At 48.1% G+C, this 141545-nt stretch overlaps 5 protein-coding genes across 7 annotated transcripts; 2 read left to right on the top strand and 3 right to left on the bottom strand.

Moving 5' to 3' along the window:
* Positions 1-44369: 44369 nt before the first annotated feature.
* FOXD2 (forkhead box D2) lies at positions 44370-45882 on the bottom strand. Its single transcript, XM_063166064.1, is given in 3 exon segments — positions 44370-45019; positions 45021-45064; positions 45067-45882. Coding segments are annotated over 3 exon segments (1341 nt in total). The 5' UTR covers positions 45860-45882; the 3' UTR covers positions 44370-44515.
* A 15436-nt stretch (positions 45883-61318) lies between these two features.
* Positions 61319-62479, bottom strand: FOXE3 (forkhead box E3). The gene has a single exon (XM_063165180.1). It carries the CDS (start codon positions 62477-62479, stop codon positions 61319-61321), a length of 1161 nt encoding a protein of 386 aa, XP_063021250.1.
* Positions 62480-92382: 29903 nt separating this feature from the next.
* Positions 92383-107069, bottom strand: CMPK1 (cytidine/uridine monophosphate kinase 1). The gene is made up of 6 exons (XM_063166063.1): positions 106843-107069; positions 98021-98167; positions 96994-97146; positions 95411-95487; positions 95230-95326; positions 92383-94756 (listed from the first exon to the last, which is right to left on the bottom strand). Exons 1-6 carry the CDS (start codon positions 106915-106917, stop codon positions 94715-94717), a joined length of 591 nt encoding a protein of 196 aa, XP_063022133.1. The 5' UTR covers positions 106918-107069; the 3' UTR covers positions 92383-94714.
* Positions 107070-107640: 571 nt separating this feature from the next.
* On the top strand, positions 107641-126143 carry STIL (STIL centriolar assembly protein). The gene is made up of 16 exons (XM_063166062.1): positions 107641-107717; positions 108680-108787; positions 109122-109237; positions 109339-109526; positions 110499-110746; positions 111536-111619; positions 111732-111818; positions 113434-113581; positions 114697-114806; positions 115618-115732; positions 116527-117579; positions 118863-119013; positions 119745-119970; positions 121819-122011; positions 122606-122859; positions 124642-126143. The coding sequence occupies exons 2-16, from the start codon at positions 108696-108698 to the stop codon at positions 125453-125455; spliced, it is 3879 nt and encodes a 1292-aa protein (XP_063022132.1). The 5' UTR covers positions 107641-107717; positions 108680-108695; the 3' UTR covers positions 125456-126143.
* A 3320-nt stretch (positions 126144-129463) lies between these two features.
* TAL1 (TAL bHLH transcription factor 1, erythroid differentiation factor) lies at positions 129464-140899 on the top strand. 3 transcript variants are annotated; one of them, XM_063166060.1, is made up of 5 exons: positions 129464-129668; positions 130966-131115; positions 132324-132752; positions 133519-133610; positions 137793-140899. In XM_063166060.1, coding segments are annotated over exons 2-5 (942 nt in total). In that variant the 5' UTR covers positions 129464-129668; positions 130966-131113; the 3' UTR covers positions 138212-140899. The 3 variants fall into 3 exon arrangements, with proteins under 3 accessions (XP_063022130.1, XP_063022129.1, XP_063022131.1); XM_063166059.1 differs by lacking the exon at positions 130966-131115; XM_063166061.1 differs by lacking the exons at positions 130966-131115; positions 132324-132752 and having other exon boundaries at positions 129469-129668.
* Positions 140900-141545: the final 646 nt, after the last annotated feature.

Genomic DNA, 141545 nt, shown 5'->3' with positions numbered 1-141545 from the left:
ACAGGGAAAACTGTCAGCAACCAGGCAGGACTGTGGCATGCAGCTGTGGTGGGGACTCTGCCAGACCCAGCATTGTAGATGAATTTGCTCTTTCTACCAGATCTAATTGCCAGATGACCTGAGGTCCACAGCAAGCACCAAGGCAATGAGGGACACTGCTACAGTGGTTAATGGATCTGCTGCAAGCCACAAGCAAAGATCTTTAGGGCTCTTTGATGCCGTGGGTACATTGCTTTCTGATTAAAACCAGCTCAAGTTTGCTTACATGTGCTGCAATCACATCCTAGAGACCTGCTTAGTGCAAAGGGTGCACTCACTATGACAAATATTAGATGTCCATTAAAAGGAAACAGACTTCCAAAGCCAGAGCAGGAAAGATTAAGGGAAGAGGTGTGAAAAGAAAAGAGCAGAGGAATAGGAATGAAAGTCTCAGAAGCAAACTCAGGATGTAGAGAAATAAGAAGTGATGTAAAAATAACACAGGAGGTCAATCACAAGTGATACAGTTCACTGTTCAAAACATGTATATCTTAAAAACAATCTGAACTTATTCAATCCAATAAAAGCACCAGTTCTCATTACACACTTACTATAGGGAAGTATTATTTCTGTGTTGGCTTACAAATTGTCTCCCTCTCTCTTTCTCAAACTCATCGCAATCTTAACTAATACAAGTAAATCTCTGCACATGAAATATGAGCCACTGGCAGCTCTCAGGCTCGCTTTTCATCCCAAGCCTAATGGGCAGAGCACTGTGATTTCATTTCACAAGCTTTTCCAACTGAGCTCAGAGTCGATCATTTGCCAGGGTTTGACTCTTGCAAACAGCCTGCTGGAGCCACTGAACTCACAGGGTCAAATCCATCAATGGTGCAACCCCAGCTAACCTGAGACACTTCAGGCCAGAGACTGGTTTGTTCCAAAGCATTAAACATCCCTCGAGACCTGTGATCACAGAACATTGTCACAACACTTAGGCAGCTATGGTATGTTAATTTAAAGTTGTCAAAATACGCATACAGCCCTGCTTGTGCTTCACTTGAATGCACACAAGAGGCCACAAAGTCCATTTATAACATGGAGAATGTCCCCAGAGTGCTACAGCTCCATGAGATAGTGAAGGGGCTGTCCAGCACAGTGGGACAGGCTTCCAGTGGAAACTCTTTGCCTCTCCAGTACAAGGTTCTTGCTCCTTCAAGCAGTGCTACCAGGCTCAGCCACTCATTTAGATGCCTAGAGCAAACCCATGTATTTCCCATCTTAAGTAGCATCAGCACTTGGTCATCCTCTCCAGAAAGAGGGCTCTGGTAGCTTAAAGGAATTTTAAAACCCCTAACTCTCAGGCTAAAAGCCTATAAAGCTCACTAGATAGTGGGGTTTCCTACACCCAAGGGAAATGGAAAGATGGCACATGTATTCTGATGCATTTGCTGCTGAGTGCTCTCAAATGTGGCCAGATGAGATGCAAACACCTCCTGATAGAGTTAAAGGCTACTATAAAGAGTGGAGCAAGTCAGACCTCAAAGCAGTGCGGTCCCATGACTGAAAATTAAGCCTGTGATTACACACAAGAGCTGATCTCCAATCAATTCCCCATCTCAATTTTTTTTTTCCCATCTATTGGAAATTTCTTCCTGCAACAAACATGGAGGAAAGCCAAGCCTACAGGAAAAGAGATGTGCCAACCCTTCCCCACTCTACAAAGGGGCCAAAAAGTGGGTCCTGGCTCCATGGCATTCTCAAACACTAATCTAGGAGCACTGGGGATCATCCCATGGTAGATATCCCCAGGACCACTGCTGAGGGAACCAGAGCTCTGTGCTAGAACTCCGTGCATACCAAACCAGGAACATTGCCTTTTGCACTCCATCCTGGTGCAGGAGGACTTGGTGTTACAACCCTGCTCCACCCTTCTCCTGAGCTCTTCAGAAAACCCTGAACAGCCCAAACCATGGCTTGCAAGAGAACCAGATCCCCAACTCCTACCTACTGGAGACTGCTCCACTCCAGGGGGGCCTTGGCCAAAACCCCACATCTTCCCCAGCAGTGTAAAGCCTGGAGCCACCCCCATTATCCCATCTCCATGTCTTTACCAAAGTGCTGCTGGGAGGAAACACTTCCCACAGAAAACACAGCAAAAGCATGAACTTGATGGAAAAATTTTCATTTTTGACGAAGGCTTCAGTTTCCAAATAGGGGTTAGGGGACAGCAAGGGGGAAATGGGTTGTCAAAGAACTCTCATAGTGCTTTCTTTAAGTGCTTTGTTGGATCTGGATACGAAGAAATAAGAGAAAGGATAAAAAGCGTGGTCAACATGCTATGAAATATCTTAGAATCATTTCAATCCTTGGGAAAAGTATTTTGGTTCCCATTGCTAATAATTATATATCATAAAATGTCAGAAAAAGCATTGTGGCTGCAGCCTGTAAAAATAACCTCGTCTTACAACAAAATACTTCATTATTGCTTTCTGTTGCCCTAAACAGCAAGCTACAAGAAAGTGGAAGTTTCCAGGAAATGCATTAATTGGAAAATAAGAACATGTTGGATTCCTCATCAGAGAAAAAAAAAAACACTTTTATTGAGCAAAGATCATTATTAAAATTCAAGTCATGCAGCTCATACTCTGAATCCAACAGGCAAGAACTTTCCATAGTTACTTACAGTACATTTTCATAGGGTTAAGATGATACACAGTTCGTTCTTTTTAAGCCAATTATGCAGAACAAACAACATTATTTGGGTGGATCTAGGAAAGCAAATAATATTTGTTTCCAAAAGAGCTACATGGAGCATTTGTTGACTATTCTGCTAGGTAGCTCTCCAGTTATTCACTTTTCAGGGGAGTTGGCAGGAGCCAGCACTGCAGCCTGACTTGTGGCTACATCCCTGTTACGCTGAATAATGCGAGAAGGGAAAGTTAAGCCCAGAATCAAACCAATACAAGTTTTAAAAAGTCAGAAGCCTTAAATTATGCTGGTGTTTCCACTTCAGATGGCCTCAGTGAAAAGAGCAGTGTTCCCACCACCACACACCCTGTTTGTTGTACAGTAACTGCAGAGGGTGTAAGCCCAGGAGGAGAAGAGAGGGACAGAGAGCACCTCACATCCTTTGGACTCCGGGATACCAGAAGCAGCTCTGGATGCAAGTTCAAGCTGTCCTAGAGGCACAGTTTGATTTACAATTGTTCAGGGGCCTGGCAGCTCTCTGCCAACAGCCACTCAAGGATGCTCATTGGCAGAAAGGGGATAAAATCCTGAGCACAGCAGGTCCTTCTTAGCTGCAGGTTTTGTGCCATAAGTACCAGCAGGACAACAAAAAGGAGAAAAAAATATTCACCTTATCCTCAACTTTGGCACACCTGAGTTACCAATTATTCTTCTTTCTCCTGGGTTATTTCACCCAAATTCCTAATCCCGTTCTTGAAACACCAGAAGAGATAAAAGAAAAAGTAACTGAAATGCACATTTTACAAAGCTCTGCTGAACTTGGCAGGAGGCTCTGGATGTCCTCAGAGAGCTCAAAATTTAGGGCCTGAATCAATTCCTACTGGAGCTTTTCCATTCATTCAACAGCAGAGAAATTGGGATTGTCAGTAAGAAGACAGGCAGGGGAGGCAACTGCATAGGAAAGAGGACAGCCAGGATGCCTGGGTTGCTTTCTCATCTTCCTTTCCCAAATTCATAGCCCAACAAGCCCCTGCACCTCCCCACAACTGCTCCCCCTTCACCCCACCTTTGCAGACAGCATTCAGGCCATTTTAGCTGCTGCAGTTCTGCCCAAAATAATTTCACCCTTTTCAAAAGAGTTTCCTTCCCCATGATTCATGAGCTCACAGACCAGAGGTGAAGCCTGGGAAAGTCCAGCCCAGAAGGGAACATTTTGGATAGGCATGAATATGTAAAAGCAGGGTGTGGAGACTGCACACTTTGGTTTGCCAAACCCAGGCTGCCCAAGTGCTAGAAAAACCTCTTCCCTTCCCTGGGACAGTGAACAGAGTAGGGAGGTGGGAGGCAGCTAAGCATTAACAGCTTGTGCTGCGGAGTCAGGGCCTCCATGGAGGTCAAAGATGTTCATTCCTGGAACATCCCCAGCCCCTGGCCTCCCCTGGAACCTGGGAACACAGCCACCTTTGCCCCACCTTCGCTGGCTGTGCCAGCCCCACGCTGGCCACCACCCAGATTTGGGGCCACTCATTCTCATTCTGGAAGTAAAAAAAAAGGGGGAAAGGGGGGAAGAGAGGAACCAAGACATAGAAAGGTCAAATGATTTTGCCAAGGTGAAATGGCCCATCAGTGGTGGAGCTGGCATTGGAGCACAGGAGCGCCTGTTTTCTGCACCACTGCTAAAACATCCAGACCACCCTGCTGCCTCCGAGACCACACCGCCTCTGTGAAATGTGTGGAAATTTGCAGGCATTTTCCCTGATTTTTACAGGGATTTTTTTTGTTGTTGTTCCACACTTGGCTCACAGCTGTTTGCCAAAATCAAATTGCTGAGGTGTTTCTGTCTCTTTAAAACTTCACGAACAGACACTTGGATAAAACCCATCAGGGAATCACAGCTGCAGGGAGGGAATTTGATTTAGCCATGGCAGGCTGAAAGCAAGAAACCCAAACTGAGATCCAGCCCAGTCCCTCTGCCACTGCAGTCTGCTCACAACACACAATCCCCCTGGCATCACCAACTTGCTGTGAAAGGTGCTGGTATATGGAGAACCAGACTGCTCTTTCATTCCTCCCAACAAATCAAGCAGCAATTTCTGCAATAACTGTTTTACTCCATACTCCCAAAGGAAAATAAATAAGAAAATATTCAGGTGGCCTCCTGCTCCAGTGTCAGCAGGTTCTGCTGCAGCTTGCCATCCATATTTCTGGAGGATGACAATTTGCTCAGTTAAGCATCTGCACCTCACCATATTTCCCCAGCTGATCACCACTCTGCTCTGCTTGTGAGACAAGCACAGCCCCACCATCTTGAAAGCCAGACAGAATCCTCTCCTGCTCCTTCTCAGAGCTCATTCCTAATGGATGTGCCACAGATAAGACTTCATTCCTGCCCTCAAGGGCCCTGCCAATTCCCCTGCACCGTGCACCTCCCTACAGAGCAACATCCAAGCACATCAGGTGTATCAGAGGAACTGAGAAAGATATTCAAGGCTTACCCCAGGCAGAGGCAATGCTGCAAGCAAAGCACATGGAGATGATCTGACTATTCTTTCCTCCTTAAAAAAACCCAATGTAAGACACCAACACATCTGCAGTCAAATCACATTCTGCAACTTGCCACCAAGGTTCTGAACAGCAAACAAAAGGTTAAACAAACAAACCCTGAGCAATATCTCAGGCTTGACAGATGCAGGAAAAAAAAAAAAGCTTTCAGCCAGTAACATTTCTTCCCCAGCTGTAGGTTCATATTTTTAATGTCAGACTGCAAAAATAATAAAAGGGGGGTGGGGGGGAAGAAGACAAAGAAAAGCAAACATTTAGCTCACAACTGGATGGGAAATGAACTGGAAGCTCACATTTGTGTATATTTTTCCCTGGCGAAGAGAAGCCAGCTGGTATGTTGGAAGGTCCTGAAAACCTGTCCTGACATCAGCAGAAGTGTGAGCAGCAATACCTCTCCCGTGCTGGCTCATGCATTTTCTCCTATCTCACTTCATCTCTCACTGAGCTCGAGCAAGCCCACACTATTGCAGATTTATCGCCATCTGAAAAACATTAAATATCTCAGGGTTTCAAATATTTGCAGACAGCTGAAGAAGTGGCTGTGATGGAACTGTCTCTTTCTGGCATAAAGCTATCAATTTTCCATTAAAGTTGAGGCCTGGATTTTTTTTTTTAATTCTATTTTTTTTTACCCCTGGTAAAACACTGTAACAAATGACTCGCTCCCCTTTTAGCGAGAGCGAGGAAAGCGGACAGTCATTATTACCAAATGTGTGCACGCACAAGTAACTAAGGGAAAATAAATCCCATTTGAAGGTTAATTAACTAAGGCAGGGTCACAGCTTGACAATCTGCCCTCAGCAAAGGGGAAGCACAACATTGGAGGGTCTATGAAGCAGAGCCATAATGAATTGTGACTTGAGGCTTGTCTATACAGGGAAATTACCGCACAGCCAGCCCGAAGCTGGATTTATAGTGCTCACTCCACATTTATAGCATTAGACCCTTTGTGCAGACTAATTAGGAACTAGTTTACCTCCTTTACCTTCTGACAAATGCTACTTTGCACAGAAGCCCAGAAAAGCAAATTGAGCCCCATCAACTTCTTGGTTTTCAGCCTCACTGCTGGCTTTGCTCAGTGAGCAGCAAGTCCAAGCTGGAGAGTGAGAAGGGGGTGAGGACAGACACATTCAGCCCCCAGAATGTGAGCAAGAGCTTGGGCTTGAGCCCAACACCCTTCAGTGCCCCCAGATGTGCACAGAAACAAGCCTGCAACAATAGTCACATCCATCCTTGTACAGAAAGATGAGGGTGAAGCACTGGAGGAGCCAGGGTACATTTAACATCTCAGCATCTCATTCAATCCACTCCTCTCTCCATCCCTGCCTGGTTGTGGTGCCTCTCATAGCCTCACAGGCCCAGTGGATCAGGAAAAACCACAGAGGTTTAGCCCTGGAGGCTGCAGGAGTCAGAACAATGCCTTTGAGGAGAACCACACTTGCAGCGCAAAGCAGGAAGGAGTTCTGGTGGCGCAGACCAGGGCTGAGACCAATCTAGATTTCTTCCAAGGAAATTTCTAAGAACAACCAACTGGCTTACTTTCCTTCTCCCTGGCCTCTTGGCCAGGCTGAAGGGCACCAAGCCAACACCAGGCCACCACAGTGCTGAGCAGACAGACCCATCACAGAGGTTTTGCACAGGTCGTTCTGCTGTCACCCCTCTGCCATGCACCAAGCACAGAGGCTGCATGGAGTCAGTGTGATGGAGGGGGGCTGTGTCAGGCACCAGCTGGCACAGGGACAAAGGGCAGGGCTGGCATGGGCGGCATCAGGCCCAGAAAGGTGACAGGATCAGGCTCCCACACACTGATTGATTGACAGCTAAAGTCAAGTCCTTTAAGGCTGCTTCACAGATGCAGGGTCACACATGTGAAGGCAGTCAAGACACCAGGTGCCAAAAAGTGCTGAGGAAGGTGAAATATGCCATCAGCAGTTAAAAATAAACACACTTCTTTTGGCATTTTGGCCTTTTGAGGCACCATACAGACAGGGATGTTAACAGATGTCAGGAGGAGGAGGCGTGGGAAGAGCTGTCATGTGGGACCCTACAGAGACCTCAAAGTCAGCTCACCTCCCTGTGCTGCAGTAACAGAAGAAAAGTAACCTCCTCTGGGGGAAAATTTTCCAAGTCTTAAGAGGTGGCAGAGATAAGAAGGAACCCAAGCCATGGCTTTCAAGGTGAAACATGGCTGCTTTCACTCCTCATTTCCCCCATACCAGAGAGGATGGGCACATTTTAGGGGTAACCTCAAGGTGCAGAACACACTTTTTGTCCAGCAGGGTCACCAACACAGTGAAACAGGCCAGCCAGTGGGGGACACACCATATGGTGGGCTAAAAGCTCCCCCTTTTGGGGAGATCCCTTTGGAGACAGCTCCAGCACAGGGAGGAGGTGTCTGGCAGACACATTTCCGTGCTAAAACCAGAGATAAGAGCAGAAATGACTGCCTATCTCTCATCTGCTGTGGCAAGAATGAAAGGGGTTCACTATGAACATTCACTCCCTCTCTTCCCCTTGGGGCTTGGAAGTCCACCATCTCCTGTCTGCAGCAAGTTTTTCATTTGTCACTTTATCTCAGTTTTCTTTTCCTGCTTACCAACTGTAGGTTTCACAAAACTTCTGAGAGAGCTCCTTTACTGACAAGGAAATGCTTAAAGCCAGCTTGACTACAAGGTGAGCCCTGCTGAAGGCTCAAGTCAGCTGGTAAAAAAGACTGCCTTTTCCCCAGTAGTCCAAAACCCAAAGGACGTGGAGATAAAACCATCAGAGAAGCTGCTGAAATGAGAAACAGGCACACAGGCCACCGAAAGACAGAGCAAACCCCAAGAGGCACCATCTAAGCAGAACCATATGGCAATCTCAGCCCAGCCATCAAGAGATGGATTCTTTTCCTACCCGGCGCCTGCCTGTGTGCTCTCCAAGTGCCTCCTTGAGTCCCTTCCAGCATGGAAGCATCCCAAGTGACCTGCCCAAAGCGATAACACGAGCTAAAACCTCCTGCATGACCCTTTTATTTCTCTGTCCTCAATCTTGCTTCTGTTTTCCCCTCCACCCCTGCATTTTTTTTTCTTTCCATGCATAAATAGTCTTTCACTAGTCACATCCAACCCACCATCATCTAAGACTCTTTACTTTCACCTACTGGATATTGGGAAAAAATTCTTCACTGGAAGGGTGGTCAAGCATAAAGACAGGCTGCCCAGGGAAGGGGTGGAATCATTGCTCCTGGAAGTGTTCAAAGAACACAAAGATGTTCAGGTGGTGCTTGGGGATGTGGCTTAGTGGTGAACCTGGCAGTGTTATGGTAAAGGTTGGACTCTGTGACCTTGAAGGGTCTTTTCCAACCTTAATGCTTCTGTGGTTCTCAACCCAAGCACCTCACAAGCTTCCACAATGCTGGCATCACACTACCCACACTGATCAACTATAAGACAATATTCCATCATGGCCCACCAGATGAGCTCTTTCATGAGCAACTGAGGGGAAGGAAAAACACCAGTGAGAAGGGGATTAAAAAAAAATAAAATCTGTGGGTATGTAGTTGTATTTCCAATGGTCCATTCCAAAGTAGAGATTCGCATTCATTGCTGGTTATGCAGATTTCATGCCCATGAAAATATAGATGGCCCCTTCTCTATGAAAACAGCCTGGGGAATAAAATAGGTATAAAGCTACACAGTACAAAATCTGCAGGCTGGTCCTATGAAGTCACAGCCCACCGATGTGTGCATACTGTCATATATTTACCTAATAAAATATAAATAATATTTTATGTAGGAGTCAGTTTATGAGGCTGTGTGTATGCAGAAATGGGAGGACCTGTTATACAGGGAGGGAGGGAAGGTTAAAAGACCTGTGTTGTCACACTGATTTACAGGCTGAATTAAATGGTATTTAAATATGATTATTTTGGGGGATGTGGGTGGTCATTCACAGGGGAATGCCAATATCATTATGAAAAGGATTTTCATTTATTTCTTGGGCTCATGTAGTTGTATGAAATCTAAATACAAGAAACTGCCAAAAACTCCAAACATCCATTTTTGGGTACATTTCTACGGCACCTTTACCCAAAACACCACAAAAAACAGGTAAGAACCTTTATTCCTCAACCTCTAAGAGCAAGGCTGTAACATCCATGGCACAGACAAACCCTCTGGGGACAGAAGATGTCCAGCAGCCTCCTTCAGCACAGGGAGGAAGGTGGCTTTCACCAACACTGTCCTGACCATGAGGCTCCTCTCCCTCATGCCCTCACCCACCTCATATTTCTACACTGTGCACACTCATATAGACTTATTCTTATTTTAAGAACATGAATATATACATCTGAAAACCCAAACCATTAAAAAGTAGTTGGCTCAGACTTTTACTGGAACACGTGCACAAATATGTTGTTTGGATATTTTTACGGCCATTAACTTTTCCATATATAACCCAGACCTCCCATTAGGTGTTGTGAACTGGATCGCCTCTTTACTTGCCAAGTTATATTTCAATTAAATTAAAGTCACCTTTGGTCCTAATGAACCCCCGTTGTTTGCCTAATGCCATGATTAATTCCAGCTGCAAGAAATGGTATTAGCCTGGGTGGGTACATGGTTGAAGACTCTGATTCTCCTCCAAGATTTATGGGGGCTAGAGAAGACTCCATAACTCATGTTGCTGAGTCTATAACTTTTCAGGCAGTAAACAGAAGCCTCTGCCACAACAGGCCTCCAACTGGTGGATTCACCCTTAATTTGTTCCTGCAGTAGGAACTTGACACAATTCTTCAGGCATGGATAAACTCATTTTTTCCCCCAAAGCTCAGCAGAAAGAGAGGCATCCCAGGCTCTGCATAGACACTTGGTGACAGACACCCTCACCTGCACAGCCAGGAGGGACTGAAGCCTCTGCTCTCCATCCTGACCCTGCAGAAGGGAAAGCTTCCCTCACACCATGCTGCCACACCAGACTCACAGGGCCCAGAAGAGAAAAGCAAACAGGGCCCAGATTTTGTGCTGTGGTCTGAGAAGTGCTGAGCTCTGGTTTTAGGGCTACACATTTATTTTGGATCCAAGACGAGTTATCCAATTACTAGTTAGCATGGAAAAGTTGTATTGGAAGAAGAAGTCACAGGCCATTGAAACCCCAGGTCACTCACATACACATCCAGCCACTAAGATGCTCATAAGGAAGATGATGGCTCTCAACACCCTTGCTCAGGGCCATCACAGGGATCCTAGACACACCTAGAGCACATCTAGAGGTGCTCCAGGAGATGCAGACATGAGAGACCTGTGAACCAAAACCCATCCTTGTGATGAGGTCTCAGCTGTGCCAAAAAAGGTATAAAGCAGATAGTGCTATAGCAGAACTCAGACATTAGGCACCCCAGCACTAAAGGGCAAAGCTCCATCTGAGTGCAGAATCTTTCTGAACAATCTCCTATGCAGTAAAGATTTGCATGATCAACAACCCCTGCTGAGCTTCTCCTTCATCACTGCATTAACCCCCTGTGACTCCACTTGCACTTACAGTCATCATGGCACCCCATGGCACAATCTCACCCCCTCCCCACCTCTAGTGGTGGTGCCTGCCAGGCACAGCACAGTGCTGGAGGAGTTGTGCCAGCTCTGGCCACAGCCTCTAAACTCCCACTGTACCAGGACATCCTAAAGAGAGTATCATAGTGACCTACAAAACCCTTAAGCTCTTTTATTTAACAAGCGTACTGATGGCCAGCCCCTTCTTCATTCCCTTCCCCTCCTCCCCTCTGTATCAAGGCCATAGAAGTTGCCTGAGTATTCAAAAACATGACAAGATTATCAGTCCTTTTATTAGTTCCAGTGGCAACCTGATACCAGGTCCCATGCTGGCCACTTGCTTCACACCTCCCAAGGCAGCATAAGCCTTCCTTATTCATAGCTGCAGAGATTTCCAGAAAAGAGAGGGAAATCAGCAAGTTTCCAGAAAATTAAGCACTGTTCAGAGACTGAACAGGATAAGAGCAGATGGGATACCTCAGCTGTATGAAAATTTCTGTCCTATCTCAATAAAATCATCATTACAGAGGTGAAAAAAAAGTGTTCTGTTGCCAGAATCCTGCTTTAGGTTTGTGTCTGTGTAAGACAAGACCTGTTGCTTACATCCAAGGCAGTCTTTCCCTGGCAACCAGCCTAGAGGATCAATTCTTAGGAGAATTATCACCTATTTAAATCCAGGTACATCATGAGTAGCTCAATCTAGATGGAGTTTAAGACAGAGATGAGAATAAGGAATATGACTTCAGAGGGGCCAAGGCAGCAGAAGCAAATATTCCTGATTCCAAGGCTCAGAACTCTTAGTCCATACAGCAGCTCAACACAAAACACAGCCTGAGCACAACATGACCATATTCAGCTCCCATGACTTCTCTGGCACCCACCTCACCTAGACCAGCACTGCACTTGAGCAAGAGTGAAGAGGCAGAGCCAAACCATGTTATGCAACTCCACAAAGAAATACAGAGGTTCAATGTGCTTCAGACAAACCCAAGAATAACCATTGCACTGTGGAAAGTATTTGCCACTAAAGCATTTTTCATTAGAAGTGGCATTTCTGAGCGTTCTATCCTGCTGAAAAGCAATACCAGCCTCACATCAGAAAGTCTTTAAGGGAAATTTCCATTGCTATAATTAACTTCTATGTTGAGATTGTATTGTTCCTTTTTCACAGAAAAAATCTCAGCAAAATTTCCATGGTTTAGAGGCAGCCAAAAAGGTGTCCTATTCCATTTTTCAGGAAAAACTTGTGGTCACAAGGCATCTAGGAGAACTTCAAGTTATACACGGGGTGCAGAGCAAACACAGGGTAAACATCTACTCCCCTGAAACCCAAGACAAGCCAGATGAAAGGCCCAGCTCATTCTGTGACACTGGAGCAGCTACAGAGCCCTATCTGTTGGCCAGCAGTTGCCATGGGACCACAGAAGAGTCAGAAATAATACAAGATCCAGGCTTGTACAGCATGTTCCTTCTCCCAGTACACCTCCTCTTACAAGCCTTATCATTAACTAGCAAAATATGTGAAGAGAGCCCAGAATGAAGGCAAAACCTTAGACAAGGAATCTAAAAGGAAACCCAGGGAGCTCAATCAAACTGGGCCCCTCACTGCAGCCATCTTCTCACCCAGCTTGGCTCCAACAGTGAGAGACCCCCATACATGAACTGATATTAGTCCCCACAAGACCAAATTCACTTTTTCCAGACAGGAACAGCCCTGAATGAAGCCCTGTAATTCCCCTGATCTCTGGTTTTGTGTTGCTAACACATGCAGATTAATAGGCCAGCCACTACAGGAACCTGCCCCATACATTATTGCAAAACACTCTGGTTTGTGTGTTGCATTTCAGAGATGTGGAGGGGTAGGCAAGACCCTCCAAGGTAACAGCTAGAACAGAATTTAACTCAGTTACCTGTTACTGTGTAAACCCAGTAACTTCCAGATTTCTCTGTGCAGCTTGCTCCTCACCATTTAAATAAAATAGGAACATGCTTGATTTCTACTTTGAATATAGATCTAGTAATCAGGTGCTGGTTTTATTCACACAACCCCAAAGGAGATTAATAATTCCATTTCCTCCTGGCAATAGCAGTCCACATACTGACAAAGTAATATTAATTTCATCTTTCTGAGATGATAATATTTAACTTTCTTCTCTTAACCTCAAGACCTGGTGCACTGGTTGTTGATTTCTCCATCCCTGTGAAAAGGTCAAGCCATTCTCCCACTTTTTATATGCCTTGATCAGACTTTACTGAACTTAAAAAATAAAGCTGCTGTGAATTGGGTGGGGAGGGGCAGAAACAAAGGAGAAAAATAAAGGAAGTCTAGTTTATGTCCATCAAGACAAAGGAAGCAAGAACTATTCAACTGTCCCACAAACACAGATATATGATCACCTAAACCCCACAAAGACCTCAGAACCAGATTCATCTCATGCACACTGCTGCCCAGAGAATCATTAGGAGACCAGGGAAAGGTGAATGCATTTTGGAAAAAAGCCACAGGAGAGTAAAGGTTGCAGCCATGATTGCATTGGATTCATTGCTCATAAAACCCTTATTTTCCTCTGCAGAATTTTCTTACATTTCAGGAAAATGACTGGAAACAGCCTTGCTGTTGAAGCTGCACATTTCCAGGATACAATCGGGAGCTCACATGTCAGAGGGAGCAGATTGAGAGTTTGTGAGGCAGCTGACCCCATTCTCAGCAGAAGACATCCTGCCCAGGAACAAGGCACCATCTCAGCTTTCCTGCTTCCAAGCCAAGGGCCTCAGGCTGGTGCTCCTCTCCCAGCCCCACAATACCTGATCTGCAGCTGCCTCCGAGCATCCAAGCAAACCCCAGCATTGTCCATTTCTGTGGGTGCTGGTTCCCAGGATCTGAAGCTGGTGTTGCCAGATACAGGGATTCTCTTTATGAAAGCCACATCCTGTTCTGCTACTGAATCTTGGTTCAGGAGAGCTATCTATAACACATCTGCCCTCACCCTGCCACTTCCAGACCACTGACAAGTACAATTAACACCAGGTCAAACATACCACTCCACATTTCAGAGACTCTGGTTTCAGCTGTTGTAATGAAGATCTCTGATTGTGCCAGTGACTGGTAACAAACACCAGGACATAAAGCAGGGTCAAGAAACAGATGCAGGATTTTTCCCACCAAATCAGTGAAGATTTTAGTCTATATTTTGCTTACTAACTGAAAGAAAAGGGATTTGTTAGGATTACTGTCTCTGTACTAATATGAAACCTTGTAACATATAAATACATATTTTATATATTATACAGGGTTAAATGATATCCAAAAACTCAATGTAAAGTTGAACAGACTTATCTTGACCCGCAGTTATTCAAGGAGACAAGTTACCTACAAACAAAAAAACAAAAACCACAAACAGAAACCATATCATTCCCAATTTTTTTCCAGGCCTGCTTCAGTCCCACTGATGCATCTTCACTCCTTATTAAAAAAAAATGCCCAATGCCTTATCCAGAGACTCTCATAACAGAGTGAGGATATTCCAGAATATCTCAGCAGAACATGAAGCTAACAGGAGTAGCAGATTTATTCTTTACATCTTTTAGCAACTTCAGCTTGAAACTGATTTTGTTGTTGTGGCATTAGACACTGCTCAATCCCAGGATTTGGTTTCACATGTAGGGAACAACCTGTGAAGGCTCTGGGTGGAGCTGCATGGACAGGCACTTTAGGGGAACACAGCTTCTGCTCTACCTCTGGTTTAACCCAGGAAGAAGGGAGAATTCCCAGAAATCCCATGTGCTGCAAACATCCTTTCCCAGGAAGAAAAGAAATAAGTTTGACATGGTTTCACAGAGCCAAAAGAGCAGGTTTGTTGGACTGATATTTGGTTACACTCCCAGCTACACCTGATCCCCTTCACTGCTCACTCACCATCCCACAGGGAACACCTGTAGCAAATCATCCACTTGTCCTAAAAGAGCGCATTTGGATATGAAAAACTGAAAAAATGAGACTTCAACAGCAGACTCACATCCTATGAAATGCTTCTTCTGCTACTCTGGACCTTTGCAAGCAAATCAGACTCACACTTGGCTCAGATGGTTTGTTCACCACGGAATCTCAGATTCTGCAGGTGATTTTCTCCCATCCCATCAGCCTGCACTACCACATGGGACAGCTGACACACAAATTACACGCAGCCCCTTATCTTCAGAAACTTCCAAGACTGCTCTTAAAAGGTCTGCACAATGTAGCAAAACAAAAGAATGTTTCTTTTCAGCAAAAAAAAATTCCACATTCCCATCAGATTCTGTTCACAAAACTTATGTCAAATCAACTTTTTAACCTTCCCTTTGACAATATAACTCAAAGTAACCGCCATCCATGTCACATCTCAGTCCTCAAACCTGGAAGAGCATCACTACTCATCAGAAATGGACAAAGTTGCCCTAAGCAACACCACGAAGAACTTAGCCAGAAGGAATTTTTGAAACACCAAAGCAGAATTGTGAATAGATATGAATAGGATAACACTGCAATAATCTCCACGTGGATAAAATAAACCAATAGCAATAAATACGTGATGACAAACAGCTTCACCTTTAAACTCATCTCTCCAAGGAAAGCAAACAGTTCTCACCTGTGAGCCCATGGCAGATGGTGACACACGAGGATAAGGCAGCTGCATAGCTGGTGGAGCTTCTTCCTGGGGAGCAAATCTTGTCCTTACCTTACAATCCCAGTGAAGTTTACAGCCAGGCATTGCTGTCCTGAGGGACCACCAGTCCCAGCTGCTGGCACATGAGGGAACCTGGGCAGAAGGCAAAACAGACTCATTACAAATGGCCAAAACGTTCCTCTCCCTCCATACCCCAACCATCCAATTCCATCCATCAAGAACACCTTTCTAAAGCAAATCCTGGTGGGTACATGGAGCGTGGACTGCCCTGGTAATAGAGGCTCAAAAGGTGAAGGCAACATCCCACTGCAAATGGGCAGAACAATCCAGGGCAGATCCTTCCCTTCCTCAAATGACATCCCAGGTAGAGTCACCTCCTGGAGATGGAGTGTGACACTTCAGTCAGACTAAGCTAACACTTTTCACCTGGGATACTCATAGCTAAGCCCAAAATGGATTTGTTGGCAGTGTTCACCCCTTGCTGTCATATTGCTGGCACCTGGCCCTACCCCGGAGCAGTAAAGCAGACAAAAGCACAGAGAAAATTATGGGATGAACTCTTGGAGCAACCATACACTCATCTAGAGTTTCAGACCCTTCATTTGCAAATCAGTTCTGGCTGACACTATGGCAACTGGGCCACATGAGTCTTCCTTCTCCAAGGGGAGAGACAAATTAGCCCCATTCCCATTGCTTATTTTTTCATGCTCAGCACTAAAAGCTTTATCCAGACTACAATTATTCCATCATTGACTTACAGCACAGGCAGCTTTAGAGGATCATCAGAAAAGAAAGGAATGTCTCTTCAGCAGTATCTCTCAACTGCTACGCCTTGAAAAAAAAAAAATTATATATATATATATATATGTATATATACAACCATGCAGATGGCAGAGTTCTCAGACGATAATGGAAGGAATTCTGAGCATTCAAGATGACTGCAATTTAAAATCCTTCAGTTAAACTACAGCTATTTTGCCAAAGTTTCTTTTAAAAAGTGAAAGGCTCATTCCACCACAATGCAACTCTTTCCAACCCATGTACTTCAAGAAGAAACAATGATTGTTCTCTAAAAATGTTTTAGAAATGCTTTTATCAAAAGATTAGGAGACAAGGGCTAATCTTTTTAAATCAATTTTTCCCTTCCTCAAGCTCCTTTACCTTTCCCCTACCATTTTAGTATAGAAAAAGAGGAAATGCCACTTAAACACAAAGTTCAGCTCATGCTTTTTCATTCCATCAAAAATAAATTCAGAAAGTAAAGTAAAACACTTTTTTCTAGGAAAAAAAAAGCCAGGTTTTTAGAATAAAAAAATTTTAAAACCTTCAATAAACTTCCCTTACTGAGTTTTAACCTGGTGCTCTCTCCAGTTAGGGCTACCCATTTAAAGTCTTTCTAACAGAGGCATAACAAACCTATACTAAGCTCGTTTATTGTTACTTGGTAGCACAAAAATTTCTTTTTTCCAGCTAAAACACCAACCTGCAGTCATAGGCTCAGGAAGAGCTAGATCAGAGGTCAGAATCCCTAATCCCAAAGCCTCCTTTAATTTTACAATCAACAAATCCATCCCTGGTGAATATTCCAGAGATTACTTTCCAAGCAGCAGAGTGAGATCGCCTGCCTAACTGGAGGATAAGCAGGTAAGGAGGATAAACAACTTGCACAAGGCCTGCTGGCAAACCAAATGTCCTATTCTCCCCCCTCCAAGCAGGGAACATCCCTCCATCCTCACCCTGCCTAGCACCTTCTGCTGCACAGCTGAGCCTGCTGGGGGAAGAGGGGTTTATATTGGAGAGGGGTCTGGGCTGGGCCTGTTGTCACTGGGTGGGACCTGTTGTTATGGGGTGGGGCCTGTTCATTGAATCCTAGAATCACAGAATCATAGAATCACAGAATCATAGCATCACAGAATGGTTTGAGTTGGAAGGGACCTTAAGAACTACCTAGTTCCAATCCCCTGTAATGGGCAGGGACACCTTCCACTGGACCATGTTGCTCCAAACCCAGTCCAACCTGTCCTTGAACATTGCCAGGAATGGGGAGTCCACAGCTTCCATGGGCAGCCTGTGCCAGGGCCTGGCCACCCTCACAACAAAGAATTTCCTACCAGTGCCTAATCTAAATCTCTTCTAGTTTAAAACTGTTCCCTGTTGTCCTGGCACTACCTGACAGTGTAAAAAGTCACTTCCTCTCTGTTTTAGAAGCTCCCTTCAAGTACTGGAAGGCTGCAATGAGCTCTTCCTGAAACCTTCTGTTTTCAAAGCTTAATAACCCCATCTCTCTTGCCTGTCTCCATAAGAGAGCTGTTCCATCCCTCTGATCCCATTTGTGGTGCCTTTGGGCCCACTTCAGGAGGTCCAAGACTTTCTCGTGTCGCAGGGCCCAGAGCTGGATGCAGTGCTCCAGGTGGGGCCTCACAAGGGCAGAGCAGAGCAGGAGAATCCCTTCCCTTGACCCTCTGGCTTTGGACACAGCCCAGGATTTGCCTGTTCTGTGCTGTGTGCATGTCCAGCCTTTCATCCACTAGACCCCCCCAAGTCCTCCTCCACAGGGCTGCTCTCCATGACATCTTCTCCCAGTCCACACCCACGTCTGGGATTGCCCAGTGACCAGCTTCTGCCACTCGGACCTCTTGAAGTTTGTGAGTTTCCCATGGGCCTGCTTCTCCAGTTCCCTCTGGGTGACGTCCCATCCTTCAGGAGTGTCACCTGCACCACTCAGCTTGATATAACCTGCAAATTTCCTGAGGGTGGTCTCAATCCCATGGTCTGTGGGAGATGGAGATTGATGCCATTGATGGAAATATTAAAGAGTGCCAGTGCCAAGACACAGCTCTGAGGGACAGCGCTTGTCACTGGCCTCCAGCTAGACACAGAAACATTGACTGCAGCCCTCTGGCTGCAGCAATCCAGCCAGTTCCCTGTCCCAAATAGTCCACCTTTCAAATCCATGTCTCTCCAGCCTGGACATGAGGATGTTGTGTTGAAGGCCTCTTGTGACAACATAGGGCTAACACACACACACACACACACACACACACACACAGAGTGGCAACCAAGCTGTGATAGATGGCACCAGGGGCACTGCTTCCCTGGCTCCAGAGCAGTGCTGTTTTGCAGGGTTTGGGTTCTTTAAATGATCCAAAGTGATGGCACCTACTGGCTCTCTGGAGGGGCACAGCCAGGCTGAATGCAACAGGATCCTACAGTGCTCCACACAAGCACTTGGCCCCACATGCTGCCTCCAAGTTAGTGGGTGCCTGGGTTGATTCCTTGGCCAGAATATTTGTCTCAACAGCGGTCAAGAAACAGAGGACTCCAAGCCAACTCCTACAACAATTCAAGTCTCCAGTGCTATGCCCAGTAGAATCCACACTGAAACTTCTGCCAAGACTCATCCAAGCGCTGGCCTAGGAAAGCAAGAGAGAAATTCCCTTAGACAGTTTGCAAAAGCTCAGTTTTAGCTCATGAGTGCTGCAGATTTATCAGAAGAGATGGGAAGTGTCGAGCATACCTTGACTGGCTTTCTTCATGCTGAGCTCCATCATGTGCTTCATCACGTGCTGGGTTGGCCACAAGCCTTTTGGATGTGAACATGGAAACCACTCCATGAGAGTAGAAGCCCAGCCAGGGCTTTGTAGGTTCTGTGTGGTATTTCTGGGACTTTCCACCCAGAGAAAATCATTAAAAACTGTGTTTTTCTGCATATGTGCTAGAACCTGAGAAATAGAGCCCCTCCATGCTGCAATAGATGGAGTAATAATTTCATGTTCCAAATAACAGGGTTCTTCCTTCTCTGACCCCAGAAGCAATGATTGGATACAAAGGTTGAAGGACCAAGAGATCCCCTTCAGCTCCTTTTCCTTGAGATTGTCTTATATACTTCTGAGGGAACAGACCTTGAATTAAATATTTTTAATGTCCTAGCACATGGCAACTCAGAAACCAGTAGGGTTTCCAGGCAACTGCTGCATTCTCTTGAGAAAGCAGCATCTCCATCCTGCTTTGCCCCTAGAAATACTTCACTCAAACTATGTATGAATGGCAGAGATGTATCTGGATGTTCATAGAATAAATGACATAAACTGCTGTCACAGCTTAAAGTCTGTTTTCAGTATGGTGGGGTAAAATGAAGAGCTTTATTTACCTGCAAAAGCAGATATCTCTTATCTATGTGTGTATATAAATAGTGCCTTCCCCTGAGTGGTGGAAAAAGTCACTTTGCTCCATAACTCCATGGTAAGCATTGTGTCCCACTGAAAACCATGCCCAGAATAAGTGAATTAGAGCCAAGTATTCTCCTTCTATGCAAATCAGGCTCCAATGAAGCCAAGAACAGCTCAGTGTTTCCAAAGACAGAGACCAAGGATGCCTCTTGGCACTTGCCCTCTGTGTGATCTCAGAGCTATGAGGATGCCCTGGGAGCCATGTGGAGTGGGACAGGAGGGTGCAGGCAGCTGGGAGATGGGGTTAGGGCAGGCAGAGAACCCCGGTAAATGAGCACACAGCTTGATCTCCAGCTGCCAACTGCAGCAGCTTTGCAAGAAGCTCTCTGGTTCCTGAGCTGGTCCCATTTTGTGGGCACAAGGTCTTTACAATATCTCAGGCACCATCTGCTAAGGCACAGCAGATATCCTAATGGGTTATCTCACAACCAGATGCAAATACACCAAAAATCCCACTACACACAGATTTCCTGGAGGGTGGTGAGGAAAGGAGCCCTAACTCACTCCACATTTGCACTGTTTGATGTGGTACCTGAGCGCCACCACTGCACCCACATGTCCTTCACCAACTCACCCAGCCCTGACTGCACACATGTGATGGGTTTTCAGAAGGAGGTCAGAGGGTTCATTTGGGGATATCCAAACTATTTCAAACATATTTCAAACACAGCCCCATTCCTTTATGCCACGGTGGCCTAGGAAATGCTGCCCCTTTCTCCATGCAGCGCAGCAGATGCAGAGTGAGGAGTTTGAGCACAGCTTTAAACCATTGCTGGAGATGCATCAGCTTTCCTGGCTTCCCTTGAGTCTCCACCTCGTCGTGTCTCACGCAGCCCCCAGTCAAAGCAGAAGGCAGGATAAACATCTGAGACAGTCTGGAAAGGCTGGGTATTCCTCCCCTTTCTGCATGACCGCCATGGACTTGTCTTCCAGGGTTTCACAGCTCTCCCTGGGCTCGACTGTTCCTTTCATTGCTCCATGCCTGGCCTCTCCTCCGTCCTCCCCACGACTCCTCGCAGTCGGGGGTCACTGAAGCTCGAGCTGCCGAGCCTCCCCAAGACCCTATCCCTCATTCCCAACCCATGAGTCACTTCCTCTCCTCAAACCTCACCTTTCAACTTTCATTTTTCATTTACTTATGATTTTCTCTCTATCTCCATAGGGGTTTTTGCTCTACAGCATCCAGTTGCAGCCCTGTTGGTGCAGGCAGGAGTGCTACCAGTGGTGTCAGCAGCAAATGGAGAGGGGTGAGGACATCACATAAACACATGAGGCTAAATCCTCCCTCCACGCAACACAGTGCCAGCCCCTGTGGGGATGACCTGGCTTACATCTGCTGAAAATCTAAGCTGTGTTGCTGCCATCACTTGGGGTTTCTTTCCTCTCAAAAAAATAACATCATCTCTCAAGAAAACAAATCCATCTGAAAAAGGAAAAAATTCACTTTTTTCACATGATTTGAAACTGGCACCTTTTTTATGATATTTCATTGGTATTTTGTGTTGAAATTATTGTTATTTTTGGAAACCATCAGAAATACAGCTTTTGGTAGGAAAATGTAGTGTCTGGCCAATAAAAGAATTATTATCAAGATTTCAAGCAGTACACTGAAAATTTATATCTAATTTTAAAAGAAGTATGAAAATACAATTAGTAATAATTTAGTTTAATAAATCATCATTTTAAAGGGCTTTTTAAAATCCCCTTTTTCCTGTGAAGCATCAAAAACTTTTATCTCATCGTAAAACCATGCAAGCTGAGGTTTGGGTGTTTTGCCATCCTCAGCTCATGGCAAGCATTAGCAAAGGGGCTTCTGAGCAGAGGGTCTGTCTGGGACTTCTGGCTTAATGGTCTCTGATGGGCACATCCTTTATGGCTCTGTCACAAATAAAGCACTGAATCTTCTGTGGTTAAGTAATCCTTATTCTTCTACTGCATCAGCTATCAATAGGAAAGTCCTCTGTGAAGAAGTGGATGTTCAACCAAAATGTCCAGGCCTGGGATTTTAGGATCTACAATAAGCTGTACCTATGGTCAGAGCAAAGAAAATTCAGTAGCCACTATGGCCCCTTTCAAAATGTCCCTCCTCCTTTGAGCATCCTCCTCCTGAGCTCTTCTCCCCTTGCACCCTCACTAATGCTCAGTGGCAGTCAGTGCCATTTCCTCAAGGACTTGCCAGCTGAGCATTCTCCCTCGTCACTGAGGTGGTGTAACTGTCCAAACAAAGTTCTTCTTTCTGGAGTGTCTTTTGAAGGTCTCCATCCTCAGCCCAGATCTCTCCAAACAGGTTTTTTCTTCCAAGAAAACATTGGGCAAAGATACCTCCAGGAACTCATGAAACAGGGGTAGTAAATCCACAACCACCCCAAGAGAGAAGAGCATACTTCTTAACTTATGCCACCTTCTGACAGCAAGCTCAGACCCTCCAAGGGCTCAGGTCTGAGCCTGCCCAAAGCCACCAGTCCTTACCCTTGACCAAAAAATCCCAGGCTGTGTTGGGGTCTGGGCCTGCCTGTCTGGTTTACTGCTGGCTCATCCAGCAGTTTTCTCCTCCTGCTGGTTACACAGAACCCAAATGCACTTTCTCAGCATCTTCCCTAATGCAAGGTCCAACACTTTGCCAGGGTTTGCTCACTCTGGCCGTGCTTGAGCTCTCCCTTTGTCACTGCTGGAACAGTGACAGATGCAAACCAGGGAGGGAAGAGTGAACCCTGCCAGGGACAGGGGACTGCCCTCCATGGCTGGTCCCCTCAATTCCTGGTGACCATCAGCCTATGGCAAGGGGTCAATGTGGGTGTGCAGGGAGCAAGGGACAGACAGGGCTTGGGAGGGTGCCCTGGTGCCTGCACTCACCTCAGGGAAGCCTGGTGGTGCTAGAGGTTCTTCCACATCCCCAGATCAGCAGGCCAGAGATGAATTACTGGGGACAGCTGAGACAGGAGGCAAATGGCATCACACTGAAGCCCAACAGGGCCTGTGACTGTGCACTGTGGGATCTTAAATATTTGGAGAGCAAAGGTCAGGAGAACAGGACACTTCTCAGAGATGATTTTCTTCGCACCCCAGGCAGGGACATGGAACTGCTATGCCTGGAATGGCCCTGTGTGTTATCCAGAGCCAGCGCCCGTACGGGTCACCCCGAGGTGCCGTGGTACCCGCAGGCAGGTCTGTGTTCCCCAGGCTTTGGCTGCCACCAGGGCCCAGCACAGTGCCCTCCCTGAGCCTGGCCAGTGTCTGTGACAGACCTGATGTGGTGCACGCCAAGGGCAGCAGAAAGGAGCCCTCTGGCCAAGCCACATCCTCGCTGGGGCGTGGCAGGAGCTGCTGCCTGGTGGCTGATCCTCCTTGCCATGAAGGAGGATCATGTCCCCCGTGCCTGCTGGCCAGGCCCCCGGCTGTTTCCAAAATAAACACTTGGGCATGACAACGCTGACATTTGCTTTCCACAAACAGGCGCTGGGAGAAGGAGGCGGCTGCGTTCCTCTGTGCAGGCTGGTCACGAGGCAGGAGGCAACCTGCTCAGTGCAGGGAGTTTGGGATCATGTGCCACACACCATCCATCCCTCCCCCAAAAAGGGCATCCCCCCACCACAGGGTCAGAGCTTTTGATGTCCCACATCTGGCTGGTGGCTATCGCTGGGGTGTAGGCAGGGTTGGTGAGCCAGGATTTCACCTGTTGGCTCTTTTCGTGCTGGAAGAGGTTTAAAAGGCATCTGGAAGGAGGTTAGGAGGGTGGAGAAGCTGCCATAGATATGGACATTGAGGATCCCAGGGGTCACCACAGCCCAACCCACCCACAGGAACAAGCATCTGTCAGACCCTTGATGGAGAAGGGTCCATTGGGACACTCACAGATGACAGGGAGAGATTTGAATAAGGACACCCACCTCAGGGTGCTTTCTGATGCTTCAGCCTTTCTCACCTGTCTCAATTCCTATTCCCATCTGGGAATCAGGTGAGATCCACCTGCAGAGTACTGGCACCCCTGGGATTTCCCCTGGAGGGAGGGCTAGGGACAGAGGGCAGTCCCTGGGAATGCAGTGCCAGTCAGTTTTATTCTGGGAGAGATGCCAAAGCTGAGCACAGCTGCCGAAACAGGGGCTTTCCTCACGAGCAGGCTGCTCTCCTGCTGCCCCTGCCCTTGGCTGAATGCTGTGGGGAAAGAGGGGAGGGATTGTACATCCCTGTGCCTCACCCCAAACACCCCCTGAAGGTGGGGGAGGCATCAGTATCTCCCCAACCACAATCCCAAACTCTCACGCTGGAGCTGTGTGAACATTGCTGTCACGCTCACTAATTACCCAGAGAATTCAGCTGGGTGAGAAATGAAGGGATTTATTTTTCTGGTTATTGCTCCAGCCACGTTAAGGCATCTGGAAACAACTCCCACATCTTAAAGCTGAAGCAAATATTGAAGGACAAGTTGCAGCAACAAAAGGTCAGGCTGTTAAATCGCATGTCTATAATTAACACTCCCAGCCCATTACAGAAATGGTCAGGAATCACAAGGCTGAGCAGGGAAACTGAGGCACAGAGCAGCAAAGCAGCATCCCCCAGGAGCAGATCATGGTTTTGCCTCATCCCCAGCACCATCCTGATCTCCCCTTGGAGGAAAGGCTGGACAGAATCCTTGCTGAGCCAGACCCAGGTCCTGTCTCTTGGAGAGCAGCAGGCAAAGCAGTTTTGGAGGGTATTGAGGGCACAGAGCCCTCAGGGCCTGCGCTAACCACGGTGTGGGTGAATTCCTCCAAGCTGCTGGATGCTTCTCGCAGCTGCAGAACAAATTCAATAACAATACTCTGAGCAGTGCCTTTTTAATAGGCACGAGGTGAAAAGAACCCGACGAGTCAATATTTGCGGATGAAAACAAAATAAGCCGAGCTGTTAGCACAGAGGAATGCGAGGGAGGCCGGAGGCTGCCGGGGTAATTATTATTTCATCTGCCAGACAGCCGCGGTCCTGCCCGTTGCCTCCTTCTCCCTCTGCCCACGCTGGCTGTGCCCCAGGGAGGGCAGGGGGAGCCGGGGACGGGGCAGAAAAAAGCCAATTTGGAAATTTGGCTGCGGCAGCGGCGGCGTGTGGCTGGGGCTGGCTCAGCGCTGCCCTGGCCCGGGTATTTAATGTCAGCGCCTGGAATGTGCTTAACACAACATTTTACAAGGGAACATTAGTCAAGCATCTGCACTGACAGAGCGGGTCAGCGATAAGAAGCCGGTGCATGGGAGCTGCAGGGACACGGCTCTTGTTTCAGGCTGAGCAGGGCAAGCCTTGCAGAGCTGGTGCCAGGGCAGGCTGAGAGGGTCAGAATGAGCCAGGCAGCCCTGCTGTGGGTCTAGCTGTCCTGACAAGCATCACACGGGAGTGAAGGTGCCACAGTGACACTGTCCTGCGTCCCACACTCCCCCAGCTATTGCCTGTGGTCTCTGAGAGCTCCCCTCCAAACCTCCTTCAAGGTGAGATCTAGGGAAACCTGTCCAAAAGCCATTACCCATCACATGGCCTTGTTTGCAGGAGTGCTGGTGTTTGGCTGTCCGTGGGTGGGAGCTTTCTCATGACACATCTCAGGCTTTGCTCCCTTGCCACAGGGTCTCTTGAGAAAACAGCTTCCCCCTGAGCCAGCACTGTCAGGCCATGGCAAGAAGCATCCATCCCTAATCAGCAGGAGCAAGATGTGCCTGGAAATCACCCAGAAATCAGGTCAGTGAAACATTAGTCAGCTTTGCCTGTGACCTGAAAACAGCAGTTCCCTCTGTCTATTCCTGGAGCTATCCCTGTTCATTAGCCTTCTTGGCCCCTAGGCTTAAAAAAATCGCCCAGTGTCATGACTCTTTAATAAGATGTCATCTTCAGCCATGACAAACACGAGCACTCAATAAATAATGGCCCTGCCATGTAATGTCATGCCTCTACCATCTGTTGTAGCAATGACTGTGCCTCGCTCACCTGCCACCCTCTCCCGGCTGCTCTGTGTGAGCAGCGAGAGCCAGGCCAGGGCTTGGCCATCCCACCCCTCTGACAGCTGCCAGGCTTAGCTCTGGGGTGGGCAGGGCAGCCAGCACTGCTGTGGGGCAGGGAACATGCTGGGACACAGGTGGAGATGTGTGATCCAGGGCAGGAGGCAGGGATCATGGCCCTCAGCACCTGTCTGCTTCAGAAGATGCAAAGGGACTTCCTCACTTTCCTCCCTCTCTTCTCCCTGTTCTCACCTTTTTTCTCATTTCATTATATTCTTTTTTCTTAATATCTTTTTCCTTCTGTCTGTTTTCCTTTTCTATTTCCTTTATCTCTGCCTAACACTGCTGCATCTCTGTGCTGGTTTCCTGCTGGCCTGTTTGAGCACAGTCTCTCTGCTTTTGCTGCAAACTCACTTCTACAAAGCTCTCCAAACATTGCCTAAGGGACAGAGCAAAGCTGAAGGCATTTGGAAACTCACTTCAGCAGTTTTGGAAGTTTCCCTTGTCCTCCCCATCCTCTACCACTAGTGAGCATTAAACCCTTTGTGCCTCTATTTACCCATCTGCAGGTCTGGGATTCGTGACCCAGAGCAAACCTGTTGCCATGGGGTGGGTTTTTCACACTGGTTGGCTGTGGACACTTAACTCTGCTCCCCAGCTCCCTCCTCTCTGAGCCACGGAGAGGAGACTGCCCTCCAGAGCAGCTGTTGCTCCTCACTGCTGAAGCAGCTCCTGTTTCCCTTCTCCACAACCCATTCCCATTCCCGCCCCTTGGTACAGCCCCATCCCAGGGCTGGAGGGACACAGGCATCAGGTGGGAGTTGCAGAGCCAGCAGGTAATTGTTGGTAGCAATTTAAAAATAATTAAAACAATTTTTTAAATGGTTGTGATTAATGAAAGCTGATTCTGAGAGGGATTCAAGTGTGCAGTGCCCTCAGTGTGCAAGGAAGGAGAAGGACACTGCCTTTCAAGATGCCTTTTTTGCCCCCTCCCTTTCCTGTGAAACTTGGGTTACAGCAAGTGCCTAAAGGATTGCAGGACGTGGCAGTGCTGTTTGCCATGAAAACTAATAGGGCCATGCCTGCTTTCATCAGGAGTGTAACCAGAGCCATGGATGATGTTTTAAAAGGCACAGCAGCTTCAAGTGCAAGCAGGGATTTATTAATGAAATCGAAACCACGCTCGAGGCTTTGCGAGTCTTATTTTAAGAGTCTGAAGGAGAAGGGAGTGGGCTGCCTGGCTGGGTGGGCAGGAGGCAAGGTGGCCACAGCTCTGACACTGAGCAGTGGTGACAAGCAGAGGTGGCAGGGGCTCACAACACTGCTGGGCTGCTGTTCTTGCTCTGCCACAGGTTATGTGCCCACCCCTGCTCGTGGCACTCAGCCTCACTGTGCTTCAGCTCTCAGCCTGCACAGGGGGATGTGAATCACTGTCCTACAACACCTTTAGAGAGAGATTATACTTCTCTATAAATAAGAATCTTGCTCCAAGAATGCTTACTGTCTCTGCTTGGTTTCGGGCCCCTAAAGGACCTAAGGCAGTAGCCAAGGGCTCCCATAGGATCCTACAGCTTCAGAGAGCAGCTCTGGGACCTTTTTCCATTCTGGCACTGCTGTGCATGTGGAGACAGGATGAGACAGGTTAAAAATGTCCCAGGAGGTGGTTAGACCAAGCAAATAGATGCCCAGACTCTGAGGGTCTCTGGTTCTGCCACAGACACAAAGTCCATTCATGCTTGAGGTCCCTGGTTTCTGCTGCTTTGCAACAGAGGCAGAGCAGTGGCCGCTGCTGGAAGGTTGAATTCCCAGTTTTGGCCAGCTCTCTGTGCTCCTGATGCTGTTCAATAGACTCAAACAACTCCTGTGTGCTGGTGGATGTGTTCCCTGTCCTCAGTCAGGCTGCAGGAGGCAGCAAACACAGAGTGCTCCTTCTGCTTCAGGAGAGAACTGAGTATGACCTACAAGTTCATCTGAAAGCTGAATTTGGTGCTAGGGGGAAAGGACAGTCTGCTCCTGAGAGCATGTCTTGGTTTAGCCTGTCTTGGTTTAGCCTGTCTTGGTTTAGCAGACAGATAAATACTGTGGAGATTGTTGCTCAATCTCTCTCACCCCCATGGGGTAGGGATGAGAAATAGAAAAAAGTAAAACCCATGGGCTGAGAACAGTTTAATAATTGAAATTAGTTACTGTATAATATTAAATAATTAATAATAGTAACGGAGATAACAAAAAGAGAGAGGACTAAAACCCAAGAAAAACAAGTGATGCAAGACGCAACTGCTCGCCATCCCATCCCCAAGCAGTAACAAGTGGCTCCTGGCCAACTCCCCCCTGTTTATATACCAAGGATGATGATCTATGGTATGGATTATCCCTTGGGTCACTTGGGGTCAGCTGTCCTGGCCGTGCTCCCTCACAGCTCCTCGTGCACCTCCACGCTGGCAGAGCATGGGAAACTGAAAAGTCCTTGACTTAGGGTAAGCACTACTTAGCAACAGCTAAAACAGCAGTGTGTTATCAACATTATTCTCATACTAAATCCAAAACACAGCACTGCACCAGCTACTAGGAACAAAATTAACTCTGTCCCAGCTGAAACCAGGAGAGAGCATGATTTGGGTTAGGGTCTGTTTCTCCATCCCAGGGACAGTGTGGCTGGTTAGCAAGTGGGAATTGTGCAGAATAGATATTCCTGTATCTATTTATCTCTTTTTAAAAGAGAGGAAACCCTGTAAAGAAAGAATTTCTGCTTGGGAAAAGCCTGTTGGAAAGGCTTTCTTATCCTCAGATGCCCTTGCCATCTGCACACATAAGAAACCCTTCATAAGGTTCTCATTTCCTCTTTACCTTTTTTATATAGCCCATAATAAGATCCCTAATTTTAATGGACTGTATGGATCTCACTAGCAGGGAATGGCTCTAGCAGAGAGGCTTCTGTTTCAGCAGGATCAGCAGTGGAGCTTTTGGTCCACTGCAGGTGTTGGTAGGATTTCTGCAGCCACCTCCACAAAACCCTCCCTTCCCGCCAGGAAATGCTCAGATGGACATGACCCATGCAGGGTTTGTGGAAACTTGCCCCTCTCCCTCAAATGCTTATGAAGCTGTACAAGGAAAATTAGCAGTACTTTGCCAAGCTGGAAGATGTGGAGAGAGATGGGTTTGTTCAGAGGAGACAATGGAGCCACCATGCTTCTGGAAGCAAAAGGTACAGCAAGGGAAATTCTACCTAAATATTCAGAAAATAATTCCTAGTGAGACTAGTGACAAGGGAGTTAGAAAAGCACATGGAAGGGTGATTTCTCTGGGCTGATCCTTTAGGGAAAAAAGACCCTTAAAGGTGTGACCCCTGGGGAGTGCAAACAGTCACAACACGACACCACACCAGGTCTGGCTCTGTTTTAAAACCCTCTTAATGGCTTGGGTGAGATGCAGGGCAGAGTGAAACCCAGCCCAAAAGATGTTTTGGCTTGGTACCCCTTGCTCAGGGCACAGCTCCACTTGGGTGTCAGGAGCCTGGCTGGGATCTCATCTGGGAAAACCAGCACATGGGAGCTGAGGGAGCTGTGACTGCAGATGGGTGAGGGTATTGCCAGGCAGGATTCACAGAGCACATGTCAGCAGTTCTGGGCTGGTTCCTGGGTTTCTGACAGCTCCTTTCTCCCAGAGTTTCTGGACAGGAGACAAAACGTGATTTCTTGCTCCTTGCACTCAAAGACGGCTGTGAAACTCTGATTTATGCTGAACTCTCTGGAAAAGAAGAAAGCTTGGCTGTGGAACCAAGTTCAGCTCCCAGCCAGGAGAACCTTGTATGGGATCAGCAAGTTTTAACCATGCAAATCGAATTTGAGTCCAAACAGAGCCCTGTTTCATGACTTCTGCCTCTCCCTTTCTCACTGCACAGGGTCAGGCTACCTTTTCCCTCAACAAGCCCTCACATCCATTCCTAGAATCAGGGACAGGCTGGGATGTTGTAGACAACCTTTTTTCCTTTTTGTCCTTTCTTTTCTCTTTTATTTTTTATCTTTTTTTAATTTTTTTTCTTCTCTCCTGCAAGGCACAGCCAAACACGTCGCAGCTCTGTCTTTCACTGAGATGATTCCCAGCTGCCAAAATGTACTGGAAGAGGTCCACCTGCCTGTGAGCCTGTCACCAAGCCTGTCCACCTGTGTCTGAGCATGGCCTCATGCTGTGTGACCCCAGGCAGTCTGGAGGAGTGCTCGGGGCACTGGGGAGAAGGAATTTCTTGGCTCAGTTGTCAGCCATGAAGGTGAACGGGTGACCTTTGTTATCCATGCCTTTGTTTCCCCAGGTGGATGCAGCAGGCCAAAGGCCACCACATGTCCTTTTTCTCCAGACCCAGCACCTCCTGGATAATCCTGAAAGTGGGTTATGGGAGGGATATTTGAATGCTGCTTGGGATGTCTGCAGTCACAATAACAGCAAATCCTCACCCTGTTATACAGGTGAGAGACATTCAAAGGCAGCACTGATGCACCATGGAGAGGTGACACCTCCCATCCAGGCCTGCTCACACTGGCAGAATCCAAGGTGCTCATAAGGCCCACAAACCTCTGTCTGAGACAGGAAATTTGTGCCCAACAATCTGGTTCAAGGGGAGGTACAACAGGCCCTGTGTGGATCCTGATGAACCTGGACATCTCCCTGGTATACACATAGACATGGAAAGACAGGCAACAAATGCACGTTGCAGAAGGGAAAGCTTGGATTAGATATTGGGGAAAATTAACCTGAAGATGGTTCAACACAGAGGACCAGTGGTGTGGGGGAATCTCCATCCTTGGGGACATTCAGAACTTTGCTGGTCAAAGCCCTGAGCAATCTGATCTAAGCTGACTTTGCTTTGGGGCTGTTGGACCAGAGATCTTCTGAGGTTCCCAGTAACTTCAATTATCCTATGATCTACATCCAAAGCTCTACCCAAGATTTTCTTGCATCATCTAGAGTTCAATGAGCCCATCTGGTTTTCTGCTTCCAAATCAGCAGGATCCTAATTCTCCCTTATGGTTTAATCCCTTAATTCATTTGGCGTGGTCCTGTAGTGTGTGGCTGGAGGAAAAGGAAACAGCGCAGCAGAGAGAAGAGAGAAATGCAACAAGTGCCCCTGAGATTAGTATATTACTCCTCTTCTTTCCTGTTTGCCTTCCTGCTGTTCTGCTTCCATGAAAATTTGTGGGATCTCATCCAAAGCTGCAGAATCTCCCCTCCAGTGGTGTCTAGGGATGGATGCTTAGAAAGAAAATAAAAGAAACAGTGAGCACAGAATGATTCTCTCCCTGCTACTCTCTGCCAGCCTCTGACAGCTGAAGCCTGAAGGACATCTGAAGTCAAAGGCCACATCCAGACTTGAGCACTTGGTAGTTACCACCTGAGAACCTGCCAGCAGAGTGAGAGCCGTGACAGAGTGAGTTTTACAGGATAACCCAGGGAAAGGTATTTCATCTTCTTCATGTGAAACAGGCTGTCCAATTCTCTCACTGGACACCTCCCTGTGCCCTCTCACCTCACCAATGCTGCCCTGGCAAAGTTCATCTGAGCTGTGGATGCCTGGGGAGCTGGATGGTGTGTCCCAGTACCCTGTGTTTCCTCAGAGGTGTGAGTGAGCTGAAGCACAGCTTCATGGAGGAATATTACCTACACACATACTCACTGCCTTTGTCCACCAGTGCAGCACATGGTGGTGGTAGGAATTCCCTCTCCATGGTGTTTTGGGGTACTCAAAGTTCATACAGCTGCAAGAGGAGAGAGAGGGGATGCCTCGCCTTCCCCCATGCTGACACACAGGGCTGGCTCCGAAAAGATGTCAGTGGAGTTTGGAAAAGAAGCAGAAATATGTATTTCCCTAATAAGCTGAAAACTTCAATAAATGTTTTCCCTCAGTAGGATGTAGCTGAGGAATCTGGGGACCATTGCTGGAGCCAGCCTCTCTGAGAGGAGAAAGGGAAAAGCCAGTCCAAGTGCAACAAATGCCTGGACAATAAAGGGATCTGAAGGGGTTCAAGGGTAGGAGGGATTTTTTGTCTCTCTGTTGTTGTTTCTTGATTAATAATTACATGTCAGAAGCAGCACAGCACACCTCCAGATCACACACGGGATCTTTTTCTCCTTACTTGGGCAACAGAACGTGTGGGCAGGACAATTGTGCAAACAAAGCTGTGTGCCAAGCCCACCGCACCAAAGGGAAGAAATAAAAATACCAGTTATTTAAAACACGTGTATTAACAGAGAGGTTGACCTCTCCCCTGCCTTCGTGCTCTGCTGACACTGAGGAGGGAGATGAAAAACTCATTGGAGCATCAGAGTGGCCCCAGCCCTGGGGATGGAGGGGCTGTGCTGCACTGGCCCATGGGCTCTCTGGGGCACCCATTGGCACCTGCTGCATCTCTCCTGATGGCACAAGCTGGTTGAAGTTCCCAGCCTTCCCTAGCAGGGAGAGGCACAGCTTTGGTTCAAACAAGGGGGAAAGGCAAGTGGCTGCAGTGTTGTGATACCTGTGGGATCCTTCTGGCATGGCTGAACCTCACCTGCACGTGGCTGCAGCATCTCCTGGGTTCAGGGACAATGACAGCCACAAAAGGTCAGGGTTCAGACAAATCAACTTCATGCCAGCAAGGCTGTGGCTCTTTCTCCTTCTCATGCCCCTCTCTACACTCTTCTTCCCTGCCTCCCCTCTTCAAATGCAACCAAAAGATTCCAGGCCAAATGTTCCAAATTTAGGGATGAACAGTGTTCCCGGCATTTTTGCTTTGTAAGGGGGATAGAGGGATACAGAATAGCAAGGGGCTGCTGTCACCCAGCCCCTTCCCACTGCCCGGCTTTGCACCAGGTCTCCAAACCCTGAAGAGAAGTGCCAGGTCCTGCCTGGGGGTTCTCCACTCCCTGAGCCATTGCAGTGACCTGATCTGGGTGCTCCAGCACCGCCCCAGGAGGTGCAGGGCCCTCGGGGAGATAATGAGAGTCAGAAAGCCAGAATGTCTTATCACCTTGTTTGAGAGCAGAGTCAAGCCCTTCAAATGAAAGCCCTTTGGAGAGAGGAGATGATCTTCCCTCAAGTGTCAGGCACATTTCAGCAGTTTAGAAATGGCACTAATGTGTATGATGTCCTCCCTCCACCAAACTCAGCCTTGTAGCACCGGCTGCAACATCTACCCTGGACCTGGTTCTGACAGAGCTGAGCACCTGTGCTTGATTCAGACATGGAGAGCCAGGGTCAGGCCTCAGGTGTGTGTTTCCAGAGGAACTTTCAGCTGCCATTTTTTAGTTCAGCCTTCCCAGGTTTGAGCTATGTGTTTTTCCCTATGCAGACCAAAGAAGGGGTTAAACCAAGCTTACCTTTTCAGGATCAGGACAAGAGCATCACTTGGCTGAAAAGGGAGAAAGATACAGCCTCCTTCTCTCCCCCTTCCATCCCATTCCTCTTGCCACCCTGTTTCTCTCCTGCAAAGCTGCTCTGGTTGCTCAGTGAGGAGCTGATGACAGGAGAGGGGACAACATCCTGTTGTCCTGCCTGTCCTTCCCAGGTCCTGACACCTGCCAAGGGCAGGAGGGAAGGAACTGAACACGGGATTTTCCCCCACCTAGGGCTGAGGCCACTGGCTTCCAGTGAGATTCCAGGTCTGCGTTCCCCCTGTATCCAGCTCCTGTTTAAAGTCGAGGGGGAATTGTCCCCAGAGGTGTGCAAAGTTGCTGGTTTTATTCTTCCAGTCCTGAGAGCAAAAGGAGCACCCTGAGACACAGCCTCGAGTCTGCTAAGGCAGTCAAATCCCAATTCGCAATCATGTTTTATCCACGGGATGAGTTTTGGGATGGGCTCAGCAGAGACACCCAAAGCTGCACAAGGGCCGGTGCTGTGTCTGGGCTCTGGGGAGAGCGGCTGGAAGGGATGAGACGGGAGAATGGATTTGCCAGCTCTGCCTTCTCTCAGGACACCGGCCAGCCCGCCCAGCCGGTTCCTGCCTCTGCCCCCGGGTTCTTCCTAACGAGGTTTCCAGCTCGGCTGCAGCCCCGCGTTGCTTTCAGGACCGCAGCCGTGCAGGGCTGAGCGGGGCTGCGGAGGGAGGTGGGGATAGCCCTTCCCATCCCCCGGGTTCTCTCCTCCACGCTGTTAGGGAGGGCTCGGGTTACACCGAACTAACGCGAAAGAGGGGCAAAACTGAGGAGGGGGCGCAGAAAATATCGTCACTGACTCGTGGAAATGCGGGCGAGGGGGTTATAAACCCTGGGCCGAGGATACCTCAGGAAGGGGCAGCTCGGGGCTGCTTTCTGCGGTGGTCCCTGCGTCCTGTGCAGGAGTTTGTGATGGAAAGTCTGCAAAAGCCATTAGGACTTTTGTGCTGGGGCACTAGAAAAGCAACGCAGACGCCACTCACTTTTCTAAATAAACATTAGTCTTAAAAAGTTTGCACTGCTGACCCCCGCAGCTCTGATTACTTGTAATTCTCTGAACCATATTTTAAGGCTTGTAACTATTTTTTTTTTTTTTTTTAATTTTCGGGGGAGGGGGCGGGTTTCGTTCGTTCCTTCCTGCAGCAGCCGTGCCACAGATGTACCGTGTACTCCGGGGCCGGGGGGTCTCTGCCCACCCCCCAAAGCAGGTCCTTATTCCACAGCCCTGCAGCCAGAGCCCCTCTGCATATTGAACTCTCCCCGTGTTCCCCCGAAGAAGTATTTTCTTCTTCCTTTTTTTTTTTTCCTTTTTATTTTTTTTTTCCTTTTTTTTTCTTTTAGCGGTGTGAGCACATCGATGGAGGGATGCTGATCCTCTCTCAGTGCAGGGCCGGTGCGGGCTGCGGCCCCATCCCCACCGGGCTGTGCCCTGAAACACAGGGAACTCTCCCCAAATCCCCCAAAGAGCCGCATCTTCGCGGCACGGCGGAGGCAGCTGCACCGAGGTATCATCAGCATAATTGGAAGGGTCACATGTTAAACCCTCGCTGTTGTTCGCCGTAATGTAGCTGTGTCCCCCGGTTGCACATTTACCGATTTCTCGCAAACCAACCATTGTCACAAGGTTCATTCCAGGAGGAGTGATCCAATGGGTTGCCACGGCAACTATAATGACATTAAAATAGAGGCGGCAGCCGCCACCCCACCCCCCCCCCCCCCCCCCATCCCTCTTCCCTCCTCTCCCTCCTTTAAAAACCGGCAGCAACCCAGCAAAATTCCGCACCTTCCCGTCGGGGCAGCCCGGGAAATAACACGGGCACCCAGCGGAAAACAAACTGTGTGTGGCGGGAGCTTGGTTTGTGTCAAACCTTCCCAGAGAACGCGGCCGCGGGAAGCCCCGAAATGCGGCGAAAATGACCAAAGTGCGCAATTTCCAGGCGGGAACGGCGAGAGGAGCCCGGGGATGAGGAGCAGGGATCCATCCCTGCCCCGAGCACTGGGAGGGAGCGGGGAAAAGAGTCCAAACCTAAAGGTTCTAAAGGTTCTAAAGCCCCCCGAGGCACCTGCGGGTTGGGCGGTGAGAGCCTCTCCCTCGGGCCGGCCCCGCGCTGGAAATCCGCTTTGTGCCTCTTGATTTTCCGGGAAACGTTCTTTTCCGATTAATTTGCCTTTATTATTTCTTATCGGTTCTGCTACGGTGCTTTCACGTATTTTTTATTTTTTCCCACGAATTTTCGGGCCAGGAAAGATGTTTTTAAAAAGGACCCCTGTTACCGATTATCACAAGACGCCCTTCCCTCTCGATGAATATTTCTCTGCTCTCTGTCCCAGGTACATAAATAAGTGCGACCAAGGAATATAGTGCAAAAGCAGACGGGAAATTCTGGGAATATCGACTATAATATCATCTGGATCTGGCAGGAGGCTCCATATGTTTAATTTCCGTATAGGACAGAAATTCTGCCAGTTTTTCCTCGTCGACAGCTGATAGCAGCGCCTGAAATCGAGCCTTGCAGGATTTCAGTGACGCTTTCCAGAATATTTTTCCCGATCTCTCAGTGAGGTCGGGAAACGAATAAATTCTATCAGTTTCTCGCTTTTTTTCCCCTTGTGAGCCCGTGGGCGAGAGTTTGCCGAGCAAGGACAGAGTGGAAAGACCTGACAGCTCCACTCAGAGCCGTGGTTTCATTGCCTCCATCAAAATGTGCCCAACACCTGCCTGCGGTTGGGCTAAATCCCCACTCCGGGAAGAAAGGGAAACGTGTCCACTGTTGGCAGCGCCGAAAAAATAAAAAAGTAAAAAAAGGAGGGGGTGGAGGGGGAAGAATTCAGCGCGGCCCGAAGCGGCGCCGCCCGCAGCCGGTTCACACGCGGTTTGCGGCGGCCGAGCGGCTTCCTCCGGCCGGCCCCGACGGCGGAGCTGCGGCAGCGACACTCGCAGCAGCACGGCCAGCGTCCGCCCGGGACAGGGCCACGCTGGGGATGCTCCGAGCTCACCCCTCGGAGCGGATGGGGCAGGTCCGGGGCTGCGGGGTCCGAGGGCACGGAACCTCCCGAGCCTCCCGAGCTGCCTCCCTCCCCCGCACACAACTGCGGCTGCCACCCACGTCTCAGCAGAGATGGCCAGGGTGGGATGCGGGACCACCCCGCAGCTTGGACACAGTTTCCCACCTCAGGCTGCTGCTGGGAAACGCGTTGGGGCTGCGCTCCGGGCCGGCCGGGGCGGGCGGGGGTGGCAATCGCGGCCCCCGGGGGGACACGAGGGTGCGGTCAGTGCCCCACAGGAGCTGTGGGGGGAGAAGCAGCTGAAATTATGAAAAAAGGAACGGCCGGAGCCGCGGGACAGACGGAGAGGAGGCCGCGGGTGGGTGTCCCCTACCGCGGGGCCGAGAGGGGTCCCTGTCCCCCGATACGTGTCCGTGGGTGTGGGACCCTCCCCGGGAGAGCAGAGGGGACACAGCCTGGGCTCAGCTCGCTCCCGCTCCAGGGAGGCCAGACATGTTCTTTTTGACGATCCCCTGAGCTGAAGAGCCGTCACAAACGTCCCTCTGAAGTGACCCTCTTGGCAGGGACTCATTGAAAGACGTGCCCAGAGTAGGAGCATGCCTGAGGAGAGATGGCAGCCTCATGGGACAGGGAAAAAAACGAAATTAAAACCGAGTTTAAAAGAAGGAGGAAAGAGATAGAAAGGTGGGAAACCGAAATTATCTTCCTTATGAAACGTGTCGGGCTTCTAGGGAGCAACTGCAGAAGGGAGGCCTTTCCACTAGGGTGGATAAATTTACTCGTGTCCCACATGACCGAGGATGGGGGACCCGGGGGGGGGGGGAAGAGAAAGGTCATGGGATTGGGATTTGGGTTGTAAATCACAGAGGAGACGTGGATTTCAGTGCCGCGTTAGGTGGCAGCGGCCTCTGGTTTTGCAAGAGAAGTAATTAAATAGGAGAGAGAGCAAAAAAAAAAAAAAAAAAAAAAGGGGGGGGAAGAAGAGAAAATAGCATTTTAGGAATAACACGGTGAAATCTCAGGTGGTTAGGGGTGGGAAGGTGCGCTGGGGAAGCGCCTCTGGGAGCCTCTGCTCGCCATGGGAAGGGACTGTCCCCGCATGTCCCAGGGCCGGCGGAGGGTGCTCGGCTCCGCATCCCGCCCGGCCCCGGCTCTCTGGCCGAGCCCTGGGCGCTCCTTTTGTTGCCTTTATTTTGTGGCCACGTTTCTCTCCTGGAAAGAGGAGGTGGCAGGCCGGAGGGAGCGGGTCGGCACTGCCCCACCAGCTGATTCCCGTTTCGCTCCCCTCGCCCCTACGCGCCCCACCGGGACCCTGCGGAAGGGGAGCCACGGTCCGAAGCGAGGGGCGCGAACCCTGAAATTTTTCGGCCCCTTCCCGGAGGAAGGAAGTTTTTCCTTCTCTGTTTGGTTTGTTTCAATTTAAAGAGTGAGCGGCGGCACCTCCATGCCCGGCCCGCCGGGCTCCGGCCCCCAGCTCCCAGCCGGCTGTGGAGTGTCCCCACACCCGAGGTCTTGTCCTCTGTCCCCCCATCTCGCTCTGGCGATGGCCGATGGGGGGACATTATGGGGGCCCCCAGCTAATCTCGTCCTGGTGGGGGGAAAATTCCCACGGACTTTGCAGGGAGCGCAGCTGGAATGAAAGGCGGTGGTGTGCCCCGCAGAAGGCTCTCTCTCACTGCTCAAGAGTGGTTTGCGAGGGCGGGGGGTGAGCGGGGGCTCATCCATGGCCTTTCCGAGCGCTCTCCGCTCGCCTCCGTCGGCGGGGAGCAGTGAAGTATCTGGGAATTTTAGTGAGAGTGAAAGGAATCGCCGGTGTTGTTTCAAGGCGCTTCAAACCCGCGGTACTGACGGAAGAGGAATCTAATTTCACTTAAAAGCCGAGCTAAAGCAAGGAAAACGACATATGAATGAAACGGATAAAGGCGGCCCCGAAAAGCGCTTCTCCGCCACCCTGCGTCATGGAGTCCGAGCCTCGGTGACCAGGAAGGACCGAGGGCGGGAGAAACGCCGCCAAACCGGCCATGAGACAGATCCCAGGGCACCGACACTAAATCTCCCGTGGAGAAACTGACGGACAAACTCATTGCACCCCTTGGGTCTCCCTGCCGACCCTCATCGGGGAGATTGTGTCCCTGGCAGGTTTCACGCTGCAGTGCCAGGGAGGGATGAGTGTGGTTCGCTCATGAACCGCATTCACCGGGTCCCAAGGGAAGGGATGCGGGCAGCCAGGGCGCTTGGGAAGCGGGAATCCGGGAAAGGCCGCCGGGCTCCAGGCTGCTCGGTACCGGCTGCCCAGTGGGGCTGAGCCCCTTGCCGGGCTATTTCGGGGCGCATCCCGGTACCGTTCACCCGAGGACATCATTAGCATCCGAATGATGAGGAAGGATCAGAAAGCGCGGATAAAACCCTCCGCGGGCAGGTTTTGTCCCGTGCTGGATCTCAGCGTCACCTGTTGCTGCCACGGGCTTGCGGTGCCCACGTACATCTCATTTAAGAAATAAATAAAGCGCGAATTGGTGCCGCGCAGGACCAGGGAGGAGCGGCACCGGCACACGCTCAGCCCCGCGACCCCGCATGGGCCGGCGCGTCCCGGAGCGACCTCCCCGGGCAAGGCACCGGCGGGGCCGTGGAAGGGTGTGGGGGCGTGGGCTCCAGGTACCCCCCTCCAAAAAGTCGCCCTGAACCGCTCTGCAGCCACCGGGCACAGGCAGGGGAAGCGCTGAGCACGGAATCGCCGCCGGAATCGCTCCTGGTTCAAAGGAATGGAGACCTCCCTCGCTGCGGCCGAGAGAGATTCCCGGGCATGGACACAGCTGGAAATCTGGACAGAGTGGGAAAGTGGCCCTCGATGTACCCCAGAAGAAGTGGGTGAAGCAGGAGAGACAGCGAGAGAAAATGGAGGAAAAAAGAAAGGGAGAAAGATGAAAGGAAGGAGAAAGAGAGTGGAAGCAAAAGGATAAATAGAAAAATAAAAAGGAAAAATAAAATAGAAAAATAAATAGAAAAATAAAACCAGAAAATCGTTAAACAGGGTAAAAGCAGAAGAGAGAGGAAAAGGAAAAATGAAAAGGGAGAAAGACGAAAAAGAAGAGAGAGATAAAAAACAAACCAAAATAAAATAGTTAAAGAAGGGAAAGAGGGGAAAAACCAAAACACAAAGAAATTTAACAGGATGGGGAGACAGAAAATGAGAAAAAGAAAGGAGAGAAATAGAGAGAGAGAAGAAAGAGAGAAGGAGAGGAGAGAGAGAAAGAAAGAAAAGAAAGAAAAGAAAGAAAGAAAAGAAAGAGAAAGAAAGAAAGAGAGAAAGAGAGAAAGAAAAGAAAGAGAAAGAAAGAAAGAAAGAAAGAAAGAAAGAAAGAAAGAAAGAAAGAAAGAAAGAAAGAAAGAAAGAAAGAAAGAAAGAAAGAAAGAAAGAAAGAAAGAAAGAAAGAAAGAAAGAAAGAAAGAATTAGACATTAGACGAATGGAAGAAGGAAAAGGCAAAAGAAAGATAACGAAAGAGGGAGGAAAATAATTATAGAAAGATGAAAAGAAGGGAAGAAAGAAAGAAGATGGGAAATTACAAAGGAAAAATAAAAAGTGAAAAAAGAGCAGATGATAAATAAAAGGCGACGAAGAGGAAAGTCAGACGAGCCGTGGTCCGGGAGGTGAGGGCAGAACGCGGAGCCCCTGCCCCTCTCCTCGCCTGACAGACGGACACAGGGCGAGCACAGGTCCCTGACCTACCGCGAGCATCTCCAGGAGATTTCAAAAGCACCAATTTAATTTCCAAAGCAATTTTCCCGCGGCTGAGCCAACAGCTCTCCCTGCCCTCTCCACATCGGAAAACGGGATTTTTTAAATTATTTTTTTTAAAACCATCTCGTTTCTCTACGTTTTGCTCGGGGAAGGAAAAAAAACGAAAGAGAGATGGAGAGGGAAAGAAGATGCTGCAGGGCAATGTTTTCAGGTCGGGCACTGGGGCACAGGGAGATTGGACGTTATTATTAAATCCTAAATTCACCGTGAAAACGGGAGTTTCTGCGCAGTCACAAGGAAAGGCCAGGGCAGTCCTGGAGTAAGGATCAAACTATTGGAAAAGATGTTCTTGATGTCTTAAGGTGGTTTTTATAATCCAGGATGATTTATTTTTGTTCGGGGCCGCGAGAAACTAGAAAGAGAAAACAAAAAATAACTACCGGGGAAAGGAATAAGATCTTGACCTTTCCTAATTCTCCAAATCAGCAGTAATGGAAAGCAGAAGGTGCCAGGGGAAGAGGCAGGGGGCGAGGGCCGAGCGGGGCCGGGGTCCCGCACCCACAGCCCGCAGCGGGCGAGGGAAGGGCCGCTCGCTCCCCTCCCCGGGATCCGCGCCGCTTAACACGGGCTCAGTTAAGCGAAAGCAGAGAAAGAAATTACACACACGCAGCCCTCCCGCTGCGGTCCCGACGGGGATATTCCGGGGCAGGATCGTTTTATCCCGCCCCGACAAACCCGAGGAGAATCCCCCGTTTTCCGCCTCTCCCGGGCTGCGCACACACGGAAAGCCGCCGCGGAGTAACTGCGCAGAGAGCGTCGCGGTTTTGCTGCGAGCCTTTCATCTCACATGTAGAAAGCAGAGGAGTGGGGGCACATTAGGGAAAAAAAAATAAAAAGAAAATCTCCATGAATGCGCGACCAAAGCCAAAAGCAAGGCAGGAAAATCTGCATTCCCCCCGTCCTACTCGGAAACAGCCGCCGATCCGAAAGGGAGAAGTGTTAAAAAATAAAATACCCAAACGTGCAGAAAAAGATCGGGCTCCTGGAGGGCTTTGCCCGGGGTTTAGCACTGACAAAACCAACTCCCAAAAGCAGCGCCGAGAACCTGGGCTACAGAGCCTACGCACGGGAGGGGAGGAAAAGGGAAATGCTAAGTCGCCTTTTTGGCCCGGGACTCCCAAGCAGCGACTGCAACAGCTAATTATTTTCCTTTCAGTGCTCGGTTATTGCTGGTGTCCTCCTCGCCTCCCCTCCAATAAATAAATAAAACCCTCCTTTAGGCAGCGAGGCGTGAAAAATGATCCTCGCCGAACGCTTAAAAATAACGTCCCGTGAAGATCGGGGCCGCGGAGCCAGCCAGCCCCGTAATTAGGGGCCATTATCCGTCCCGCCCAGCCGAGGAGAAATTTCTCGTGAAACCCCCGAGCCCAGCCCGGCCAGGGCATTCCGGAGCCAGGGGAGACCCCCGGGTCCTTCCCCCGTTCCGGGCAGAGCCGGGTCCCGGGGGCGCTCCCCGAGCCACGCAGACACTGGCAGGCGGCGTGAGACTGATCGGGGCACGGAACGAGCTGCGGAGCTTCAGGGAAATTCAGGGAATGGGGAAAATGCTGATGTTAGAGACGCTTGGCGGTCTGCCCCCCAAAATAAACCCTCGGCGGCGCTTGCGGTCGCAGCCCCCGCAGGTCCGAGCGCGACCCCTCCTGCGTGGGTACCACGTTAAGGGGGGGATCCCCCGCTCCCCGAGTCAGGTCAGCTTCAGTCCTATCCGGGTACGGCGGCTTAAAAGCCCACAATGACTCCGCCAGGCGAAAGGAGACGAACGGAGCCGGGGAAAGGTGTCCCCGTGGCAGAGATCCCCCCGATCCCCCTGTCCCGAGCGTGTGGGGGCAGGGGGCTCTCCAGGGAAACGCCGCTTCCCTGCAGAGGACCCCCCTCCATCCCTTCCAGCCCCGAGACCACCAACTTGGAGAACCCATTGCGCCGGCGGGACTGCAGGGGCCACACGCCTCCTTCATCCCTCCGGGCATCCACTGCCATTTCTTATCCGCTCCTGGCACCCCTGGCTCCTTTTCCTCCTGCGCTTCACACACAAACAAGCCAAAAATTATTTAAAAATCGCTACTTTATGTTAAAATAACCAGCCCCCCTTCTGCCAGGCACACAACCACCACCCAGCCTCGCTGCACATCGCTTTCTTCCCTCGGATCCCGTCTCCTCAAAGCAGGCTCGGTTATTAAAAGAGGCTGAACAAAGATAGCCCCGAGAGCAGCTATCAGCGCATTTTAACTTCATCAAAGACTTCGGGGGAGAGGGAGAGGAGGGGTCTGGCACCTTCTAGTAATGAGCTTGTCAGGAACACCCCTGCCAGAGCAATTGAACAATTTGCACACAAGCAAAAGAAAAGGAGAGTGGAGGGAGGGAGGAAGGGGAAATGCTACAAAAGCCCCTTCAATTTCCAACCATGTGCTTGGCAATCTGGAAAATAGATTCATTGGCCTCCTCTTTTCTCCCATGTCGAGTCTTGTAGCCCCTTTTGTAGGAGCTGGACATGAAAGGGAGACAACCAAGTGCCGGACACGAAGATCGCTTTTCAAAAGCAAATGTGTGTGAAGGCGAGATGTGAGACCGCTCGCTGCGGGGAGGCGGCACGTTCAGGAACAACATCAACAAACTGCGCGGAGGTTCGAGGTGGCACAGACAGGGGCAGCCAGGGGGGATAAAAAAGGGATGGGTGGGGGAAGAGAAAAGAAAAGCCGATCCCCCCCGGCTCCCCGGCGCACACCGCCCGGCTCCTGCTCCTCCTGAGCCCCGAAGGCCCCGCACAAAGCCCCGTGCCCGGGCACCGGCCCCGCTCCCTGCCTCGCACCGCTCAGCTTTTTTTCCCTTTTTCTCCTTCAGCTGGCTGCCCGGTCAGAAAGGCCTCGATTCTTTCGATCAGGGTCCCTGCCAACAAGCAAACCAAAGAGCCACGTTTGGTCCCTGAAAAAAAAAAAATAAATTGGAAGGTGGCGGGGAGAGAAGTTTGGAAGAGAAGGGAGCGCTTTAAGACGTTTATTTACTTTGTAAGTTGTTGCAAAATTTAGGTAGAGATCAAGTTTCATTCGGTCATTCAGATACTGCAGGCCCGAGGGGGACGTGTATGCGGGGGGGAAACCCTCCAACTTATTTTCGCATGTGTCAACTTTTCCAAACAAAATAAAAGAAGGTTTGGGGGGGGGGGGGGGGGGGGTTGGGGAGGGGGTGAAGAAGGGAGAACCTTTTTCCCGGCCGCCACCTCCTTCCCCCTGAAAACACGCGGGGTAATGTTTTGGTTTTGTTTGGGGGGTTTTTATGTGCTATTTTTTTTTGCTTGGTTGTTTTTTGGTTTTTTCCCTAGGAGATACCAAAATCCAAGAAATAAAAAATAATATTAACAAAAAAATATATATATCGGGACATCTTTTCTCTCGGATCTTTTATCCGGACGGTGCGGGAGCCCGCGGAGGAGCAGCCCCGCGCAGGATGCGCGCCCGGCCGCGGAGGGGCTGCTCAGCCTCAGCTGCCGAACAGCCCCAGCTTTGGAGCCTCTGGCTTCCCCGAGGCCCGAGCGGGGCTCTCGGCTCTCAGCGTGACAAAGGACATGGCAAAGAACGATTTGAATTGGTTTTGTTGTTTTTTTTGATTTTTTTTTTGTTTTTTTTTTTTTTTTTTAACCAGGTCACAAACATTTATTAATTTACACCAACGGTGGACAAAATTCTGTTGCCTTTTCCACATCAAATTATTCACAGATTCTCTCAATAAAATAGATATGACGGATGCACAACCAGTGAAGAGTTAACTGGACTCCGCTCATTAGCTCCCGAATAATCTATATACAAATAATTACCAATACACCAAAAAACCCACGCACGGAGGGGGTGGGAAAACGGGGATTTAAAAAAAAAATAGTATGGGAATTCTCCAAACTTCCTGACGGATCCGATTTTCTTTTAAACGTACATTTGAATGTCTAATTGAGAAAAAAAATAAAAGGGAAAAAAAAAAACCCGCAGTCCTGAGTTTCACCGACTTTTCTTCTTCTCAAAAACAAAGAAACCTTAAACAGTGCCTTTTCAAACCAAACCCGAAGCTTCAAAGAAACTAAAAATAAGATCGGACCATTAAAACATTTTCTTTGAGAGCAGGGGAGAGACGGACACACACGGCAAAAGCACCCGGCACGGAGACGTGCAGGAACCCGACCGGGCTCGCTGCGAGCGGCGCCGTCCGCAGCTCCCCCGGCCCATCTGGGGACCCCGCGGAAAACCCGCACCTCTCAAAGGAAACATTTCCGACCCCGAGACCGCTTCGTTCTTCACATGCCCCCCTCTGCCCCTCACACGGCGTTGCGTGTTCGAGCAGCCCAGGTCCCAGCTTATGTTACGGCCACTTTATAAATACGCTTTGGCGCTTGTAGGACCAAATCGTGTTGTTCTTTCCCTCCTCCCGCCCTCCCGATTTGTTGGATTATTATTTTTTTTTTTTCCGAGCAAAGAGAGACAAACAGATCTGGATGCCACTGAGCCTGGAAATTAAGTAAAAATTAAAAAAAAAAAAAAAAAAAAAAAAAAAAAGGAAATATTTCCTACCTTAAAACACAACAGGAGGAGATGGGGGGGGACACGGGGAGAGGGAAGGGGAGCAGTTTCGGAGGAGCGGGGGAGAGCTGGAAAGGGGCCGTTTGCTTCGCTACTCTCCCCCCCATCCCCCTCCCCTTCCCCAGTCCCCAGCACACTTTAAAAATGACAGCTGCTGAGGGTTGTGATTTTACTGGAAAAGTTCTGGGCCGGCTGGAGGAGCGGCTCGTGTGCCAGGCTGACCTGGGGCTGTGCCGGGGCCAAGGCGGGGCTGAGCACGGCCAGGACCTGCGCCGGGGGGCCCGCCTGGCCGGCGGGGTAGGGCGCGGCGGGCGCGACGCTGGGGTTGGTGCTGGGCGGCGGGGGCACGGCCCCCCCGATGATGTTGTCTATGGAAAAAGAGGGCCGGGAGGGGTGGTTGGTGCCGCCGCTGCCGCCGCCGCCGCCGCCGGCGGGCGAGGGGTCCGGCTTGAGGGTCTGGAGGAGGGCGGCGGGCAGGGCGGTGGGGCTCAGCTGGGGGTGGTAGAAGGACTTCCTGCAGTTCAGCTCGCCGCCCAGGAAAGAGGGCAGCCCCGAGGCGGCGGAGAAGACGGAGGCGGCGGCGGGAGGCGGCGGAGCCGGTAACGGGCAGTGCGGCGCCGGGAAGGGGAAGGCGCCCGCGGCGCCGCCGCCTCCGCCACCGGGATGGTGGTGGTGGTGGTGGGGGTAACCCTGGAGCTGCAGGCCGTAGTTGTAGCCGTAAGGTCCGTAGGCGAAGCCGGGCAGGAAGGCGGCGGGGTCGGCGGCCCCGGCCCGCAGCAGCAGCTCGGGGTGCGGCGGGTGCAGCTGCTGCTGCCGCTTGAAGCGCTTCCTCCGCCGCAGGAAGCTCCCGTTGTCGAACATGTCGGCGGACTCGGGGTCCAGCGTCCAGTAGTTGCCCTTGCCCGGGTTGCCGGGCTCCCGGGGGATCTTGACGAAGCAGTCGTTGAGGGAGAGGTTGTGGCGGATGCTGTTCTGCCAGGCGGGGAACTTCTCCCGGTAGTACGGGAAGCGCCCGCTGATGAACTCGCAGATCTCGCTCAGCGTCAGCCGCTTCTTGGGGCTCTGCAGGATGGCCATGGTGATGAGGGCGATGTAGGAGTAGGGCGGCTTCACCAGCGGGTTCTTCCCTCCCGCGCCGCCGCCGCCGCCGCCGCCCGCGGGCGCCTTCTCGCCGGGCGCGGCGCCGCGGGCGCAGGCGGGCTCCGAGCCGCCGGCGGGGGACAGCCGCTCCGGGGACCCCCCCATGCGCGCCTTGGCGGCCCCGCTCCGCGCCAGCGCCAGCCCCAGCGGATCGCCGCCGTCCTCCTCGTCCTCCTCCTCCTCGTCCTCGTCGTCCTCCTCCTCCTCGCTGTACTTGCCCCCATCCTGGGGCGGGCCCACCACGTCGATATCCGCGTCCTCCACCTCGGAGAGCGGCTCTTCCTCCGGGGAGCGCTCGGACATGATCCCGCAGCCGCCGCCGCCGCTGCTGCCCAAAGTCATTGTTGTGCGGCCGGGGCGGCCGGGGCCGGGCTCCCCCTCCCACCTAGCGGCGGCTCCCGGGATGGGCCCGGGGCCGTGCCGGAGGGCTGCGGCCGCCGCTGGGACTCCGCGCCCCGGCTCCGCTCCGCTCCGCGCCCCGCTCGCCGCGCCGCTGCTGGCGGGGCCGCGCTGCCGGCTGCGGGGTGGTGGCTGCGGAGGGAGGGGCGGCGGAGGGGGCGCGGGGCGGGGGCGGGGGGACCGGGGCGCCCGTGGGCCGGGCAGGGCGCTTGGGAGCAGCGATAATAAATAATGGTGATAATGATAATAAAAGGAGAGAAATTGGAAAAGAAAAAAAAAAAAAAGGTGGGGAGGGAGGGGAAGAAGGTTAAAAAAAAAAAAGAAAAGTGGGTTTTGTGACGGCTCCTTGTCTGGTTAGGGGGAGGGAGGGGGAGGGGGAAGGGAGGGGCAGGGGAAGAGGGAGGGGGGAGGGCAGAAGTGGGGAAGGCGGCTCCCCCCTCCCCACCCCTCCCGAGCTGGGACCCGGTGGAAACGCTCCCACACTGCGCCTGCTGCCAGCGCTCCCCAGGCCTTTATACGGCCGCCCCGGCATCACGTGGCGCCCGCCGCAGCCCCCACGGGGCACCATGAGGGACTGCCCGGCCCGGTCCCCGGGGAGCGTGTCCCCCGCCCGAGATGCTTTCGAGGAAAGGCGCTGCCCGCTCCCCTGGCGCTCGGATGCCCCCAGCTTGTCCGGAGCAGGCTGCTGTAGGAGGGGGGCGATCGACGCTGGATAAAGCCCCTCCCCGCCCCGAGCGCCCCGCAGTGCTGGAGGCTCTCAGACCCCATTCCTGCGCCATGCGACCGTCGCCTTCCTCCGCCCGGGGGTCCGCGGAGGGTCCGCTCTCCCCCCGAGAGCTGCCCATCCCCGAAGCCGCGGGATGAGCTGCAGAGCTCCCGCAGCCTCGCCAACAGGGACCCTCACTCCGCCAGGACCGAGCCTTCGGTCCCCTTGAGGGGTGCTGTGAGTTTGGGGATCCCCGCTCTCCTTCTCCACGCGCTCGCGTCACCGACACGTCACGGCGGCCGGAGCACCCTGCTGGAAACCCGCCTCCTCCTCGGGCTCCCGCCGAAGGGATGCTGCGCCCGGCAGGTGCGGGCCGGAGGGCGAGGAGCAGCGCTCTGCGAGCCTCTCCCCCCGCCAGCAATAACCAAAGCGAAGCTGTGCGTGTCCGCGGGGGGCTGGGACCGCTCCAGAGCCCCGCACCCCCGCCCGGCCGGGCCGGGTACCACTTTCCGAGGCGGCCCGGCCGGGCCCAGGAACCCCTTGGGACGGGGAATATCCTGCGGGCCCGGCATCTCCTGCCTCCGCTTCCCTGACGGCTGGCAGGAGGACGGGGTGGGCAGCAGACACCCACCTTGTCGCGGAGAATTTCCTGCTAAACAGAGGCACGCGAGGGCCTGGGAGCCACCGCGGTGTCCCCGCGGGTGGCAGAGCCCCGCTGCCCCCCTTGCGCTTCCCTGGCGCAGTCCGGGGAGCACATCCGCGGCTGAAGCTGCGCAGCCCGTGGCCCGTGGGTGGCTGTGACAGCAGGTTGTCCCTGTCTCTACCGCGGACGCTTTGAACCACGCTCGCGCTGTTAGGTTTTGGTTCGGTTTAGTTTGGTTTTTTCCCTTGGAGGCTCTGCAAACACGAATCTGCTTTCCCGTGGGAGGATGCTCGGGGAGGGAGGAAGGGGATGGGCTCCTCCAAGGGGGTATCACGAGGAGATGTCCCCCCGGCAGGGCCACGCTCGGCAGTGTGAGAATCCGCGGTGATGAATTGCCAGGCTCTGCCGTTAACAGGTGCGAGCATTTGGTGATAAAATCTCCAGCACTAATACCGGGGAGCCGGGCCAAACAGCTGCGCGGCCCCGCTTCCAAATGCCGGTCACAATTACTCAAGCCCTAACGACTCGGTGCACAGGCTCGGCGAATTCGGTGGGACCCCGAGGAGAGGGCAGAGGCAGCGGACGCCTCCGTCCGCACATCTCCAGAGCGAGCAGCGATTTCAGAGCCGGAGCCTCTGCGCGGAGTCGGTCGCATCCTCCTTCCTCGCCGCCAGCGCGGACATCGGGAAGAATTTCTCGATCAAAGCAGAAAAGTAGAGGGGAAAACGTGCTGAGAGTTTCTCGGGAAGGTGGGAAGTCTGTCCCGCGGGCGCGTCTCAGCTCTGGGGGAGCTTTCCTGAGCTTTCACTTTTATACTTCTTCGATGCTCCTAACCTGTGTTCACAACACATACGCATATATCTCCCTCTCATAAGTTTGTGTGTGTATATATATATACATATATACATATATATATAACTATATTTATTTTCTTTCTTTCCCCGATACGGTTTTTTTTCATATATAGAAGTATATATAATTGTCTAACACGGAGAAATGTCTCAGAGATGCCGCATCTTTCCTACCAACATTGTTTAAACTCTCCGTTCATCAGCTCGGTGGAAAAGCGATGGGAAGAACAAATGGAAGAGAGCGGAGAGGGAAAAGACCCGAGCCGCTTTCCATTTTTATTAAGTAAAATAATAGTTATGCCTCCCCTACATAAACGAAAGTGTCATAAAAAATTCCGAAGCAGCTGCCAGAGATTTCGACCACACACACAACGGGGCGATTGAATTTCCACTTGGTGCATTTCATGGCAGCGAGGAACCGCCGGGAGCTGCGCCTTGTGCCTCTGCAGGGCGGCCAAGGGGAGGGCTGGGGGGCAGCAAAGTGACGCGCTGCGAGCGGCCGGGGCAGGGGACACCGCCCGGGGGATGCTCCGGGCCAGAAGATGCTGGGCCACCCCCCGATCGCAGAGCAGCCGCCTCCCGATCGCTCCGTCCCGCACGGCTCGAAGTGAAACAGATGTGGGTGTCTGCTGCCTGCCCACCCTGCCCTGCCCTGGCCCTGCCGCCGGCTCTCCCCCTGCCTGCAGAAGCGGGCACACCTCGGGGGAGCCCCCGGCAACGCAGAGCTCGGGTGGAGCAGCTTGCTGCTGTAATTATGGTCATGGGAACCCCGATGAGGTGGGAAATGCACGGGGCAGGCGAGAAGGGTTGATCCGAGGCGCTGCTGGTGGGATGCGGTGGGATGCCTTGTCCTGCTCCCGGCTGGAGCTGGCTCTGCCGCCCAGCACCGCGCACCCCGAGCAGCGGCGTGTCCCGCTCACCCGGCACCGACACCATTCCTGCCTGTTTCGAGGCTCATTGTGGTCCCCGATAAGCGGGGGATGATCCACAATAGAACGAGAGTGAATATGAATCCCGCTCTCTCCGTCTCCGAACGGCTTCTGCTCGCCGAGTCGGTCTCAGCCTCCGCTTTGCCACGCAAGATCGGCTGCAGAAACGAATCAAAACGAGAAAAAGTACCTAAACTGTACCCGTCCCGAGACGATTTAGAAAAGGGAAACCCTGGAGTGAAACAAACCAGATGGTGGGATGCCAGACACGGTACACACACACACACACAGACACACACGCACTCCCGGCCGAGCATCCATCCACACACGGAGCGACGGACGCGTTTTAATGTGCGCCGGGGTAAGAAATGATGTGGCCTCCCGAACGAAAAACCCTATTGATCTACACGAAAAGATTGCTTTGTCATCGCCCCGCTGAGCCCGGCCATGCTAGGCTGGGAGGGAGGGAAACATTTTTCCCTGGGCAGATTTTTAATTTTTCTGCTCTCCTCTCTGCAGTATTTCCTTACAGGCAGCCTTGCTTCCCGTTTGAACCCAACTCTGCTTTACATTTCTCGTTAAATTCCTGAATCAAACGTGCGTGGGGATGAGTGCTGCAGGAGTGCAGAGAGTCTCCAAAAAGTCTCAAAAGTAGAGAAAGAATAAAAAAATAAAGGCCATCAACCGATCATTATGATTTTTTTTCTCATTTAAATTGATTTTCACTGTCTTTCCCGCCTGCCTTAATGAGGTGTTTGATCCAGGCGTGTGGGGTCGGTGTTTGATGCCCTGCTGACGGCTCCAGCAGGTGGATCCCCACGGCCGAGGTTTTCCCCCTGGGTGTCCCAGTGTCTCCGCCCGGGTCGGAGATCCTCAAAGCTGCAAAATTGGCCACAACGACCGGGCACCTTTTGGGTGGTTTTTTTTTTTGTTTTGTTTTGTTTTTTGGTTTTTTGGGGTTTGGGGGGTTTTTTTGGTTTTTTTTTTTGGTTTTGTTTTCTTTTTTTTTTTTTTTTTTTTTTGTTGCCCTGACCATCCGCCCAGGGCGTTATTTGGTGGGGCTGTACCAGGAGGGCAGAACACGAAGCCCGGAGCAGCGCAGGGTGCAATCGCTGCTCCTGCCCTGCCCACCCAAAGAGCATCTCCCGGCCCCGGGGTTTAGCGGGGGGAAAGCCCCTGGAGGTGAAGCTCTTGGGAATTGCGGAAAGTTCAGCTCCAGCCCAGCAGATGTTGCTCCCACACCCTTCCAGATGATCTGTTGGGTTTGTGATCCACAATCGTTCTTGCTGCTTCTGCCGAGCAGCATCTAAATTCGTTTATTCTGATGAGAACCGCATCTACAAGTCCCCCAAGGCTCAGAGATGGATTTTTCTTTATTACCTCGTTATCAAGCTTGGCTGACCTCTAGCTTCTCTGAAAACATGAACAAGACGGACCTGCTGCTGCCTGGGCTGCCCCAGGGGGCTCTTTTTCCACTTATGTGATTTCCTTTGATATTATTTCTCCTCTTTCCATATCCAAGGCTCAGCCCTTCAGTGCTCCCTGCAGTTCAGCCCTTTTTCCAGCCCCTCGCTGCCAGCTCCCAGCTGCAAAGATCAGTTTGCAGCCTGCACACCACGGGCTCCCAGCACAGAGAGGTCAGGGGGAATGGTGGTGACAGATAGTGAGAGATACATGAAATTCCCAGGCTGAAAACCCCCGGAGCTGAGTGCCAATATCCATCCCTGCAGCGTTCAGGTGTTGGACAGCTCGGGTTTGTTGACTTGACTTTTCAAATGTAGGTGTCTCAAAATCCACACTAAAAAAGGCCTGGATTTCAGTGAAGGCTTTTCCCGGGAATCCTCTTTGCAGGGCTGAGCCCCCATGAAACTTTGGAGCACAATTATCCCCATCTTTTCTGTTCCTCAGACGAGTGGGAAACATAGTAAAAACACGTTCATTTAAGTGCTATGATCTGACTTTAGGACCTTAGTTTTGAGCTTGCTGTTCCAAAACTTTGCCTCCTGCTCTTTCTTCATAACAGATCCCATCCCATGTGGGTTTGGAGCCCACTAGAAAAGCTCATACACAGCTTAACACTCAGCTGATTAACTCTGACTTGCTCTAAGCCCTTTTTTCGTACCATTCTTCATCAATCTGACGTGAAAAGAGATACACACACTTACATGACTCAGAGGAACACAGCATTTTCAAGCCATAAACCACCAGGTGCACTTTTGAGACTCACCAAAGCCAGCTCTCCTGGTTGCCATAAAAAACACATTAGCCAAAGGCCAATGCATGTGGAAGGCAATTATGCTCTGGCACATGGCAATGTGTATAGAACAGCCTGGTAACTGTGCCTACCACACAAGGAAAAATATCCCTGTGAAAACAAGCCTGCTAAATCACTTCATTCTTTCCAAAATCCCCTGAAAATAGAAGGAAGGATTTTCTGGGGTTTTTTTGGGAGGTGAGAGATATATGTGGGAAGGAATCAGATTTTCCAAAAGTGGGTGCACCAGTGCAAGAACCTGAATAAATGACCAGAGCCACAAGGATTTAGAAACTCATTATGAGGTTTCTGAATCCTGGTTTTCCATGTTAGCATCTGATCATGCCAAACTTGTCCAGGAAATCCCTGATGCTGAGTTCTCTGCATTCAGCATTTCAGCAGCTCATGCCCACCTCACCCTCTGAGATCACAAAAGTCCATTTCTGCCAAAGTGCCAGTTGAGGACCTTCAACTTGGGTGCCAGAAGCAATACAGAGAGGGGTTTCAAAGGAGAGAATGACAGAGAAGGTGGAAAATTACTGGAATATAGTTTGATCAGTATAAAAAGATTTTAGCTTTTTTTTTTTTTTTTTAGCTTTTTCTTTTTTTTTTTTTTTTTTTTTTTCCATGTAGAAAATGGTTGGGGATAGGAGTCTTTGAGTATCCAGCAATCTCCAGCTGGGAATCAGATCCTGGTCCATCTGTATCCTTCTGAAAAATCAGCCCTGCATGAACATGCTGATATCTGTGGAGCTGCCTCACAAACAGCTTCATAAATACATTTTGCCTCTTAGCCTTATGTAAGATTGCACAGAAATATAGCATAGGGCTACTTTTCCCTGTTCCCATCTCGGGAAGGAGTTGAATAAACAGAGAGAAACAATTGCAACCTAAAGTATGGGAAGAGACGTGAGGCATCTCACACATGTAGAGAAGCAGAGGCAGAGCCAAACCCCTCAACCCTCTCCTCTTATTTAGTAAAGGACTGCCAGGTGGAAAAATTACTAAAATGCATCACTTTAATATTGTGGCTGAATATGCACAGAAGGGTGAATCTCAGCTCCAGATGGGTGTGAACTTCAGTTTCTTTCTTCAAACCACTGGAAGAATTTGCTACCCTGAGCTGCACAGGGGCAAGAGAGGGGAAACCTATCAAAACACAGATTAAAATTAACCCAGCCACTCTGGGGGTGTTGAGGCTTCACATACACTTCCCCACTTCTTGCACTTACTACAGGTAAGCTGCTGCTTACTGCTTACTCTAGCTGGGAAGAGGAAAATGGATCACTCACATGGAAGAAGCAGCACTGAGGGCTGATGAAGGGAAGGCTGATGTTTCACATCTGGCTTTATGTTACTTGGAAATTTCTATGATTTCTTCAAGATGGATATTTAGCATCACCCAGCTAACTGGATCCCAGCAGGGCTCAATATGAAATGCCTTTTCTTATTACCATTTTCCAGGCTTTTATATAATCTAGCTATTGAGCATTCAAATTGTGATACAAGAGGACATAAGTTAAACGTTCCCTGAAAATACATGGCCGGGGTCCTGCAGGGATGCAGCCTGGTGGGCTTCCCTCCAGTGCAGAGATAAGCGTGCCATCTAGAGGAAATCCCTTTCATTGCCAGCGCTGGCAGCTGAAAATTATCCAATAAAGCATAATTAACCTCTGGCTCCTGAGAAAATCCTCCAGCCGTGCCCTGCTGCTCTGAGCTGCTGCACAGGCGCGCCGTGGCAGGCCGGTGATGCACTGAGGCATCGGGGCGGCTTGAGAAGGTCCTGGGTGCTCGAGGGACATCCCAGCCCACCCTGGCACCGGCTGGCCTGACCCTTCCCCAGAGCTGCTCTCAGCTGCCCAGTCCCCCCTTCCCGGCCCTGAATGGGTAAAAAGGAGGAAAAGGCGGTGTGGGTGTTTCCATAGCAGTGTGGGTGCCTGGGAAAGGCAGGGAGGGGCACACGGGGCGGGATGAGGAGGAGATGGAGCCGACAATGCCCTCCAGTGGCTGCCAGCGCGGCTGGAGCCGCGGTGCCCATGGCCAAGGACAGCCCGGGCCCCAGGTGCAATAAGGGAGGCGGTGATGGGGCCGGCTCCTCCACCAGCAGCTCCCACCCTGTGGAGCACATCCCTGTGGAGCCTTGGGGGGCTGACAGAGGTGTGCAGGCACAGCCTACAGTGGGGAGGGGCGCCTGGCCTCCTGTGGGGCAGATCCTTCTGTCCACTCATTTTTCCTAAAGAAAAATCTCCTCCGTAGCATCGTCCCCAGGCTGGACTGCTCTCACATGAGCTGCTGGCATGGGCAGCCTCACCCAGAGCTTCAGGCGTGGTTGTAGGTCTGGGACATGGGACATGCCCAGCTCCTGTGTTCAGTCAGCCCCCTGAACCTCACAGCATCAGTATCCCACACCTTTCTCCTTTTCTACCACCTCCAGCACAGCACATCTGCAGTCACCAGCACAAGGCTGTTGTCCCACTAATGAAAACAAACTCTTCCAGCCCTAAAGCAATTGAAAGACAGTGATCTAGGTTCAAGCAGAGGGACAAGTGCTACTCCCCAGCAGGCAGCTGTCTTGTAAAAATGGGAAGCCTTGCAAAAACCAAAACCTTCAGAGATGGAGAAAGAGCGGGAAAGATCTCACACTGAAGAAAGATCTCAGTCTTATTCTGCAGAAAAAGTAGGTGCATGCTTCAGCAGGGATTATTTGGAGAGAAGCTGCTATTGCATTGATTTGTTCATATTCTACAGGATTTTTTATATATATTTTCATTAGTTTTACTGAAAATTATTCTCATTTTCCACACCATCTCAGAAACTCTCCAACATGTTGCTCTCTGATGCTCCCAAGTAAAGTTGAACTCCAGCAGCACTTTTTAGGTTTTAATGGTCATCTTTTTCCATTTTGAAACCTCCAAACCTTCTCACCTGTGGACTCTCAGGCTCCACTCATGACTGGGAGATTCTCTCTCACCACTGCACAGTTGTTGTTCTCTCCCCAGCTCCATGGCAGGGAGGGAAGCTGTGGATGTGCCCGTGGCTCACTGCAGGTTCCTGTCACTCGCATGGAGCAAAGGGTTTCATGGCACTGCCCTGGGATCTCCTGCACTTTATACATCTCCTATTTCCTGTCATTACTGAGAAGAGCCTAGCTGCAATAAAAATCTGGGCTCCAATCCTACCAACACTTATGCCTGAGCTTAACTCTAAGCACGTGAGCCGTCAAAGGGGACTATTCATGTGCTTAAAATTTAAGCATGTTCTTAAGAGCCTGCAGGCCTGGAGTCTGTCAGTGGAGGGATTTGTGCCTTAAGCCCATATTCTGGGTCATTATCCTTTTCATGTCTTCTCTGCCGTCTCAGAAGATGCTTCAACGGGGAATTTTCAAGTTCTTCAATAAACTTTGTCTTCCAGAGCAGGCTGGATTCTTGCCTATTCTATGGGGCAATTCTCCTGTGTTGCCTCCCCTCCCCCTGTGAGCGATAATCCTGTGCTATTTCATGCTTGGCCAGACAATTAAGCCCTCTTGCTGCTTGGCTCTGTCTTTGTTATGTATAATTGTTCCAAATAATTAGCCACTATTGCACGCTATTCTGAAACTACTTTGTATTGCAATTATACTTAGAGGGTGAGCATCAGCTGGGGAGAATCCAAGCAGCAGACAGCCTGGAAAGAAAGGGCTCGGAGCCGGGGGAGGACGGATACGTGCTTAAACCAACACTGCGGGAAACCCAACAATGAGTAACCAGGCAGGAGCAAATGCGGCTCGGAGAGGGTCTGCGGCCGGTGGGGTCCGGGCCGCAGGGCCTGGCCTGGCTGTCACCTGGCTGCCACCTCGTGGGTGCTGCCCACAGTGCAGGAGGCAGAGCCACAGCCCGCTCCCATCGCTGCCGTGGCCGCCGGAGGGGAGCAGCATCCTCACCAAGCGGCCGCTTTAGCCACCGCCAGGGAGCACGGAGCTCTGCAGGGACGCGTCTGGGGTCTGGCAAGAAAATGCTCCCCCCTAACTGTGTCTTTGGGATGGCAAAACTTGTGATTTCTTGAGGGTGAAGGCTCTGGACGATGAGAAGGCTTGGCAGCTCCTGTTTTCCCATGGGTAAACACTTTTCTGTTACAGAGGAGTGCTGCATGGGATGCTCTCAGGAGGGAGTTGCAGCTCCATACAAGCATCTTTCTGAAACTGAAAACAATGAGGCACAGCAGAGTCCCCTTAGCTTTTCTCAGACTCCTGTCTTTCAAGCAGAGAGCATCTGAAAAGGGTACAACCAAGACCTGAGTTGGCCTGACCTGTACAGGTGAACTAATTCCTCTTCTGAAACCCATGGCCTGCTGTCACAGACCCATTTTATGAAAAATCCTTTCCTTAGGATTTTTTTCTCCTGAGAAGCTGAGAGGCCTCAAGAACAAAATGCAAACATTGATTATCTGCCGCTGTGGAATGCAACAGGTGCATCTGTGGTTGGTCTCATGTGGTTGTTTGGAATTAATGGCCAATCACAGTCAGCTGGCTTGGACTCTGTCCAAGATACAAGCTTTTGTTATCATTCTTTTTCTATTCTTAGCCAGCCTTCTGATGGAATCCTTTCTTCTATTCTTTTAGTATAGTTTTAATATAATATATATAATAAAATAATAAATCAAGCCTTCTGAAACATGGAGTCAAATCCTCATCTCTTCTCTCATCCGGAGACCCCTGCAAACACCACCACAGCCTGCTCTGAGTGAGGAGCCAGGGAGGTCAATGAGCTTGGACAATTTTGTGCTTTTTGAAGCCCATTTGCTCCAGCCAGATTAGATCACTTGAAACCTCCTGAAAATGGGTCTAGAGATTAAATTTGGTTTCCAACACCTGATTAGCAGAAGAGTTTTAAAACCAAGATGAGATGACTCTGGGTGCAGATGGAAAGCACCCAAAATGTCTGACACCATCGGGCCCATTCTCTGCAGAGGTCGTATCCTGCAGCAGTGTTGATGCAAATGGAAAATGAACTTTACCCAGGTGTGCTTTTTCTCCATGCAGCACCCTGAGCTGCCACAAGCCAGAGCTGCTTGCTGTGCTGGCATGGCACAGTTGATTCATTACATTCATAAACCCAACTGCTGCAGTGGAACCACTTCAGCAAGCACAGTACAAAGGCTGTGAAATGACTTCATCCCAGATTTCTCCCAGGAGCTTGTAGGTGCTGTGCTGCCAATGCTCAGGCTCTGCTGCTTTGCCTGGCACTTGGGGTGCTGTAAAGAGCCAGGCCAGCCCCCAGCTCTGCCATTCAACCATCGTGCAGCACATTTCAAACACAAAGTCAGGCTGCCAACGAGACTGGCTGCTGCAGAGGAGTGATCTGTCATCACCAGCCCCTCCCCTTCCATCAAGGACACAGATTCTCGCTGTGCTTCTGCTCCTTTCCCTGTTTGCACTCTAGGGAGGAGAGCTGCTGCAGGGGACAGCCAACACAGCCCAATCCTCTATCCTGCTCCCAGCGATGGCTTAGGAAAAGGGTAAAAGAAGGTATAGCCAGAGAAACCCTTTCCCTTTGAGACCTCCCCAGAGTGTTTTAAGCCCGGAGGTTGTGTCCAGCCCACCGTATTTCACAATTATCCCTGAACAAACTCTACTGTGTCTCATTGCACCGCACCCCAAAACTCCTCGATGTCCTGATCCCCGTCAGCCGTGAACAGCGCCTCCAAGGCCGGGATGCTGCCGGGACGTGCTGAGCACCCCCGGGAGCCGGGAGCGGCTTCCCAGGGCTTTCCACTGGAGGTCAGTGTTGGCCTGAGCATGCTGGCTGTCCCTCCGTGGGTCAGTGATGGCCTGAGCACGGTGGGTGTCCCTCTGGAGGTCAGTGATGGCCTGAGCATGGTGGGTGTCCCTCTGGAGGTCAGTGATGGTCTGGGCATGCCGGCTGTCCCTCCGTGGGTCAGTGATGGCCTGAGCACACTGGGTGTCCCTCCGGAGGTCAGTGATGGCCTGAGCACGCTGGCTGTCCCTCCGGAGGTCAGTGATGGCCTGAGCATGCTGGGTGTCCCTCCGGAGGTCAGTGTCACCCCTTCCTTGGCATTACAGCCCTGGAGTAAAGCGGCGGAGGGCAGCACGGTATTGCTCTTGCCCTGTACAAACACAGTGGCTCCATCACCTGCTCCTGTCCTTGCAGGAACTTTCAGAATGTAAAGGATGTAAATTTTACATAGCAGAAGTGGGGGGCGACCCCCAACACCCCGAGATGTGGCTCAGAGCTTGGGCAGTGCTGACCCCCAGAGGGTCCCACTGCATCCACTGCCCATCTCCCCATCACTGCCTGACTTTGCCAGCTCAGTCTTGACCTCCAAGAAACACCACTGAATGTCTTCAAGCTGCGTATTTGCAAAGGGCCAAGTATTGCATGGAATAACAGCAAGTTATGGTGTAACATTTCCAGCACTGAGACTGTCAGTGAGCAGCTGGCAGCATCCAGGAAAAACCCAACACTACCAGAGGGACTGATCAGTTCTTCAGGAAATGTGTTTCAACTAAAATTCCAGCTAGGGCTGTGTTTGTTTGTAACAGGGTGGAAAACACTATTTGTAGTTTGGGAATATAATCTGGAAAGAGCATTTTTTGCTGCTTGTTTGAACCTGTTGGAAGCAGCAGGAAGGTGGTACAAGCATGAAACGTGCAGAATGCTGTTGGGCACAGACAGACACGGCAGCTCAGTCGGTCCTCCCTGCACAGCCAGAGCTTCCCAGCGAAAAACAAACATCTTTTCAAAGTGGCAGCTCATTTTGGCTGTGTGCTTCTGAATGTGCAGCCTGGGTTATCTGAAATCAGCCTGGTTTGCAAGGAGTTATTCCCTGAGAAGTCAGAGAAGATAGCCCAGATCAGCACTAAATCTCTTTGGTGCTCGGGATGTATTCCACCTCCCCCATCAGCATCTCACAGGCTCAGGACAGGGCTCTCCCCACCACAGGGAAGTCCAGAGTACCTCTTGCCATCACCCTGAGGTATGACATTCTTTCCACAATCTCAGAAAGCACAGAAAGTTTTTTGTGAAAAAAAAGCCAACCCTCTGTCTTTTGTGTGAGCTCGAGATTGTTACGACTGTCATTACATAATATTCCCTTAACTCCCTAAATAAAGAGGGGAGGATTTCCAAGGAGACTTGATTTCACAACTGAAATCTGAGTGACAATTACTCCTGTTTCATTCAAAGCCCTCTTATTCACTCAACAGGGACATCGAAGAGACGCTAAAACAGATGAAGAGCTCAGGTATAAACTTTACAAAGCTTAAAACTACTCTGTCCCAGCAAGGCTCATGCTTTACATGACACCTTAATCCTACTCATTTGCTAGATTCACCCTAACTGTAAACAAAGCTTTGAAATGGAAGCTTAAAAGCCTCGTTGGGATACATTACCTTAACCAAGAACACACTCTTAAGGCATTAGTTTAATGACAATCACAATACAAGTTGCCAGAGTTTTGTGCATGTGAGGATTAATATCTACAGGAAAAAGAAGAAAAGGGGTTTGTTCCCCCTGTCTTCCAGCTGTTTGGCTGTGAAAGGCCCACGGTGAGGGTGGTTTATTGTGCTTGCAGGAGGCTCTGGGCTGTCTGGCAGACAGGGATGTTCCAGGGAAGATGTGCAACCCAGTGCTGCCCACCAGGGGTTGTCCCAACACGCCAGGATGGGCTCATCTGCTCTCTCCAAGCCAGGTTTTTGGGAAGCCAGTCTACTGAGGGGACTCACTCACACCAGACCCCCTCTTGCACAGGGGTGGGGTGGATCTCTTGCAGACACATCCCTAAATCTGGAGCTGGATGCCACTGTCCAGAAAGCCCCACAGCAGGAGGGCACAGGTGGCTGGGGACAGAAGCAAGTCACAGCCCTGTCCCCTTCAGCCCAGCCCTCTTGGCTCCCCCAGCACCTGAGTTAACACTCAGAGACACCAGGAGCTTGGAAAGCCCTTTCCAACACCAGCTCCCTGCTGTTTCCAAGCCAGCTCAGCTTGGTCTGAGTTGTCACAGCTTGGCCAGCTCTTCCCAGGGCATCCCACCCAGGCAGAGCTACAGCATCTCCTGCCCACCCCCTCCAGCCAATATTGGTTTTATTTCAGGTCAGTAGCTGGTTCTCCCCTGCCTCAGCAGCCCTCCTGCTCAGGGTGCAAACCCAGTGCAGTCACTGCCCCATCAGGCACCAGACCCAGTGCTTCTGGCACACGTCTGGCTCCGACACCCTGGGTACTTAGGCAAGACTCCAAAAGTTCTTTTGTTAGCAAAACATTGCAGGATCGGGCCCTGGGAATGAATGTGAGCTATGACAAATGTCCTTTCTGCTGACTGTCCTTGCAAGTGATTATTTCAGCACCCCCCAGGTGATCTCTGCAGACAATATGTCACAGGCAGGCATGGCACATTGCAAATTTCCCTTAGACAGAAGATGTCTGCCTATAGATATTGTGTGGAGAGAGCCAAAGTATTTCAAGGGCTGAGTTCTTTCACAATGCCCTTTCTGAGCAGGGTTATTGCCAGGGGAAAAGCACAGAAACTGCTGCTGGGACCAGGTGAAAGCTGAAAGGGTAAAGCTGGATGGACCAGAGAGGAGATTCAGCACTCAGCATCTCAGCTGAAGGTGGCAGACCAGATTTTAGAGAGAGATGGAGACCAAATTTTAAGGAAACCAAGAAGGAAAACACATTTTCTTCCCTCCACTCTCATACTAAACCCACTCTGTTTCTGTGGAGCACCTAGAATGAAAGAATGAAAAGCTAGAAGGTCCCAAACTGTGGACAAAAGCTGATTCTGTGATACCTGCCAGCACACCAGCTTTTGTTCCTGCCCAGCAGCTGGGGAATGAGATGCTGTTTTACACCAAAGGCCATATGACTTCCAACTCCTTAGAAAGGAGAATGCCATAGGGACTACAGAAAACTGCTCTGCTTCAGAAGACACCTTTGAAAAAAAGGAGAGAAATCCTAGCTTGGCACTTTTACCCAAAGAATTTTTGTATTTTTCAAATCTGGGGATGGGGAGTTCTCCCTTCAAATCTCGTCATGTGGTCTGGCTGGGAGTCCTGCAAATAAATAGCAGCAGCCCAGCCAGTGAACAGGTTAGAATTTTAATTGATTTTGTTGCTAGGAAGAAAAACTGTGATCTCCTAATTTGATCAGCTAAATCAGAATTTCACCTGCAAGGGATTCCTTGGAGGGAAGACACATTCTTTTTATGCAGATGGGAAACTATCAAGTCAAGTAAGGGCTGCGTAGGCAAGCCTTATAGGATTTACCATTTGGTTTTAAGAAAATCAGAATAAAAGAAAGAGCTTTAAGAAGCATCACTAAAAATGTAAGATGCAGCAGTGTCACAACAGCAGCACGAATCCATCTCCCACCAGTTACAAAACTTTAATTTCCTCTTGCCAAGATCCGTCCAGAGCCAGAGGAACAGCAGCACTGGTCATGTTGGAAGAAAAAGCTTTATTTTAAAAAAGTCCTTTCTAACAATAAAAGTAATTTTTAAAAATAGTAAAAAGAAGTAGTCAAGTTGGGGTTTCTTTTCCTACGGGGAAAGGAAATTATAAACATCTTAAATATTCATTTAAAATCCAGTGAACTTATTTAGTGGTTTGGGGGCTTTTTTTGATAACTTTCATTCCAGTTACACGGGAGGCACTCAGGGAAGAGAGGAAAAAGCCCATTTGAGAGGGAGTTCCTGCATGTTACACCATGCACACACCTCCTGAGCGTGCTCCTGCCGGCCCCCGGGGTGCGATGCTGCAGGTGGCATCCCCTGGGCACAAGGACAAGCTGGGAAGCCCTGCCTGCCAGAGCCACAGAACTCCTTTTCCGGGAAGGAACGAAGCAGGTAACAGGTATCACCTTGCCTCCACTTCAGAATAAGAGAGAGGAATTGAGTTCTCCCACACGCGTGTGTCCGCACACAGCCCAGGACCCCGATCCACCCCAGCTGAGCCCACGGGAGGGAGAAGTCCGCGTGTCCAGAGCCGCCGGTGGGAGCCCGGGGTTGCGCGGCCCGTTCCCTCAGTTCCATCACATGTATCGCTCCAGGCCGGCGGGGAAGTTGGGCTGCCTCATGTACGTGTTGCCGGAGCCGAACTGGCCGAGGGGCGAGGCGGAGAGGCCCAGGAGCTGCTCGCCGTGCTCGGCGCAGGCCGGGGCCCGCATGGCCGGCAGGCCCAGTCTGTTGGGAGCCCCGTAGAGCTGTGGGCTGCCGGGCGAGTAGCTGCCCTGAGCCACGGGCAGGTGAGGGGGAGAGGCAGCATAGGGGTACGCCAGGGAGTTGGGGCCGGCCCGGCCCAGCAAGCCGGGGCTGACGGGCTGTGCCTGGAAGCAGGGCGGCTCGGAGCTGCCGGCAGAGCAGGCAGGAGCCAGCTCTGCCCCGGGCAGGCCCAGCGATGGGTGGCCCAGCTCGGAGGGCGGCGAGGGCTGCAGGGCCTGCTGCCCGCTGATGAGGCTGTCGATGCTGAACATCCTGGGATGCTGAGCCGGCGGGGCTGCCCCGGCCGCGTAGGGGTGGAAGACGCTGCCGGAGAGCTGTGGGCCGTAGCCGGGCGAGCAGAGGGCATTGGGGTAGGGCGCTGCGGGTGCCGCGGGGCGGCCGGCGGGCGGGGGCGTAAAGGCGCTCGAGTTCTGCATGTAGCCGGGGTAGGTGGTGATGTCGGTGCGCTTGAAGCGCTTCCTCCGCCGCAGGAAGCTCCCGTTGTCGAACATGTCCTCTGCGGCCGGATCCAGTGTCCAGTAGTTGCCCTTGCCGGGATGTCCGGGCTCCCGGGGGATCTTGACGAAGCAGTCGTTGAGGGTGAGGTTGTGGCGGATGCTGTTCTGCCACTTCTTTGGGTTCTCCCGGTAGAAGGGGAAGCGCTCGGTGATGAACTTGTAGATGCCGCCCAAGGTGAGCTTCCTCTCGGCGGCGTTGGCGATGGCCATGGCGATGAGGGCGATGTACGAGTACGGGGGCTTGCCCCGCTGCACCGGCCGCTTCCTCCGGCGGCCCCCGGCGGCGGGCGGCGGCTCCTCGGGCGGCGGCGGCGGGGCCGGGCTGCCCCCAGCGCCCCGCGGCTCCGGCTTCACCGGCGGCGCCTGCGGAGAGCCCCGCGGCGGCCCGGGGGAGCCGGGGCTGGCCGCGGCCGCGGGGCTGGGCGCCGGCAGCGTGCACATGCCTCGCAGGCACGGGAAGCCGGCCGCGTTCATATACGGCCCTCGCCTTCCTCCTCCTCCTCCTCGGAGGATGGGGGGGAGCGGCGGGAGAAAGAGCCCCCCCGAGGGGAGGGGAAGGGGAGAGGGAGGGGAAGGGGAGGGGGACAGGCTCGGCGGCAGCTCCCTGCGATGGGGAGCTCGGTCCCGAGCCGCTTGGCAATATATAGGGCTGTCGCCCCCCCGGAGGGGCGTGCGGTGCCGGCCCGCCCGGCCCCTCTGCCCCGGCGGGAGGAGGAGGCCCCCGGGGAGGGTCCCAAATCCCAGGACTAAATCCCCCAGCCTCTCCTGGGGTTCCTTCCATGGCCATGCCCCCCAGCGGTCCCTCCCACGGGGGTCCCGGGGCCAGCGCTGCCGCCGCCTCTCGTCCCGGCCCTTCTCCGCGGCGCTTCGCTGTGCTCGGAACTGCTGCTTCCTCCCTGGAGAAAAACCAAAAAAAAACCGATCCCGACCGCCAGCCCCGGGCGATTTGGGTGCCGCTGCCTGCCCCCAGCAGTGGAGCAGGTAACCTCCCTCCGCAGCCTCTCCTGCGCTTGGATTTCGTTGTCTTTTTCTCCCGTGAAAAGCGCTCAGAGGTGGCCCCAACTCAGCGCCGGCAAGAGCCAGGGACTGTCTTCGAAACTAAGCCCGTCGGTTTAGTTATTTTGCATCTTGGTGAGACCTCCGAGGTAAGAAATACTGGGAAAATATTTTTTTCTTTTCCCCAGGAGAAAGGGAAATGGTCTGCAGAGCCCAGGGCTGCCCGGAGTGTGCAGGAAGGACACGGGACAGGGACGGCACTTTGGAGATGGACAGGGAAAATAAGGATCTCTTTATCACTGCAGAGAGTATGAAACTGAAGGAAGACACCAGTTTCAGAATTCCCTACTGGAATTCTGGGTTTCAGGAAAAGCTCTTCAGTTCCCCAGAGCGAGTTGGCTGGGCAGAACCGCAGCCTCTCATCCTCGGCATGTGCCGCTGCCGGGGCTGAGGGGCTGCTGGCTGCTTGAGCTGCACCAAAAACCTGTGAGCTTCCTCACTGTGCTCACCCACTGCTCCTGAGAGTCACCTCCGAGCCAAATGCCCGCCCAAGGAGCCCCTGGCCCAGAGCAGGGAGGGAAGCCACTGCTTAAGGGTGGGCTGGAGAAGCCCGGGGGAAGTTTTATAACCAGCTCCCAGCCTTAGGCATGGCCATGTGTCCATGCCCTAGGGATACAGATGAAAAGTACCACGAACTCAGTGGCAGATCCCTTCATATATCCCGCTGAGAGTGAAACTTGAAGTCTTCATCTTTGCAACTTGTGTGAAAGTGTTTCCAAGAGCAGAGCACAATAAAAGGCTTTTTCCGCAGAGGCAAGCAGGTGAGCTTGACCAGGTCCTATCACCCTCCTACCTTCCCTTTTTTGAACTAAAAAGCTCTCAGCCTTTTGGAGAAGAGTCTTCAGCTCTTTCCTTCAAGAATTTGCTAGTGGTTTTAAATTCACCACTCAGGTTATCTCCCACCATTGTTCATTTCCCTTCTTGTGCCTGCATGTGGTTTTGTTTGTGCTTTATTTTTCCTGCAGATATTTGTGGCTCTTCTTCCACTCTCCTGGGCTCAGGCAGGGAATGGTGGGTCCAGTCCTGATCTGACAGGGACCAGTGCTGTTTCAGCTGACTGCCTCAGTTTCCACTCTGCTAAATGAGGATAATGGGAATATTGGTGCTGGCTGGAGGACAGAGAGCAGGTGGAAAAGAGTGAAGGGTGCCTTTCTCCAGACACAGATCTTCAGGGAGGAAAGCAAGTAAAGACACAGCTGAGACCATTCATTCATCTTGTGAGAGCCAAGGGAAAAAGAATGGAAAATTCATATTTCTCCTGAAGCACACATTTGAATCAAGCAAGTATCTGAATGGAGGTGGTTCATTTCAGCCAGAGGATCTGACTTTTCCACTCACTGGAGAGGGCAGCAGGACAGATATCCAAGAAGAGAGTCACTAAAATCACTCCAGACTGCACAAAGAAAGTTACCCAACTGTGGGAGATGGAAACCTTCAGCTTTGCCAACATTAGCTGGTGAGATTTTCATGTCAATACAAGGATTTTAACGTATTCTGATCTGGTAAGAATGGGCTTGGGAGGGTAAAGGGTTATGCAGTGCAAAAGAGGAACAGCTTTTCTCAGTCATATCAAACAGCCCTCATTTACCCTCACTATCTCCCACTTGTTTCTTTGGGGGGAGTTGTTTGTTTTTGTGGGCTTTTTGTTTGTTTTGGTGTTTGGTTTGTTTTGCCTTTATTCCTAACAACTGAAAACGAGTTGGAAAAGAAAACCCACCCGTATGGCTGGATCTGGAGCTGCCTGCACCTGAGACCAGATCTAGCAGAGGAAAAACATCCCATGGACAATGAGCTGTGAAGACCCAACTGCTGTGAGTGTTTACAGTCCCAGGCCCTGATCTCATGTCATTTTACACACAGAGGGAGAAGCCCTGGCCGTGGGCTGGCTCAGACTCCATCTGGTGAGTACTTACTTTAAAGCTGATGGGACCATTCAAACTGCTCTCAACGTCAGTGTGTTAAGACCCAGATGTCAAAATAGCTTTGACAGACAGATAAAACAACAGGACAGAGGTGGGCAGGAGCACACAGGCAGGAAGCTGTGTTTTACCATGGAATAAGGAAGGCCAGAACACACAGACTTTGATTCTCACATATGTTTTCTCACTCAGGGTGCTCTTTGGCCCAGATCAATTATTAAAAAGTGGAAAACAATAATGAAAGTGGCTACCAAACAAATGTGATCTGGACCTCTCTTTAAAATGAGGTGATGAGAAGGGAATAAATCACATTTACTAAGCAAGTATAAGTTTTACCAGCATCTGCTGCCTTTTGCATCAGTTCATCCTGAGTACACAGAGAGATTTCAGCCTCCAGCTCCTGAACTGTTTTGCACTGGAGCTGCAGCCTCCTCTAGGAATGTTGTACACACAAATCACTTTATAGCACAGGTGAACTTGTTTCACTGCAGAGGAATGGGGCTGTGCACCCTCAGCCAGATTCTGTTTCAAGCCCCCCATGCAGGAATTGCATCTGTGGTACCCAGGCCACATATCCAAGCTACACTTGACAATCACATGGGTTAGAAAAATGTGTGTTTTTTTCCCCCCAAACAAAGCAATCTTCTGCTAAACCACAGGCAGTATGAGAGTACCTGGGTGAAAGATTTATGATCTTTAATGTAGCCACGTTGAGAGACCAGTGGCTTTGTCCTGTCCTGAGTAAAACTGTTGCCTGGATGTCTGCACAAGACACATGTGTTTGGATCATCCCTATTTCCAGAGCCCTCCAATTACCTGTGAACCGGTCATCTGTTTCTCAGTCCCCCTGGGATGTTCAGGGGAAAAGAGGGAGTGGGAGCCCTGATAGCAATGACTTCTCTGCTTTCTCTCCCCAGAAATTCCACAGTGAACAATGCAAGGCACCCTCCAGCCTCAGAGCCTGCAGTGGCCCCTAGGGGATGCTTCAATGACACAGAACCTGCTGATGGTGCTCTTTGGATGGCCCGGAGTTACCCCATCACTTACCAACAACCAAGTGTTCAGGTACTTCCCTGGCTGCCTGCTGGAGGAGCAGCACTGCCCTGACATCACACTGGAGCCCATTCCCACCCCCTGGGTATCCATGCTCCAAATTCCCAGATGGAGACTCTTGAGACAGCCTCCCACCCATCACAGGTAATCAGTGCAGTGGGAAGGCTTTGCCACCAGCAGGTGAATCACATTGCCCACAGAATCATGGAATGGGTCAGGCTGGAAGGGACCACTGTGGTCATCTGGGCCCAGCTCCCTACCCATGCAGAATCATCCCAGAGCACAGGATTACATCCAGACAGTTCCTGAATATCTCCAGAGAGGGAGACTCCACACCCTCTCTGGACAACCTGTTCTGGTGCCCAGTCACTCACACACCAAAGTTCTTCCTCATTTTCAGGTGGAATTCCCTGTGCATCATTTTCTGCTCATTGCTTCTTGTCCTGTTTCTTGGCAGCACCGAGGAGAGCCGTGTAAGAGCTCAGCACGTTTGCATGGGGTGATGACAGCTCTGGAGTGTGTGAGAAATCCTCTCCTCCTGGGACATTTCCCTCATGGGGTGCCACTCTCAGGGCAGGAGGAAAGCAAACAGCAGACATGGAGGGTTCACTGTGTGGCTTGTGAGCCCAGCACATGTCCAGGAGTGGGGCCACCACACTGCTCAGGACCAGCAGCCACCTAAAAACCAGCCCAGGACACCAGGCAATGGCTGGGGTCAAAGGAGCCACAAAATAAACACCCTTCCTGAGCTATTCCATTTTTTCAAGATGCAGGAAACTGATAACCAAAGCAAATAAATTCTTCCTGAGAACTAACTCATTGAGTTACTTATGTATTTGTAGGCAACTGCGCAGTAAGGTCCAGACAAAATAATTTCTTCCCAAGAAGTATAGGTGAAAGCATGTACCAAAACTGTGGAACAGCAGGGAAAAAAATCTAGATAAAGAAACTTTTGAAGTATTCTGCGTCTTTTTGGGCAAGTTTGGGGTTTTTCCCATTTTCCCATTATAACCAGTCCAGATTTTCTTCCAAGATCATTCTGATGTAATATTTTTAGGTTTACTTTTATTCCTATAGAAAAAAAAAGGGGATGGGAGGGAGAAAAATAATTTTTTTGTTGTTGTCTGTTTATAAAAAGAAAAGTTCCTAACAGAAGCACATTTTGTTTAAATTTCAAAGAAAACAGGAAAGATTACAAGGGACTTCAACTGTTGAAACTCTTTGGGGACAAATTTTGGTATGGAGTTTTGGCGATTTCACTTCTATAAACTTTGTTGCTTTTTTTGCTCAAGACAAGCCTCAATATTTGGGGTGAATAAATATTTAATTTTCCCTCTTTCTGGAACAAAATACTCCTCAAATTTCTGCCCCAGGTCCATACCTCATGGGCAGAATCCAGCCTAAGGGAAGACCATGCACAGGGCCAGGCTGAGCTGCTCCCTCTCCCTGGCTTCTTAGCTGTCCTGCTGGCTTCAAGACACTGAGAAGAGCAAAGTGTGGGCCATGCATGGGGTTAGTAAATAATATTTAATTATTTGGCTTTATGAAGCAATATTAAATTCTATAGAAACCCAAAGAGGCTTCATCATTGTGATACAAGTACAGCATTTGTCAAAAGCACTTTCTTGGTGAACCTGCCCTATCAACCTGTGGTTTCAAGCAGGGCACAAATCCATCTGAGGATCACAAGAATGGACAGAGACTGGCAGGAAAACTTATCCTGGACAGGGGCACTGCAGCAGGAGTGTTTTGTGCATTGCCACACTATTTCCCTCCCCCTGCTCCCATACATTATCCCACAGTGGGGAAGTTCTGCCTCTTCCCAGCGCTTCCTGGCTTTCCTGCTGCTCAAACTCTGTGCCCAGCCAGCTCCCCAAGCCTGCTGAGGCTCAGGTTTGTCAATGAAATCAAGGATCCGATGCCCCAGATGCTGCACACCAGAGCTCCCAGGCCAGGACTTCAGTGCAAAACTTTCCCTTTTCCCTGTTCATTTGCTACTCCCTTATAACTACCTGACCAATTAGCTGCAAGCCTGGGCAGATGGTTAAAATCCCACTTTGCTGGCTCACTATCTGCACTCTTTTTCCTCTGTTTAGTGCTCCTGCCAGCAGTGATTTCATTGACTCCAACCATAACAGCCTCTTCCCTCCCCTCAGGCCAGGAGCACACCTCTGTCACGAAACATTTCCCTCCTGTCTTGCACCTTCAGCCTGATCTGCCTGCAGCCCAACCTGCAGGTTGTTTTTCTTCTCACCACTTGAAAATGTTTTTGAAACAAAGGCTCCTTAATCCCCCCAAGCCCAGCCAGGCACCTCTGGGAAGGCCCTGCTGGTCGTGCAGGGGGAACACTAAACTCAGCAGGGACAGGGCACCCCATAAGCTGCTGGGACCAGGAAAATGGGGTGGGACCGGGTGAATGGAGGCTGTGTAGGAAACAGGGTCCCATGAGGTGGTGGGGATGGAGCAGGACACAGAGGTAAAGCCATTGGATGGTGATCAGGAGGAATAAGAAGAAAGATCTTCACACCTGGCCACTGCCCAGCCCTTTGGTCCCAAAAGGAAAGAGCTCACCACATATCTGTGTTGGTGGAGAACGTGGCTGAGGTTCTGACAGCCTTATCTGCCTTTAAGGCCACTCCACAAATGACCAAAACCTATGCAATGACTTCAAAGTGCATGGAAAAGTGGTACAGGAAAAGTCTCCAGCCAGGACAGACTGGTGTTCATCACATTTCCTGGTGAGAAGGGAGACAGGTGATACAGGCTGCTTCAGCAGTGGGATGTCTGTGGTGTAAATGTCCTGTGAGACCAAGATTGGCCTTCTTCCCAGGGCTGCCAACCCTCGTGTTTTCATCACAGAATTCTCAGAGTGGAAAGGATTTGTCCCCATTTAACTGTTTTGGTTTCTTTATTCCTTACACAAGTGAGGAGTCTAGGTTGTAAAGGATAACCTGAAAACTGTGGTCTTTTGTGCACACCCCATAGGCCAAAGGAAGATTGTCTGTTGCTGACAGTGGCAAGAGCCGGCAGATGGGGTAAAATGCTCTCCTTTATTTTAATCCAGTCTCCAGAATCTGGCTGGCCTAAGAGCTAAACTTGAGGTGGCTTGGGTCCCCCATCATCAGGTGAATCATGGAACACCCCAGAGCTGAGCAGACCCCACAGAGGGGATGTCAGCTCTGGCTGGACAATGGCCCTTGGCCTCTAGAAATGGGAACTCACTTTTTCCTCACAGTCCAAACAAGAGCCTCCCCAGGGAGCAAACCAGAGCTCACACCCTCCACCAGCAGGAGCCATTGCCAGCTGCTGTCATGGAGCCACCAGCCAGGAGCTGGGCTTGGGATCACTGCATCAAAATCCATTAACCTAATTATTGCTTGTGTTCCCAATGGGTGGAGAGGGACTGCAGCAGAGAGGACAAACGTGCCACAGCAGCAGCAGGTGCCTCTGCACAGCCAGTGCCAGGACTTGCCAGGAGGCTCTGCCTCTTCCCTTTCTCCCCAACACACACTCAAATTACAAACCTGCCAGCCCCCTGCTCAGCAAATGCCTCGTTCTGCAAACAGAAACTCAATGCCCCAGAGGGTCTCACAGGCCTTGTTCAGGTTGGTGCTTGTGAAGAAAGTCCCCCCATTCTTACCCATTCCAGGGAAAACAACAGTGGCAACAGCAGCCACAGGTAAAGCCTGCCACAGGATGCTCTGTGCAGGATCCAGACCTCAGCCCTGCACAGCACATACTCCAAGAGCAGCCTGGTCTCCTTGGCTACCTTCAGAGCATAACTGCTCAAATATCCCTTTAATATCCCATCCAGTCAGATCTGAGTCTGAATCATCCCTCTCTCCCTTCTCAGTAGGAAATGATGTGATGAACACCAGTCTGTCCTGGCTGGAGACTCTTCTCCTGTGCCACTTTACCATGCACTTTGAAGCCATTGCACAGAATCTTAGGTTTTGGTCATTTGTGGAGTGGACTTAAAGGAGGATACAATACCAATTTCTCCCCAGTGGCCTTCACTGGATGTCCCCACAGCAGATCTCATCACAGGCAGGGTGATTCCCATGGGCTCAATGGGAGAGAGCAGACTGCATCCCACCTCTCCTCTGTCTCAGACCAAAAGTCTTCCAGACACTCCACAGAGCAACCAAAATCCCAAAGAGAAAGGCAGGACCAGAAGGGCACCAGAAGGGCCAGAACAATCACTTTACATGTGTGTGGCAAGGGTGGGACAGGCTAGTTTCAACCTTCTGGTTGGGCTGGGGGAGATTTCAGGTGTGTTTAACAGCTCTCAGCAGTGCTTTGGTCTGTTGGCTTCAACAAGAAGAATCAGACCCGTGCTGAGCATGTCCAACACCCTTCCTCCCTGGATAAGGCCCAACATGGACACAGTGTCATCATTCCCCTTGTGTATCCGGGGAACTCCCCAGCAGACCATTTAAGCATCAGGGCAGAAAAGATTCTTGGGATGCAGGAAACCAATGGAGAGTCATTTCTTCTATGGGACATCTTTGCATAAATGCACCTAAAAAAAGCACTCTACCAGCAGATAGCTGCTGGCCATGGCTCATTTACTTTGAGATGAGGAGTCAGTAACACCAAAGGCTGGGTTTACACCTGTGGAACAACATGTCTGCTCCCACCTTCCCCCTGTACCCCATTCTGAGAACAGAGATAATAATGTTCACCACCTCAGAGGCGTGTACAAGGGTTTTCTCACTAACCTGCCCATTTAAAACAGCACATGAAGACGCCTGGTGTCAGCACTGTTGGGTGAATCACACCCAAACTCCTGGGCCAGGACTCTGGGAAGCACCAGGAAAGCACAGCAAGGTGCCACTGCCAGTCTGCACTAACAGAGAGCAGCAGTCACATCCCCACTGGCCCTGGGCTTCACGTGTCACTGATTGACTCAAGTTTTAATTATGCCCCAATATGTCCATGTCTCCCAAAACACAAAGCTTTCAGCCAGGCAGTTCCTGCCAGCCAAAATTTCATAAAGAGCAGAGAGTGACTAAGGCAGCCCAACCTTCAAGTCAGATGCTAACAGCTTTGGACAAGTGTGGGATTTTTACACCCCTATCTGCAGGAAAATCTGATGTTTAGTGCCCTGACTGGGAGCAGGTCACTCTTAAACCCCTGAACATCCCAGGCAAAAAAAAAAAAAAAAAAAAAAAAAAAAGGCAGAAAAAGAAAAAAGCGCCGGAGGGGAATTGTACTGGCTCTAATCCCTTCTGCCATTCTGCATATTCATGGAACATTGTCATAACACATCAGCAGGACAAAAGGTCTGTCGGCACCTCCTCCTCATTCCTTTGATAAACCACGAGACAAATGCTGAGTAAACACTTGGAATCCATTCACTGCACTATTCTCATCGGGATGAGAAAGGGCTCCTCTTTCTTGCAGGCCCAGAGCTGCTCAGCCTAATAAAGTACGGCCCACGGCCCGTGAAAAGAGAGGCCTATGGATGATGAAAACATGGATTATCTCATTTCACCCTCCTTGTATCAGACCCTGCTCACATTCTCAGTGCACTTGGTCTGACACGCAATTACACACCAAAAAAATAATAATAATAAAATTTTTAAAAAAGAAAAAAAAAAGCCGAGGGAAGGGGGTGTTTAACAAGTGGGGGGAACTGTCCATGAAATTTCACAGATGACCTTTTCCTAGTGGGAAAGTAATTAGTTTCTGTCCCAGCCACCAGCAAGAGTTCTAATTGATATAATCATTGCCCTGAATATTGCAGTGGGTGGGAGAAGAGACATTACTGAGCTCAAGGCTTTGCAGGTCTCTATGGCCCGATTTGTGCTGGCACTGAGTAGCCCAGGGATGGCTCCCTGGCCAGGCTGCTGCCTCAGCTCCCTGCCTGGCAGTGGGGGCAGGCAAAGAGCCCCATTCTCCTCACACAACGGGAAACCAGGAGTCCTAAGGTCACACAAACAGCTGGAGAAGGAGGAATGACTTCTGTGCCTGAGAAGGGGTAAAAGCACCTCGGTGGTTCAGGATCTCCAGGTGAAAACCACAATGCCAGCCAAGCAGGCTGGGGCATGGGATCTCCAAATTCCACTCTAGAGTCCCTTCAGTCAGGCTTGGACCCCACCAGAGCCAAGAGCAGGCTGGTGAGGCTGGGAGGAGCACAGCAACCTCAGCCTTCCTTCACACCCCACAGGTAGGTAGAGAGACCAGAGACACATTGCCAAATAACTGATAAGAGCACTAAAATCAGCATAAAAATCCTCTTTACCTTCAGGCATTCAGGGACTTGACCCAGATCTGCAGGACATCCATGAGCAAAGCTGAACCCAAGTGCTTTCCAACAACTACAGCCACCTCCTCTGTCGCCCAGGTTTCCAAAGGCTGAGCTAAAAAAGCCTGCAATAAAACATAGAAAATTATTTAATAATCCAAAACAGGGCAAGGAAATGGTTCTTTTGAAAGCGATCATCTGAAATAAATATTTTCCATTTTAATATGATGCTTTATTTAAGAATATGAGCAATTTTCAAAGGGAAAATAAAATTCAGAAATGGTATATGGGGAGCAAACACACTTAGTGCAATTGTGCCCATAATGAAAAACAAGACACAGTTATGAATTACTGCCAAATTATGAAGAAACAATAAATAGACTGCTAATTAACTAGGGTCTCTTTGTTAAATAAATGGTTTATAATCCTGCTCACTAACTGCAGGATGAGGATGTAAATGGTGTATTCACTGCTTTTGTCTCTGGAAAATCCTTACCTTCACCCTTTAAGTTTCAAACAGCCAGCAAAAACCATAAGCAGTTGTTCCTCGACCTGGCACATTAGCCGAGAACGTCGCCATTCAAATATTTGCGTTTTACAAGGTGTTTGTTCCAAAACCTCCCGGAGAGCTCGGGGCTCCAGCCCGGCCAGGCGCTGATGCCGGCTCTTTGTTCTCCTTAAGAGGGGACTCTCCTCTCCTCTCCCCAAGAAACCGACAAGCAAAAGCGAGCGTGAAACTTGCAGGGCTTCCAAGAGGCTGCTTGGAAAGCTCTGCTGCCCTAAAACAGTTTCTGGGCTAAACTGCACTCGTACAAGTGACAGTCACACTTCTGTGCCCGGGGATGGGTGACGAGCCAGCTGCAAACACCTGACCTGCAGGGCAATAGTTCTTCGTTAAAATATTGGGCTAATTAATTTTTTTTTTTTTTTTTTTTTTTTTTTTTTTTTTTTTTTTTTTAGATCATGCTTTTATTTCCCCAGTTGCTGCACTATTAAAAAAAAAAAAAAAAAATCAGCGATGCTGTTAAGCCCAGATCCTGTGAGATTACTCAGGCACATAAAACCCATTCACATCCAAATGATCTCAGGCCTCTTTGGGATACGAGCCTCGGGGAACCCATCACTTGATATTTCTCACAGACACAAGTCTCCAGGCAGTTCCCCTGCCTGCCCAGCAGCAGCTCCAGCCTGCAGGGCTCTGGGGCTCTGAGCCCAGTCCCATGGGATAAACGCTGGCTCTGAACACGCAAAGATGCTGAGCAGTGTCCTGCTCACACAGCCACAGGTACCAGGCACCCTCAGCTCCCTTCCCCACAAGTTGGGACCAAGCTGGGGGACAGGCAGGTTTGAAGGGAAGCACAAACACCCCTCAGCCTGTTCTGGGCAGCTTCCCAGAGCCTCTCCTATGCTTTGCACCAGGTCCCGGGGTGTCTGCATGGTTTCCCAGGGCTGGGATGTGAGATGTGCTACAAACAAGCCCAGCCCAGGGATGCTCTGTACTTTGCACAGTAGGAGGCTTCATACATCCCATTCCAACCTGGCCACTTGTAGGGCTGACTCTGATACCCCTGAGAGCTGCTGGGCCCTGGGGAAGGGCCAGAATTTGGCCCCCAAAGATTGACAGGGAGTTTTCTCCATCAATTCCTGCAGAAAGAGCTTTGCTACCTATGGCATCCTGTCAGCAGCACTCAGGTTAGAGCACCCAGCCTCAAATCGACAACCTTCCCCTCCAAACCTGATAAGCAATTGTAGGATTGGCTAATAGGGCTTGTCAAAATCAATTGGGGTTAAACACCTTTGGCTACAATAACAGTCATCTGACCCCGGGCTCCAGAAACTGCCGGGCTCAGAGGAACCCCGAGGGGTTATTCCCGGCTTCCCACTGCTTTGAGACACATAAAAGAGCAGACTATGCAGAGCTGGGTAATCCGTTCAGCCCATCCCAGCCATGCACTGAAGTGACAGCTCCCAGAGTTTCTGCAGAGCTGGCTCCTCCTGGGAATTGTGTGTGCAGGGACCAATTTGTTCAACAAAACCTGGGCAACCAGAGTTTTCTTAAATTCAATTGCCTGAAGGAGAAGGCAAATAGCATTTAAGCGGAGGAAAGTGCATTAAAACCACATCTTTGATACAATGGCTGATACACCCCATGCTGCCAACGCCTGAAATGATAATATTTTTTTTCTTAAATAAATAGCTCAGCAGCAGGATCCCAGGCTCCCCCAGCACAGGGAGGCTTCACGCTGCAGCAGCCCCATTTCCAGCCCTCCAGGCCAAACTGCTGCAGTGCTTCCCCTCTTTGCTGGGCTCATTGCTGAGGGTGGAATGATTCAGGAGGGACCAACAGCAGTGTTCGTGCTGTGCTGTGAGGATCCACACATCCAGAGGGCACTTTCAGCTGGTGTTTCCCCACCAGATCCCAGGAGCAACATGCAGGAACACCAGCTGGTATGGACATCCTTCCCAGGTTGATACAAATGTCCTTTCCTGCTCATGTGAGCTCTCTGCCTTTAGAGACCTTGATGCAGAGGAAGGCCAAGCAAGGTGGGTCAGGAAGAGAAATAAATATTCAGGATTTGGGGCACTTGCATAACCCAGTGAGCTTCTTGCTTCTTCATCTCCAGTTATGGGAGGCACCACCACACCCTACTCCTCCTTGGCAGCTTTTCCTTCTGTGCCTTCCTCCCTTCTCTACCTGGGGACATTGGGGTCTCAGGAGAGGCTCCATGGGCACCTGAGACCCTGGGTTGGACAGCAATGTGCAGAGGGAAGGGCACAGCTCTGGGGTGCTGCATAAACAGCAGGCTCCATGGCTGGCTGTCCCTTGGAGCAGCAGCTGACTTTACACTCGAGCACAACATGTGATATTTGGATAAAGTCAAGACTATAATCAGGGATTTTAAATTGTCCTATCTGGTGTCAAAATTTTTGTGGAACTCTGACAGTCAAAGAAAAGTATCCCTTGCCTCCATAAACTGCAGAGGAATCTGCTTTAAAGCCTTCCTCCCTGAAGATTTCAGTTTCTGCTGATTATGAGGAATCCTGGCAAGGTTGTCTTCTCTCACACTAGACAGGCATTTTACCTTCTTACCTTGGCTGGGGACCAAAAACCCAATGCCAAGGTGGAAATATGCATTACAGTGAGCAAACAACTACCCCAACAATCCCAAACAAGCATGCTGAGGTGAAACCTGAGCAGAAGAAATGCAGGAGGTGATAGCAGGGATTACAAACAGGTAAAACAGGAAGGATATAACTAAATAAAATCTTCCCTACAACACCAGGGAAGGATTCCATCTGCAAGGGATGTCACACCATGGAGATCTGTGTTGTTACCAGCTCCAGATTTCCCCCAAGCCACTCTCAGCCCTGAGCCCAACCCCATCCAGCAGAGACCAGACCCCCACGTGTGGGATGCCAGCACATGAAACCTTCACTCTCGCAAAGTTATTATGGCAGGAGGAAAAGAAACTTGCCAGAGGATCCTGAAAAGGAAGGATTGGTTGTGATTCATCATAAAGAGCAGGAGAGGGAAACCTGGAGAATCTCAGCAGTGGAGATGCCTGGCTGACCCCAGGGAACAGCAAAGCCCTGTGCTCCTGAGGGGGGACACAGCCAGGAGCTCATTCACACACTGAGGCTGTTCTCTTCAAGTCCAAAGAAATAACTTCTTAAAGTTTGAATCCCAAAGTGTCCCTGCATTTAGAATTGTCTTGCCTGCACCTGGAGTGGCTGCAGGAGGCCTGTGCCACCTGTGTGCTGCTGGAAATCAAAGGCTGCAACCAGTCACACACCAGATGGAATCATTCTGCTGGGATGGCTTCGTTCCCCAGGTGACATCAGCATGGACCAGGCTGCAGGCAGCATCCCTTGGGTGCTCCCAAATGTGTAGACAGGAGCAGACAGGGCAGAGCAGCATCTACAGGGAGCTCCTCTCCAGCCCATCCTTGGGGTGCAAGGGGAGAGCAGCTCCAGAGCTTGGTCCTTTCCTGCTGGCTCTGCACAAGCCAAGATGAAGAGCTGCTGCTGTCCTCAGCCTTTTCCTGAGTCCCTGCAGCAGGGCAAGCACACCCCTGCATGGGGAGGAGGAGCTGGCAGGTACCAGCTAAAGGGGATCCCAACCACAGCTGGGACAGGTGCCAGCTCACACCTGTCACATTCTACAAAACCAAAGTGAGCCCACGTGGTCCAGTGCGTTCGTGGTGCCAGCTGCAAGATCCCTTTGCAGGAAAATCAACCTGCACCTTCACCTGGGCTCTGTTTTACCAAAACCCCCAAAATATTACATATGAAGGGAAATTCAGAGCGAGATGAAGAGCTCTGCATTGCTCCACTCAAAGGAGATTCCACTTTCTAGAGAAAGTCTAAACCTGTCATCAGCCAGGGGCACAGTGTCCCTCAGAGCAGTGGCTGGTGCCACATAGGAGGCATTCAGCCTAAATTAACTCTCCCCCTAATACCTGAGCAAACATTTTCAGATGGAGACTTAATATCCCTGGGCATGCCTGCTGTCTCCCAGGTGAATCCCCAGATAAACAAGGTCAGCTCAGCCCTAATGCTGCTGTAAAAAGCTGTCAGTCAGCCCAGGAGATCTGGTTGCAAGGTCAAACCAGTTCTGAAGGTTGCTGGGGCCAAACCTGGCCTGTCACTCATTTTAAGTGCAGGAAGGTTTGTTTTCTCAATACCATGTCAGGTATCCCAAATTTAGGATTAGCTGTCGGCCGCCACAACATTGTACTTTCAAAAAAATAAAATAAACACAAGCGCACACACATCCCTGGCCCTAAATAAATCTGTGTGCTGAGCCTGCCTGCAGCTGGGAGGTGAAAAGAAACCTGTCCTTCAGGAAAAGGGAAAGGGGACTTTCCCACACATTGTGACAGCTTCTGGCACAAAGAAACACCCAAAGCACAGAGAAACATCCTTCAGTTAAAACACTCAGTTGAATTAAGGCATCTCCACTGCTGAAAAGCCTCTTTGTCCAGCAGATGAGGAGAAAGGCAGTGGAGATGCCCTCAAAGTGGAGGAGGAACATATGAAAGCTGCTCCCAGGCCAGCTGCAAGCAGAACAGTTTTGCATGGGATGAGTCCTTGGTGCCATGTGTGAGATGCACACATCATCTTCCCCAAACACCTCCAGCTATCTAAGAGTGGGGAGCAGTTTGCATCCTTCCTCCCAGCCCTTGTGACCAGATGAAGCTCTGGGAGCAAGATCCAGACCAAACCAGCTGCCAGAACCCAATCCAGCCTTGGCTTGGTCCTCCCACTGCCCTTGAGGTGCCAGCAGCACAGCACAGGTACAGCACTCACAGTCTGGGGGACACAGACCTGGTAACAAGGGGAAAAAGCATCCCTGGTGCTCCCCTGCCACACTATTTAAGGGAACAATTAGTCTGTGTGGGGTAGATATCAGAAATAATTCCACAGGGAAAGATGTGCTAAAGAGGCTCTTAAGGCAACTTGCTCCTTTCAGAAAAGCACCAACCTCTACCATAAAACTCACTTGACTTTTTGCCTCTCACCAGATCCTTCACTAATTTGCTTCAGTTCTTCACCTTATGATCCTTAAAGAATAAGTCGATCCATGGCCAGTTTATCCCTGGCTGAGTGGACCAGGATTCCTGAACAGCCTCCCCCTTCTCCCCTTGGGTGTTCAGCCACAGTGTTGCTCCTGCTGGTGCTTAAATAAGTTTTCCTGCTGCAGCAGGAGCTGGCTGGGCAGGGATTGTCCAGAACAGTCCAAGGCATGTGCCAGGGACTCTGTCTGCAGCCAAAGAGGAGGATAATTTTTCAGGCTGTGCCGCAGGAGGGGAGGATGGGGAGCAAGGGGTTGGTCCAGCCTCTCAGAAAGAAAAAGCAAAGACAAATAAACTCCTCACAGGAGGAATTACCAGACTGTGCACAAAGAGGCAAACCTGAAGGGACTTGTGCCAGGAATGCCTGAGCGAGACAGGTGATGACTGACAGCAGCACCCTCCCTCTGCAGCAAAGAGCAGGAGAGGTGGGCTCCTCTCAGCACCTGGCGTCTCCACACAGCACTGCAGGTTTGATGTCTCAGCCCTCAGCTTGCTTTTTCATGCTCCAGCCATCCATGAAGACTAAAGGGACCAGGTGGGCTTGGATGTGATACACAAGGAGAGATAGCAACCCTCACCCCCACAGCAGCCAGATGCAGCAGAGGTGCCCCAAACTTCACAAGCAGTGTCTCAAGGGTGGTCAAGGGGGGAGGTACATCTTTGCTCCCCAAGGCTGTCAAAAGACCCTCTTCACCTCTAGTTGTGCTAATAAGTATTTATGTCAACACATCCATGACTGAGGATTGGCCATGGGGATGATTTATGGAGAGAGATCATCTGCATGTTGGAATTTCCAAGTACAACTCTGCAAAGCCTTGGCTCCCAAAGCAGAGCCAGCCTCAGAAGTTACCATCCCAAATGGCTGCAGCTCACGGTCACACCCCCAAAAGGGATTAGTTTTTAACCCAGACCATTTGGGTGTCCAGCTAAACTCTTGGCCTTATAAAACACTTACAGCCACACAGCATAAGGGATGGGGAACTGGGGCATAGCTGGGAGAGCAGCTGGGCCAGGAAAAGCTCATTTTCAGCCAAAGTGAGTGAATCATCTATGACTTCAGCAAAATTGAGCTGACACCATCTGCTGCCCATGCTGGAGCAAACTCCTAAAATGATATCTCATGGTGAAGGAAACCTCCAGAAAGCAAAGACAACAAAAGCCCATGGAATGCCAAGAGTGATCATCCATCACCTGCAGGGCTACAGCATCTCCCCAAGAATCTTCTCTTCCATGCTGCCTCTCAGAGGGACATCCCACATTCAGTTAACAATATCCAAAACTGTAATTTTTATGTTCTTTCCCTTTTCAAGGCATGTTAATTTCAAAACAAAGACACAAGACACTGTCCTTAAACATCCCCAATATTTCAAGTGCAACTTTGTTTCAACATCCCTAAAATTGCCTTTTTCAACAATTAAACAATTCATCTTTTTCAGATCCACTCGGGACCTCATCTAGATACACATTAATCTTCCTGATCTCAAAGAAGCTCAAAGCCAAGGAGAAAACAGGCATTTCTTTCCCCTGATCCTACAAAACAATACTGCCACAATATTTGCCACCACTTCCAACACAGGCTATCAATGCGTTCAGACACAAGGCTTTCCTCATGTTGCAACTCAAATTAAAATTCTCAGTCTCATCCCATTACATCATGCTCTCAATATCCTAAAAAAAAAAAAAAAAAAACAACCCCAAAAAAACAACACACAAAGAAAAAAAAAAACCAAATAAACCCAAACTCAGCCACCTATTCAACAATCTGGTTCTTGCTGATGGCCTCAGAGAGGTCTCAGGCGCTGCTGTCTCTGCTGGAGATCAATGCATCCACTGAAGAAGGGGAATGATCCATTAATTCACCCCTTCCTTAACCCAACTCCTCACCATCTGCCCTCACTCGTTCCTACACCATCTTGCATGTAGGTGCTGCTCCTTCCTCTTCTTTCCTCACCTCTCCACTCTTCGGGGGCTGCAGCTGAATCAAGATCCACTCTCCAGCAATTGATATGCTGCAGTGGAAGAGAAGCTTTGGGCCAGCACCCAAAGTTCTCTCCCCTTTCCCAAACAATGTCATTCCCATTCTGGAGCAGAGCACTATGGATGTTTCCACCACTACCAACACAGACAACATACAATACAGCACAAATACTCTCAGGGTTTACAAAGCATATTCCTCCCCTCTCCTCCTGCCTTGCCTGCTTGAGTTCAGACATGGCCAACAACTATTAAGCACATCAATGTAAATGTTAGTAGATTGCTTCTAATAGGAAACAAAAATGTTTTGAGCAGAGCTAATTGCCGGGAAATAAGGTCGTTCCAATATTTCAGCAGGGGGTTATAAATCTCTTGGTTCCTGCCTCCTTCCAGCATTAAGGTTTTACAGATGTTGCTGTCAGAAGGAGAAGAATGATTTCAGATGCTTGTTTCCACTGTACATTAAAAAAAGAAGGGCATAAATGTGTGCAGCAAATTGCTGGGCAAGTTTTCTTTCTACAAGACAAAAACCACAGAAATCTCAGAGAGGAAAACATAGAAAATCTGCATTGGGACTCCTAAAATCTAATAATGATACAAAATGCTCAACACACTGACAACTGGCAAAACTTTAGCACGAAATTCAAGCCAGCCAGTTGCACTGACTGCCAAATTGCATGTTCCAGTCCTCTGCTGCTTTTTTCCTCTTCTGCACCACTAAATATTCACTGTACATGGAGGGACCCTCTAGACCCAAAAGAAGAATGTGAACCAATCCATTTTTTCCTGAGCTGGAATAGGAGGATGAGAAGAGTCTAAGCACTGATAGAGAGGACAGCTGTGTTCTTGAGAAGCTACACCTAGACCCAAATTCAAATGCTAAGAGGGCGGGGAGAAGGAAGAAAGCTTATACTGAGTGTAAGACAATGATTAAAGAAAAAGAGACTTGGTGGCTGTCTCCAAGTTGTCTTGCCAGGGTAGTTCATCATTTGTGTGGGAAATATCCATGAAAGAGGCTGGCTCAGCTCCTTTCCCCTGGCACAGAGTGGCTGATGAGCTCTTGGGAGCACCCAGACAACTCCAGAAAACTGGGGTGAAACTCCCCAGTCCCATGCTGACACCCCATGGTATGTGCTGTACATGGACACACAGTGTGCTCTCTTAGGAAACTATTCCCCAAGCAGAAACATCATGATAGTTAAAAATAAAAAAAATAAAAAAAAAAAAAAAAAAAAAAAAAAAAAAAAGCAAGACCTACAACAATAAAGCTCTCAGCTGCACAACCCATTTGCTTCCTGGAACAACAGGGGAAGCAAGGAGAGGACCAAAGACAGACCACCCGAGACTAGAGGTGAGTCCCTGCAGGAAAGTGCCCATTGAGTTTCTCATCATTGTTTTAATTGGGATAATGTAAGCATTACAAAGGACAATGCTCTGGCCCCTGCTTAGCGCCACCCCAAGATCTGGGTCACATCCCCAACCAGGCAGGTGCCCACACTGTCAGCAGTGCCTGCACCCAGCGTTCAAGCCAGGCACCTGCCAGAGGAGGACCTGAGAGGGCTCTGGATGCCCACACCCAAACCTGCCACCACAGCAGCCAAGGGAGCCGAGGTCCTGATGGGGACACGTACACCAAAGCACACAGCTTTGCTCAGCTTTAACCCAGTGAGCCAGTTTAGCTTTCACAGGTGTCACCAGCACACATTGCGCTGTGTTAAGGTGACCTTTTTTTCCAGCAAAGCACAATCCCCTCATTCTCCCTCAGCTTCACTTCCTTTAACAACACCACCCAAAGGAGGGGAGGGCTCTGCATCCCCATGCCCAGCATCCCCAGGGGTCTCCTTGGGGCTCTGTGACTTCCCTTGCAAGGCATCAGATTTGCTCCAAACACGCCTGACTCGAGCCAAGGGGCCAGGACCTCTCACGAGAGGCATTTGGGCTGCTTTATTTTTCCAATTCAGCAGAAACTGTGACTCTGCTGCTAAGAAGCCTGGAGCCCACTCTGAAGACTGTTCCAGATTTACACTGTTTTTCCTTAAGCTCAGAGATCACCACTGAGCTGTCTCTCATTCTGCTTTTGGCACTTTCTTTCATTTTAAAACGCAATCATACTCCCTCCCCCAAAATTAACCAACAAAAACAACATATCCAGACAAGGGACCATCCAGTTCAGCTCCTTTAACATTCCCAGGACAGCAGTACAACTTCTCCAGCCGTGGTGGGGGTTACGCTTTGGATGTGACTTCCACTAGACACAAGTGGCACCGCTTAAAAATATAATCCAAGCCAGAAATAACCCACACAGGGACAGAGGAACTGAAGTCCAACATTTCTCTTAAGTAGAGGGATTCATGCTTCCCTCAGAAACCAGACAACCACCACATATGAAGAAGCAGTGTCCATCTCAAACCTCTCAATGTGTCCATGTGTGTCCATCTCAAACCTCCCAATGCTCACACAGAGCTGGACCCCAGGGATTCATGTTCTCATTTTCTATCTCATGGCTACTCTAAGGACCCATGAGTGGGGTTATGTTGAGGCCAGCTGGGCCTGGGACTGACACCTGCAGCTGGCAAAGACAAGGATGCTGAGATGGCCCATTTCAGGATCAGCCTGTTCAATCACAGAGGGCAGCCTGGCACCTCCTGAGCTGCGGGTCAGCAAGCGCAGTGAGGAGAAGATGCCCCAGCAGCTCCACACCCCAGCCCCGTGCAGGGGGGCGGCACAGCTGCCAGCTGTGCTCCCCAGGGTGCCCATTTTGGGAAGGCTCCCCTGCCCTGGCTGTAAATACCAGCCCTGACCACGGGATCCCAGCGGCTCCCCGTGCTCTTCCAGCAGATGTGCCAAGACAAGCTGATGCGAGGCTCTGTAACCAGAGGTTTGTTGGTCCCCTGGGAGCAGTGAAAGCCCAGGCTGGGGACTGAAGCACTGACTGGAGAGCACAAGCAACTGAGCTCTGTGAGGGCCACAAGCAACTGTGGAATGATTTAGGAGATGAGACCTTGAATTTGCCAATTATTTATCTTGCTGATGACTCAGACAAGCAGTTTTACTGTCCAATCCTTAGGGGAAAACATGTGGAACTAATCAGGCTACACCAAAATAAGAAAGAAAAAGATCAAATTAACATAAAATAAATTGAACGACGCACACAATACCAAACCTGATTTTTCCTTCCAAATGGGCACTGTATCTGAGATTCTTGCTCATTTATTATTCTTTAGCTTTTAAAGGACAACACATGGCAGCAGAAGTCATTTTTGCAAGCACAACAAACAATCTCTTCACAAAGAAAGGCAATAGCTGTTTATTCAGCAGGCCCCTCCTATTCATGACGTTGCCATCTGGAAATAAGAATGTCAATGAACATAATAATAAACCAAGACATTTTTGTGATTAACTTAGAAAGACACCAATTTCAGTATTAAAGCAGCCAATATGAACAAGGTTTTGTGCTAATAAGAACCATGAGTTTGTTGCCTGTTAATGCAGGCTAAGGAAGAGACAAGATGCTTTAATGTTAGCTGGGATATTTGGAGGCTTTTACCTTTTGTGCCCCAGAATCTTTGGGAAAGTCACTTCAGCTCCACTAATCAGGAGCTGGATGCCTAGCTCCTACTGAAATCCACAGTTTGGGATCTTGTAGGATTTGGGACCTGTGATGGGACCCAGTGATGTCCAGAGCCTCACCCTTTCCCAGCCAGGATCTGTGGTATGTTAGCCTCTAGTTTCAAAGGTGTGCATGCAGATAAAAACTAAAACTTTTCTTAAAAACTACACATTTTGATGAAATTTCCTTTTGGGGGAGGGACGATCAAGTTAGCAACCACAACACAATCTCAAATCCCCTCTCCCACCAGCATCACCCCTCCCTGGGATCTCAAGGCTTGACTTTGAGCCAGAGGCTCCTTCCTGCCTGCCCATTTCACTGCTTCCTCCTCAACACAGCCTCCCAGATAACATCAGCCCCAGGTGATTATGTTCTTCCCAGGCCAGCAAACCAGATTTTCTGAATGACCTGCCCAGATCACTTCTCATCAGCCTCACGCATCAGGTCGGTGCCAGAGCTCTTCCTCTGCACAAGTCACCAGGTATTGTCCTGGAGCCAGACAGCTTTTCCCTCCTTGTGTTCACTGAAAGACTGAGAATTTCGGAGCTGGAGCCATTCATTTCACCCACGCTCCAGTGGTTTGTGTCCCCACCCCATGCTCAGGTCACTCAAACTTGCCCTTCCACTGAGCTCTTCCTGTTTGCCTTCCCTTCTCCGCTGCCCTTTGACTGACACGGTTAAAGATGGCCCTGTCAAGTGGGCTGTGGTCTGGGGCCAAAAAGGGAACAGACCCCACTCAGCAGGGAAAGCTGTGAGAGCTTATTCCATCCCTGTCAGAGGGATTATGTTTCACCTGGGCTAGATCATCTCCCCGCTGAATCAGCCCAATGCTCTCAAGCCAGGCCTCAGCAGAGAGCATCCCAATGCTGGTCCATCCCCAAAAGCTTCCTGGCAGCTGCTGGTGCATTTGTTACTCATGATGGGTGTTTCAAGCTGTTTCATGGTTGTGTTTCCCATCAGGGAGCAGCAGGACCCCAACTTCTGCCTGCCTCATCCTCGCCCACCCTAGAGCTGTGCTCTCACCCATGCGGACAGGGGTGACCCCAGGGTTCCTGTCACCCACAGAGCGTGGGGGACCTGCAGCCACCCTGGGTGTCTGTCATTCCTCCCCTCCCTACCAACAGCTCTAAGGGACCACAGTGACCCCAAAACAGGTCTGTTCACAGACTGCTCGCCTTCCCAGCAGCCCCACTTTCACTAAAACAAATCTTTCATCAGGAATGCACCTTCACTGGAGCCACAAGGCAGAGGAGACCAGGCAAATGCCACAGAGCAAGTGACAGCACACCTTAAAACAGAGCCACAGCCTCATGCAGCATCCCAGCCTCTCCTTTTAGTAAAGGGAGACAATCAGCATTCAGGCTGACGTAAAAGATTGAGCAGGATGATGACAGCTCCCATTTCAGGGAGAAAGGCAGAGGGACAGGGGATTTGGTTTCAGACTAAACCCTTGCAGCAGGCTCCCATCAACACACACCCAAGGTCACACGTGGGAGGCAGCTTCTTTAAAAGAATAGGAGAGCTCAGGGCTTTATTTACCTCCAGAAAGGCTTTTGGACTCTGCTGGTGGTGGCTTCAACCCCCAGAACCTCATGGGACGCTAGAAATGTTCACTTGTTATCCTTTACTCATTTTCTCCATTTAAATTTAAAGTCTGCAGTACAGAGACAGCAAAGGAAGTTTTCTCACTGAATAGAGCTAGCCATGCTTCCTTAAAGCTTTCAATACTAGAGTCAGAGGGAGTTGGGTAGGATTTTTTCCCTTTAAATAAAGCTCCAAGAGATGATACAGAAATCTGAGTCCACTTAAAAAGAGAAAAAAAAAAAAAGCAAACCATCTTTCCTACTCCTTGTGGTTACTGGAAAGAAACAAAGCAAAAAACAACAACAACAAAAAAGAAACAAAGAAAGAAGAAAAAAAAAAAAAAAAAAAGACGAAAACCAACCCAACCCAAGTTTCAGATGATTTCTAACTGGATTTCATGCTCCATGAGTGCCTGGCAGGCTTTCCAGTCACGAAGGTTTTGGGGCACCAAAGGCCCTCCCCTTAAGTAACTCCTCAGTCATCAAACTCCTCAGCAGCTTGGGAACTTTAGGGCATTTACTGGTGGGGAAAAGGAGCCGGGAGCACGGGAAAGACCTGAGCTCGATAAGGACGTCTGCCTAAGGAATCCCGAGGTTTTGGGCCCCAGTGAGCACCCTGCCTCCAGTAATGCCCTATGAAACGGAGCTCCTTGGCACTGGTCAAGACCACACTCACACAGCCCAAAGGACCCAGCAGCTTTGCCCCTGAGCACACGGATCCAGTAACAACCAAACCTTCAGCACCAACCAAAGCAAAGCAAACCGAGAGCTCTCACCTCTGCTCCTCGCCCGGACCCCAGGCTGGGGCTGCAGGAGCAGCTCTCCTCCGCTGTGTGCGATGCCCTGTCAGCAGCTCCGCACTAATCCTGGGGACCAGGAGGAGCCCCGCTGGTAAATGCCTGTCCTCACCCGTCTGGGCTGGGCTCGCCGCTGGAACCAATTAGAGCAATTAGCAGCACATCAGCGTTAGTGTTTGCCGAAGACCTTGCCCGTTTCCCCGCTGTCAGCATCTCCGGTGCTGTTTGTGGGGGCTCCCATGTCCCCCTTTCCCCCCGAGCTCGGTTGTTAAGGGACTGGGCAGTTCGGGGAACAGCAGCCTAGATAAGGCAGCAGTTAATGAATTGCTCATAATGGAAGAATAACAACCAGATAATTAAGGGTCTTCATGTGCCTCCTCCAACCTTCATTAGCTGTTGTGGTGACCCTGAGCCTGCTCAGACAGCAGAAACCTACCCACTCTCTCAAAGAGACCCCAAATCTCCCTTCTCCAGAGCAGTCTCTATCACAGTGCCAGTTAATGGAGGCATCATTTTACCCTTATTTTCGAAATTAAGGCTAAGACTTTTACTTATGTCACTTGTGCCTTATCCTTCTCATTAACTGATGTTTTTAACTTTTAAAAACGCACGTCATCTGAAACAAAATTATCTACTCTTTTACTCTGCAGGGCAGGTGGGCTTTAGCAGGCTGGATGTGACTGCTGACAGATATCACATCCTTCAAGGGCAACTGGACATCCAAGCTAGTTTGGTTCTCTCTGCCCCCAATTACGATAAATTGTTCTTGAGGCATTTCTCTACCAGCATCAGCAGGTGCTCTAAAAATTGCAAGTTTTCCCAGGGAAAAACCCCTCTCCTCTCAGTCCTTTGGAAAAACAGCAGAATTAACATCCTGACTTAAACACCTGGACTAACTTTGGAGGCAAATTGAAGAGATGCACTGAATTCTCCTAAACCCCAGTTAGCCTGCCCTTCTTAAGGGACCTTGTCCTGCTAACTGTGGTGAGCTAGGAGCCAGTTTGGTCAAATTTGAGCAGTTGCTCTTTGCCAAGGCCACTTCTCCTTTTGCCAGACATGTACAATGATGTACTTCTGTCAAACTTGGGAATCCCTTTGTACAATGATCTCCTGGTCTGTAACACAGGCTGCTCAGAAAATGGGAACACATCTGAGCAGAGAGGAACAGATCTGCTGCAAAGGGGCTGCAAACTCCATGGTGCTGAGCCCTAGGCAGCAGTGGTGCTCTGCTGTCTATTGGGGAGTGCCACAAGACCCAGATGTCACCCCAGATGTCACTGGAACAGCAGAGATGCTGAGCCTGCCCGGGGATGCCTGCTGGTACCAGAATGACCGGCCATGCCCCGGCACAAAGTGTTGGCAAAACAAAGCCTAACCCTGCTGGCACCTCCATGCTCCTCATTCCTGCCCTGCACCGGCCAAGATGCCAACCCCATTCTGTCTCTTCCCATTCCCCTATCCTGAGGTCCTTCTGGGAAAGCCTGGGCTTGTTACTGCTGAAGGATACTCAGGTAGCATCTGCACAGCCATGCCTGAAGAGTAAACTAGCCCATGCTTTTCCACCAGAGTCATTTGGAAGGAATAATAGGATATATGAGAATCCTAATAGAATAATAATAGAATAATTAATAGAATATTAATTATATTATTCTATGGAATAATAGAATATTAATATCAATATCTTTTAATAACTAGAAGATTTTGACAAAAAAAATCTATCAACAGACACAGCAATTAAGGTTTTGACTGTGTTGCTACTGTCTTTTATCTCTAAAATTTTCCTGTGGAAAGGAATCAGGTGCTTACTACTCAGCTCTTCCCAGCAGCTTCACTTGTAGTGTCCCCTCTGCCATCCCAGGGTAGAGCTCACTTATGAGGCACTCTGGGATGGGGAGACACCAGAAACATTTCTCTGCCATGGTACCAGGTATCAAACTCCTTCACTAGTGGCAAACTCTCACTCAAGATTATCTGAGAAAGTTACCTTTTGGTCCGTGCTGTCACAAATGTAGTTGCATAGAACAGCCAAAATAATTAAGTTGTCCCCATCTAGTTGTTTTCTCATTAGATGCAATTAAATAAAATTGCTAATAATAAAAAAAAAAAAAAAAAAGAGGCATGGCAATGACTCTTGTCAAGTTACCAACATAGCATATCCATCTCAGTGCAACAAGAAACGAATCAAAAATCTATTTCTTTATAAGGATTTTTTCTTTTCTTCTCTCTCTCTCTTTTTTTTTTTTTTTTTTTTTTTTTTTTTTTTTTTTTTGAGTTACACCGTTAAAAAAAGTCAGGCTTTTTAACTAAAAAAAATAGTTCTTTCAATATACTGTGCATCCCAAGAATGCCCCTTCCAAGCTGCATCTCCGCGAGCCTTGCACCCCTCCTTGTGGTGCATCGGAGCAACTGTCGTGTGAGAAAAATCCTCTCTGCTGGGCTCTGGCTCCCAAAAAAGAGCACAGAGACATCCATCATCTCTGCCACCAAGCACCACCTTCTCCATGTTGCGAACGTCTCCGAGCTACAGATATAAACAACTTCTGCCTCTTACTAGAAGTCAACTCTAAGCACGCGTTTCAAACATCGTTAAACTGGAGGGAGTGGAAATGTGTGACACATTGAAACAGTTACACTTCTCAATCTTAATGTTTGTTTAAAGGTTACTTTTGGATGAAAGCTGGTTAGAGAATAAATAACGGATGCTGAAAGCATCCATTATGTATTTTTGCAATTAGCAGAAAATCTTGGTACTTCTCTTAAAGAACATACATAATTTTGTGGGATGTTTATTGCTGGAAGCAATCTGCTCTTGCTGGCAAGAGCAGCATCCAAGAGCCCAGGGAAGCTGCACAAGGAGTCACACATAGTAAGCCAAAAGCAATGCTTGCTTCAGGAACAGCAATTAAACCCCTGTGCTTGCTGTTGCAAGGAAGTGGTCAAATGCACTTTCTTTCCACAGAAAATTTTAAATTAGAAAGAGCATGGTGAAATCATACCTGCTTCTTTTCCACAAAGATTTTGATTAACCAGCAAAAAAAAAAAAAAGAAAAAAAAAGAAAAAAAAAGTGGTTCCTGATTATACTTTCATTTGAAAAATGCACCCAGGATGTTTCATGCTATTGTTATCTTCTCTGCCCAAAAGATTTCTTCCATGGCCCAGCTACCACCTCCCCTCTTGGGGTATGGAGATACTGCTGTGCCTTGGGAACTCCTGTGCATCCAGCTTGCATGGCCTGGAAGGGAAAATGGAAGTAAGGAAGCCACTGCAGTTCCCAGAAAGTATCTCACCCTCATAAAAAATTGTGTGTGGTACATGAGGTGGAGCAGCAGCTTTAACTGTGCCAGTCCTCCCACTCCCTGATGATTTCCATCACATCCAAAAGAAGCTGGAGGGAGTATTCAGACAGAACAGAGGTATTTGAGTTAAATATACACTCAGTATACTTAAGTGACCATAGCTGGGAACTTCAGCTGGTTCTGGTTTAAGAGGACAACAGTAATAATGCCCTGAACAGAAACATAAAGAGCTGCCCTCTGCTCAGCCAGGAGAGAGGACCACCACATATTACATCTTCCATACACCCTGACACATCCTGAAGACCTCCACTATAGATTAAGTTTTAATCCTAAAACTTAGTCTAATTCTATCCCCAAATCTCTTTTTATACCTCTTGGCACTAAATAGAAGTTGTCCAAGACACCATTTTCACATGTACCATACCCAGCCCATCACACTTTGGTAGTCACACAGCAATCTGTGCCATTTCTCACCACACAGAAACAGCATTGTGCTAAAAAGCCCTCCAGAGTAAAGCAGATAATATCTTTTGGGATGGTGCCTTGTATTTTCCAAGAGTTGTCTCACTGCAGCAGTTATTACAAGAAACTAAACCAAACCCTCCTATTTGCAAATTGTATAGAAAAAGCACAACTCAAACTGGTATTTGGTTTAGGACTGAAGGGTTCACACAGGGCTTAAGAAGCATTTTAGACAAAAGCAAGCTTTCTGCCAAACATTTGAGGGGGAAGAGAAAATTTCTGCTTTGCTGTCTGAACGCAGTTATAAGCCAGGATGATGAAAATGCCTGGCACTGCTGCCCACAGTGAAATCCACTGTGCATTTCCCACCTCACATGCAAGGCTCACGCTGCTTTCATCCTGCCCAGTTTAGTTTCTACAGGGTTATCCTGAAGAAAAATTTCTGTCTCCACAACTCCTGGCATTAAAGGTGGCAGGCTCAACAAGAGGAGATGAGGAACTTGTAGGCAGGGAGTGCTTTTACAATAATTTCTATCCAGCACAATGATGAAATAGCAGGACTCCACAAGCACTGTTGCCCTGTAAAACAGGTATTTATCTAAAGCTGAAGTCTTATGAGTGAAGCAGAATTGACTGAGCTTCTCTAAGCATCTTCTCTCCCCTCTTCAACCATCTCACTTGCCTCCACTGATGCACAGCTCGTCACAGCTGGTTTAACACCTAGTGCCTGAGGAGGTTTTCTCATGCACAGTGCTGAAGCAAGGCAGACATAGCTGATCTGACTCACACAGGAGAAAAGAGCAGAGGTACTACGCAGAGACTTCCTGCAGCTGGGAAAAACCCCCAAAATAATGCGCTTTATATTGGTTTTGTAACAGCTTATGTACCAAGCTCATGTCAGAAACAGGTTCAGATTACTCCAGAGGAAGGTTTAAAGGTTTTCTTTATTTAGCAAGCAGATAGAGATTGGCAAAAGCACGCCTTTTCCTATCCCAAAGAGCATCTGCAATTCAGAAAGGTAAGGAAAAGGCATTAAAAGGCAGAAAGCAAAGAGGATAGAGCATACCTCAGCTGAGGAGATTAGAAGACTCAATAAAGACACCTATTGTTACCAACAGAAATACTCTACAAATACACAGGCTGAAACCTACCATCTTAAATTAGGCAATCCATGAAAAATAGCAGAGAGATGCAAGATTAAATTCTTCCATGCTCCCCTATCTTCACTGGAAGGCTTATAAAGGTCTGCAGATCACAAGAGTGGGCGCATTGCTGCTATATGAAACCACGTATTCATATTTTTATATTATTGAATGTTTCGTCTCCTTTGTTACCTGATCAGGCAAATCCTCTTCACATTGTCTCGCAGTTTTCATTAAACCTGAGGTGTTTGGACTGTGGCAAGGGCACAGCCCTGGGTCTCCAAGTCCTGCTGCACCACAGCTTGAAGGAATAACCAGCCTGTGCCAAGGAGCCAAGTGTTGCCCCCCAGAGCAGAAGGCCAGCAGGGCTGTCACAGATCACAGCCTTCAGAGACATCTGTGCCACAGCAGGGACTGAACTGCTTCTGGAGCTCACACCAGAGGAGGAAAGTAATCCCCTAAGCTGCAACTTTCCTAAATGCTGGCAGCCAGGAAGTGCCAGCCGGTAACGACAGCTGGCAGCTCCGCTCTGAGCTGAGTGGTTTTTCCATTTAACTCTCCCCTTCTCCCCAGCTCAGCCGGGGCAGCAGCACACACATGTCCCCACTGTTGTAAGAGACAGGATTTTCCACAAGACCTCACAACTCCCTCATGAGCCACCTCTCCTTATTAAGGAAAAATTGTTCCTAGTGGGGGATATCTTACACTGAGGCAATCCTCAAGTGTGTGTTTATGGTCTTCTCTGCCTGCTCCTGCTCTCAAAGTGGGAATCTTAACTCAAAATCTCTGTCCAAAAGGTGCAAATCCAATGGGCAGCTTTGCCCCTTTCAGCCTATCCCTGAGGAGATGCTACAACTTCAGGGTGAGGTTTCAGCAAAAGTTTAGTCTCAGCAGATTTCCCAGCAGAAAGGTACCTGGCACAAGTGAAAAATCCCCTGCTCTTCCCCACCCCTTTCAAACCAGCTCTGCAAATCTTTCCAGTGTAAAGTTTCAAGTTGGAAGGGATGTTCTGCCTTAGAAGTCTTTTCCAACCCAAATGATTCTATAATTTTAAGTTCAACAAGTTGTTTAATGGGAAGCTACACATGACAAAACAACCTCTTTTGTAACAGACCCTTACATAAAACGGGTTATTTTAAAATGAGCCTGGCAGCCTCTCAGTTTCTTTTCTAGAGAATATTATGCTGTGCAAATCTCCTTTAAGAACAGCCTGGAGTATAGCACGTACACATGTGGAGCCAGGAGAATGGCAGTCAGGGGATCAGCTGCTGATTGAGCAAGGAATCCTGAGAAATCCAGGCCAGAAATGTCTCCAACAGCAGGTGCACAATAGGTTTGTGTTTCCTACACCACTCCAAGTCACTTTCCTTTCACACGTGTGCCAAATGAATGATCACTGCACAACTATATGAACACAGTCATTTGATAAACATGTATAATCAAGAAAAGGTATCAATGCCACAGGCAAAGGTTTGATCTTCTCCTGTGCCTAAAAGGATCTTCAGGACTTCAGTTTTGATGGTGAAAACTGAACTTTTACACACATACCTGTGCATGTAGCCACGTGAAGTATTTAACTCTAATACATACTTACTTTATATAGATGGATATACTTGAAAAATATCCCTTGTGACAGATAACGGTAAGGCAAGCACTCATTAAGCCACAGAACAAAGTTTATTGGATCTCCTCAAATTCTTTATACAGTTTTGCTGCTAAATGGACAAACACATTCACATATTGCCTTTAATTTTTATTTCAATCGTAAGTCCATCTTGAAAGAAGTGGTAACACATTTAATGGCATCTTCAATAAATAAAATGACAAAAAAATCTAGTCCTTGCACAGACAGATTACAATCCACTCCAAATTCAATACTGCCAAAACATTGTTGGGAGTTTTTCTAAAACTTGCTTCAGAGGTTGGGGTCTTTTTGTTTCAGCACTTAAATACACAGAAAAGTGTATGATGAGAGAAAATTCTGAACAGAACTTGTAAAAAGCAGTAACTTAGAAGCAAGAGTTAATGAAATCTCTCTAATTGGATTAAAGAACCCAGTTGGAAGTATTTGAAAAACCCTGATTCTAACCTTCATATTAAAACATGCAGTTTTTCTGGATCCTATCCATGTCAGTATACTTATACAGGAAGAGTTAAATTCCAGGTTTTCTTCTTTTACTTTTTTTAATGAGAAATTCATAAAGTGAGAGCATTGGCCTCCCACACTAACAGGTTTTCTTCTTTTATTTTTTTAAACAAGAAATTCATAAAGTGGGAGCATTGGCCCCCCACACTCACAAAAGCAGTCATGGTCCATATATTCAGCAGTAGTAAACAGCTATTTGTGGCCATTCCATTGCCTGAACTCCTACCAGACTGGAAAAGCTACTGCAGTTTACCCTTGGTTCTGCACCCATCTCCTGCCCAGTCCAGGAGCCTCAACAACCTCAGCGAGGTGAGAATTCCTGAAAATACAAATCTGACTGCAAGATGAGGACCAATACATCTGATTCTAATTAAAAACTAAGCTTAATTTAAACCTTCTCCTAAATAGAGAAAGTAATGGCTAAAGAAAAGCTGAGCATCGAGATTTCCAAATTGCAATTCCGTGTAATTAGCATGTCACAAAGCAATTAGAGTGTCAGTTAATGTAGGAACAACCACTCTAGCACTAAAATCAGTTAACACTCTCATCTTCATGCCATCAGTGGAAGCTTAGGGCACAAAAGGAATGCATGGTTGGGCCCCTCCAGACCTATGCATACTATATAGGGGACAGGAAAGCTTAAACAAAAGACAAAATTGCACCACATCTGTGCAAAGCTTCAACCAGGTTGTTTCAACCAGTTCCCTGCTCACCCCAGCTCCTCCTGCTGACTGCACTTGGATTATTCAAGAGAACATGGGGAAGCAGGACTCTGTTTCAGGGAATTAAACTTTTTTTCAGCAATTATCTTCCCCTCAGCTGACCACATTGTAACAAAAAGTGCAATAACTTACAAACTTCTCAAACAAACAGCTATTAAAATTACACATTTTTAGGGAAACATATTCACTAGTTTAACCATAAAAATATTTCCCCAGGTAACAAACCTTAAAGCATTTGGTAACACAGTATTTCAATAATAATAAAGAAGAACCCTTCCACTTGTTACAAAAGACAGAACTGTCAGGTTTTGCCTACTGTATACTTTTTAAGAACTTTGCCATCTTGTGAAGACTATGCTGTAGTTAAGAACATAACTATCATTTAAGATAAATGAGTATTGAAATGTTAAACTGACTTTCTTAACCTTTTGCAAATTAAAACAAGGAAAAATCCAGGGTCATGTCATCCAAAAACCTGCAAGACAGTTTACATCCAGAGTCATAAGGAAGCACCACTTTTCATAAAGTACTTTGTATGTCTGATCCTGAAAAGCATATTTCATAGTTTTTTGACAACTGCTAAAACAGATTCTCACACTAACTGTAGCTTGACTTAGAGAATTCAGGTCTGGGGATATAAGGGAATTTGGGGCAAAATTATACTTAAAAAAAACCTGCTAAATTTGGTCCAAGAATCCAAAAAACCCAAGGTTTATGGGTCCTTCATTGATTAATGCTGCTGTTCAGTTGATCTTTAAAAAGAAAGTAGGTGTACTTTCTTTTTATATGAGGGAAGCAATAAGGAAGAAGGACTGCCCACGACAGGCACAGAACTGTGACAGAATAAACAGTTTGTTCAGAAAGATGTATTAACTGTGTTTCTGCCATGTGAGTAACTGAACTTGCACTAATGGAGAACCCTGAAACTTGTATACTATAGCCACAAGAAATGATTTCCTATTTAAAAAACAGATCCATTTCTAATCAACTGTTTTACCAATCATCATTAGATATGTGAAAAAAAATAAAAAATCTTTTAAAATAATTACAAAGAGTGGACTGCAGTAGCAGCTATTCAAGCAAGATTCAAGCACAAGTTGAAATGGAGTTTCAAGCTGGGAATTAGCCTTCTTTGTCGAAAATTTGTACAACATTTTCAAAAACCTAAAAAGATAAAGAAGAATTTTATGAAGCATTCATCCAACAGTTACTCCAAGTTAAACCAACTTAAACAGTATTTGACAGTACTTTAAAAAATATATAGGGGTTTTTTAGAACATTCATTAGTAATTCTTTAACAGTGAGACTAGCATCAATTTTGGGAAGCAGACAGAAGAGCAACACTACTTGAGAAGGGCAAAAGCTCATGAAAATGTAAAAGGCAAGACCCTGTTAAACACAGAAACACTGGAAATGTGTTAGGCCAGTTCACACTCAAGCAGAACAGATCAATTTCCTCAAGTTATTCACATCTTACTTGGTCCTTCAAGAGTCAAATCAAGAGCTCCACAACATCCCTGAGTAATAACATCAGTGCTTAATGAGCAGGCTAATCACACACACACACATCAGAAGAATGCCAGAAATATGCACCCTGCCACCCTGTCATCCCCATATTTTGGCATATATATACTTACTTCATCAACAGATTTAGAGGCATCCACTTTTCTGACTTTTCCCATTCTCTCATACAAATCTATGATAGGCTTGGTAGACTGCAGATATGTATGAATTCTAAGAGAAAGCACAGGGAGAATAAAACCACATTACAAAGAAAAGTATCAAGAGCAGGGACCAGAAAAGCTTTTAGGACTGTACCTCTTCTCCAGGCTCTCCCGGTTATCGTCGCTCCTCCCGCTGCTCTTGCCTCTCTCGAGACAGCGGCCGATACAGATCTACAAAAAAACACCACAAGCATGACTGCAGCCAGGAGCACCAGCTGCCATCCTGAGAGCAGGAACTAACAAATGTCCTGCAAATCTAAACTGGCCTGGCACACAAAATACAGCCCAGAACTGGTGGATGTAACCAGAGGTCACATAGGAAGTGTCTTCTAGAGAAGGATGATCCACAATCCAGTTTATGAAAATGGGATTGGGGTCAGAGGAAGTAAAAGCAGCATCAGGTTCTGTGATTTGACTGAATCCCCAGCCTGAGACATAAAAAAAGAAAATTAACTGATTTTCAAGGCTGTGTTCAAGCTTTCTGAAAAGCAGCATGTCAAATGGGACTATTAATATATGTCTGCACTAAAGGAAAGTCACTGTATGTTCTCTCAAGAATTTTGTAAGGCAAACTGAAAATAATAAGTTACTGTCAGTTAAAATGTTCTTACCTGACACTGCTATAATGAAGACTTCAAAATCTTAGTAAAAAATAAAGAACTAACCATAGCTAGAAATGTCCCAATGAATTAAGTTTTTTAAACCTTTAGCTAAATAAGCAAAGCTGACACATGTGCACTCCATGAGTACTTTTATCCTACTCATGCAAGAGGACAACGGTTAAAAATTATTTTCCCTGCACAGTACAATCATAGTAAAGATCATTTAGGCATTGTGTATTTTTAGATCTAGTAAAAAATTAGAATCACAAAATTAATGCCCCAGCAAGTGAAAAAATTAATTTAGTCTTATTTAACGTTTTAACAGAAAAATCGTAATCCCTCATGTGCTCTTTAAGATTACAAAATGATTGCAAATAAGTTAAAAAAAAAAAACAAAAAACCAAAAAAACCAAAAAAACCACCAAAATCTCAGGAAGCTGGGCAAAGGGGCAACAGGAAAAAAGTCAGCTTACGGTGCTGGGATACTCATATCAGTTTTTATGTTCAAGGGCACTGACAAATTAAGAAGACAGCACATCACGGCACTTGTTAAATGAATGCAATGCATCACTGTCAAAATGCCCTTGTAATTTAATGACTTGCTGAATAAAATGTTGATTACTGACTATCCCATAGCACAGCTCATAAGTATGAAAATAAAGATTGCTGCTGCACTTCAGAATTAAAGCAGACATTGCACCAAGGTAATTTTGGACTAAACAACAAATTACTAAGAGTATATAGAGTAATATTTTCTGAAAAGTAACCAAATAATTTTGTAAAATGTATTTAAAGTTTTGATAAATTTTCTTTAAGAATGGAATTGCCTGGAGTACCTCCCCAATATAATTTATTCCTATATGATTATACCAATTGTCATTAGCTGTCTATTTCAATAAACAGGCAGCTTTTCATCGGCTAAAACAAGTTGCCAAAAAATCCTTCAAACACCCAGGCCAAGTTTTCCTTCTACTCTTACATTAGTCCATTCTCCCTGTCAGAGTTTAATTGTTCTTCTTGAATGATTCCCACAATATTGCAAGAAAGGAAGTTACAGAATTACACACTTCATTACCTCATTGTCACAATCAAAAAAGAGAACAAAGGAGACATCCGCTTTTCCATCCATAGTCTTATTCCAGCCTTGAAGATTATCTTCATTCCTGGGAAATCCATCAATCAAAAACTTGTTCTTCTGAGAATTGGCAGCCATTGTTTGATCCATGGCCTGATAAAAGATAATTCAATTCACAATCTCCTGCACATATGCTGATTTATCTACTTATTAATTTACCCCCAAGATGTTGACATGGTAAGTTGAGAAGCATTCATTTTAGGATTATTGCAGATTTACAAAATGTGCTTTTTGTTTCACTTTCAATGCATACTGGTTAATTCACTGATGCACCAACAGAACTATTGTTCAAATTGAATCAATTCTTTCACAAAGCTCAAAAATCTCATAACAAACAAATCTCGTAATAAATCCCAGCTTTAAAGCTTATTTTTTACAAGATACTGGGAAGTGTCTTTATACAATAAGACATCAGAATATCCCTGATCTAAAGTTAATTTGAAGGGAAAAGCTCCAGATAAATTTAGTGCCATGAACAGCAGCCTTTTTTTGACTTAAAGTAGATACTCCCATTGTTTTCATGGGAAAAACATCCAATAGAGGCTGGAGCTTCTCCTTTCACAAGAACATCAGTAGGTGTTCTTCTCTTTCACCTGACTATCTATTTTGACAAAACTTACAAATCTTAGTGTCTTTAAGGCCTCTGACCTCCAATCAAATATGACTGAATAGACCAAGAGGTGCAAAAGCTAGTGCAGGGAAATAAGAAATACAGGTTCACTGCTTTTCCTAGAGCTACTAACAAATAAAGGAAAAATAAAAATAACCCATTTTCACAGATCCCCAGAGAGGTCATCAGCTCTCCAGCAGTCAGAAAGAAACACAAGTGATTGCTGAGAGAAGCAACTCCGTGTCTGCCCATTCATACTGCTCACACTGGAGGAAAAGCAGTTCTGCCAGAACACAGCCACTGCTTTGTTGCTTACTCTGCAGGAGTGACCCTGCAAGGAAATAGCCTTTTCCTTACCCTCTTCAGCAAGCTGATTGTTATTTCAACTGGCACAATCTCCCCCTCTTTAATGTAGTTCTCAATGAGTTCTCCATACTGGGAGCCCGGCCTTTTCCGCTCGTCCCGGAGCAGGTCACCGGCAGAAAGGTGAGTGTAGCCGTATTTCTGCAACAGCAAAGCAAACACAGGCTCCCTTCAGACAGAGCATTTGTGCAAACCCAACACCAGCCAGCAGTGCCAGCCCTGTTTATCCTTGCTTTGCAGCAGAACAACCCAGTGAACAGCATCTTGCTAGTGACAGATCTGTTCCATCTTCAGTGTGCAATCTGATAGTAGAGCACGCTCTGCACACAACACACACAGTAACAATCAGAGTCATTAAGGATGGAAAAGACCTCCAAGATCATCAAGTCCAGCCTTTGACCAAACACCACAGTGACAACCACACCAAAGCTTTATGTTCTACATGCAGTAATTTTTTGACTGTTTCCATGAATGGTGACTCCACCACCTCCCTGTTCCAGTGTCTGACAACCATATCAGTGAGGAAATTCTTCCAGATGTCCAACCTGAACCTCCCCTGCTGCACCTTGAGGCCATTTCCTCTTGTCCTGTTGCTGGCTGCCTGGGAGAAGAGGCTGACTCTTAATACAAATTCCTTTCAGGGAGTTGTGAATGACAGGGTTTCCCCCAAGCCTCCTTTTCTGCAGGCTAAAACCCCCAGCTCCCTCAGCTGCTGCTCACAGGACTCACTCTCCAACCCTTCACCAGCTCCATTACCCTTCTCTGGACACACTCCAGCACCCCAATGTCTTTTTGAGGTGAGGGCCCCAGAACTGGGCATCCTTGGGTAAAATGCTCAACAGGGCTTTGGTCAGGTATTTCTGTATACCATTTTCAAGAGCAATTTTGTTATGTTTAGAAACAAGACAAGACAAGAATTTTGTTTAATTACCTACTGAAAGAAAACACATAGGGTGACTGCAGGTCTTTTGGAGCTGGAGGAATGTCCCAAGTACAGGCTAAATCAGAAATCCCTGTGTTCATGTTGTGGTTCTAGCATCAGCTTCCTCCCCTACCGTGGTGAAATTACCTATAACACAGCAGCTGCACAAACAGTCCCCCTGCCCCTGCGACCTCCTTCCCTGGGATGACCACGGAGAGCAGCCCTTGGGGAAAAGCAGTGACTTCTCCTGAGGATGACGTGGTAGATGAAAGTCAGTAGCTACACTGGTTCCACCCTCTGCCACACCACACAGAGGAAACAGAGAGGTCAGATTCAGATCCATCAATATGATAGCATTGCTCCTTCACCTCAAACTGCAGCTGAAATTGTCACTTATGAAAAATACTGATGGAAGTATTTATTAGACATGAATTTCTCAGGCATTTATCATTGTAAATAGATACCTAGTGCAAGCAAACAAATACATTCCTACCAAAGAGAAATGCATGGTTATAAATAATCATTTTCTCAGCTCGTTTAACACTGCAAGAAAACTAACAAAGTGCACTATGCTCCTTGACCAAATATAAGTCCATCAAAACAGGCAATAAATACATCTCCTTGGTATTACCTAAGCTAGTTCTACATCCAAAACAGCACACACATACATTCTCATCTGGAAGTTTTTACACAAAACAAAAGCAGCAGCAAAAAACTTCAGGGTTATCAGTTTGGCTGCAGCAACATCCAAAGCAAATTTCAAACAAGGTGTCTGAGAGGCATAATAATGTGACTACACACTTGGAGAGGCTGTGAACTTTGGATTTAAAAACTTGGCTACTGAACTAAGTACAACAGAAATATTACACAACCCACTAAGTGACTTTAAAACATTTCAGTTGCTTTCCAATTTCACCCACAAAAGCATGGAAAGTTAGTTCTGCCATAGTCATAATTTAAGAAGGGATATAATTACTTAAATCTCCAAAACTGTACACAGTTGGCAAAAAACAGAAGCAAGATTTTGCTGTAAGTAAGTGTGAAGGAAAAGCTTCAGAGACATCCTCTGTAAGCTCACTGTACTCTTGCTTTAATGTACATTGCATTTGGATATGCCTAACTAATTGCAAATCTAAATATTTATAACCTACAGAAGCCATAAACCAGAATAAATTGTTCCTTATAAGCAAGAAACATTACTCTGCTGAATGCTAAATTAACATGCAGTTCTTCTTGCTAAAGTTATAGAATGATGATTTTTTTAACATCAGGTTTCTACAAAGAAGAAAACAGGAGGAAAATATAATCCCTTAGGTTTTAGAGGATTACCAAACCATTTAATTTTCCTTGGCATTTTTCTTTTCATGCATGAAAACAAAATTGAGTCAGAATTTTTTCTGAATTCTCCATCTTTTGCAAGAGCAAACTAAAGTAGTTTTTAACAGCTGAACTGGAAAGCAAAGACAGAAGTGTTTAGAAGTGCTTTTGTACAAATAGACTTGTTTGAGATAATAATAAATTATATTCAAGACTAACCCTCAGAATGGCTTAACCAGGCTGTAAGAAAAACAAACCTCTCCTTCAGGGGCAAAACATCTATTTGTGAACTGTGCTGAGCCAAGAGCCAAAGAAAACACATGGGTTTAAACAATGCAAACAAGGGGGGAGAATGGCTTGGCTGCTGCTGCAGAGATGTGGAGCTCCTGCTACCCTTGCCAGCTTTAATCAAGATGTTCAGGGCACAAAGTTTTCTTTCATTTTAGGTCATAGAAACCCTCAGCAAGCGTCCTGAGCTGCAGCAAATCATTGCAGCGCCAAGGGCTTGCAGAAGAGACTGTGATGTAACAGCACAAAACATGGGTCAAACACTCAGGTCTGGACAAGCTCTGCCTTGTGGCAGCAGGACTTCCAGCAGTGCCAAGCACATCCCGATGCAATCCCCAGAATGTGACTTATTGCCACTCCTGCACTCTCTTCTGCAATCAAACAGGGGGCAGGACTGTGGCTGCCAAATAATGAAAAAGCAGTTTCCCAAGCTCTTACTAGGCACATAATGTCAGACTGAAAGGATGACTTAAAAAAAAAAAAAAAAAAAAGAGGTCAAAAAACAATTTCCAAATACTAGGATGCCAAGCACTTAAAATCTGGAGAGATTTTGGTATTACACAGAAGAAAAAGGAAAATACAGAATTAACTATTCTAAAATGTATTTTAGAGATAATGCTTTCTGCTATGCTGTCAGACTGGTGTGATCTAGAAGAAGAAAAAAAGATTAAATTGGTAAGTTACTATTACACAAGTTCTCATTACTACACAAGAAGTGCAAGCTCTTGGTGCTGCGATGATTTGCTCCAATTCAGGACACTTGCTGAGGGTTTCTCTCATCTCAAATAAAAGAAAATTTTGTGCCCTAAACACCTTGACTAAAACTGGCAAGAGTAGTGTGAGCATCACATCTATTTATTACACAAGTTCTCATTGTTTTCAAAATTAATTTTTTGAAGTATGGGTCTCCAAATATTACTTACAAAAATCAACTGTGAATGAAAAAGTGCCGCCTTCAACACCACTCAAGACATTCACCCATTTTGCTTTAAAAAAATAAATCATAAAAATAATTTTTAAAAATTCCAGTGAAATGGAAAGGTGAGCTCAAGTTTCAATCAATCCCATCAGAGCAGCAGTGGATAGAGCAGAGCAGATCAGAATAGCACTTGCTGTCTGCCTCTGCCTGGTCAGTCACAGCAGGACAAACTGGGTCACACAAGCTGTGAGCTCCACATCTCCAAATTCCAGCCCGAGATTGCAGCCTCTCCGGGCTGCCCTTCCCTGCCCTGTCCTCCAGCCCTTCCAGCTTCCTTCTGCCAGCCGATTTGCAACTTTCACTCTGCAGACAGAACAGGCTTTGTTTTCAGTAAGTACAACAAACAGATGCATAGAAATGGAAACGCGTGAGTCACATCGGGCTGGAAGCAGGCGGAGCGTGCCCAGCAGGGTCGGCAGTCAGGAGGGATCAGGGGTGAGCAGCAGCTGACGCTGGGACTCCTTCACAGCCCCTTCTGAGGGACACGGGCTTTATTTCTGATTCAGCCCTGGTGGTCCTGCAACAAATCTCCCCACTAAACACACAGCTTGAGACTTCCTTAAGAGAGCAGAAGCCAAGGAGCAAGAGAAACACAAATTACTGCTTTGACCTTGACTCCTATCTTGGCTTATCATTGTTAGTTTGAAAATGAAAGTCACAGGGCTTAAGATTTAAACAAATAAAATACAAACTTTTATTGCCCTGGTTCTGACCTGTCATATCTTGGGCAACCTTAATAAACAACCAAAATCTCTTACATACACCATTTGAGAACTAGTAAAAATAAAAACAGAACTGTGCAAAGCCTGCAGCCTTCAGGGTTTTTTTAGCCTAGAAAGCTTTTGTCTGTCCTACTAGCACATGAAATTAAATCTTTGCGGTACAGGTTACAATGAAGTAATAGACTTTCTGTCTGCTTATTCCAATTTAAAAATTTGAAGAAATTTTCTTACTTTGAAATATGTTATTGTCTCTGGGAAACAAAACGAAACAAAACCCCAGATTAACAAACCAAAACACACAATGGAGATCCCACAGTGCCTCCAAGGAAGAGGGGGCAAACAGAGCACCCCAGGTGCTTCAGGAGCACTGACTCAATACAAGGCACCCAGTATGTTCAGGAAAGTCCAAAGTTTAATACCTAGTGTTCTGCAAAATGGAAATGTTCAGGGATAATTCTTCAGGGGGTAGATTTAAACACTCACCATGTTTTTTTTAAAAAAGCTCCAAAGTTCAGAAATATAAATTTATATTCTAAAAATCAACTATGAGAACTTAAGGCTAAGTAGAATACCAATACATGACATTCATTAAAGAGATTTCAGAAGCTGAGTTTAAAACAAACAATTTAAACCCTGTTTTTACTTCAAGGAAGTTAACACTGTATCTCAGCAGACTTCTAGAAGACAATTAACACATGACAGCAAAACCTAAATCCTCTGCTACTTTCAGAGGAGCATTTCTGATACAATGAATACTTCTTTGCATTGTTTCCTTCACCCTAGGGAATCTCCTTATCATATATCCCAAAGCAACTTAACAGCTTTTTCCATTTGGATATCAACTTACGCTCTTATAAAACCGAGAAGGCTAAGCATCCCACTTTGTGGAATTAATTTTAGATTTAACCACAAACATACAGGATAGGGCTGTGGTAGAGGTGAATTATATTTTAGGTACACAGAGAGCAATGCCTTGCATAGCCCAAATCTCTACAGATCACCTTGCCAAAACAAACAGACAAAAAAGTACAACTCAAATCTTGCTTGGAATAAAGACAAATGATTTCGTTATTATTCTTCCCACAACCAAAGAGCTTTACATCCCAAGCAGAGGTTGTAAGGATTTAAAATTTAAGCACAAGAAAGCATATTTTGTGCAGATTTGCTGAAAGCATTTTTTTTTCCTTGACTTTACCGTAGTGATTTTATACGCAAAGTTCAGAAGTCAGCAATAAAGCACATTCCATTATCTCACAGTCACAGAGGAGACACTGTGGAAAGCATGAAGGTTACTGCAAGAACCTGCATTCAAATGACATCACTCAACTATAGCTCAAATATTCTGCCTCACGTGAGAGCTACGCAACAGTCCCAGATGATGGCAAGCTCCACCTAACAAAGCTGTGGGAGGTTTCAGGAGTTAATCTGCAGGGCTGCAAGGGAGAGGATAAGAACTTAAGAGGGAATTCTGCTTCATCCCTCCCTAAATAGGAGGAACTGCTCCAGAACAGCAGCAGTTCTGCTGATTTGCATTTCCCTGACAATTCTGTGTCTGTGGAACACACAGGAGTCGAGTCTTCCCTCCGTATCGGAGAAAACCAGTCTGGTTCAGCTGTCTCATCCAACCTTATCTGTGGAGATAAAGAATCCTAATCACTCACCCACTGTTCCCTTTCTTACACTGTGTCAATACCCATTTCCACCTGTTATTAGGTCTTCCCTCAAATCATTTCTCCATTTGTGTCCAAATTTGGCATGCACACGTGCCTTATCCACATTTAGGGATTCCAGCAAACACATATTGAGCAGTTATGATTTACACTAGTATTTAACAAATACATATTTCACCTACAACATGGGATACCCATCTCCCTTTTTTGGGAATGTAAAGCACAGTCTGCAAAAAAATTACGAAACTTCTTTGAGAAATTGTTCCCAGGTACTAAGTACATAATATCCCCTTTACTGTACAAAACACAGACACCCTTGGTTTTTAATAAAAATAGTTTGATGTTAAATTCATACAAGAGCTCACCTCAGCCAAATGAGACTTCTTCCACATGTGATGTGCTCTGTCCCAAATCTCCAGTATGAATAGCAACCAAGACATATTTATAGCTCATACTGACTTTTTGTTCAGCACAACCTTCAAGCTCTACAGTAAGATACTGGGTCAGATTCATTCCAAATGTAAACTAATATTATTCCATCCATTTACAACAAGGATGAATGAGGTTTATTATTACTCAGCTACAGCCCCCTTTTCTCTATGGCAAACTGCCAACAGGGCTTCAAACACAAATAAAAACACACTTTCAACCTAAAGGCAGCACTGACTGCACACAGGCTGCTCACTTGCCTGCAGCAGAGCTCTCTGGGGGCTGCCAGGGGCCATGGTGAGGATCTGTGCTTAGAAAAGCTCCTGCTCTCCAGTACCTCTGCTGTGTTTCACCCACACTTCCCTGCTCATGTGCCCTTTTCTTAAAGCTTTCCAGCACACCCGCACCAGTCCAACTGTTCTTTAAACTACCTCAGACCCTCTGTGCCTCCCAGTTTAGCCAGCGACTCTCCTGGAGGTGTCTGAGCCAGCAGGAAGGTTGTTCTTTGTATTCAACAGGTCTGAGTGCTCTCTACTGTCAGCTCACTGACTTCAATAAACTTCTTTCCATGTAGTGAACAGGATTAGCAGAATTAAAGCAAATTTGCATTTCGAATTTGGATTTCCCTTTCCAGGCTTAGAGAAGAAAATAAATACTGCGTAAGCAAGGTTTTTCTTTTTTTTTTCCTTTCTAGCTGGAAATACTATTTGAATAGCAATGGCTCATTTGAACTCCTCCTAATAAAATGGTCTTTATCCAATTATATCAGCCTATCCAGCCATAGGCATTTATCCTTCTAAACACAGGGCCAGCAGCCACACAAGGTACTTCAGCCCCGAGGCCACACTGATGGTTTGCTGAAAGCCATTAATGACAGCCTACAAGGTTCCCCTATAGTTTAAGCTCATTTATTTTCTACGTGCCAGGGGCTGAATTTGACCTTACCAAAAAGGCTTTATGAGCACTGTGAACCTTCCATGCCACAATTTAATTTAATGAATATGCTGCTTTGAACGCAAGTCTGTAATTTGAGGTTTAAATCCTTCAGAACTAAAGTCATAACAGCATTTTTTAGTCTGGACCAAATTCACTTAACTTAGTCATACAAGTCTGAAGTCTAGGATGTAGCAGCAGCATGGATAAACTGTAACAGCACTCCCAGAACAGAGGACACACACAACGCGGCTGTTCCAGGAGTTTTGGGGTTCTTTCCCACCAACAAATTCAGGAACATGGCCATCACCACAGTTCTTAGCCATATCTTTCAATGAGGGTATGCATAAGCTTTGATCCTATATGGCTTTTAATAGGAAAAGTATATGCAACTGCTCAGTAAAAAAAAGGGGGAAAAAAAGATAAAAGAGCTGTTTCAAATCCAACATACACACATGTTTGGAAGCATTCATCCCTAACTACTTCCGTAATTATCCACCTGGACACACTGTAATTATCCCTGCGGTTTTTGGTGTTTAAAAGGACAGTACTACAGCATGTATCATCCACCGTTCTTTCTTACATATTTGTTGTCTCAAAAGGCTGGAAAAAATGTATTTGGAAAACTGAAAATTTGCAAGTTTAGTCAAATTATACTATCAGTCTTAGGCTCTTTAAAAAGAAGGAACAAGATGAACAATCTATGGGATCAGGATTTCCTTTGACCTCTATCACATTGTGTCACAGAAAAAAAAAATAAATTTGTTCTATTTTTAACATATTACTTCCTCAACTTACTGAGATGGCACTGGGCAAAAAAGCCAACACCCTGCAATGCCTGCTGTGCCAGCTGTAACATTTATGGGACAGGCCTCGGGGGACGCGGACCTTGATCCATTTGAAGCACACGTATCCCAGTGGCTGTCAGACACCTCACCCACCTCCTCTGCCAGGCCCCAGCTCCGACGTGGCCGTGCAGACGTGTACGGAGCCTCCCACTCGGGCTGGGCTGCGGGACCGGCCCGGCAGGGCAGCGCCGCCCGGGCGCCGCGAATCCTGCCGGGCCGCCGGGCTGCCCCCGGCCCCGGCACAACCGGAGCGGGCTCCGGACCACCGAGGGTGGATGCAAAACCCCAATGGTGTCCCCGGGGTGGATGTAAAACCCCAGTGGTGTCCCCAGGGTGGATGCCGGCACAGGAACCACTCGCAGTGTGTGGCCCCGCGGGGCTGAGGGAAAACGCAGGAGAAGGGAAAGGGCCAGGCGGCCTGACAGGGGTGGAAGGGGAACCGAGGGGCTAGACTGAGGGCTGCCCCATCACTTCACCCACTAAAGGGGAGATGTGAGTCAGTTATTTGTATTTATCGCCTAGAAGGAGCAAAGAATAGATGGAGACTCGACAAGAGACCAGATCGAAAGGCAGACAGTGGTCCCGCCACCCCCGTCTGTGTAACACGACCCACAGACGACCGCCCCAAATAGGGTCCCGGGCCCCACAGGGGGATCCTACAACTCCCAGGGCCCCCGCGGCCGGGGTGCCGCACCCCCTGCACCTCACCTCCACGATACGAGCGCACTGCGTCCCCTTGCCCGCCCCGGGCCCGCCGAGGACGAAGACGACGACGGGTTTCATGAGGAGAAGGAGGCGGCGGCGTTGCAGCAGCAGGACAGCGGCGGCGGGGCGGCGGCCGTGGGGCGGCCGATAGGGAGGGAGGTCGGGCGGGGAGCGGCGGGGCCGAGGCCGGGACTGTGACCGGGGCTGTGACTGAGGCACCGCTGCCGCCGCGCTGTCCCCGCGGAGGGAAAGTGCTTCCGGGTCCGGGCGGGGCGGGGCGGGCACGTGGGCGCGGGGCTGGCGGCGGCGGCTCTGAGGGGACTCACGGTCTCAGGCCCTGACTGTGGAAGGCGGAGGCCGGCGCGGCGCTCCAGCGGGACCGGGAGTGTCGGTTCATTGTTGGCCCCGCCACAGCCCTTTCCGGCATGGCATGGCCCGGCCCGGCATCAGCGGCGGCGCCCCCGCTGCCATGGCAACGCCGCCGCATCGCCGCACTGCGCCTGCGCACTCCCCGCCCCCTGGCATTTTTAAACCCCCTGCGCGCGCGCTGGCGGTTGGTTTCCCCGGGGCGCGCCCTGATTGGCCGAGCCAGCCGTTCCCCGCCGCGAGCCGATTGGGCTGCGTCAGGCAGCGGGGGCGGGTTCAACTCTCTGATTGGCCGGCGGGGGCAGGGGCCGGCCGGGGCCGCAGAAGGCGCCGGGGCGAGCGGGACGCGGCGGGAGCGGCTGCGCTGGGATTGGAGCTGCGGCCGCTGCCACCGGGGCCGCTCCGCTCTCGCGGCCGCTGCCCGGCCGAGCCGGGGGCTGCACCGGGCGGACTCCGCGCTGGGGAGAGGGAGAAGAGGAGCGGGCAGAGTTGCGGCCCTGCCCGGATCCGAGGTACCGCATCGCTCCGGCCCCGCCGCGCACGGGTCGGGGTATACAGAGCTGAGGGAGGGAGAGTGGGCTTCTGCTTCGTGCTTGTCAAGTTGAGACACTGATGCTTTAAAAAATGTCCTCCTCTACAAATTTGAGTTTAAGGCTTGTTTGGCATTTGGTTTTTAAAGAGTGTTAATTAACTGCTGCTGGAAGCATCGTGGCTGGTTCCTTGGAGGGCTGCCTTTAAAGTAAAGTTCTTTCCTGGCAAGTTTAAATGCAGAGGAAGCACCTTTGCTTGGCAAAGTTTCATGCTTGAGATAACTACAAAAAGACTTGTTGCTTATTTGCTAAAAGGTATTGAGGTATTTGCTAAATTATATGGGTTGTCAATTGTTTTGTATGTTGCTTTGTTTAGGCACCTCAAGAAAATCTAATCCTGATAGTGTAAATAAGTTAATGTGATTACGTAGTGATTTCTTCAGGGCTCTTTGAAGTCTACTATTTGAGTTAAGCCAAGGCCTTATTTCAGAAATCTTCAAAGTTTAAGTGGTGTGAATGCTCACTTGAAATACAGAGACTAAAACAGGGCTTTGGGAAGCTGATCTTATGTTAAATTTGCTAAATCAGTTTTTTTGTGCCATGAGAGTTTCTGATTAGTGGTGACTCTTTTACTCCCTAAACTATATCTAAGTAGTTTTTCCTTAAGCTTTATCTGCAAGCTTGTATTTTGGCCTACACGTCTTCCAAGGTTCCACAGAGAAACTGTCAGGTGGACAGTAAAGGTTTTGTGTTGACTGTAACTCTGACAACTTCGTAGGACAAAGTTTCTGCCTTGTTGGCCTGGACTTAAGCAAAAAAAAGTACCAACAGTTTATGTATCCTATTTCTTGATTTTCTTACTGTGTCATGCCTTTGTTCCTTCTTTTAAACATCGTAAGATAACAATGTACCTTAATCCATTTTTTTATCTCTGATCTTCCCAGATTGGTTCCCTAAAGGATGGTCCCTTTCAGTTTCCCTCTGTCCAAGTGTGCCCTTTGGGACCCAGTCCCCATGGGCGATGTCATTGGCACACACATCACCTATTACAGGTATTGATACCCTTTTGGGGCAAGCTAAAGCTTAAAATAAATTATGGAGTTTGTAATGCAAAGCCTCATTTTGTCTTTTGAGTCTGTTCTATGGCAAGGCCCAAAGGAAAATGAAGCAGTGTGTTTGTTATGAGCTTATAGGGATTTTCACTGGAAAAATTTCAGTTTCCTTTCCTTTGTGTAACACAGTCTAGTGGCTTGAAGGTGCATCAATTTAAAGTAACTTAAAATTTATTTCTATTTTCTTCCCATATGGATAAGTGATACTTTAAAAAAAAAAAAAAAACATTAGAAAGAATTTGTAACTTAAACTTGCTTATTATCTCTTTTTTAGAAACCCCAAAATATGTCTGGTGGAGAAAACCTTGCGGCTTGCCTACCGCCATGCTAAGCAGAATGAAAAGAAATCATTGTCCTGTTTTTTGCTTGGCACCCTGACAGTAGATGAAGGTAATTCTAGACATGAGGTAGACAGGCAGTGTTGGTTGATTAAGCTGTAGTTAAGCTGAGTTGTTTCTCTTGGACTCTGACTTTATTTCTCTATTTTGAAGATGGGGAAGGCGTAACGCTGACAGTAGATCGCTTTGATCCTGGCCGAGAAGTTGCTGGTGGATCAGGCAAAATCCCAACTGCATCCCTTCCTGGAGACTTCTTGATTCCATGTACAGTTAATGCCTGGGGACCTTGTTCAGATAATATAATAGTGCACAGTGCTGAAGATATCAGCTTGGCTTTCAAGGTAGGCAGATCTCAGCAGCTTTTGGGTCTCTCAAACAGTGAACTCTCTGCCAGGGAGGACACTGGACTTGATTGCACAGAGCTTGATTTCCAGCACAGCAAGGTTAGGGCTGAACCAAGACCATGTAGTTAATTGTGTGAAATGAGCTGCTTGAGTGTCATTGAAAAGTATATTGGAAACTGGTAAAGTCAGTTAATCCTCACAGGTGTTTAAGGATCACACAGTCGTTAATCTTGGATGAAAATCTTGCTGGCTGACCAAAGTGTTTCAGCTGGTCTAACCACCAAAACCAGCAAAGCAACAGCAATTGCAGCAAACTTACTTGAACAAGAGAAAACAGTTTTTTTTTTTTGTCTTTTTTTTCCCCTCAAAACTGTCATTAATCAGTTGCAGTATTGGGCAGTTGTTGCTGAAGTGTTGCTAGGCAAGTGACCCGCCCAAAACGTGTGGAGCCCTATGTAGGTTAACAGCCATAGCTGAAATGTGTGCTCTGCTGTAAGCTATTAAATATGCTTTCCACTCCTGTAGACTTTTCTCTATTGTTGTTGTAGTGTGTATTTAAAATGCAAATTAAGCCTGCTTCACATCTGAACTTTCTCATGATGATACATCCAGGTATTAAATTACATAGTCCGTGAATGCAAGTAAGAAAACTTTGGCAAATCAGCTTGAGCTTTTTAGTTGTCTGTTATTATATTAATTTTTATAGCATTTAGTAACCCCATGTTTTCTAATACGTCATAAAACAATGCTGAGGTGTGCATAGCTAATTTTCAACTGTATTCTGCATTATTCATTATATTCACTAGAGCAGTGAGCTTTGGAGACCTGGGGTAATGGGCTTTTTTATAGTACCTACTGCAATAATAGCTGTGATGAATGATTTGAATTCCTAGTGTAATGCATCTTGAATCATGATAATCATAGAAAATAATTTAATGTATTTAACTCTTTTTTTTTCCTTACTTCTAGGGTCTGCAGCAGAGTCTGTGCAGTAAAGAATCTCTGGATCTTTCTAAACTGCTCACTGTTAGAGCTCACATTTCTTTCACAGAAAACCTGGATAATCTACACTTTAATTTTTACTGGGCTTCTCTTACTCTGGCCAATATTTTGGAATACACCCCTGTGAAGTCTGTCCCAATTATTCCAACAGCCCTAGCAAGAAATTTGACCAGTCCTATGAATATTGCACAAGTTCAAGGAACTTACAAATGTGGGTGAGTAAAGGGTGGTGCTAAAGCTGTCAAAGTTGCCTGTCAGTTTCTTGCCTTTCCTAAAGGAGGTGGGTAGGAGAGATTTCAACTGTACTTTGCTTTTTAGTAAAATAACTGGCATAAACATGGCATGTGTTCTGGCCTTGGAAATGTATTAAAATTATGAACAAGAAACAGGAAATGGGGTGGAGCAAAAACATTAACTGGCTGAGTAGAAATTCTTTTGGCTTCAGTGAAAGTGGCAGAACACACCTCTAGTTAACATAATAAATGTAAATAGCTTCCAGCTTTTTAAACACCTACAATGCCCTACAATGAAAAGCAGATGAATGCAAACCAAAGCTTTCTTTTTGTGCTTCTGAGATGGTAGTGAGAAGTCATCATTCTGACTGGTAACTAATTTAACAGGATGAACCAGGGATAGATCAGGGAAATAATTTGAAATAACTGAATGTCATTTTATTTGGACAGGGACTTTATGAATGCCTCTCTGCAAATTACTCTTCAAATTTAACATGGCTTGTACTTGGGGATGTTATGAACACTAATTCTAGTATTCACTAAAATACTACAAATAGTACTATGTAAGTTTTGTCCTTGATAACTCTTTGATACACAGGGAATTGCTGAAAAGCTGGGGAGCTGCTGTTAAGTGTGGAGTAAGAGTAGTTTTGATCTTTAATTGTTATTTTTTTCACAGGATTTTCTAAACTTGTACTTTTCAAGATTTTTTTTTTTCTGAAAAACTGCCTTCCAAAATAGTAAAACAAGCCAAATTTTGTTTTCTTTCAGCTACCTTACTATGGACCAAACAAGGAAATTGCTTTTACTGCTTGAGTCTGATCCCAAGGCTTATGCTCTGCCATTAGTTGGAGTGTAAGTGTTCAGATTAATACACACATTGATTTGAGATGTATCTGAGGGATTACATAGCAAAAATTTGGTACCACAGCTGTCTCTAATTAGATTTTTTTTTTCTTATTTCTAGTTGGCTGAGTGGAGTTACTCATATCTATAGTCCTCAAGTCTGGGCCTGTTGCTTGCGGTATTTGTTCAGTTCTTCAATCCAAGAAAGGCAAGTCACTTTTATAGGTAAAACATAGAAGTACCTAAAAAAGTATTCCACAGAAATGCATGACAGCATATGCTCTGCTCAAAGATATTTGAGGAAATTCTGTGTTGTATAGAGGTAAGGCTGTCTGGTTTAAATGTTATTTTTGGTTTTGGCTTCTGCATAAAAATTTTCTGTGACTGAAATGTTGAAAAGCTGAGCTGATATCCCAAAGTCAGGAGAGGGTGAACATTAATATCCTTGAGGTCACTGCATTTTAGTTTAAATAAGAAGCCACAAGCAGGAAACAGTAGTTTAAACAGTGATGGAGTTTTGCTTTTGAGCTTTTCTTAGGGGTATTTTCTTTGAGATAAGTTGTCTTCCTGGTTGTGTCTGACCAACATATTGAAACATATTGGTTTGCTGCCTATGCTGTCCTGTTAGACTTCTGTTAAATGTTCAGGTTGTTTTTTAAGAGTGTTTGCATTCTGGGGTATTTTTTGATTGTGATGTTAGAGCATAATCATTCCTCATTGTCTAGATTTTCTCATTTGTAACATTTGCTGAGTTCTATTTGTGTGGAGCTGGGAGAGAGTTCAGGTGTTAGTAGTTTGAAACTGCACCTCAGGCAAATGAGACTCTAGAATATGCTGTATGCATAAGCACTTCTTCTGATTGCCCATATTTGTTTTTAAATTGTGAAATGCAACCATGTTTGGTGAACAGATGTGTCTGCAATTACAAAATAGACTTCTTTCCCTTAACAACTGAAATATGTCCAAACACAGATAAGAGACCAATTAGATTATTAGATAGGCAAGTTGGATGCTTGACTCTCATTAACTTTAACTGATGCCATCATGGAAGTGGATTAGGGAGATTTGATGAACCATGCAAACAGCATTAACCTCTGCAGGCTAACTGCTTAATCTGTGCATCATACGTTTTTAACTCTTTAAGTTGTAAGTAAACTTTGAAGTTGCATGAATGTGTTTTTCAAGCATCCTGTTTCTACTGCTTTTTCTATTGCATTTAATGAAAAAGCAAACAAAAAAAGCCATGTTACAAGTACTATAAAAAGAAAAACTGTTCTGAAATTAGTCCTACCTTTTATTGGAAACACACATTGTTGTTGTTATCCTTGAAATTGTGTTAAATGCTGATTGTTGTTACTCACTATTCTCAACTTATAGAAAAAAAACCCTTCAATAAAATTTTCCAAAAATATTATCTTTTTGCTAATTAATGTTTTTTGAATATTTAGGGGTAACTGAGTCATTAAGTGTCTTTATAATGCATCTTAACTGAAAACTAAAAAGAAAATAAAACACAATATCATTCTTACAGATGTTTTCTTCTGTTATGTTTGAACTCTTCCAGGAATTCATTTAAAGTACTAAGTGATAGTAAAGGTTTGAAATACAAAGGACTTGGATTATTCCTATTTCTCTACTTTTCTTTGTTTCTTGCATGTGGCTACAGTCATAAATCCCTCTGCACTATCTATAGCTAAGCACCACTCAAAATGCTATGATTCACCAGTTTGCTAAACTATGTGAAAATTTGTTCACTGTATTGCAAATCTAAGGGCTTTCTTCATGTTTAAGTTATTTAAAGATGTGTTTTTCTTTTATTTTAGGGTTTTTTCAGAATCTAGGAGTTTTCTTGTTGTGCTTTATTCATTGACACACAAGGAACCAGAGTTTTATGAGTGTGTTCCATGCAGTGGGCAGACTGAGCTGGGGTTTCAGATCCTAACTTGCCATGAAACAGTTCACCTGTTCAAAGTAAGTTGTCTTGCTTTCCTCCTGCACTGTGGTGCTTCAAAATTTGCCTTAAAAGAGTCATTGTGATGGGACTCAAATGGATCTGCAGTGTTTGAAAATCATGTAGCTCTATAAAGCTACATCATTTGTCCCTCAAATTGAGAAATTACTTCCAAAGGCAGCACTGCTCACTTTTCTAATAGCATTAAGCATCTGTCTTTTAAGTATATCATGCTGTGTTGGCCTTGGTTAGTGTTCCTTCCTACTAGTGACCTTCTGGCCTTGTGAGCAGAGGCTCAGACTTCCTGCAGCATTTGTTACTCTGATGTGCTGTGTTCAGCTTGGCCACATCTGACAGCTGCTGTGGGTAATGCTTGCTGGAGAGCAAAGCTGAGTGTTGTGCTTTGCTTGAAATTGAATGCAAAAAGGAGTTCAGAGGTTACTAATTTCATCGGTTTTACTAATGGAGAATTTTATCTTTGTGCAAAGTAACTCTCTGAAAGAATTTGATGATAGAAGTCTGGGAGATGGCTAGTAAGGTTTGAGGAAGTTTTAGGAAATCTCAGTTCCTTATGTGTTTGCCAAGGCTTGTGCAGAACCTGAAGTTGAGCTGTTAATTTGCTCAGTAAATGCTGCTATGCTCTGTCAGAAGCAATGAGTGTAATGTGTGTGCTGTGCTGTGTGCTCAGCTCTCTTCCCAACTGAATTTCCTTGTCAGGGCTGCCTTCTCCCTTTAGCCTAGGGCCAGCTCAGCTTTCCAAGATGACGCATCTCTCCACAGAAGCTCACTGCTGTTGTCTCCAGGAGCTGCCCAGCTGTGGTGTGTGAGGCAGTACAGGAACGTTTGCTGTTTCCTGTAGTGGTGGCAGCCCTGGAGGAGTATCTGAGCAGTTACAGTGAGGAAGCATCTGCTCATGGCTATAATTAGCCCAACTACTTTACAGAGTAGCAGGGGAACAGTGTTAAACAGGAAGGGAAGTTGTCTGCTTCCTTGTAGTGCTGAAACATTTGAAAGTAGGGGACAAGCAGCAAATAATCATATAAATGTCTTTAAAGCTGTTTCTTTGGGAGTAGTACCTCACTGATTAAAAGTCTGAAGGTTTCCTGCCTCACAAATATGGAACATCTCATTCCAGAACGTTGAAGCATCAGACAAGAGCCCTATCCAATTTGAGTTGAGTGCAGAAAACCAAAATGCAGAAACTGAGTTCTTCAGCAGAATTTGCAAGAAACTTCCAATCAAAAGGTAAATCTCTGCAATGCCATTTATGTGCAAAAATTAAATATTTATTGGTTGAGGGGTTTGATCTGATCTGTGCTATGTGTTAGTTGTGCTGTGCATACATTCTATTGCATTAAAATCTGTGTATGTGCTTTTATTTATTCCTAGAGTTAGTATTTTTCAAGTAAGATGGTCAAGATGTCTGTATTCCAAAAAAAACTACTTGGTACTGGTGGTTTTAATTTATACAGTGGATGTTTCTAAAAAGGCTTCCTCACTGATTAGGCTTAGTTCACTCTATTAAGCTTTAAGTGAGCTCTGTCCTTTGAAGCAAATCTCTAATTGAAATCTACTTAGGTAAAAAAAAATTTCTTTATTTCCTTCCCACTTTTCAGTGCTCCAAGACCTGGATAGTTTGAAACTTAGTGATTTTTTTTTTTTTTTAAGAACCTGGCTTATCCATCAAATTTTTATCTATGACTAGAAGATGGCCTTTATTTTCCTTCAAACAATATTAAAATCTTTACTGTAGCACCTCCTATCTTTTTACTATATATCATTGCTTTGCTGTTAGAATGTCACTTAAAAGCTGTGTTTGTGTGATGCTGTGGGGAGGGAGGCTTTCTTGCCCAAAAGCAGCTTTTCTATTTTCATTGTTTGGTTTTAGAACTGTTTGCTTGGTTAACTCCCCAGCTAACCAGGGAGAAGATGGATAGCAGCTGCTTCTTAGAAAAACTATGCACTGTAGATGGCACATTGAAAAATGTGAAGTTTCATGTTACTGCTGCCAATTCTAACAAGCAGGCATTTTTACTTTGCTTTATTTTGGTTTCAGTCCTCCCCAAGGCTCTTCACCCAGCAAGTTGTCAGCAAGTGATCATGACTCTGGTGTGGAAGATGAGGATTTATCCCCCAGACCAATTCCAAGTCCTCACCCAGTGAGTCAACAGGTAACTAAATAATAAATAGTTGCTCTGGGTATCTCAGATGTGACACTTAGAGCAGCAAAACTTATTGTAAGGGAACTGTAGAGAAAAGCTTCTCTCTCTCAATGTCCTAGCAAGGGAAAGCAGAATTAAAGAAATTAACCATGGATCCCACTCCTGTAGTTAATCTGCCATTTTCCAGGATTTTAGACACTTTAAATTCCTGTACATGCTGTGATGTGGAAACAGAGAGTAGTTTCTATTTTAGGAATCTCACTGTTGTTGAATGGAAGAGCTGTAGTGTCTGAGATAGCGACAGCCAGCTCTTGTGAGTTTTTTTTTATTTCATTTACCCAAAAGATCTGCTCTGTCCTTTTTTCACTGAAATGTGTACAAATACAATAAATACCAGCCCTTGTACAGCATAGGTCTAGAAGGATGTGATAATTGTGTATAAAATATGTCCTATTGCAGCTATCTCCTGGATCTGAGAGTAGTAAGAAGGGACACAGAGTCCACCTCTAGAAGGGAAATATCCATATTCTGACATGTACTCCCAAATGACATGGAGCATTAATTTGGCAGACAGAGCTGTTACTATATAAAAGCAATTTTCCTTTAAGAATGGTCCTAGAGATATTGCTGCTTTTTCTGGATTCTCCAGTCTTTAAGGAATGTGTTTAACTTGTGTTTGGTTTGGAAGCTGATAATCATCATATATTGATTTTTAAATGAAAACATTTTATTTGAGGAAATTATGCATTCAAAAGCAGACAATATTTTTAAATTATCATCTATGTGTGTAATTGTCCTTTCAGGTTACCAGAATTTTTCCTTCAGTGCCAGAGCTGTCACTTATTTTGGATGGGAGTTTCATAGAACCAGGACAATCATCTAAGCCTGTGGGAACTTCAGGTGCTAAAAGTCTGCCCACAGTGCCAAATCAGCCTGTGAAAAAGAAGTGTTGCATGAGACCTACGTGTCACCCCAGCCAGCACTCTGAAGACAGACAGAACTTTCCTGCTAATGTGGGAGATCCCTCTTTGAGACGATTACCAAATCCTATAAACCAGAAAATTCCAGCTTCAATGCCTTGCAGAGGAAATCAAGCTCTACTACAGCAGCAGGTGCAGTGTAAAAAGGCTTCCCCCCAGTCAAGAAAAAGTTCAGGATCATCTTCTCCTTCAACTCCTTGTAGTGGGCCTTCCCCAGATGCGTCTGTGCACCACCCCAGAAAGCCTTTGGAAAAACTTGTGTTAAATCCTGAGAGTGTCACAGCACAGGGAGAGCCTCTGCCTAGGAGAGCATCAGTGTCTGGTTCCAAGCAGCTTCCTGCTGCCACACAGCCAGTCCTGCACAGCTCTGCTTTGTCACCACAGAGCTGCAGACAGCCACCAGACCTGCAGGTGCCAGTTCAAGTGCCACCTTCCTGTCCAGCATGCAGCTGTCAGTGCACTGCTTCTCTCCAGTACAATCCCATAACCCCATGGCAAGGAGTTGGGAAAATGAGCCCCGGTCACGGAGCGGAAATCCCACCGGAGGTGGCTCAGCAAAATCCTTGTGCAGTGTTCCATCAAAACATCATTTGCCCAAACGTTTGCTGCAACCCAGGGTATGCCACGAGCAGCCCTATAAATGTGAGATATCCTGGGAAAACAGGGAGCTGCTCTCATGACAATGGCTTATCAGCTGGGATGAGGATGGCATCGAGTGCGAGCCCCTCGAGCGTGCAGTGCTGTGCAGCCCACGCCCCGTGCCTGCACACGCCTGCTCCTGCAGCTCCATCAGATAATGGCATGATGGGATTATCTCCAGATGCATTCCAGCTCCTCACCCAGCAGGACAGACAACTCAAATTACTGCAAGCTCAGGTCTGTGGAAATGTCAGCTTTCTCCTCTGCCCTCTCAGTGACTATGCTTTGATAGTTCCCCTGCTAAAGGAATTAAATTAACTGTTGTCTATCCGTGTTGGAACAAGGGAGCCTGTCATACCAGCTGCAGTTTGGGCATGGAAAGGGGACTTAATTAGCCTTACCAACTGATGTCCCTTTAAAAATTATTTTACTTTTATCTAATTAAATTTTGCGTTTATTTCTGTGATATTTCCATAACATGAACGTTTATTTTTAGTAGATTGTTTGTAATGCAAACTGATACACTTTCTGTATAAATGCTTTTCTGCTTTCATGCTTGTCCATGTAAAAAAAAAATATTGCATTGGCTATAGGCTTTGGAATTTTTGTAAATAATGAAGCACAGAATGTTCTCATATGTTGCTTTTACCACCTTCAAACCAGCAGCTCCCTGAGCTGTTGCTTTGAAAACTTAAGTTGTCTACATCAATTCCTGGTTCACCAGATCTTTTCTATGCTAGAAAACTGGACTTTGGGGGTCTTGCTGTGCTCTGTTGCCTCACCAAGTTAAGTTTCTTCAAAACACCAGTCCCTTGATGAACCTACTGGCCCTGTATTTTGCAGGGTATGATTTGGAGCTGAAGAGACAGAGTTTAAGTTTTGCTGCTGGTGATAATACAAACAAAAAAGTTTGCAGTACTTGAACTAGAAAATGACAGCTGGAATTTGTTTTTGGTATAGTTCCTGTTTGTAAAGTCAAGCTCCTGAAGCATGGGTTGTGCATGTGGGAAACCCCTCCTTACTGCAGCCTTCACTGTTCCTGTATTTCTCCCTGGAGCTGCAAGCTAATCGTTGAACAGGGTGGATGAAAATCCTAGAGAGAAGATTGCCTGGCAACCTTAATTTTATCATTTAATTGCTTAGCTTTGTAATTAATACAAAGTTGGTGTAGGGACAGTTGGCACATAAATGCTTGGCTGGTAAGTCGGTTAATAGGCTTTGTATGTGAATGAAAGGGAGGGAATACTTCCAGCAAGTATGGTGCAAACAGGCTTTACCCAACTTGTCTTGGTGCTGCCTCTGCCAATGTGCTTAAAGATCTTCTTTGCTACCTCTGCCAACATCAAAATTGGTGTTTTGATTTATGCTGTGTGCACTGCTGACAGCTGGAAGGTGTTCAGGCTGCTGTGGCAGCGCAGCCTGTTTGAATCCAGATCTTAGCAGAACCCGATTAATTCCCTTTTGCCTGTCACAGCTGATATTTTCTTGTGCAGATGCTAACTTTGCGGTGCCTGTTACAGATCCAGCGCCTGCTGGAGGCTCAGGCTCGCCAGGAGGGTTCCTCAGAGGCAGCTGAGAAGGGGGAGAAGGCCGGGGAGCTGGTGTCCATGGAAACCCAGACCTCGCCGCCACCGCGCCCCAGGAGGAGCGTGAGCGTTGCCGTGAGCACAGGTAACGCTTCATGCATTAGCACAGACCGGCACCGCTTCCTTCTGGACATTTCTGTGCTTCCTTGGGCCATGGAGGAAATGTTTTTGCAGAAAGAAGTTGTGCAAACATGCACCTAGATCCAAAAAACACCTAAGTTGTTGAGGTGTTATTTGCAAGTTTAGGCTGGAGTTACTTTTGTCTTTGATTGCCATCACTGAAAGAGTTATTTTTCCAATAGGCTTAGAAAGCTGTTCTATTTAAAATGTTGTCTTGTTGATATGTAACTCCACATCTTTTTTTATTTAATACACTGTTTTGTAAAGTAATCATTTCTATGCCAATATATACATTATTGATGTTGTTTGTAAATCATGCATGAAGAGGAGGTTGTATTTGCTTTAGTTTAGGAGAGTTATGCAGCTGTGTCTGTACAGCTGCATATTAACATATTGGCTCCTGCTAAATCCATGGAAATGTTGTGCTTAGTCTGGAGGAAACTTTGAAACAGGCTCAAGGTCAATGCATTAAAGTTATTTAATGCAACCATTTATTTTCATCAAGTATACTTTGGAAGAAACTAGGACTTGAATGATGTTTTGGCAGCTTTTAGCTGATTTAAACTGTAGATCATTTTTTAAATAGTGAAAGAAACATGAATGGGAGAAAGTTATTCCTCTAGCTATAGAAAGCCAAAGAGTCTCAAAAAAAGTAATGACTCTTCCTAAATAGTTAAACCTCTGATTTTGTCCTAGGTGCTAGTTTATTTTGGAATACAGCCTCCGAAAAACAAGGCAACTCCATACCACGAGGGAAGAAAGAAGATGGAGAGATTTCTAAAGAGGACATAAACATTTCAATTAATGCTGAGCAAGATGCAAGTAATACAAGCATTGCTTCATCCTTAAGGGTGGTTGACATGCCCAGCTTTGTAGAGAGTATTCACCTTGTGGAAGAAGGAGCTAATCAGAACACTCCCCAGTAAGTAACAGAAACACCCTGTGCTCACATAATGTGCTGGACTGCCTTATGTAAGTTATTACTTCTGTAATATTTTTTCCTTCAGGAGTTATAAATAGTCTGACCTCAGCTGTTGTGTTCTCTCCCTTCTGTATTTTTTAATTATGCTTTGAATTGTACAGCTCACCAAAGACATCTGCCTTTAGAGTCTGCATTTATCAGTCATGCAGGTTTAGCTACCTGTCAGCAGCAGCTGATGGCAAAAGCCTTTAACTTATAAAAGCATGCACTGTGCTGGCAGCATTCCTTTTCTTACTTTAAGTCCTGACTGGAAAATGGGATGCTGCTATACTCAGTTGTTTTCCTACAGTGGCTTTTCCTTGTCAGCATTCAGAACCTTTCCAGTTCTGAGGGGCTTGGGATGAGGTGTTTATATGTGGCTGTTCCTTGAATTTCTCTTTATTTTATGCCTGATTACTTTGTGAGTGGTGCATGCAGATACTGACTTCACTGCTGTTAATTATTTTTGAGCTCAGTTGCTTTATAGTGCAGTGACTAATCTCAGACTAATTTGGGAAGTGGTTTTTGAAATATTTTTAATTATCTATATGCATGCTATTTCTATGTAGGGATAGCTCAACAATTTAGCACTTTAGTGATCTAATATCGCCTAAGTATAAAAAGCCAAAGGAGGGGGAATGCCCTTCCAGTTAAATTAGGCTCCTAAAATGGTCATATTGGGAAAAATGATAGTAATGAATCTATAACTTAACTATTTATAGTCCTTGATTAAAGTGCTGTCTGCAAACATATACTGCTACCAGAAATTTTATGGATTCAGATCAGTCTTATGAACATTGTATTTCTGGACAATGCCATCTTAAGGTTCTCTTCAACTTGGATTCATAAACCAGTAAAATAGCTTTAAATTATCTTATTGTGAGAATGTAGAGCATCACCCAGATTCCTTTGATGAGGAGGAGGGGAACTTTTTTGGGAATGATGAATAATTGCTAGTGTAACAGTAGCTGATAACCTACATTGACTATCTGGTATGTCACGTGCTTTAAATCTTATCACTTTCAACACAGGCAATTGATCAGTTGAGTTCTGAAATTCCCTTATCTTACACTTGTCTCCTCAGGAGGAACAGGAAGGGGGAGGAGGTTGCTTGAGGATCTTCTTGGGATGATAGAAGTATTGATATGTCTGGTCTCCAAAGGCTTATGCAATGCACACACCAGTGAGGGGCGTGCAGAGCATTGTGTTGTAACTCATTCAGTGTTTAGCCTTTGTAGCTCCTCTTGCACATCTCCTGTTGAAAAATATTTCAGCTAGGTGTTTGTGATACTCAGTGTGCATGTGTGTACTTGTAACTGTCTTTGAGAGGTTTTTAAACTGCCACAGGAATCCCATGGGAAGTTATGTACCTTGGTAAAAGCAGCTTTTTAAATAAGTCATGTGTCAGAGCATACAGAAGATATTTGCTTCTAAAGGCTTATAAGTGGTCTGCTGAAAACATAAATTTCAAATTGTTAATAATTTTCCTTTCATCAGGTTTAAGTCATGGTGTGTCACTGAGTGTTAGCTAGTCCAGAGATGTCATTGCCACTTTCAAATCATGTTTTGGAAAACTAGTCAGGCTGTTGTAGTTCCACAGTTGGAAGTCTATTTCTTCAGTCTTTAAATGACTTTTGAAACTTTTGACTGTAGAAAGGGGCAAAGCCTTGAGCAGCAGGCAAAACTAAAACCCCTTAGGATCGATTGTTCTCCTCCTCTGATGTTCATGAACAAATAAAGTACATATAGTGATAACGATGCTTTTGCTGTTTCAAGGAAATATGTAGCTATCTTGGTGTTCTGTTCCAGAACTGGAAACGTTTCCCAGGCACTTGCTCGTGGCTCATCCTTGGAGGACAGTGCCAGTGTGTGTTTACAGAAAGAGCCATCGGAGGGAGCCAGGAGCCAGGTGGTGGTAACAAGCGAGCAGAGCTCGGAGGCACCCACCCCGCTGCTGCCTCAGCAGCCCTCAGAGGAGCTGAAGCTTTACCAGGACTTACTGGTAACTCATGCACGTTTTATATTCTGCACTGAATGCAACAGTCAGAACAGCACCCTGCTGAACTTATGATGTGGTGTTGGCAGGAGTGAAAGCTGCTTGTGGTTTTCAGATTCACATTGTGCTCTACAGAAAACTCTTGAGTTTGTGGTTCTTCAATTTTTTTGAATGTTTAAGTGGTTATTTTGTACTTCTCTTTCATGCATACATGGATTACTTTCTATTATCTAATAAATAATATTTTTTATTCAAGGACCTCAACTGATAACTTCCCAAATTAGTGGCATTTAAAATAACACAGCATTTTACCTTCAAGTCCCTTAAAGGGCAGATATTTTCATCTTGAAGAATATCAGTATGTGATGTGTTTAAATTCAGAACAGACTCTTTTAGAAAGCTTGAAGTGTAAGATGTTGCAGTGTTTGACTACACTGCTGTGAGTTTAAGTGATTGCATCTGAACTATATCTGAATTTGCCTTCTTTGTTAGAATAAGCTATTAACCCATCAAGTTGTATTTGAAGTTGTGTAGTCAGGAATTTTGTATTTGACAGTCCCTGTATGTCATTGTTTTTGCCATGTGCTCCTTTTTCTGTAGGGCCAAGTAAACCTTCTCTTAAAGACCTCAGAAGAGCAAGATCATTTGCCTTTAAAATCAGAATTTGTTGTTGATGATGGTCCTACATATCAGGATATTGATGGTACAGCAGAAGTGGCTTCAGAGACTCACACAGGAGAGGTGGACAAAGAAAGTGTCCTTAGTGCCACACTCAAACAGCTGAGGAGCCTTGGAGTGACTGTGAACTCACCTGGCAGTATGAAGGAAAATACACACAAAGTGGACAATGCCAGGTAAAAAATGCTGGTGGTTTTGAGTAGTAATGTGCAGATCCAACTGAAAATGAAGATTTGGCTCAATGAGTCAGGAGAAGTCTGCTCACTGCCACTGGGATTTGGGTGCACCTTGATCTGCATTTCCTGCAAAATTGAAATGCTGGCTCATGCTATGGGCATTTCAGATAGGTTTAAGAGCTCTGCTAGAAAAACTCAGAATATTTAAATAGAACACAACCCTCTTGCTGTTAGAGCATCTGGTGATTCTTAAAAGGGCTGTGCACCTAATTCCCTAGAATAACAAGGAAGCTATGGGCAATTCTTTGGTCTGTCTCCAAGTATTCCAGAGCAGCTCTGGACCTGGTATTTTGTCATTGCTTCTTAACCTTTGTCTTGCTCTTTACCAGTATATGTGAAATTGTTACTGTGTCTTTGGTATCTAATCAAAACTGGTTCTGTCCTAATTGCTTGTTATTGTGGGTGCTGTGCCTTGAGCAGAGAAAGTGCTGGGGAGGGAAGCAACAGCCTTGTTGAAACAGAGGAAGGAACAGAGAAGTAACTTCTGAAGGAGGGTTTTTAGGCGCAGGAATTTACTTGCATAGCTGTGTAGGCATAGGCTGACTGCCTGGTACAGCTTCACTTTCATCCTTATTGTCTTCTTGATCCTAGTGTGTAGCTGTTATGTAAACAAAAAATCTCACCACCTCCTAATTAATCTTCTCTTCAGCCATGTGTCAAAAGCTGTTTGTAATCATACAGTTTCTAACCTCTTTTCTCTCCTTTTCACTGGTGTTTTATTGGGTGATTTTCTGGGATTTCTGGACTGCCTTCCTGGCTGGAGTCTGTCAGTGTTCTTTTAATGTGAATAACATGCGAACCTGTAAGGCAAAACTTGAACTCTTGGGGTTTTTTCCTTCAAACTTGGGGAGTGGGGTGGAGTTCTTCCTTCTGCCACTTTCAAGACTGATAAACAATTCTGAGAAAAGATCTACAGCTCAGAGAGAAGGAAACAACAGTGCAGCTCCATAGCATAATAAGTGGTTGTTGTTGCTGAGCCAGTTTATTTTCCCTGGGCAAACTTCAGAATTTGTGCTCAGTGAAATAGGAAGCGTCTTAATTCTTAATATGAGGAGCTTAGGTTTATGAACTAATATATGATGTGTGAGCTAAATGCAATGGTTTACAACCATTACTGGTGCACCAGAGCTTGTTCTTTTGGTCTTCAAACACATGATATGTATACAAGAAATTGCTGCACCAGGCAACAGAACAAATGAACATTTCTCATTTGAAGGTACTTCAAAAACTAGAACCTTGTAGGCTTCTGGAAACAGATGCTATGTCAGAGTTTCTGTAAAAATCCTGGAATTACCATGCATTGGGAAAGATATTCTTGGTCTCAGTCATTTGGCTTGTATTTCTAGCTATAAAATTTGGGCTGAATGGTAGAATTTAGAGTTGTAGGATCAGACACACGTAATGTCTCATTCACTGGTGAGAAAAGACCAAGAGTTCAAACCTGCTTTAAAACCAAAAACCAGCACTGTAACCTGCTAGAGATGGGTGACTCTTCATATGAGAGTAGTGTGCATTGAAGGAGAAGGGAATATCATCCATCCTCTGGCAGTGTTTAGATACTTATGGGGGTGAGTAGATAGATTTAATTATGTGCAGATAATATGATCTCAGTCCTGATGAGGCCGTGTTCAGGAAAAAAGGAGAAATCAGTACAGTGAGCAAAACTGTGAAATTGATGCTTTTCCTGTAATGCTAAGGTAACTTTTTGCTGCTTTATTTCAGCATCTTGGCGTGCATAAGTCCTGAAGCAGTGGTGCCTGGGTTAAATTCCATGTTACTTGCCAATGTCAGCGTGTGTCCCAACGTTGTTGATCTGAGCATGGAGGCCAATGCCATAGCCCTGAAGTACCTCAGTGAGAATCAGTTATCCCGGCTGTCCCTCAGCCGCTCAGGCCAGAACCCTCCCACAGATTTCTCCTTCCAGGACATCCTGCAAACAAATACAGACAAGAGCATGGTGGGTCTGAGTTTAATTTCTCCCAACAACATGTCCTTTGCAACCAAGAAGTACATGAAGCGATATGGGCTGATACAGGGCAGTGACAGCAGTGAGGATGAAGAGGAGCTGCAGGCTCAAGATGGCAATTTTGGCACTGCCAAAAGCAAAAGCATGCCAAACAAAAACTGTGCCCCTGCATTGGACAGCTTCAGCCACCAGACTGAATTACCCAAAAGAGTGGATGGAAGGGTTCCCGTACACCTAAAAAGTCACAGCAGAGAGTTGGCTAATGCTTCACCAGAATTAAACAACCCTGTGTTAAGAAACATTACAAATGAAATTTTCCCTCCCAGAACAGATCAAGCAAATGAAAACCCACTTCAGTTCCTGAAGGATTTAAAATCAAAACCCAGATTGTTACCTGGGAGGGTTGAATTCACTGAACAACCTGTCAGGAAAGATGAAGGAGATACTCAGGCCTTTCGTGGAAATCTGCACACTCCAACCCTTGAAATGTTAAACCAGTCAAACAGCATCAATTCTGTTGGCACCATTCTTGATGTCAAACAACTCAGGCAATTACCAAAGCTGTTCTGAACATCCCTTGAGATGGCTGCAACCACTGCTTCAAATCAAGAGGGCCCTCTCTGTAAAGGAGCACAGGAAACCACAGATTGAGCTCTCTTTGAAGAGGTCACTCTGTTGTACAGTGTAAAACTTACAGAACTTTCAGCCAGCTCAGGGACAGCCACCTCAAAGTGCCTGGCTGAGGCAGTGCTGATCAGCACAGATGTGTGCATTTTTGTTTACAGTTAGATGTGATTTTAGAGCATATTGAAGGTGAATCAACCTGAGCCCAAGATGTATTTTTATATAATTTTTAACAGTGGTGATTTTTTACTTAAGTGTTCTTTTGTTAACTTTTTAAAACAGACTTTTTTCCATGTTTGTGCCAACTGTGAGCCACTGATAATGTGTGTGGCAGAGCAGGGGTAACAGATCTAAAGCACTAATTTTTAGAAGTTTGCTGAAATGGTTGGATTCCTGTTTGTGGGTTGTGTCTGTGGGGAAGGGAAGTATAACTTTGGCTTTACCTTGCATAAAATTATTTTGAATTCAGCCAAAATGGCACATGTAACTCTCTGTATCATGAAATCTTTGAAGGAAACAGGGGAAAGCTGGCACTTTTAAGACTTGTAATTTTTTTCATCTCTGTTTTCTATTTATTTAAAATTACATACTGCTGATAAAGGTCAAAGTTTCCATTAAAAAAAATTAATCTTCACTTGACTAATGCTGCCTTTATTTAAGACACATGTGGCTTTCCAGTCATTGTTAAAATTGTTAACTTGAAGTTCAGTGGTTCACCTGCTGCTGAACTCATCAGGAGTCTGATACTGGGTGGTGGGATAAGCAGAAATAATTTACTTTGTTCTGAATGAACACATAAATTTCTGTCACCAAGACTCCAGTCTATTAATGAAGCAGCTCTTTTCCATAACCTTGTGATGATAATATTGCACAAGGTGAAGAATTGGCTGGAAGTGGTGATTCATTCCCATTCCCACCATTCCTGGTGGGGGGACAGTGGGATGATGGTGGAGCCATGTGTTTTCTCACTGGCCTTTTAGGTGCATCAGCATTCTCTCACAGGCTTTGGAACAAACTTTGTTTTAGTGATGGCATTGTCTCAGCAGCAGTTCAGCCTGGTGCTGACCTTGCCTTTCCTGTTCTGAGTGTTAAAGCAGAGATCAAAACACCCTCTCCTGAAATCCTGGGCCTTTCCCAGTCACATCCTAAGGAGTGCAGTGTTCTTGGTATGTTTGAGTGGGCACTGATTGCTAATTAATTTATTACAGAATTGGGCTGAGATAAAGCATGTGCTGTTTTGAAGCAGTACAGAGAGAGGAAGGCAGCAGCTCCTTTTCAGCCAGAATTTCTCCTCTCACGCAGCCTCTTCCATCAACAAGGGTATTTGCTTCCTTTCAGGAAAGGTGCTGCTTTACTGTGCTGAAAAATAAAACCTTTCTCAGTCCCTGAATCTCCTCTGGATCAGACATAAGCTTATTATCTGCCAGCACATTTTCTGCTGAATCAGTCAAAAAATAGTTAATGTTTTTGAACATTCCAGTGAGATGAATGAGGCAATTCATACCTCTGAGCTATTGTTGCAGGGTTTTGTTCTTTGTTTCCTATTGTAAAATGTCTGGAAACACAGGAAGATGACAGCTGTATTGGTTAATATTTTAAAGACTTTCTTCAAATGCTCAAGGGCTAGAAACAATTTGAAAACAAAAGCCAAACTACTTGCACACAGCTCAGGACAAGGGTGTGGTGTTATAATAAGTTACACAAAGCATATAATCCTGGATAGCAACCTCCAAGCAAGCAAAATGTCAATTTACTGGACCAAAACAAAAAAAAACACACCCTTCCCTTTAAGCAGCATTTTCTTTTCTTAGTATGGTGCTGAGTAATTTCAAGATATCTGGATTTTTTTTTCCCCTGAAGCATCCACTGCAATTTGAGGTAAAAAAATACACGTTAAGCCAGGTCTGGCTTTGTTGACTGAGCACTGAGGCCCAAGCTCTAGAGCTGGCTTGTGAGGTGATGGCATGGCTAATGGGGCAAGATTAAGGCTTTATTGATTTGGGGTTTGGGTTTGTTTTTTTTTTTTTTTATTGTTTTTAGCTATTATTTATTATAATTAAGGGAAGATATTTATAGTGCTAGCTGAAAAGGTGCTGGGCCTGCTCGGAGCATCACTGACTGCTTCACTTTGGATCATTTCGGTGCTCCCCACCCTGACTGAAGGGTTTGATCCCTCTTCAATAAAATAAAAATGCGGGCCGGAGGTGGGCTGAGCGCGGCCCGGCTCCCAGCGCAGCGGGCCCAGGCACGGCTGGGAATGGCCCTCGGTGCTCAGAAGATGCTCGGCTTCCTAATCTCCGCCGCCCAGCCCCGGCTGTTCTATCTTTAACGCTTCCTGTTGCCGCGAGGAGCCGGCTCGAGCGCGGTCGTGTTTCCTGGCGGGAGGCACGGCGGGCTCTCCGGCGCGTCGTGACCGCCGCGGCCCCGCCGCCCCCCGCACGCCGCCGGCATCGTGCGGGCTCCTGCGGCCGGGACACGGCCCGAGCCCGTGCAAACCTCTCCCACGGCCGCGGCCAGAGCGGGAGGCTGAGGGGAAGGAGTGAAAGGAAGAATAACAGCTCCGGCATTTCCCCCTGAGCCGGGCGCGCAGGTGGCGGGGAGACAATGGCGACCCCCGCGCCCCGGCCCCGCTCCACGGCAGGTGCGGCCGGGCCGGGCCGCCGCTTGTCCCCGGGCCCCGCAGAGAGCGCCGGGGGTGTCCCGGGAGGGGGTCGGCCCGGGCCCCTTCCCTGCCGCCCCGCGCCCGCCGTGATTTCGTTGATTTTCGGGTTCCCGATGCCCGAGCTGTCCAAACCCGCTCCCCGCCGCCGCCTTTGGGGCCGCGCTACCCGCGGGTGCCCTGAGGAGCGGGGCTGGGACCCTCCAGCCACTCCTGCCTTGCCCCGTCCATGCCGGGTCCCTCGGGCATTTCGGGGAGCTTTTCACGCCTCCCGTCGCTTTGGGACCGCCGCGCAGGGCACCGCGACCCCCGCACCGCCCGCTCCGGGGGCACGGGGCTCTGCCCAGCCCGGGGGTCCCTGCCCAGCCCGGGGCTCCGTGTCCAGCCCGGGGGTCCCTGCCCAGCCCGGAGGTCCCCGCCCAAGCCGGGGGTCCCTGTCCGCCCGGACCCGGAGCTCTCCGGGCCTGGCTGAGCCCCTGCCCCGACGGGGCGCGCAGCCGGCCCCGAGCTCCGGCTCCCGCAGCCCGGCCCCAGCCCCGCTGGATCCCCGCACTGCTGCAGGGCGAGCCAGGGCTCTTTTCTCCCTTCCCCAAGCCCCTCTCCTCCAGGGTCCGCCAATAACACCCCAAATTTCTCGAAGTGCCGGCTCGGCCCCCGCTCCGCTCACGGTGCCCAGCATCCCCCAGCTCGGCAGGCAGGCTCGGCCTCCTCCCACCCCAGAACGGGAGGCGAGACAGGGAGCTCGCCCCAGTTCAGCCCTTCAGCAAAAATACACAATACTGGGGGGCCAGGCTGGTGACTGGGGCCGGTTTTCTCCAAAACATCTCATTTCGATGTGCTTTATTTACCTCCTCTTGTCCCAAAGCAGCCCACACCCTTTCCCCCTCTCTCAACATCTCTAACAATTTATTTTGGCTCATTAAATTTAATTAAGAACGGAGTAGGTGTTCCATATTTAATAATAATAATAAAAAATAAAACAGCAAAAAAAAGGAAAAAAAAAAAAAAAACAACAACCTAGGGGCATAATAACCTCCAAGAGGACTAAAATAAAGAATCGCTATTCAGATGCGGGCAGCCACAGTGCAATTTTTTATTACTTTTTTTTTTTCTTCTTCTTTTTTTTTTTTTTTTAGTGTCTTTTTAAGAGCATCTAAGCACACACACATAAAAAGCTAGAAGGCATGCATTCCGGAGTTATTCCTATGCATATCCCTGCAATAATTTTCCGCTTTCCTTCGATAAAATTGCCAAATAATAATGAATCATTTCATAAATAATGGGTTTAGAAGCTTATCAGGGCAGGCGGGCCACTGCTGGGGTTTTATCTCTCTCGGCCACATTGCAGTAGTGTTCCGCTCTCCATACTAAATAGGAAACTGGACGTGATGTGGAATTAGAGCCTACCCAGCTGAAGCCACCCAACACTTACTACAAATATAGCCGCGATGCGTAGGCCACAAAATGGCTCCACTCACTTTTCCCAATGAAAAGCAAATGGTGAGTAAAGAGGAATCGGCTCCGCACGAGTCTGGGCGCTGGGGGCGGCGGGATGCGGGTTTGGGGGGCTCCGGAGGGCAGCGAGGGAGCTTTTGGGGGCTTCTGCCCCACATGAGAGACGAGGAAAAAAACACAAAATCTCTTCCGCGGTTGGGTTTTAATCTGTTTTATTCTTTGATGCGGGGCCGGTGTGGAGGGGAATCCGCTTTCCCCTTTGAAATCGCGGGGTGCGGCCGCCCCACGGCGCCGGGGCTGCGGCAGCGAGGGTCGGGCTGGGGGCGCTGGGGGCGAAGCGACCCCCGGGCCCGGCTGCCCCTGCCCTCCCCAGGGACAGACAGCGGGACACGGCCCGGCCCACGGCCGCAACCCGAGCGCTGCTCCCCGAAACCCCCATACCCCGCTCCCCGCCGCCCCTTCGTTTTGGGGCGATTTCCCTACAAAGGAGAGGTGCGCTTTAGGGTTGGAAATTTCCTGCCGATCGGCTGCTGGAAAACAAAAGGATTTTGCGAAGCAGAAACCAGCGGGCGGGGATTTAATGCCCCCCCTCCATTTTTTTCTAAACGAAACCACCCCAATTTAAGGCAAAATTCTGCTGATATAATTGCGGTTTTGCGTATTTCGTTTTTTAACAAATGCGGGAACAGACGGCATCGGGATTATTCATCTTTTTACGAAGGGGAAAAGCCAATTTTTCGTGATTTCGTTGGCGGGTTGAGCCGGCCTCACCTTCCTGGGGCCGGGCGGCGGGGAGCGGGCTCACTCCGCCGGTGTGAGCTCTCTCGGTTGGTTCCTCGGCCGGTAACCGGCCCCTTGAGGAATTTCATTTGCCCCTTTAGGAATTAAATTTTCCAGCCGGACGTGGGAGAAACGCCGCCGCCGCCGCCGCTTCGTGCGAGCCCATCGGGAGAAAAACAACCCCGTGTCCGGCCCCGTCTGTGATTTCCTCCCGGGAAGACCGGGCTTGCAATGTGTCCAAAAAACCGCCCAATTCGCCCCAAATATAGGGCGCTTTTTTCACGCCTTTTTTTTTTTTCTCTCTCTGTTTATTTTTATTTTTCCACGCCAGGCCATGGCCGTCGCTCGCTGTGGCCCCGTGTGCGAGGCGGCGGCGGCGGGGGGGGACCCGGGGGTGGCCGCTGTCCCCTCTCCCAGGGGCCTCCCCGGGGTGCTGTCCCCTCCTTCCCTCTCCGCTGCACCTTTCTCCCTCCACTGATCTCCGGCAATCCGGACCCACGAGATCCACCCTCTCCTTTCTTTTTTTTTTTTTTTTTTTCTCCCCCCCTTCTCTTCCTCCCAGGATTTAGCAGTTTTATCCCGATGCGGGTGTCCTTCCTCTCTGTAAAGTCGTAAGTACCTTGAGGTGGGAGGAGTAAATTCAGCCTGACACTGAGAGCGCTTTTGTTGAAACAGGAGAGACTTGCGGTGTCCCTACTTAAATATGACACATGTGAGTAATCTCTTCCTATACAATATCGGAATAGGCAATTAGATTTTTCTTTCTAGAGGGCTGGCGGGAAGGTGGCCGGAGGGAAGGAGGAGAACTTATTCTTTAGGTTGGATGGTTGTAATTATTTTTATTTTATTTTCCAGAGAGATAGCGATATATGGCAAAAAAAGCCAAGTGGTTTTTTGTTTTGGTTGTGTTCGGTTTTGGGGTTTTTTTGTTTTTTTTGTTTTTCCTCGCGACTCAGTTTATCAGAAACGGAATAAAAAATAACCCGGGGCAAAGGAGCGAGAAGGATGGGTGGCAGCTCTCTGCTCCGCGAAGCTCCTTATTTAAACAGAAAATAATAATCAATCAACCAAAACAACAACAACAACAACAAAAAAAAAATCCAAAAACGAACGAGGGCATAAGTGGGAGATAAAGCATAGAAATAATCGCGATATGTGCCCGAGGCGCGAGGTGCCCTGTCGCGACAGCGTTTGTTCTGCGGGAGCAGGGGGACAATGCTGAGCGTGCGGCCGCGGCCGGGCCCCTTCCTCCTTCCTGCGGCAGCGAATGCGCGGGGGGATTGACTCCGTTAGGGGCTGGTTAACCCCCACTGCCCCAAAAAGTGGTTTCATTTCGATAGTTTATAAATAACAATAAAAATAATCATGGGCGGAGAAGGGGCCGCCCGTGAGGATAAGGCCGCTACGGGCAGGCCGGGCGGTGACCGGGCTGGCTCCGCAGGGCAGCGAGCACCGCCGAAACGGGGATGGAGGACCCCAAAACGGGGAGAAATACCCCCGGAAAAGCGGGGATGGGTGCTGGGCCTCGGCTGTAATTTGGCAGCACAATTTGGCCGCACAATTTGGCCGCACAATTTAACCCGCACCCTCGGGCGCTGCCCGAGCCCGCTCTTTGCCCGTCGGTGCCGCTGTGAATCCCCGGCTCCGGCCCGTCCCCACCGTGAGGAACCGGGGCGCTGCCAGACGTCAAAGCTCCGCTCCGCCAGCCTCCGTGACGTCACGGCAGGGCCGGGGCGCCCCGTGACGTCACGGCACCTCACGGCTCGGCGGGGTGGAAGGACAGACCGCCCCCCCTCCCGCCAGCAAACCCCGAGTTACTTGGGGTGATCGGGAGCTCCCCCGTGTCTCCCCGACGAGGCGCGGGCCCCGTCGGGCGGTGCCGGTGCAGGGGCCGGCCCTGAGCGCTGCCTCTCTCCGCAGGACGATGGACAGGCCGCCCGCCCCGCCGCCCCCCAGTGACCCCCGCGATGCCCGCCCCGCCCGGCGGCACGACTCGGAAGCGGAGCCCACGAGCGAGCCCGAGAGCAGCCGCGGGGGCATGGAGGCGCCGGCGGACCCCCAGCTGCTGCTCAACGGGGCGGCCAAGGAGGCGGGCCGGCCCTCCCCCGGGCCCCCCGCCGCCGCCGTGCCCGTCATCGAGCTGGTGCGCAGGGGGGGCTCCCTGGACATAAAAAGCCGTGAGGCGGCGGGCGAGGCGATGCAGAGAGCGCCGGGAGCCGAGCCGTGCCGCGCCGCCGAGGCCGCCTGCGAGGCCCGCATGGTGCAGCTGAGCCCCCCCGCGCTCCCGCTGCAGCCCCCCGGCAGGGCCATGCTCTACAACCTGGGCCAGCCGCTGGCCACCATCAACAGGTCCGTGTGTCCCCCCCTGTCCCATCCCCATCCCCGAGCGGTGTCCCGGGGTGTCCCGCGCGGTGTTGGAGGGCGGGAGGCGCGGGGTGGAGATGCGGGGGCAGAGGCAGCAGCATCCTTTCGTCTGCGCGGGGCTCGTCGCTAAAATCATCGCGGGTTTGCACGCAAACTTTGCAAAGAGAGAAAGGGGAAAGGCGGGGGGAAATCAAAAAAAAAAAAAAAAAAAAAAAAGAAACGAAAAATTCGTTCCTCGAAGGAAAGTAATTTGAGGGGTAAAGTCCTGGGTAGAGCGGAGGGGTCCGGCAATAAGCGGACGAGAACCGGTTTAGCTCTGCCAAGCTCCCCGGGCTCTCTCTGTTCTCCGACGAGTCCCGCAGATCAGCGAAGGGACAGCAAGGCTCTGACAGGGGCTGAGCCATCCCGGGGGTGTGCGGACGGACCCCACCTCGCCTCCCGGGGAAAGCTGCGGTCGGTCGGGGGACCGAGCGTGCCCGAAGTCCCGGGAAGGGGGGGATTCTGCCCAAATCCGCAATCCTGGACTCCCCACGCCGCTCACACCGCCCTGCCCGCGCAGGGCTGGCGTCTCTCGCTGCGTGTCCCCGGCTGGCCGCCTGTGCTGCCGCCGCACGACCCCGGGCTCGGCTTCGTGAGCCGCGATCTCGCCCCGAGGTCACGGAGCGGCTCCGCTTCCCGCCCGCCCTGGGCAGCCCCATCGGGCCAGGGGGATGTCGGTGTGTCCTCACGGCCTGTCCGCCTCTCTTTGCAGCGGGTTTTTCGGCGAACCCGACTCCTTCTCCATGTACGGCAGCAACCGGGTGAAGCGGAGACCCTCTCCGTACGAGATGGAGATCACCGACGGTGAGAGAATTTCGCTCCTGCGCCGCATTTTGGGGGGAAGGGGTGTTTCTGTCTGCCATGGGGGGAAAGTTCCTGCACAATGCCACACTCTGGGACTAAACACCCAAAATATAAAAGGACCAAAACCCCAAAGCGTAAAACGCGAGTAGGATGCCCAGGGAGGCAGGGGGCTCTCCGGCAAGCAGAGCCCACAGCCATCCCCAGCAGTGTGCTCTCCGAGTTTGCCTTCACCCAGCACCCAGCGATGCCTGTGGCTAATTACATCCCTGTTCTGCGAATTACTTAGAGATTAAATCCGAAAGAAGACAATAAATGCGTGTCTTTGTTGAGGTGCGGATCAGGGCCATTGCCATTGCGGTGAGATGTTGAGTCTGTAAAACCCTTCCAGCCCGGAGGCGTTCGCCCTGCAGAGCACAGCCCTGGGCAGAAAGGATAACCTGCCTTTAAACCAGCTCCTGGGCATCCTGCTCGCGTTTTAGGGTTTGCCTGCTACTGGCAGCAGGTTTGGGGTGTGCAAGGGGATCTCTGCCCACGCAAAGGGACACTCGCAAGAACGATTTGCACGTGGAAGGCCGGCCTATTTATCCTGCAGTTAATAGCTCGAACACGCGAGATTCGCTGAAACGCGTTTTATCTTTAGCGATTGGAAACACTTTATTTCAATTGCTGGACAATTAATTCTCCTCCTATCCAGCTAGCTGTCCCTTCCCTTCTACCCAGCTAATCTAAGATCGAATCCTAACCTGCATCAGTCTAAAATAATGCATCCCGAAATGACAGGCTCAGGGTATTATCGGCATTAATCAGGATCCTCTCCCCTCCCGCTCCTTTCAGACTGCAGCCCCGTGGGACAGGGGATGTTACAGCCCCAGTGCAAGAAGGGCTTTTTGTCTGGGTTTTAGCATTTATGGGGAAAAGTCCATCAAATCTCGGTGCCAGACTAAAGCTTTGCACTTGCTATTAAATTACGTATTAAGGATTACAGAAATACTTGGTTGTAACCAAGTTTTTGAACACATAAAGTTTTGATGCAGGCGTACAGATTGGGCCCAGTCCTGCAGGTTCTTGTTCATGTGAATTTCCCAGATTGGACTCAACATTTTTTGTGGGGCAAAAAGGGTATCAGATTATGTTGTGTAAACAGGAATAATTTGTAGGGATGGAATGTCCCATGCTGAGGCACCTGTGTGGTCTGAGGCACTTTGCTCATTGCTCTGATGGGCACCTGATGGGTGACATCCAGGAGCATCACTCTCGAGGGTCCTCAGTCCTTGGGAGCTGCAGAAGGGCAGGAAAGTCTTCCCAGACTTTGTGGTTTTGGTTTTTTTTTTTTTGTTTTGTTTTGTTTTGTTTTTTGTTTTTTTTTTTTTGTTTTTTTTTTTTGTGAGAGAATAAGTGGTGCGGTTTTTGTAGTAGCTCTTTATCTATTTTATGGAAATTTTATTCCATTTAATATCTCTCTTAAAAATATCCAGAAGTGAGGATAAAAATGCAAAAAAAGTATCTCTAAAAAAGTACATCCTGGAACTTTGGAAGATCTTCTTTTTATTAATTTCCCTCATATTTCTAATTTAAAAAAAAAAAGCATCAGTCAATCCATTAGAACAAAATCCAGGCAAAAATTCTCATTTGATTGCTTGAATTAATTATGAGGCAAGTTTTTTTAATGAGAAGTAGATTTTCTATTATAACACAGCTATGGGGCATTTTAATTTCCTCCACTGCTTGACATGTTTTGGCCAAAGCCTGATCTCTTTCTGAAAGATATGTTTAATTCAGTTGGTGCAGGAATCAAGAATTTGACTGGCGTCAGAATTTGTTTTATATATACTGAAGCTTGATTTGGGTGCCTATGGATGAAAATGAACAGGTGTTTTTTTGTTTTTTTGTTTTTTTTTTTTGATTTCTGACCAATTTATGAATAGATGCCTTTTAGTCATCAACTTTCAGTGAACAGAAACACATATTTGAAGACTGAAAGCCTCTTGAGGATTTTTTTTTAAGGAGCAGTATCCAAGGTGTGGTTATTTCTCATACCCTTATGGGAGTAAATAGCTTTTGAGCACCATCTCTCTCTGGATTCAAACCCAGTTGCTTTGTCTTGTCTGGAAGGAGCGGTAAAGTGTTAAAAATGTCATATTATTTTAGTAGGATGTAGCACATTCTTCACTGCTTAATTGGCAGTGCTGCTGAGGTCCCTTCGGTCCCTGTCACCTTCCCCACAATCCTGTGGCACAGCACACATCAGGGACAGAAAACCTTCCCTTTGCATGAGCTCTTGTACCTTAATTGATACCGAGGGCATTAGGGGCTGTTTGGGGGTGAATATTGCCTTTATTGAAGCATCACACTGGAATCCTAGAGATCAAGGAGGTGTTTGCCATTTCTACATCCCCCAGCTTGTCCCAGGGGCTTTTTGTGGCTTTAGGGGACTCCCATCTCTGAGCACACCGTGAGGAGGAGTGAGTTGTGAGGCTGCTCACACACTGGAGAGGCTGGCAGCTTTAGCTGGCTGCTTGGGAGTGTGTTCCCATGCAAACCCTGCAGGGCAGGGGGTTCTGAGGGCTGTGCTGGGCTGCAGGGACTCAGCTTCCCCCAAAGGGAAGAAATATGATGGCATCTGATGGCATCTGATCAGCTGGGACAAGGGATTCCACTTCTCCTGTTGTGCAAGGTGGGATTTGCTGAGGTACAGCCTGCCCAGGATACTCACAAAAAGTCACACCTGTTTGGATCCTGTGCCACAGCCAAGGCAGCCAGGAGTTTTGGTAGAAAAGAATAAAGGTGTTTAAATGTGCCCTGCAGGGCTGGTTCTGCTGTGTGATGTCAGAACTGTGGCTTGAACTGCTCACCAAGGCCAGGGACTTGCTCCCACCAGGAGGGAGAAGTTAGGCAGGTGTCACAGAGTGGGGGATACAGGACAGAGATGGGGGAATGGGAATTCCATGGTCCTTTGGGGCAAATCTCACCAATATGTAACCTGCAAGGCTTTGCTTCCCACTCTGTGGTGATTTTTCATTGTATGTGATGCTTCCTATCCCATGGGAGTTTCTGCCCTGGTCATTCTTCCAGATTTTCATGAGATTGATGTGACCTTCCATTGTTGATGTCTCCTGGAGGAGATGATGGGAAGGATGTAATAATAAAAGCATCTTGTGGTAGCGTTCCCTCACGTGAGCTGGTTTCCATGGACCTAAGGACCTGCAATCCTGATTTGCAGCACTGCTGCTCCTGCAGAACAGTATTTTTCAGCAGATGTGCTTTTGGGTCTCTCCTAGCACAGAGACAAAGCTTTTCTCATGCACACCAGGAGGTGCCCTGATGTGCTGAAAGGAGAATTGGTGTGCTTTGTGCCTTCATCCTGTGTAGCATTCCCTCTCAGAAACATGGATGTAAAATTTCAAGGTGTAATTGGAGGTCACGTGTAATTAGGGCAAGCAGACACCTCCAGCAATTTGAAGCCCCTTCTCCAATCATTGTCAGAGGGAGTTTTTGCTCTGTGGCAGTGATGACAGAGAGCAGGCAGCCCTCAGGTCAGCTGTGAATCTGTTCCAAACAGGGATCACCCTTGCAGCAGGACACTGCCTCCACTCTGTGGTCAGTGTGGTCATTTCCTACCTGTCCTCATTGCTACGGGACAAATCCCACCACCCCACTCCATTCAGAGGCTGCTCCAACCCCCTGGTGTCTCTCAGCAGGGAAGACCTCTGGATCTCAGAGTTGTCAGAACCTCTGCTCAAGCTGATTTCCTCCCGTCCCAGTGGTGTGCTCTTTAGACAATTTTTGGGGTAGAAAATAAAGCCATCTAGTGAGATAAACTTTTAATAGGACCATGGTTGCTGAGTTATCCTTGTTGATGAGATGAGATACTCTAAAATTACAGCAGCCTTCTGCACACATATCATGGCCTAAGCCTTCTTCCTTGGAGAGGTAAATCTCAATACCTGAGGAGACATCCAAAGAGATGCAACTCCATTTTTCCCTTCCACTGAATTGAACAGAAGTTATGGCATTCTCAGCTCATGGGGTCAGCTTCCATTTAGCTAGAAACTCTTGTTTCACTGCCTTGCTGATTAAACCTCACTAAAATTAGTGAGTTAGTTAATTTGCAAAGCAGTGACCTATTCTGCAAAGTAATACGTGTTGAACCCAGTTCCTAATTGTGCGTGGTTGGCGTTGCAGGCCCTCACACGAAGGTGGTTCGTCGCATCTTCACCAACAGCCGGGAGAGGTGGAGGCAGCAGAACGTCAACGGGGCCTTCGCGGAGCTGCGCAAGCTCATCCCCACCCACCCGCCCGACAAGAAGCTCAGCAAGAATGAGATCCTGCGCCTGGCCATGAAATACATCAACTTCCTGGCCAAGCTGCTCAACGACCAGGAGGAAGAAGGAAACCAAAGGGGCAAGGTGAGCAAAGACTCGGGGATAGTCCAGGAAGACCTCCTGCAGGACATGCTGTCCCCCAACTCCAGCTGCGGCAGCTCTCTGGACGGGGCGGCGAGCCCGGACAGCTTCACGGAAGAGCACGAGGCGCTGGACTCGAAGCACACGCGCAGCCTGCACCACGCCATCCTCCCCGTAGAAGGCAGCGCGCAGCGGTGATGACACCCACGCTGCTCCCCGAGGGCCACGGGGGACAGGCCGGGCCTGTGCAGCGGCTGGAACTTGTGCCTGTGGGGTTTGTGGCTCTGCCTTTCCCCGGGAGCTCGCTCTGCCCAGCCCAGCCCAGCGCGCTGGCTGAGGACCAGCCCAGCCCAGATGAACGTTGGGGGTTTAGGTACGCGACCGTACGGAGGAGAAAAGCGTTGAGGTCGTCTTCGTTGTACAGAACTGCTCGGGATGGGACTCTGAGGAGGGGAAGGAGACGTGGCTGGCGCCTCTCCGGCATTTAGAGGGTTCCCAGACCGCTTGGTGAGCGTCTCTTTGCAAACATCCATCTGGGTGAGACATGGAACTCCTCTTCCTCTGCCCGCGGAGGCCGCCGGCGCTTTCCAGCTCCGCGTGGTGCTGGAAACTGCTGCATCACACCAGTGCTGCAGCGCTCCTCCAGCCTGAGCACATCCAGCTGGTCGGAGCAGGAGCTTGGCCACATATTCCCGTTGTCCGAGAGCTTTTGACTGTATCTTTTTAAAGAGGTGAAAAAATACCCTCAGCAAAAGAACTATTAAAAGGATTTAGACTATTTCTTTTTCTCTTCTTTTTTCTTTCTTTCTTTTTTTTTTTTTTTCCCTTCCCTTTCTTCCTTTCTCTTCTGTCTGATTTTGGATTGTTTGGGCTTGTTGTATTTATGATGTGGGATTACTTCCGTTTAACACTGTCATGCAGTATCTATGAATGAAAAGGTACATAGGTATTTTCTGCCACCCTCCCAGTCCCTGATTCTTCTGCTGGTTACACTCAGCAGGTGAATTTCAAGCCTGCTGCGGTCTCCTAGGGTTTTTCCAGTGGTTTCTGTGGGGCCAGTGCTTCTCTCCAGAAAGATGAATTTCAGAGTTGGTAAAGGAAGAAAATATTTGCTAGTGAAGTATCTCTTTGGACTGGGGGATTTTTAAATTCAAAAAAGCAAAAAAAAAAAAAAGGTCAAAAGGAGTCAATGATGTATCAACAGTGTGCGTGTACATAGGGTTATAAAAAGGTTTTTTGATGGTATGCTTTGAATTTTTTGGTTTTATTTTGTGAAATGGTGGTTCAGCTGTGCCAATGCCCACAGTGTGGACAATAGTGCTGGATTTATTCTGGTGTTAGGAAGGTCCTCTCCTCTTGAGGCTGGTGGGAGTCCACAGCCTCTCTGAATCTTGGGGGAAGCAGTAAAAGAGTGGTGGGATTAGCCTGCACTCCTGAGTGATGAAATTGCTGCAAAGCTGATCTCTGTGACTTGGCTGATCCCCTGACCCTGCTGCCCCTCAGGATGATGTTTGGGAAATGGGAGAGCAGGGGAGCAGGAGGCTGCTGCTGCTGCAGTGGGAGCTGAGAGCCACACCTTGCCACCCCTGCTGCATCAGGCCACCTCTCACCAGCCCATCTCCTGAGCCTGATGGAGCAACTGCCCCAAACCCATCCTGTCCCCCTGCACACGTGCCAGGGCACAGAAATCCCTACCATGATACAGCAGGAAAAAACCCCAAACCCACACACAAACCTCCTTTGGAAGGGAATAAATCTCTCTGAGTGGGGACACCTTCCACCACACTCGTGCCTTCCCAAGGATGCTGAGGTACAAGGGAACACAGAGAATTTGAGTGGGTGTCTGCAAGCCCATCCAGGCTTAATTCAGAGCCCTGCCATTTCCATCCCTGCTTGGTGTTGATGCCTCTTTGTAAATAATAGGGAAGAGTCTGGCAGGTGGCTTGGCATGCTAGGCAGAATTAGTTGCCTGGGAAGGAATCCTGGCCCATGCAAGGATTTCCAGCATAGCCCCCAAATTTTTGGAAAGCACCAATCTCCCCCATCCTAAACTGGGGAAAAGGAGGAGAACTCTTGGGTCTGGATTGCCTGTGCAGGGTTTTTTATGAGAGGGGGGGACCAGGGAAGGTGCTGGGGGTGAGGAGGCGATGCTGAGGGAGAGGTTGGACTGGTACTGGTGCCAGGGCTAGGAGAGACAAGCAGGGGGCTGCCAGGGTGCCCTCGGGGTGAGAGGGGAGTAGGGGGATGCTGTCACACAGGTAAAGCCATTCCTGGTTCCCAAATAACCCTGGGTGGGTATGCGGGGTTTTACACCCTTGCTATTAACCTGACGCAAGAAAATAAAATAATTCACCCTCAGACACCCCTCATTCCACACAAATCATTGCTTCCTGTCTGTGTCTCCTGGGGAGCTGCACACTTGGGGAAATGGTACAACCTTGTCAGCACCCCAAACACCCCCAGGCACCGAGCAGGGAGCGCCGCAGGTCCCCGGGGCATGTACAGTTGTACTTTAATTGTGATTTGAATGGTACATTTCCTCTGCCCACCTCTCCTCCTGCCTGCTTCACCTCTCGCTCTGCGGCCCATCACCCCCATTCCTGTCGGGAGCAGCGCCCTGGGGCAGTGTCGTACCGTGTGAGTGAATTCCTGCCTTACCAATTTTGGTTTTTTCAGCCCCATCCCTCTCTCTGCCGCCCTCCCCTTGGATTTCTGCATTTTTTCTGCAGAAATGAAGTAACCAGACCTGGTACCCTGAGTCTCAACCCACTGTGGACGTGCTATTTAGAAAACACATTTGTTGTAATGTGTGTGTATATATAAATATATATATATAATGAATATATCAAGAATATTTCTAAATAAAGTTTTACAAAGCAGCCTCCACTCGCTGTCTGCCTCTATCCCACCTCATCCCTCGAATCCATCATTAGTTTGGAGCTCCATCCCTGAACGTCGTGGGGTGAAGATGCTGGGGTGGCCCATTCTCAGCCAGCCAAAGACATAAACGGGCAGCAAAAAGCGTTGCAGAGGGATCTGCTAATTGTGTTTTTTTTATTGCTTGCTTGACTCACACGGTCCAGCCTGGGCGGGGGAAGAGCTGGCAGGAAGGAAGGCGGGCGATGAAGCAATGCCCGCGGCAGGAGCGTTACCAGCCACCCCCTCCTCAGCCAGCTGCCACTGGCGCGTCCCCCAAAGGCTCCCGCGGCCTTTTCCCTTCTTCTGGCCAGGCTGGCTGTGCAAGGAAGGGGCCACGCCACTTCCCTTTGCGCCAGGGCAGGCGCTCGGCCATGGTTTAACAGGCAGTGAGAGTAATTCCTCTTTTTTAGGGAAGAAATTATCACAGCCAGGCGCGTTAAGTGCTTTGAAAAATACACAGGAATAAGTTGACAGTGTTTAAGGCTAAGCGGTTCACTGAACACGTGTGTGTTTTAAAATATATATATATAGAGAGAGATACATATATATATAGATAGATACATACATACATTTATATATATGTATGTATGTGTATTTTAAAATATGTGTATGT

This window comes from Melospiza melodia, chromosome 11 (assembly GCF_035770615.1).
Source record: "Melospiza melodia melodia isolate bMelMel2 chromosome 11, bMelMel2.pri, whole genome shotgun sequence".
Classification (NCBI taxonomy): domain Eukaryota; kingdom Metazoa; phylum Chordata; class Aves; order Passeriformes; family Passerellidae; genus Melospiza; species Melospiza melodia.
The sequence above is the reverse complement of the archived record's forward strand: the minus strand, read 5'-3'. Positions and strand labels throughout refer to the sequence as shown.

What these genes read in the sequence shown, in the direction of transcription:
- FOXE3 (XM_063165180.1), bottom strand. Translation starts at nt 62,479, where the DNA reads ATGAACGCGGCCGGCTTCCCGTGCCTGCGAGGCATGTGCACGCTGCCG.
- CMPK1 (XM_063166063.1), bottom strand. Translation starts at nt 106,917, where the DNA reads ATGAAACCCGTCGTCGTCTTCGTCCTCGGCGGGCCCGGGGCGGGCAAG. An exon ending in TTTTTGATTGTGACAATGAG is followed by an intron (nt 95,488 to 96,993) that starts GTAATGAAGTGT and finishes GTTTTTTTGTAG; the next exon opens with ATCTGTATCGGCCGCTGTCT. An exon ending in CGGGAGAGCCTGGAGAAGAG is followed by an intron (nt 95,327 to 95,410) that starts GTACAGTCCTAA and finishes GCTTTCTCTTAG; the next exon opens with AATTCATACATATCTGCAGT.
- STIL (XM_063166062.1), top strand. Translation starts at nt 108,696, where the DNA reads ATGGTCCCTTTCAGTTTCCCTCTGTCCAAGTGTGCCCTTTGGGACCCA. An exon ending in ACACACATCACCTATTACAG is followed by an intron (nt 108,788 to 109,121) that starts GTATTGATACCC and finishes TCTCTTTTTTAG; the next exon opens with AAACCCCAAAATATGTCTGG. An exon ending in TCAAATTACTGCAAGCTCAG is followed by an intron (nt 117,580 to 118,862) that starts GTCTGTGGAAAT and finishes TGCCTGTTACAG; the next exon opens with ATCCAGCGCCTGCTGGAGGC.
- TAL1 (XM_063166059.1), top strand. An exon ending in CCGCTGGCCACCATCAACAG is followed by an intron (nt 132,753 to 133,518) that starts GTCCGTGTGTCC and finishes CTCTCTTTGCAG; the next exon opens with CGGGTTTTTCGGCGAACCCG. An exon ending in CGAGATGGAGATCACCGACG is followed by an intron (nt 133,611 to 137,792) that starts GTGAGAGAATTT and finishes TTGGCGTTGCAG; the next exon opens with GCCCTCACACGAAGGTGGTT.